This window comes from Marmota flaviventris, chromosome 11 (genome assembly GCF_047511675.1).
Source record: "Marmota flaviventris isolate mMarFla1 chromosome 11, mMarFla1.hap1, whole genome shotgun sequence".
NCBI lineage: Eukaryota > Metazoa > Chordata > Mammalia > Rodentia > Sciuridae > Marmota > Marmota flaviventris.
The window spans coordinates 60015556-60137451 of NC_092508.1; the positions used below are offsets into that span (position 1 = coordinate 60015556).

General features: G+C 36.4%; 2 protein-coding genes across 4 annotated transcripts in view; both read right to left on the reverse strand.

The window, feature by feature from the left end:
• Nucleotides 1–46111, reverse strand: part of Metap1d (methionyl aminopeptidase type 1D, mitochondrial) — an 82069-nt gene extending 35958 nt beyond the window's left edge. For all 3 annotated transcript variants that reach the window (XM_027946169.2, XM_071619074.1, XM_071619075.1), the window contains exon 1: nt 46046–46111. In XM_027946169.2, coding sequence (XP_027801970.2) covers nt 46046–46085 — 40 coding nt within the window. In that variant the 5' untranslated portion in view covers nt 46086–46111. The remainder of the gene's footprint in view (nt 1–46045) is intronic.
• A 12933-nt stretch (nt 46112–59044) lies between these two features.
• Nucleotides 59045–106929, reverse strand: Hat1 (histone acetyltransferase 1). Its single transcript, XM_027946094.2, has 11 exons — nt 106864–106929; nt 103767–103871; nt 92053–92128; nt 89660–89780; nt 79014–79193; nt 78626–78747; nt 78021–78125; nt 77607–77713; nt 64917–65068; nt 62077–62193; nt 59045–59431 (listed from the first exon to the last, which is right to left on the reverse strand). Exons 1-11 carry the CDS (start codon nt 106868–106870, stop codon nt 59264–59266), a joined length of 1260 nt encoding a protein of 419 aa, XP_027801895.1. The 5' UTR covers nt 106871–106929; the 3' UTR covers nt 59045–59263.
• Nucleotides 106930–121896: the final 14967 nt, after the last annotated feature.

Below are 121896 nucleotides of genomic sequence, written 5' to 3' on the forward strand. Positions count from 1 at the left end.
GAAAATGGACGGTACTAGAGGTTATCATGTTAAGGGAAATAAGACAGGCATAGAAAGAAACGTATCATATGCTTTCTCTAGCTTGTGGAAACTAAAAAAAGAGAGAGAGAGGGGGAGGGAGAGAGAGAGAGAAAAGAAGACAGACTATTAGGGAAGAGGAAGGACTGGGGAGAAAGGGAAGAAAGGAGGGAGGGAAGGGCAAGAAAGGATAATAGAGAAGGTAGATATGATCAAAGATGCATATATGGAAATGCCACAGTGAAATCCATTAATTTGTTTGATTAATGTTTAAGTAATTATAATAAAAAATAAGAACTATGTAAAATTAAAAAAAGAAATAAGAAAAATTTTGAGATATTTGCAAAGTTGCTCTCCACAAAAGTAGTCATTTATATTCCCAATAGTGCCTACTTCCCTACACCCTCACAAATATTATTAATCATTTTTTTATTTTCAAAATGAAAAATGATCTCTTGCTTTTACTTTTTTTATTAGACACTCCTGAGGTTGAAGAATTTTTCCTATGTTTTATTTTCATATCCTCTTTTGTGAAGTCTCTGGGCCTCTTGGTTTTTCATTTGACTTATTTTTAGAACTGCTCTCTGAATTAGAAACATTAAGCACTATATTATTTCAAATGCTTTTTTTGGTTTGTTATTTGCATTTCAACCATGTTTAAAGTGTTTTTGGCCATTCAGTTGGGTTTACATTGGACTTATGAATTATGAAGAGAATATGACTTAAAATATTTAGTTGTCTTATTTAAAAGATGTCTTCACATTTACTACAATCTTTAATGGTACTCAATGTTTTCTATGAAATCTAATGTTTTCTTCATATAGGTTCTATAGATTTCTTGTTACTTATCTATTCCTAGGTATTTTATCTTCTTGGACGTTATTATAAAAAATGGAATTTTTATAATTAAATATGATGTTATTACATATACATGTAATTTTTATATGATATTAAACTTTCTTTTAAAAACTTAAGTTTTGTCAGGCATGGTGGCACATGCCTGTAATCTAGCTGTTTAGGAGGCTGAGTCAGGAGGATGGCAAGCTTGAGGCCAGGCTGGGCAACTTAGCAAGACCCTGTCTGAAAATAAAAAATAAAAAGGGCTAGAGATGTAGGTCAGTGTTAGAGCACCCCTGGGCTCAATCTCTAGTACCAAACCCACAAATATAAACTGAAGTATAACAATCTAGTGCCCTATTTTTATGTACCTGCATATATCAAAACTCAGACTCACACACTTTCTCCACTGGAAGAAGTGAGTTGAGAACAACTGGGGTTAAATAGACTTTCCTTTCTGTCACTGCCCATTCACCCTTCTCTTACCTTGCCTCCTGGAGCCAAGTATTATTCCCTTTTCCCAAATACAGAATGCTAGACTGGGTAAACTAACAGATGCTGTAATTGTCAAAGAAATAAAAGCATCCAAAAAAAAAGTGATGGCCTAATCACCAGGAGGAGGAAATTAGAACATTTTTAGAATTATTATTATTTTTTTGAGACAGGGTCTCATTCAGTTGACCAAGGTGGCCTCAAACTTGTAATCCTCCTGCCTCAGCCTCCCAAGTTGCTGAGATTACAGCGCACATTACTACGCCTGGCTTTCAACTTGTTATTCTTATTCTCCCCTGAATTATTCTAATTTTACAGTTTAGTCTGTACTGTGTTTTGAATTATGTGTCTGGGTTAGGGGTGGGGCAACCATAATCTTTTCAGTGCTAGGGTTCCTGCCTAACAAAAAATACAGATATATCTGATTTTGTAGTGGTTTCAGAGCATTCCCTTAGATAGAAAGATCACATTCCTTTTTTTTTTTTTTTTTTTTAAACCAATGATGAGCATTCAGGTAGGTTTTTTGTTGTTGTTGTTTGTTTGTTTTGCCTTACATCTTAGGGGTCCTGTTCTGATTCAGCTTTATATAACTGTAACTGAGACTAGGCACACAAAAAGCCTGAAGGTACTGAGCAAACAGCACAATTACAAAATATCCGTAGTCTTACAACTAGGGAAAGAGACCAGAGCTTTAAACAAGATTAAATTCAGAATGAATCTGCCAGCCTGTTGGACAAGACTCTGTCTAGTTCCTAGAATCCTTTCTTATTCAACTTGAATTCTCTTAGGAAAGAGCAATGCATCTTTAAGCTGTTGAGGACAAGTCCTCCTCTCACTACTACTCCTTAGGGCAAATGCTCTCCTGAGGCATTTTCCTCCATGAGTTTCATAATACTACATCCAACTCCAACTCCACCTCTAAGATTGGAAAATTACAATCATATAGATGACAGAAAAAATATCTAATTTTTTTCCATTAAAAATATTTTCACAGGGCTTGGGGTTGTGGATCAGTGGTAGAGCACTTGCCTAACTATTCTCATCACCACATATAAATAAATAAATCATAAATAGCCATGAACAACTAAAAAAATTAAAAAATATATTTTTACAGGTAATAACACAGAGGAGTTCAGTATACCCCTTTCTCTGATTTTGCCTATATTTGAAAATTTTCAATAACAATGTAGTTTAAAAAGTATTGCTCTACCAACCAACAAACAAAAAGAATTCTAAGAAGTATAGGAAATCGAAGAGTTGCTTTAAATCTGGGATGCTTCTATTTATATTTGGGAACACAAAGCATTTAAAACAGACATTGGGGGGTTGGGGATATAGCTCAGTTGGTAGAGTGCTTGCCTAGTATGCAGAATTCCTTAGGTTCAATCCTCAGCACCATCAAAAAAATAAAAATAAAAAAAGACATTAGTCTGCAACAGCTCCTGGGCTGTAAATTAAAATAGCCCCAGGACTAGCCCTTCTGGACAGTGGAAAGTGTACAGTTGTTCACATATTACTAACTTGCAGTTCACAGCCATGTGTTTCTTGGGAGTATCCTGGGGTCCTGGTTTGTAGCTGTTCATTACACTACACACATTAAACTCCTGAAGTACACTAGAGCCCAAAAGAGAGATCAGGTCTGCCTACTTGATTGTTTCTGAACACAGTATGCAGTCAAGTGCTGGCTGTGATCTGAAGGTGTTTTGGGCTTGGCCATTGTGATCACAGACAGAGGCAGGAAGTCATACAAGTTGTACACTAGAAGGACTAGAGAAATGCTGCAGAGTTGAAAGAAGTTTCATTTTCACTTCTGTGCTGTAAAAACTTAGGTGGCAAGCGAATTTTTGCAGAATGGCCTTTGGCCTCTCAGGTAGGCATCTCAGGGGCAATAAATAAAATATGAAGCCTAGAAATCCTACATATAAAGTATCCCTGGACTAAAATGGTCAGAATTTATACTTATAAGTAATGTCTCATCATTACCAAACCCACCCTGCTCTCAACTCCACCACTGTGACTAGATGATGCTCACTTTCATGAGCAGTCTGAAATGGAAATATTTGGACTTGGTGATGGCTAGTTTCAAACCTCATAAATATGTAACTCTACTCTCTTTGCCTCTAGCCAACCAGCCTGACGGCACAAGTGGTAAACTGACATTGGGAATTTATGAGCTCTGCACATTAGTAATGCACTTTTCTTTTTGAATCGTTCTAGTCTGTAGCCTGAAGCAGATTATAATTATCATTCCTCTTGCCACACAAGTCTAAAGATCTACTTGTGATTTAGGTAGCTACATTAATATGCTACAATGTTTTAGGAGAGTTGATAAATAAAAAACCATATGTGACAAATGAAAAACAGATGAATTTATGGTATTGCTACAATTTTTTAACTATGTAGCTAAGTGAAATTTAGTCCCAGTCACAGTATATCCAAAGAAAATATTTTCTGTCTTACTAAAGATGTTTTTCACTTTACCATCAAAACGATGATGATACTGTTCAGTTAGCTTGGAGAAGAGTATTCAGGCAGTCAGTGATCTATATTATGGATAAAGTCAGCTCTACACTAAGATAAATATGTGGTCTTAGCTGTTTGGAATGCATTTTCTTACATAAACAATGTGGCTGAGTTCTAAGGCTAGCCCATTCACCCATAGGATAACTGAAACTCTACACATTTGTAAAGAAAAAAAACTAGGAAACTCTTCAGCTGTAAGCACATAATTTAGCTATACTGAAGGATTTTATGGGAAATGTTGTTACCATTTACAAGATGGTTTTAAAAGAAAACATTTCCACACTTGAACAATTAGAGAAAAAGAAAAAAATCTACTCTACTGCTTCCTATCTCTTATTCTTCAGTCTCTTGCTCCCAAACCTGTATAGAAAGAGAATGGAGTCTGAGTGTCCCTGAAAATATTAAAGAAGACAGGACCCAGTCTCATCCTTTCCTATAATACCTGTATCAGCCCCAGAGCTGGAATCCTTGTGTTGTTTCTATTTCAAGTTCTAAATAGTAAGTAAAAGAAAGTAAGTTTCTTTTTTTTTTTTTAAATATCTTTACTTTATTTCAGAAGGATATTTTTCTTTTTTTAATAACTTTGTTTTATTTATTTTTAAAGTGGTGCTGAGGATGGAACTTAGTGCCTTACACGTGCTAGGCAAGCACCCTAGCTCTACCACTGAGCCACAACCCCTGCCCCCAGAAAGTTTTTAACCCCCCCTTTTTTTTGGGGGGGGGTACTACAGATTGAAACCAAGGCCACTTAACCACTGAGCCACATCTCTATCCTTTTTTATTTTTTATTTACAGACAAGGTCTTACTAAGTTGCTTAGGCCTTGCTTAGTTGCTGAGGCTAAGCTAGCCTCAAACTTGTGACTTTCCTGTCTCAGTCCCCTGATTCACTGGGATTACAAGTGTGCGTCAATACCCGGCAATAAGTCTATTGTGAAGTTTGAGCAACTCTACTTACCTAACACTTAGCTCCACAAAGAATACCTCAAGTCCCAGTATAGTCACCTGTTAGGAAATATGGTAGCTCTGAAAGACTAACGTCACTCTATCCAGAGTTCATCAGTATGGCTAAGGGGTCTAGATGTTAAGTGTTCATAACTCTGATGGATCCAGAGGAACTGGACTGTCTAGCTTCGACTCTTATTAGCTGCCTATTCTTAGGCAGGTTTAACTATTTCATGCCTCAGTTTCTTTATCTATTAAAAATGGGAAATTCCTTCCTTCCTTCCTTCCTTGCTCCCTCCTTCCCTCCCTCCCTTTCCTTCCTTCCTTCCTCCTTCCTTCTCTCTCTCTCTCTCTCTCTCTCTCTCTCTCTCTCTCTCTCTCTCTCTCCTAGCTGTCATGTCCTGAGTTGCTTTCCTTTGCTGTGCCCTTCTGTCATGATGTTCTACCTCACCTTGGGCCCAGAGCTAAGGAGACATCTGACCACCCATGGTTTCAGCCTGAACTTCTGAAACCATGAGTCAAGGTAAACTTTTCCTCCTCTAAAAGGGTGGAAAAAAAGGTTATAAAGACAACATTAGTTTTTATTAAGTGCTCACGAGTATAACACCTGGCACATTACAGTGAATATGTTGAACAATCACTCATTATCAAGTTGAATATCACAATGAATAAAAAAAGTACAAAAATTCTCTCTGCTTTTTAAAAACTATACCATTTTTTCTTCTGGTCTTCAGAATAGTGGATGTTATATAGGAACATGAAATTTAGCAAACAAATATAAATGCCCAGAAGAGTTTATGTCTATGAAATACGTGCACACACAGACATACACATTCACATAAATACATACTTATTCCTCACTCTAAAACCCAGATTTTAAAATTACAAGTACCCAGATACAGTAAGTTAGTTTATTTATGTTGTTTTACTAATAATATTCTAAAAGATAGTATTTAAGTCTGAGAATACCAAGTACAGGTGAGGATTTGGGGCAATGAGAACTCAAATACTACTGGAGAGTATCAACTGGCACAACCACTTTGTAAAACTATTTGTTAATATAAAGTCATTAATTCAATCTTTTACACATAATAGATATAAATAAAGGTGCATCAAAAGACACAACTAGGCGTGGTGGCACATGCCTGTAATCCCAGTGATTCAGGAGGCTAAGGCAGAAAAATCTCAGGTTTGAGGCCAGCCTCAGCAATTTAGCCAGTCCCTAAGCAACTTAGTAAGACCCGGTATCAAAAAAGGTCTGGAGATGTATCTTAGTGGTAAAAGTGCCCCTGGGTTTAATCCCCAGCACCCTCCCTTCCCCCTCAAAAAAATGACATAGAAAAGAGTGTCTGTAGCTGGATGTGGTAGAACTTGCCTGTAATCCCAGCTACTCAGGAGGCTGAGACTGAAGCTGAAAAATTACAAATTTCAGGCCAGGCCCACCAGCAATTTAGCAAGATCCTGTCTCAAAATTAAAAAAAAAAAAAAAGCAGGAGCAGGGGAGGCAATGTACCACTGTGGTAAAAGCATCCTAAATTCAATCCCCAGTCCAAAAAAAAAAAAAAGAATGCCTATAATAGAAAAAAGTGGAAACAACCAAATATCCATCAATAATTGAATGGATGGATGGATTATGGTAAATCCCTAAAATGGAAGACCACCTAAAAATCAAAATGAGCTGAACGTGGTGGCACAAACCTGAAATCCCAGAGGCCTGGGAGGCTGAGGAAGGAGGATCACCAGTTCAAAGCGAGCTTCAGCAACTTAGTGAGACCCTAAGCAACTCAGCAAGACCCTGTCTCTAAATAAAATACAAAAAAGGGTTGGGGATATGGCTCAATGGTTAAGTGCCCCTGGGTTCAGTCCCTGGTACCACAAAAAAAAAAAAAAAAAAAAAAAAAACAAGGATGAACTACAACAAGAGACAATTATATGGATATATTTTTTAAATTGTTCTCCTTAGGAATCTATAACTATAAAGGAAAGCAAGGAAGAAAATACAAATAAAGTCAGGATAGTGGTTTCCTGGGGGATGGGAGAGATTTGGATTGGCATATGCAGAGGTGATCTGAAGTGCTGGCAATATTCTGATTTTTTTAAAAAACAAATACATTGTTACATCAGTATTTGCTTTATAATCACTCATTAAATTGTACAGCTGTTTTACACATTTCTGTATATTATATTTTATAACAAAATGCTGGAAAGGAGGGAGGAAAATGCAGAAAGGTAGGAAGTAAGAAGGTTAGAACTAGAAAACAAAACAAACCTGGGAATAATCCATCAATCAGGTGTCTGTATATTATGATTTAAGAAATTTAAAATAATGATTAATAAGTTAAATTCAAGCAATTTTTTAAACCAAGGAAAATAAGAAATCAGACATAATTCATAATTCTTACTATATGGCAAAAGCAATGATTTAATTGTCTACACTATATTTAATTGAGTAAGCTATGAGCAATTTTATATGCAAATTTTAAAAAATGATTTCTTAGAATTACTCTATTATTACAAACTAGTTAATAAATACCATTTTTTTTCTTTTATTTGCATTTATTTTTTGCTGAATAAATACCCTTAATGGCCAGTAACTATATTCTTATTCCAGAGCTTCTTGATTTGTTTTTCTTTTGCAATACTGGGATTGAAACCAGGGCCTCTGCAAGCTAGGCAAGCGCTCTACCACTGAACTACACTCCCAGCCCTTTTTATTTTTTGAGACAAGATCTTGCTAAATTGCCCAGGTTGTCCTTGAACTCTCAATCCTCTTGCCTTAGCCACCAGAGTAGTCGGATTATAGGTGAGCACCATGGCACTCGTGGCTCTCCAAGCTTTTTAATTGATATTTAATTGATATCCAGGACACCATACAGCTTGCTGAGGCAGAAAAAGCTATTAAATTTCTTAGGAGGTAAACGTATTCTTTAGAGAAATTTATAATAATACAGCTGACATACTTGTAGCAATTTACAAAGAAATCTCATACATGTCATTTAATTTGGTCCAAGAAGTTGTGTAAGGTAAAACTAGGAAGATATACTAGTTTAACAGGCAAAAATCCCCTCCCAAAACCAAAAGTCCCTGAAAACTAAAAAAGTTGAGGCTCGAGGATGTTTAGAAATTTGTCTAAGATTGCAAAAGTTATAAATTGGGAAATCAGGGTTTCAAATATAAACCTATTTTCAAAAAACTTTTTATTATAGGAAATTTTAACCATACCCAAAAGTAGTCAGATTAGTGTCAAAAGGTCCCATGTAGGGCTGGGGTTGTGGCTCAGCAGTAGAGCGCTTGCCTAGCATGTGCAGGGCAGTGGGTTCGATCCTCAGCATCACATGAAAATAAAAAAATAAAGGTATTGTGCCCAACTACAACTAAAGTAAGTAAGTAAATAAATAAATATTTTAAAAAAAAAAGTCCTGGGTAGGGGTTGTGGCTCAGTGGTAGAGCACTCGCCTAGCACATGTGAGGCCCTGGGTTCGATCCTCAGCACCACATAAAATAAATGTATGTGTCCAATTACAACTAAAAAAATAAATATTAAAAAAAAGGTCCCATGTACCCAACATCCAGCTCCAAGATTCAAAATGGTCAATCTTGTTTCAGCTAAAATCATCTACCCTTTCTACTGAATTATTTTGAAGCCATTTCCAGTTATCACATAATCTCATTTATAAAAACATTTTTAAAAAATTTTTTTTCTAAAGAGAGAGAGAGAGAGAGAATTTTTAACTTTTTTATTTATTTATTTTTTTTAGTTCTCAGCGGACATAACATCTTTGTTTGTACGTGGTGCTGAGGATCGAACCCAGACTGCACGCATGCCAGGCGAGTGCGCTACCGCTTGAGCCACATCCCCAGGCCCATAAAAACATTTTAATATATCAAAAACATAAGGATTCTTTTTAATTATTTAACAACATAATGCTACCATACCTAAAAAAAAATCAATAGTAACTGCTTAGTATCATCAAATCTTTTTTATTATTATTTTTTAGTTGTAGATGAATATAATAACACTTTTATTTATCATGTGGTGCTGAGGATGGAATCCAGTGCCCCACATGTGACAGGCAAATGCTCCACCACTGGGCCACAGCCACAGCCCTCATCAAATCTTGGATCAGTCTTTAGATGCTTCTTTTATATTTTTTAACATTAAATAAAGTTTATTAATATATGATCCACATAAGGTCCCCTGTAATTGACATGTCTCATATACCAGTTTTAATAAATTCTTCTCTCCTCTTTTTTACTTCCTTATAATTTGTTAGGAAAATTTACTTATTTGTCCCTAGCACTTCTCACATTGTGAAATTCATTAGTTATATCTTTAATTTTCATCATGAAGTAAAAATATTAATCACACAGACTTAATAAATCACAAGTCTTCTCCATTCTTTTAGTCTCACACTTTCATTTTGGGGGTGGGATGGACTGGGAGATTAGAGGTAATAAGACAAGACTATAATTTAAAGGAGAAAAAAAAAAAAACAACTCCAAATGGATTTTTCTTTAAGAATGAAACCCAAAACCAAAAGAAAACAGGTAAAATTAGCTATTGAAATTATGGCCATGTGAATCAACCCTTGCTCCCAACATCTGGCAGCACTTAGCCCCCCCAGGGCATGCTTGGTGCCCTAGGGCAGTGTTACACATGTTTGACCAGCCGGGCAACAACAAAGGACACAGAGGCTATAAAAAGAGGCAGCAGGTAACCATCAGGCAGACCAAATGGCTGAGGCACTTTGACAAAACACACAATGAAGCAACTGGTTATTCCCATGGCTGAAAAGTCAATGATGGAGGGCTTTATTTTAGGATTCAAATTCCACAACATGCCTATTTAAGCCACTGGGTTACTTCCTTGTTTTAATCAGGTCCACAAATCCTCCCTTTTCTTTCACACATTCAGTGAAAAGCATCAGAGATGAGCTGTATAAAGCTACTTTGTATTCTTGCCAAGAACCCATCCAAGAATTCAACTAGACTGTTTTCTGGACTGCTCTCCCTGGCTGTGGAAAAAGCGAAGGAGCCAAATTATTTTGCAAACATTTTGATATTATGCTCAAAAAGAGACAGAAAGTATGCATAAATGGTATCTTCTATCTTAGTATATAATATCAATTTTATAACTCTGATGAGTATTATAGTTTTGTTTACTTTTGGTCAGGGGACTAAAGCCAAGAGGACTTTTACTACTGAGTACATCAGTCCTTTTTATTTTTATTTTGAAACAGGGTCCCACCAAGTTGTTGAAGCTATACTTGAACTTGCAATCTTTGTATCTTGGCCTCCCTAGTTGCTGGGATTACAGATGTTTGCTACTGCACCTGGCTAGTATTAGTAACATGGCTTCCATCCAATTGAACATTTCATAAGTATAATTAAGAAGTACGGGCTTTGCTTGCCTTTCCTATGGCCTAAAGTCCTCTTTTGGAGCCATAGGTCGGGAGTGGCTCCCTTTTCTTCCACTAAGAATCCCCACCCTTCCCTCTTTCTCTGGGGTCTTCACCAAGACTATTAAAAACATGCCCAACTCATTCCTTCTAATGCTACCTTTGCAAAACACAGGAGAAATCCCTCCTATTAAACTTAGATTTGATGGGGAAATTCCTTCAACCCAAAGAAATTCTAATAGTTGGAAATTTTTAAAGTCTAAGCAGGCTGTAGGGGAGGTAGTTTGGGGCCAGTTGAACTTCCTATCATTTCATATTATATCACTTGTTAACCTGTTTTGTAAGTATGAAGCACTATGGGAAAAATCTATAACTCTTTAGTCTTCCCTACCAGCAAAATATTTCTAATTTATGAATTTCTGAAAATGATGAGCACTGAATACAAAATATTCCTAAATTGTTTTTAGTCTTCTCTCTTCAAAACAATTTCTTAAAACTATACAATAAGAATATGTTTTAAATGTCTGATACATACACAGAGATATATATGTGGGTGTATGTTTAATTGTAGAATTAAGACATCCTTTAACAAATGAATCACATACAATTAAATATTTGGAGAAGTTAAGTATATTTTCATTTTTAAGTATAAAAGAAAATTAAATGAAAGGCTTTCTTAAGAAACAGAATTATTTTCTGCTAATTGAGTTTGCTCTAGTGTCTCCAATTTAAGATAAAAGGCAGAAAGGTAATTGCTGACTGCATTACTATTGCTTATGACTTTATTACTAAACTAGAAGCATATCAAGAATTTTAATTTAGAAAGACACTTTCACATGCTGAAGCTGAGGCTAGGGTTAAAGGGGTGAAGAATGCAAACAGAAATTTGGGGAGGGAAATCCCTCCTGTAACATGGCAGCAATGTTGCATCACACATTCTTGGACCCTCCCCTTACTTCATACCAGTTTTGGTTCATTTTCACTCCTGTAATATGATTTTCTAACTCAGACTTTAGTCAGGCGCGGTGGTGCACGCCTGTAATCCCAGCAGCTCAGGAGGCTGAGGCAGGAGGATCTTGAGTTCAAAGCCAACCTCAGCAATTTAGCAAGGCACTTAACAAATCAGCAAGACCCTGTCTCTAAATACAATATTAAAAAAGGGCTGGAGATATGGCTCAGTGGTTGAGCACCCCTGGATTCAATCCTTGGTACCAAAAACAAACAAAACAAAAAACTCAAGACTTTAAAAAAATGAACTATGTCAGAATTCAAAAGACAGAGGCAGTTATTTTTGTGGGTTATAATTTTTTCATTCCCCTGCTATTTTAGAACACGATTGTTTGTGATATATGCTCATACTTTGGGGAGCTCTGAAACCAGAAAACATAGTATGTCTCTTCTTCACTGTAATATAGACAGTTTCTCCTAGTCACTCTTTGTTCAGATTTTATAAATGGCAAAGAACTAAAAGATGCTTTACTTTTTATTGTTCAAAAAATTTTAGGTCTATTTCCTCAAAATTTAAATATACTTTAAAAACAAATAAACAGGTACATTTGCAATTACTGGCAATAGTAAACTTCACTTTGAAAGGTGACACAGTCTCTGTGGAGTCTGATGATCTCCTAGCTTGTTATGGTTTTACCACCCACGCTTGTAAAATTTTACTCTTTTATTTTCCAACTTTGTTCAGGCTATGTTATATCTAGAAATGGTCTGTAAAGTTACTTCAACAATGAAAAAATGATTAAAATAACACATTAATCATGACAAACTTTGAGAAAATCAAGAATCAAGCTAAATACTTTGTGTGTGTGTGTGTGTGTGTGTGTGTGTGGTGCTGGGGATCAAACCCACGCTTGTGTGCATGCTAGGCAAGCACTCTACCACTGAGCTACACCCTTAGCACACAATACATTTTTAATGTTCCTAAATTATTTAACTGAATTTTGTATCTATAATTGGCATGAAAAACAAGCTCTGTCCTTCCTTTTTCATTTCAAAGAAACTGACTGGAAGCCACAGCTTCAAATTTTTACATATCTCAATCTGTCATAAAGTTTCACAGCAAAACAAACTTCACTTTCCTTTAATAAGTTTTCCTTTCAGGGGCTGGGGATGTGGCTCAAGCGGTAGCGCGCTCGCCTGGCATGCGTGCGGCCCGGGTTCGATCCTCAGCACCACATACAAACAAAGATGTTGTGTCTGCCGAGAACTTAAAAAAAAAATAATAAATAAATATTAAAATTCTCTTTCTCTCTCATCTCTCATTCTCTCTTTAAAAAAAAAAAGTTTTCCTTTCAGAGATACCCATATTATTTTTTAAATATTTATTTATTTATTTATTTTAATTGTCGCTAGACACAATATCTTATTTTATTTATTTATTTTTATGTGGTGCTGAAGATCGAACCCAGGGTCCCACGTGTGCTAGGTGAGTGCTCTACCAGTGAGCCACAACCCCAGCCCAATACCCATATTATTAGTAAATGAAAAACAACAGCATACTAGTATACATGCACACATACACGCATGTACACAGTTTACACATGTGTAAGGGGACAAAGTTTAGGGTAGGATAATTACTAAGTTTTCTGCTTAGAACCATTCAGTATTTGTCAACTACCTTTTTATTTTAGATTATTTTTCAGTACTGGGGATTGAACCTAGGGGCACTCTACTATTGAGCTACATCCCCATCCCTTTTTACTTTTTGTTTTGAGACAGGGTCTTGATAAGTTGCTGAGGGTCTTGATAAGTTGCCCAAGCTGGCCTTGATTTTGTGATCCTCTTGCCTCAGCCTCCTGAGTTGCTGGGATTACAGGTATGCACCACCATGCCCAGTTTCTAATTATGTTTTATTGGCTCTCCTATCAGAAAGCTGAAACTCCAGTACCTACCAATCAACCTGGCACTCTGAATCACTTGCCAAATCCTAGGGCTTGTCTCTCTCTTTAAGTCTCTTCAGCCTGGTAAAATTCTTATCACTTTGTACTTAAGGAATTTTCTTCCTTAAGTTTAACTTTTACATTTTGGACTTTATTTTCTCATCAAAAGAATTATCCACATGAGCAGACACAATAACAGGAATAAAAGCATAATTAATTCAATTGCTATCTGAAAAGCTGGGCATGAGAAAACTTCATGCAAACTTCTGTACAAATGACAACTGAAGACAAATTTAAAATGAAAAAAAGTTTTTTTTTTAAATTATAATGTGTGAAGGAAAAAACCCGTGTATATGGATAAAATCATATATAAAATCAAAGATGACACATATTTTTTTAACACACACATATACTGTGATGCTAACTCTAGACACAGAGATATATAGTTTTAATGTATTGGGTTGGGAATTTTCTAGTGTTGATCATCTACTTCAGTGTCTGACATGCAATTGGGAATTGATACATTTGTTGAACAAAGGAATGAGTCCATTCCTTCCTGGTTCCTGGAGTGATCTTGGCATATCCAACCTCATTCTTCTAGATAATTTTGCATTGTTCTGAAGGAAAAAACTGGGGTATGAAAACAAATGTGCTTCCTGCATAGTAATAATTCTCTATTCCTGACTCAGAAACCGTATGTTTGCTGTGAGAACAAAGTAAACAAAAATGAATATTAAAAACCCATCCCCTTGGGCTGAGGCTATGGCTCAGTGGTAGCACACTTGCCTGGCATGTGTGAGGCACTGAGTTTGATTCTCAGCACCATGTATAAATAAATAAAAAAAAGATCTATCAACAACTAAAAAAAATTTTTTTTTAAAAAGTAAATTAATATTTAACAAAAACCCATCCTCTTAAAAACAACAACAGTACCAACAACAAAACTCATCCCTTTTCCTCAGGATAGGATTATGAGACAGAACAGATGGTCCTGGTTTACTTGTATTTATACCAGGTCAACCTGCCTGCAACTGTAATTCACTTTGTGTGTGTGTGTGTGTGTGCGCGCGCGTGCGTGTGTGTGTGTGTGTGTTGATGAGGATTGAAACCAGGGTCTTGTGGATGTGAGGCAAGCACTCTATCAACTGAGCTACATCCCTAGCCCTCAACTGTAATTTCACTGAGGGCTCAGACTTTCTGTTCCATCATGTGGTCATTTATTCATCTTAACATGTCTCAGAAACTGAAATACATGTTAGGGGCACTAGGACAAATTTCAAAGACTATTATACTATGAAACCAAACCTAGGATAAAAAAGCAAAATAGCCTTTCTGCTTTCTGTAGCAAACAGAATGTCTAAGTAGACAGGCAAGGTATGAAAGCTTTAAAAGCCCGACTTAAAAAAGGAAATGTCTATGATGAGAGGGAAAGGTTTACAAACAACTAGTTAAATACAGGATTTTCAGTCAGGTGCAGTGGTGCACAACTGTAATCCCAGCTACTCAGGCAGCTGAGGCAAGAGGGTCTCAAATTTGAGGCCAGCTTAGGCAACTTAGTGAGACCCTGTCTCAAAATAAAAAATACAAAAGGCTGGGAACATAGTTCAGTGGTAAAGCACCCCTGGGTTCAATCCCTAGTATCAATCCCCCTCAAAAAACCTAAAAAACTTCAGGATGGAAGTGATGGAATTCACAGGAGGTGGGGTAGGGAAGGTAAATGACACCTTGGGGATAAAATTAGCAAAATCTACACTCAGAAAATCTATAGAACAAATGGTCTCTTTAACAAATCACAAGGGATTTAAAGTTACAAATAAAAAAAGAGGGAGGAGAAACCTATAAATTAAAAGATGAAAGAGATACATCAATCTAATGCAATGTAATTCCAACAAATCTGTGGAAAAACAAAAGACAACCAAAGCAGTTGCACAGTCCATATGTGATACTAGGAAATTATTCTCGAATTTTGTAAGATTTAACAATGGTATATTTTAAAAAGAACACATATTTTAGTACTTTAGAGATGCCTATTAAAATATTTACAGATGTAATTTTACATCTAACATTTCCTTCCACAAATCATCTGTGGAGGAGAGGTGCAGGAAGTAGATAAGTATAAAGGTGAATAAAGATTATTAAAGTTAGGTGATGGGTCCACAAGAGGTTCATTAAACTATTCTCTCTATAAAGTATGTTTAAAATTTTCCATAACAAAAAGCCAAAAAAAAAAAAAAAAAAAAAACCCACATGTCCACATGAGATTCTGTGTTACTAAATCAACTGTCAAAACACATCTACAGTAGCTGAGCACAGTGTATCTGTAATCCCAGCTACTTGGGAGGCTGAGATAGGAGGATCACTTGAGCCCAGGAGTTGGAAGCCAGCCCAGGCAACAAAGCGAGGCCCTGTCTAAAACTCCCCCCTCCCCTCCAAAAATACCCCCACATCTATGCTGCATCAGGTTATCCAATAATTTCATCAGTATCTTTGGGTGCTTATGAAACTGTAGATTTCTTTGTGGAACAGTGGCACACACCTGTAATCCTAGTGACTCTGGAGGCTGATAGAGGAGAATCCCAAGTTAGAGGCCAACCTCAGCAATTTAGTGAGATCCTTTCTCAAAATTAAAAATAAAAAAAAGTAAAAGTACTCCTGGGTCCAGTCGCTAGCATCAAAACAAACAAACAGAGCAGATCTCTGGGCTCTTCCTTAGACCTACAGATTCAGAAAACCCAGTTTGGAACTGGGTTCACTGTTTCAACACATTAATTTTACACATATTAAAATTTTCATACAAGTGATTATTACATACATTAAAGTTTGAGAATCAGTAGCTAAACATTTTGTGTTAGGTTTTATTTCTCACTTCCTAAGCGAGAGAGAGCTTGGCATTCTGATAAAAGTGGAGGTATTCATGGCCAAATTCCTGGGATTTGGCTGAAAACTGAAAGCCCATTTTCATTTGATAGAGTCTTAATATAAGGTATAGAGCAGAGGTACCTGCTTGCCTTTCGTGAAGATTATGTGTCAGGAAGCCAAGTCCTTCTTTGTGGTTAGGGTTCTGAAGGCCAATTTTTACCTACCCACAAAGGCCACTGGCTAGGCTATGTGGTTTGGGTTTCTCAGAGTTTTTGCTGGTAAAGACATCCTTGGTTTCCATGCTTCATAATGGTCCCATAGAAGGTAATTTGAGAAAGTATGAGGTGGCTACATTTTCATAGTTATCTGAGTGTCTACATTCACACCCCTTCCCTTTTTGGTATTAATCTAAGTAGTATGATTTTGAATTAAGAAGGATTAAAGTGGAAGTATGCAGGTCCTTAAATGAGCAAAAACCTGTACCTTCATTTTTTCCCCCAACATTTTATTATGAATAATTTCAAACACAAAAGTTGAAAAAAACTTTTACTACTTAGATTCTATAATTAGCATTTTACCATACTTGTTCTTTAGCACATTCCTCAACATTCTACTATCCATTTATCTCTTTTTTTTTTTTTTTCCCTAATGCATTTTGAAGTAAGTTTCAAAGCTCAAGATCTGGTTATACCCACTATACTTCAAAATGCATGTCAGTAAGTAGACTTCCATGTACATTTACAGGTTCCTGGGTTTTGGGGCGGGAGGTAAAATTTAAACACCATATATGTACAAATCTTAAGTATATGTTGAGTACTGACAAATGCCCACCCCGGTGTAACCGAACACCAATCAAGAAACAGACTACTACCAACATTCCAGGAAGTTGTCTCTCCTGGGCTGGGGATGTGGCTCAAGCGGTAGCGCGCTCGCCTGACATGCGTGCGGCCCGGGTTCGATTCTCAGCACCACATACAAACAAAGATGTTGTGTCCGCCAAATACTAAAAAATAAATGTTGAAATTCTCACTCTCTCTTTAAAAAAAAAAAAAAAAAAAAGAAGTTGTCTCTCCTTCCTTCTCAGCAAATCTTCACCTCATCTAGTACCTAGGGAAGTTGTAATCTGATGTTTCCACATCACCTGTTGAGGTCAGGGACTGAAATCAATGAAATACTTCCCAAGTGGGATAACTTAGTCCAGAGAGATTCATTATTTTTCTGAGATCACATTAAATGAATAAGAACAAAAACTTTAGCCCCTGAACAGTTAGTTTAATGCTTTTCCCTTGATAATATACCAAATTTTTATTAGAAAACTTCTAAATTAAAATGAAATCAAATTCATGACTTCTGATTGTTTCCAAGCAAACAATTTTTCCATAACCACCTATCAAGGCAAATCTACAATAGCTAGTATAGAGGAAAATAATCATAAATGCATTAAAAAGAGACTAAAAATAATCCACATAGGAAATGCAATTACATTTAATTACATTGACTGCTAATACTCCCCCTGCAATCTTAAAAACAAGTGTTTAAAACATGTTCTATGAAAGGAAAAGCCCCTAGTATATTACAAAGAGAAAAAGCATACATTTGCTTAATATCTGAATTTTTATTATGACTCCAAAGCTAATAAAACACAGATTTCAAAAATTAATGATTCTGTTTTATTGTCTACACATGCAATGGCAGTACGATTACCAAGGATATTCTTAGGATATCTGAAAACTACAAATAAACAGCATCTTTTTTCTTATTTGTTTAATAACTGCTGTCATTCTTTTCGTAAGCAGCAATCGCAAGATGTCAAACAATTCTGCCTTGACTATGGGTACTGATAGATGTCTCTGCTTGTTTTTATTAAAAACAACACAAAAAAAATGTTCCTTCCATTAATTACCAACCCTGGAGAAGTGGGGGCACCGCTGGGATGTTCACCAGCCTCTGGGCAAGCAGGGATGCAGCCAGAGAAAACCACAGAGCAAATGTGAATGCCGGAACACATTTTTCTTTACCTCCCTTGGGGATCCTGCAACTCAGAGTCTTAGATTCCCTTAAAGGGAAAAGCAGGGTATGCGTGGGGGCAGGGCGGGATCATGTTTATCAGTCACAACAGTTCATCTGGGCCTGGATCCAGGTAGTCTGCACGTCTAAATTTGATGAAATATAGGCGCCACCAGGTAACAGTAGTGGTCAGGGAGCTTGCCAGAAACCTGTAACTCAAAACTAAAAAATGAAATTAAAAGACTACTTTAGCCAGGCAATTTCGTTCTTCAGGATGCAATAACTGCAAACTACAAAGCGCAAAGAACAGACAATGCTTTGTGTGTTTTAAAGTTTCTTCTTCCTCATGTGACACAACATCTAGGCCAGAAAAACATACACAAATATTTTCAAACTTGCATTTCAATATGGAACTGTAATGTGTCAGTGGAACTTGCCTTCCTCTTCCTCCTTTCCTTTCTCCTCTCCACATTCTGCATGGGTTCAGCCAGTGGCAGGGAGGTGAGGCTGGAGAGGTCTTGGTTGTATCCGGAGGGCAGGTACGAAGGGGCAATGGTGGAGGAGCAGACGCCTGACCCTGTCCTGTCAATAAACCTTAACCCCGACCTGCTGGGCCCCTGAGCTGCCTCTTCTCTGTCTAGCCTCTTCTCTAATTGCTCTAAAAATGACTCTTCATTTAAAAGTACCTTTGTGTAAACACCCCACAGGAACTGACAGTCATCAGAATTACCACACAGTTCTAGTTTTTAAGAAGTGCAAGAAAAATCTTTCATTATTACAGGACTTGGAAAAACAATTTTAACTGCTGTGCAAAACAATACTCATCACTCTTTTAGCTCACTCTGCAGGTGACGTTAATTTTGACTTTTAAGACTGTTTACAATGAAATGTTAAATCTTTTGATTAAGTTATTTGAGAGTAAAGATGGAAAAGTGATTTTTCCCACAGAAACATACTGTTTCTCTTCCTTCTAAGCACAAACCCCCAGAGGTAAAGCCAAAGTCCTGTGCTTCCTCATTCCATGCTGTGAGGATTCCCTATACATTCTAAAAGGACCTGTATCTTTTAACCTAAATGCAAAAATGCAAACAAAATATTAAAATGGGGAATCGAGGAGAGAAGTTTTAGAGTAAAGGTTTGCTGCTGTTGTTGCAGTACCGGGGATTAAACCCTAGGCCTCAAGCTTGCTAGGCAAGTACACTACCACTGAGTTATATCCCCAGCTACTGTTGTTGTTTTTTTTAAATAAAAAAAATAATTTAGTCTTCTAGACAAGAATAAAATGCTTTTTCCTGGTGTGTGGCTTCTTCTTTTCCTTTAAAAAAATAGTATTAAAAATTTATATCAACATAATTTACTTTTGACTCCTTGGAAGCAATTCCCTGAACCACTAAATTATTACTTTCCTATTGACATAATGGGAAAGCCATTTATTGTCAATTTTATAAAAGGAAACCAGACCTGAATTTTGTCAATCCTAAATTCTCTTCTGACTGGATGTAGATTAAATTCTGCCTTTTAAAGTATGAATTTTGGGGGGGGGGGGGGCGGGGTGCAGGTACTGGAGATTTAACCCAGTGGTGCTGTACCCCTGAGCTACATCCCTAGCCTTTTGTTTTGTTTTGTTTTTTGAGATGGAATCTCACTAAGTTGCTGAGGCTGGCCTTGAACTTGTGATTCTCCTGCCTCAGATTTCCAAGTCATTGGGATAACAGGTATGTATTCCTGCACCCATCTAAAGTATGACACATTTAAATGGCTCAAATTAATTATTATTACTATCTCTAAATTATTGCTAAATACCAACAAAGAAAAAGAAAGTCCCATTGCTTTCTATTTTCTCCATAGTACTGACCACTTTCTAAAATATTCAGTAACTTATTTTGTTGATTGTCTATGAATGTAAGCTCTTTTTTTGTGGTGGGGGCAGGGGGCGGGTGTACCGGGGATTGAACTCAGGGGCACTTACCACTGAGCCACTTACCACCCAGCCCTATTTTGTATTTTATTTAGAAACAAGGTCTCACTAATTTTCTAGGTGCCTCACTTTTGCTGAGTCTGGCTTTGAACTTGAGATCCCCCTGCCTCAGCCTTCTGAGCCACTGGGATTACAGAGATACACCACTGAAATGTAAGCTCTTTGGGGGTAGGATTTTTATCTGTATTGTTGTACTCCAAATGACTAGAAAGTGTCTAGCATATAGCAAATATTCAATTGCTTTAATGTTAATATGTAAAAAAGTAGACACATTAAGCAAACATTCCTACATGAAATAAAGGTATTTATCTTATTTCTACTTAACTACCTTAACCTACATTTCAGTATAATACAGTATTGTGGGTATGACAGAAGACTACCTATGTCTTTTTTGTTTGTTTCAATAAATTACCCCAAAGCTTATTCTCCAGTCTCCAACACCAGTTAAATTATTAAATTGCAAAGAGGAAAAAATCTTATATTTCAGAGCAGAAGCAGGTCTTAGAAACCACTCAACCAAGGCCAGAGCCTTCAGAATTGTTGAAGAGGCTTGTTGAACACACAAATTCCCAGGGCCCACCCAACACCTACTAACTCAGATCTCTATGTTCAAGTAATTTGTAGTCTAGAAGGGAAAATATGATAAACCAATTAACTGATGGCTACTATATGGCACTAGGGCTATGATCGGGATGCTATTGGAATCAAGAGGTGGTAAATTATAAATCAAACGGTATTTGAGGTGAATTTTAAGGAATGAGTAGAAACATACTTCGAGAGGAAGTTTGTAGTGGTATATGCACTTCAGAGAATTTCATTGTAAAGTCTATGGGTACTGTGTCTTGAGGGAAGAAGGCCATCACAAGATTATAGATGGAGAATGAATGTCAAAATATGAAGGTGCTATGGTTTAGAAGTATCCCCCAACTGTCTATGTGTTAAAGGCTTGCTTGCCAGCCTGTGATGCTACTGAGAGATGGTGGAACCTTTAAGAGGTGGGGCCTAGTGGAAGGAAGTTAGGTTACTGGGCATGGGTTGGGGCTGACCCCTTTCCTGTCTTTTTGTGTTTCTGGCCACTATGAGGTGAGAAGCTTTGCTCCACCACACTCTCTTGCCATGATGTTCTGCCACAGCTTGTCCTAAAAGCAATGCAGCCACACAAGCATGGAATGAAACCTCTGAAACTGTGAGCCAAAATAAACCTTTTCTCCTTTTAAGTTGATTTATCTCAGATATTTGTTACAGCAATGGAAAGTTAACTAACACAGAAAGACTTTGTGTTCTACAATAGGGAATTGAAATTTTATATTAAAACTAGGGTAAACCGACTCCCTATCCCAGCTACTGGGTAGGCTGAGATGGGAGGATCACTTCAGCTCAGGAGTTGAAGATCAGCCTGGGCAACATAGGGAGAGCCTATCTCAAAACAAACAAAACAATGCGAAGACATTAAAGCATCTTGAACACAGAAAAGCGAATATATTTATTTATTTATTTTAAATATGTATTGTTTAGTTGTAGTTGGACACAATACCTTTATTTTATTTATTTAATTTTATGTGGTGCTGAGGATTGAACCCAGGGCCTCACACATGCTAGGCGAGCACTCTACTACTGAGCCACAACCCCATTCCAAAAGTAAATATATTTAAATTTTAGAAATACCTGCGGAATGGATGGGCTTGGGCTAGTGACAGATTGGTGGCAGGGAGGTAAATGAAAAGGCTGCTGTAGCATGGAAGGTGAAAAGTGATGTAGGCCTATTGAGAAGTCATCCAGAAAGCAGAACCCACAATGGCTGTGTGCTAGGATGTTAGAAGGAGAAGTCTAGGAACTACCGACCTTCTCCTTCTACACTTCTGTCCTAAGACCTTGGGTGAATACTCTATTTATTAACCTAAACAGAAAAGACAAGGAGGGGCAGATTTTGAGGCAAAGATGATGAGCTCCATTTTGGAGCCACTGTCATGGCAGTGGTATGATTCATTAGAGTAGCATCGTTTGCATTACATGGGAATTCCTTTGAAGAACATATTCTTCTAATGGAGTAGTCATCAGTTAATAAAGCCTCTAGGTGATTCTAATGCATACTACAGTTTAGAACCCCTCTGAGCAGTCATCAGCCAGGGAAAGGCATCTGAAGCCGTATGCTGCCAACTGAGACTTGCCTGTGTAAAGTATCCCTTAAATAAGCCTCTTATTTCATACAAAGAAAAAATTTCTAATTCAGAATGTAAACTATTTGTTGTATCTTAATTCAACAAGATTTTACTCAAATTTTACTCAGCTATAATTCATTTTTAGGGTTCTTAATAGTCTCATAAATATGTCAATAGCTATGAAGTCAAGTTGATCACCTTTGCTATCTGAGGCATGAAGGTCCCTCCGATTTTCCAGATGCACATATTTCCTAATAATTCTTTTTAAACTTATCTTCTTTACCTTAATAAGCTTGTCTCTTTTTGTTGTTGTTTGTTTTGTTTTGGTGGTTCTGGGAATGTGGTTTCCAGGGCCTCATACATGCCTGGCAGGCTCTGCCGAGCACACTCCCAGCCCCTGCCTCCATTAAACAGACATTACTTTATGGCTCTCAATTCCATCTACTATCCTCAATCTTCTGTGCAATGGCATTTGCAACTACCCCAGAGGACTTACTCTTATTCAAGGATTTAAGACAATCCACAGGTTCTCTTCAATATTGGGAAAGAAGGAATTATTTGTGGCCAGGATCTCAATTCAATTTCTATTTTTTACATAACCAAACCAAATTTTCCTTAGTTTTCCAGACTCCCTTCTAATTACTACCTTGTCTTGTCTTGGGTTAATATTAAAAGGTTTTCCTTAAATCCAAGTAAAGGTGCTACTCTTGGCAAGATGACTAGATTTCATTCAATTAACAAAACAGTTACTTGGTTCTTACATGCTACAGAACTTTGTGTGTTTATGGTACAGGGAGGGAAGGAAAGACTCGTATATATACATCTCCTGCCTTACATGACTTGATAATCCAGTAGCATGATAAGATAAGCGGTGAAAATTATTACAAATACTTAGAGCTTCTGGCTCAGAGTAAATGACAATGGAAGCAATGGTGGACTTGGCATCCTTGGCATCCAACCTCTTCCTAAGCTGTCTTCTGTACTGTAGAAACTAGATGGCTAAGAACTACATTTCCCAAACTCCCCATACATAAAGGTCTACATCTGAATTTGGCTCCATTAATTAGAAGCATTCATGGGCGACTTGAAGGGAGAAGCCGAGAAGGGCTCATTCCTGTTATTTCTGCTATTCTTTTTTCTGCTAATGAGTAGTTGTGGAAATGTTAGGTTTTTCTGCAGCAGCACTCAGCTGTCCCATAATAGCTATGTGAGTACTGAGAAGCAATTGACGGTGGTGGCAGCATAGTTTCCCCTATAAGCCAGTTCTACCTGCTTCCTTGGTGGGCCAGTTCAGAGGATCTGTTCTAGAAGTTGTTTCCACAGGTTCTGCCTACAGGCTACTTCATAACAATCAGGAACAACCAATTCACGTCTGCTTGAAAAAGCTAGAATGACCAAGTCTCCTGTAAACTGAGCCCCAATGGTGTGATTCCAATATTACAGGAAGGCAGTAAGGGATGAAGGAAGGTAGGCAGACAGGCATGACCAAAATGATAACGTTAGACCAAAAAACATTCTATAAGGACAATGGTGCCTGAAATAGTCCTTGCTATAAAAATAGAATTTTGACATAAATAAGGGAACAGTATTCCAGACCAGAAGGTAAAGAAGTATGAGCAAAGCTGCAGTAGTTATGAAAGCCCACACTGTACCAAGCATTGATTGTCCTAGTTTTGCTTAAGTACTGAGTATACTTATTTGGAATGGTAAGTTTTGACCATATTTTCTATCAGAGATGGTAAGACCCTGAGAACTATTCAACAAATTGAATACTTTTCACTGGGCAAAGGAAAAAGATTGAAAATTAGATGAGGGTTACCCCCACAAAATAAATTATAAATCAGAGATAAAATGAAACAAAATGTGACATATACAAGGGCAATATTTCTAGTTGAGAAGTACCAAAATTCATTTCAGAAGTCAAATAAGATGGTGAACCAAATATGCATCTACCATTTACTGCCTCTCTTATATTTATTTATATATTTTATTCTATTTTTTTAAGTGCTTTACCACTAAGCCACACCCCCAGCCCTGCCTCTCTTACAAATTAAGTCATGAACTTAAAAGATAAGAGAGAACAGGAGAGAAAACAGGTTAAAAAAAAAAATCAGGAAATATAGAGAATAATATTGACCAAATTATATTGTTATATTGTATGCGTGTATGAATATGTAACAATGAATCCCACTATTATGTATAATTATGATTCACCAATTAAAAATATGGGGAAAATCAGGAACTGAAAACAGATGAAAGGAGGTAAATGATTTGACAGAACCAAGAAAACAGAATTCTGTTCACACAGTGGAGAGACACAAGAATTCCCAGGTGTCAACAAGAGGCACCAGGATTTCTAGATAAAAAGATGAAGTGGAACTAAAAGTGGATAGAAATCTGTTAAAGACACAGATGAGTCCCCAGATCTCATATTCTACCATGTGGAATGACTGTCCCTCTACCATTTTGGCAAAAGACTAGAGAATTATTCTCAGGAGAGAGAAAAACAGAGATCCCTGACTAGAGAACACCAGGAAAAGTTAAGTGTGGGTCACTATGGGATTAAGTGAAAACTGTAGACTTAGGTGCTAAGACACACCCCCACCTGCTAGCCCTCTCACTTAGTTTCCAGAACATTGGCAGCCAGCCTTCATCTTTCAGGTGAATTTCAGCAGTTTTTCTATTAAAGCCCTTTTTCTGTTCCAAGATCCAATGCAGAATTCCACAGTGAAATTGGTTATAAAGTCCTCTTAGTCTTCCATAATCATGTGACAGTTCCTCGGGCTTGACTTTCATGAGTCCACTCAGATTTTTAAATTGCTCACTCTGACAGAGAGCAGACAATGACAGATTCCCAAATATTTAAGAGCCACTAATACAAAATACCAAACAAGACAAAAAAGAAAAAGCTCAGAAGAAACAGACTATATAGAGAAGAAAATTCCTAGAAAATTATTTATAATATACTCAAGAGAGATTTTGCAACCACAAAACAAGAACAGTATACGCATTTTAATAAAAACTTTCAGGGAACAAGACAGACTCTTGTGGCTTAAAATATGGTAAAAGAAATTAAAACCTCAAATGAAGGGGTGATGCATAAATTTGAACTCTCCTAGAAAGTAGAGAAAAAGACCAAATCCAGAGGGGAAATGGGCATTAAATGAACCACACATAATGAACATATGATTTAAAAATATGATATGTGTTATGAAGGAGAATCAGACCACATAAGAGAAAATATTTGGGACGTCTCCTTGGAGTACTGAGGGTCAGGAGGAAATGTTCATTTCTTTTTTCTTTTCTTTTCTTCTTCTTTTTTTTTTTTTTTTTTTTTTTGTTGTTGTTGTTTGTTTGTTATCAGGAACTGAACCAGGGATGCTTGGCCACTAAGCTACGTCATCAGCCCTTTTTTATTTTTTTTTTATTATGAGACAGGGTCTCACTAAATTGTTTAGGGCTACTAAATTGCTGACTTTCAATCCTCCTGCCTCAACTGCTGGGATTATAGGTGTGTGCCACCACGCATGGCAGGAAATTGTTCTGATAAAGTGACAATGAAGTTAAGACCTCAAGAACAAGCAGGAATTAAGCAGATGTCCAAGCTGGGGAACAGCATATGCAAAGATCCCTAGGAGGAAAGAGTATAGAGAAAGAGTCCTGAAAAGAAGTCAGGAGATAGGAATTGGAGGGACTGGAGAGTTGTGGGTAGTGAGATCAGTGGGCCTTGAAGGTCAGGGTTTTCATGGTGAGTACAATGAGAAGCCAAGAAAAGATTTTAAGGGGGAGCAAAATGTCCTAATATATCTTGTTTGTGGGGAGGGTGCTGAACTCAGGGCCTTGTGCTAGCCAAGTGCTTTACCACTGAACTCTATTCCCAGTCCTTTTTAATTTTGAGACAGGATCTCACTAAGTGGCCCATGCTGGCCTTTAACTTGTGATCTTCCTGTGTCAGCCTCTTGAGTGGCTGGGATTACAGGTGTGTGCCACTGTGGCCCAATGTACTTTTTAAAGGGCCACTTGAGTGCAATATGAGAGAGCTGGAAATAGTTATTGGGGCTGGGGTTGTAACTCAGTGGCAGACGCTTGCCTAGCATGTGTGAGGCACTGGGTTCGATCCTCAGCATCATATAAAAATAAATAAAATAAAATAAAAGTATTGTGTCCATTTACAACTACAAATATTAAAAAATAAATGAATAAGAATTTCTTGGGGCTGAGGTTGTGGTTCAGTGGTACAGCACTTGCCTAGCATGTGTGAGGCACTGGGTTTGATTCTCAGCACCACATATTAATAAATAAAATAAAGGCCCATCAACAACTAAAAAATATTTTTAAAAAAAGAATTTCTTAAAAAATTGTTGGAGGAAGTAATTATATATATAATGAATGTATAACACTTCTCATCTTATGGATATTTCATAATTTACTTAATCATTCCTCTATTTCTCTGGACATGTGAGTTATTTCCAGTTGTCTGCAACCTGGTAATAAAGATCCTTGAGCCTAAATGTTTGCCAGCGTCTGATTATTTTTCAAATAGAAATGGAAATAAATAGGTGAGCTATGGGTGGAGGTATACAGTGCAGTGGTAGGGTGCTTGCCTAACATATAGGATGCCTTGAGCTCAGTCCCCAGCACTACAAATAATAACAACAACAATCATAAATTGTTGGAAATTTGGTAGTCATTTTTTAAAATTGTTTTTAACTTTGATCATTAAATATGAAAAATATACTTTGCAAAAATAGATATCTTCTCATTTATTTAAGTAAATGATATGAACAGAAAAATATCTACCTTAAAAAGTTGAAAAACTGTGTGCCGATATTATACCATTTAAAATATGTGTGGCACATTTTTGATGACCTATAGTGACAATAAACAACACTATCAAACTTCTTGATTGGGACAGACCATATTTAAAACAATCAATATGCCAGCAAATAAGCTGAGCTTCAGAATCAAATGTTATACATTTGGGATATCATAAAATAAATCCCAGTGTAATATAATATGCTAAATACACATCTATTTGTGGCTTAACTTTTTAGAATTTATTTATTTATTTATATTTTGTGGTGCTAGGGATCAATCCCAGTGTTTCAGGCATGCTGGGCAAGTACTTTTACCACTGAGTTATACCCCCAGCCTTGTGGTTTACCTTTTAGTAATTTTTTGTTGTTGTTGTAAATATATTTGCAAATCAGAAAAAAATACTGTCAGACCACTTCTCCTCGTTGGGTACGTAGTCAAGTTATGCCAGGAAGAGCAGTTGCTTTGCTCTCTCCACAGTTCTCTCTCATTATCACACATGTGGCCTCTTTCCCATGCAATTTGCCTCTTTTGTTCCTCATCTCCCTGACTAGCATCACCACACACAAGCTCCTTCACCTCTTTACTTCCTTCCCCCTCACATCCTATCTCCTTGAGGTTTTTGCCTTTGTTGTTGTTGTTTTATGTTTTACTTTTGTTTTGTTTTGTGCTGGGGACTAAACTTAGGGGAGCTTTACCACTGAGCTACATCTGTAGCCTTTTTCATTTTTCTTTAGAGACAGGGTCTAAGTTGTTGGGGTTGGCCTAGAACTTGTGATCCTCTTGCCTTAGTCTCTGGAGTCAGTGGGATTACAGGCATGCGCCAATGTACCCAACACACATCCATTCTCCTTGTCATAACTCCTTATCCTCAAGTTCTTACATATTTTTTTCTTCTCTTTGAATGATGTGATCCTTTCTGTCTGCCTCTCCTGCACTTTCATCTTCCCTCAGAGTCCTGAGATCTATCATCTCATATTCTCCAACTCCTGTTCCAGGTCCTAATTCAGGGAAGGACTGTTGATCAGGAAATCTGTCAAGGTGGCTGAGGGCACAATTGAGACAGATGCATAGATGCTGGACATGAGGAGACCAGGTGGCCAGCCCAGGTTTCCCAGGCCTCTGTGGCAGGAGGGGGTGGGCCTAAACTAAAGGATAGGTCAGCAGAGCAGCGGCCAGAGGCTGAGTCCTGCTGCTCTGACAGCCGGAGCATGCACACAGGCCACCCGGAAATGCTCTGTGGCCTGGATGGGCTCTGAGAGTTGCCAGTTGGACATACTGACCTAGACAACCAATTAGGGCATGTTCAAGGTCTGCTGCACTGAACATACAGTCTTTTAAACAAGGCTAAATCCCCTGTAACTGATTTTTCTCCTCCTAAATTTTCCTGATTTACAGTTGCAGTAAGAATTGGAAGACAAATCAGACAAGGGTACTGAAAATATGACACACACTGAATATTTGCCTTAATGTTCTTTTATGTACTTTTGGAAATGAACCAGGTATTTAGTGAACACGGAGGGATCTAGTAGGTATGCTTGATGAGAATCTGTAGTGGGAAGGAATTTAAGATCAAGGTCAGGAATGATTAATATGCATTCAGGAAGTCATCAACATTTAAGCATAAGCAATATGAATCTCATTAAATCTTCAATAGCTTCCTATTGCCTGAAGGAATTGGTGGTATTATAATGATTAAAGCAATAACATTAAAGTAGAAAACAGCATTAGAAAATTAATCTGACCCTTATAAAAGAAGCTACCACAGAATAGTAACCACCCAAGCCAAGTTTTTAAGACTCCTTGGCAGCTGTTCTCCTTGTCCCCCAAGTTAGAAGGCTCCACTGAAAAGTGACTAGTGATAGATATATTCGAGGGTTTTCTTTTTCTTTTTTTAGCCTAGTTAACTGGTAATCCTCCGCTCTCTTCATCTGTGATAAAGCCATCCTACTGCTATCTCGCCGTCTGTCCTGCCTCCTGCTCTCTGGCCCCGCATAGCCTTCTCTGACTGTGTCGCTTACTCAATTCTCTGAAGCGCCCCTGTGCTCCGCAGTGCCCTGAACAGCTGCTATGCATGGAGCATAAAGTAGGGGGGCACTGGTGGAAGATGACAGAGAGGAGTTGTCTTCTGAACTATCAGTTCTTGGAGGGGCCGGTATTCTGCAGCATCATCTGGTTTGCAGAGAACACAGCCAGGGTGTTCTTTTTACTGCTGACCTATTTTTGCTTGATCTTAGGAAAATCCTAATCTTAATGATTACAGAGACAGGGTGTGCGAAGGCACAAATACAGAATTATCACAGGCTAATTGAAGGAAAAACAATGGTGTGATACACAGATTACATGTGAGAGGTAAAAGAGATAAAAAGTTAATTTCCCTAAAATAACATTTCAGTAATTAATCAATTTTCTTTTGTGAATAAGGCAGAATTTTTCAAAAAATCATAGTCACATTACTAGTAGCCCTTCTTAGGGGGGAAGATACTTTAGAAATGCCTACTCTTGGGGCTGGGGTTGTGGCTCAGTGGTAGGGCACTTGCCTAGCACGTGTGAGGCACTGGGTTCGAGCCTCAGCACCACATGAAAATAAATAAATAAAAATAAAGATACTGTGTCTATCTACAACTAAAAAGAAAAAAAAAAAAGAAATGCCTACTCTTTCTAAATGATGGGACATGGGTGATAGTCACTGTCTTAATACATTTCTATAACATCTTAATACTGCTACTTTGTGTCATGCCCTGTGCCAAGTAATGCTGTACCAGCCAGCTGCTAAGACCAATCCCAGCCTCCTGGAATTCATACCCTGGTCCAGTCCTCTGCCCCACTGTACTATGTGATCAATAGCATATGATAGAAGTGATAAGAAGTCACTTCTGAAGTTCAGTTAGAGAATATTGTGGCTTCTATTGTAGCCACTCTGGTTCTCTCTCTCTTGGATCACTAGTTCCAAGTTAGAAGTCCTATGAGAGGGACTATGGGCAAGAAACTGGTCTCCAGCCAACAGCTCAATGCAATGTCATGAGAGCCCTGGGCCACAGGCATCAGTTAAGCCACTCCCAGATTCCTGGCCCGCAGAAACTGACACAATGTTCATCATTTTGGGGTAATAGTTGCACAGTGATAGATAATTAATACAGCTCTACATACATTATTTCTTTTAATCCTGTTAGTAGCTACTCTCTCATCCCTATTTTACAAATAAAGAAACTGAAGCTTAGAGAGATTAGCTAATGAGTCCATGGTTCCACAACTAGTAAACTGCAGTATCATGATTCAGACCCCAGCAGACTTGAGAACCCACATTCTTAGTCACTGTTTATAGCCTTCTGCCTATTAATTTTTAAATATATGGCTAGGGAGCAAAACCAGGGCCTTATGTAGGGTAGGCAAGTCCTTCACCACAGAGCCACACCCCCAGCCTCTCAGATTACTTTTTATAATCAGAAAATATATTTAAAAATACTTTCATCCCCAGAAAAAGAAATTCCCATTTTTCCTTTGTTCCTGTCTCAGAGGAGCCCCTCCCAATCTTAGGGATCCCCCCTTCTCCTGTTTCTTCCATCTTTTTTAGGTCTGCTCTCTCCTGATCACCAGGGTTTCCAGTGGCCCTGCTTCCTTACCAGTTTTTTTTTTTTTTTCCCTTCTCTTGCTTCTAAATATATCTAGGGCCTCCATTTCAAAAATACAACATATGTCCAAACAAAAATTTATTTATTTACTTATTTATTTTTAATATTTATTTTTTAGTTTTCGGCGGACATAACATCTTTGTTTGTATGTGGTGCTGAGGATCGAACCCAGGCCGCACGCATGCCAGGCGGGCACGCTACCACTTGAGCCACATCCCCAGCCCATAAACAAAAATTTATATGTAAATGTTTGTAGCAGTATTATTTGTAAGAGCACTTGCTCACTCTCTCTATATATGTATGTATATATATATTATGTGTGTATATGTATATACATATCATGTGTGTACATACATATGTACATACATATATACACACAAATATTAGTATAAATGAATAAAATTACTGATTAATACAAATAGGGATGACCCTTAAGAACATTATGCTAAGTGAAAGAGGACAGTCACAAAAGGCCACAGATTGTATGTAAATTTCTTTTATATGAAATGTTCAAAAAGGCAAATCCACAGAGACAGAAAGAAGGTTAGTGGTTGCTTAGGACTGGAGGTATCAGGACAATTAAAGAGTGACTATTAATGTAAACAGGTTTCTTATCAGGGTGATGAAAATGTAAAATTGATTATGGGGATGGCTGCACAACTCTATATACTAAATATACTAAGTATACTCTATATACGGAATATACTAAAAACCACTGATTTATACACTTTAAATAGATTTGAATTATATATCTAAGAATTATATCTCTAGGAAGTTTTCTTTTTTAAAGGAACCAAAACAAACTCAAACAAACAACAAAACAAAACAAAACCTCCCCATTTCTTTACAATCAACTACAAGTGCCTTCTGCTAATTTTCATCTCAGGTCACTGTAGTCTTCTAGTGGCCAAATTCACTACCTTCATTTAATCACCTCAAAACTTCTTTTTGAGAAATCTTTTCCTGACTAATCTCTCCATTTCTAGAAACTCCTTTCTTCCTGCCTTGATGGCTTCTCTGCTTCCTCAGGTCCCCTTTCTAGCAAGCCACATGTCCTGATGATCTCTGCTTTGTCCCACTTCTCTGGCATCCACTCTCCCTTTCTACTGTAGTCACTACACTGGTTCAGGACCTTATCATTTGGTTTCTGCCACTATCTCCTTTTTTTTTTTTTTTTTAAGTACTTACTTTTTAGTTTTAGGTGGACACAATATCTCTATTTTATTTTTACGTAGTGCTGAGAATCGAACCCAGTGCCTCATGCATGCTAGGCGAGGGCGCTACCACTTGAGCCACATCCCCAGCACCCTCTGCCACTATCTTCTAACAATCTGTCATGGCTTTTTTTCTCAAATGTATTCAGAACACAGCAGGAATAGATTAAAATGGAGACACCAACACAATTTTTAAAAATCTCAGTGCTCTCCTCTGCCTTTAAGATAAAACACTAAACTGGTCTTCAGGGTTCTCTATGACTTGATCCTAATTAAGCCTCATCTCCTAGAAATCCCTCACACAAGCTCTCAGCTCCAGCCATATCCTCCACTCCAGAACCCTCTAAATATGTGACTTTCTGTATCCACATGGTTAGCTTACCATGGCCCTGCTTTATTCCCTTGGAACATTCTCCTCAGTCCCTCTGCTGACCACCTTACTCATCCTTCAAGAACTAGGTCTCATTTCTTCTATGAATTGACCACTCAAGCCTCAAATTCTCTCTCCTTCCTCTTATTCTCAAAGCAACATTATACTGTTCTGCATTGTTACATGTATAAAGCTTATTTCTTCAATTAACTAAAAACTGTTACAGCAGTTCAAAAGTTACTTGCATTCTCACTATACCTGTTCTTTGGTCTTGCTAGGAGTTCTCACCTTTGGACAATTCATGTTTTCTCCAAACTATCAGACTCTTCTCTTTTTCTTTTTCCAAGTTATTCATTTTAATAATGGGTACAGATACAACAAATAGATGATTCCCTATTCTTATATGAAACTTCTAGCCTAGGCTAGACTTTGTGATTCAATAGTTCAATCCTCTTCTTGTCAAAGACCTGCCTTTCTTACTTCCTATTCTTCTAGAGCTTCCACCTGAAAAATTCCAGTCAATCCAGCTCTTCTATCTCAACTATTTTACATACACAGGGTGATACACATTTGGAGAAAATCAGTGTTAATGAATGGGACCACTACAAATTATACTGTAATTTCAGCTGGGTCTCAATTCTGTAGGGTAATTTTACTTATCCTTTATTAGTTTCTAATCCCCTACTTCATCGTTTCATCTATCATCTCTGGGAAAATGTACAGAAAAAAATAGAGTCATTGGGGACAAGGGTCTTCTTCAATTTTTTGTCCCCTCTCCCACCTGAAAAACTATTTGCATGGGGAGAACAGGAGTCTGCCTATCTTCTTCCCTTCTCACACACATGACTCAGTTGCCCACTTAGGTGGCCCCCAAATCCTGTATGTCTAATGCTCAAAATAGCTACTTCAACATTCCCCTCTGGCTACTTCCTAGCTATCACTGGGCCTGCCAGCCATGTTTATCCAACAAGATCCCAGGCTACTGGAATTCTCACTCCTCTCTCTACCTTTGGATAAGAGGCTGTCTCTTGACATCTTCACTTGACCAAATTCCTCCTTCCATCGAAGGGCTCAGACTGGAGCCAGTTGCCACCCACTCTCTGAAGCCGACTCCTCTATCTCTACTGGATGATCCCATTGCACTGTTTGCTTATGTCTTAATCTTACTCTGTTGCAATAACAGATACATGGCTGATCTCCCTCAAGCACTGTGAATTCATGGAAGACAAGAACCATGTATTCCAGGTCCAGGACAATGTTAACAGCACATCCCTCACTACCTAGATTCCTTTTGTGTTTTTACAACACTTGGGCCAAATCCTTAATTTGTGTATTACTGCTTTGTGATGAAAGAATATAGTTTACAATTTTTTTTTTGGTAGGGACTAGGGATTGAACCTAGGGGTGCTTAACTACTAAGCCACATCTCCAGCCCTTTTTTTATATTTTATTTTGAGACAAAGTCTCACTAAATTGCACAGGGCCTTGCTAAACTGCTGAGGCTGGCTTTAATCTCAAGATCCTCCTGCCTCAGCTTTCCGAGCCACTGGGATTACAAATATGCACCAACATGTCTGGCAGATTACCATTTTTTTCTAGAACAATTAGGCTTCTAGTGAAGTTTTGTCCTATTTCATGTATTTTGTAAAAAAATAAACAAAAAGACAAAAAAGAAACTTTAATCCAAAGTATCACATTTAGTATTAAATCAATCTTATTAATTATAACATTTTTTTCTTTTTCATTTATTTATTTATTTGTAATATTGGACATTGAACCCAGCAACACTCAACTGGTTCCTTTCTTTTATTTTTCTTTTTGGTACTGTGGACTGAAGCCAAAGTTGCTCTACCACTGAGTCATGTCCCTGGCCCCCCCCCCCCCTTTTTTTTTTTTAATTTTGAGACAGTCTCCTAAATTGCTGAGGCTGGCCTTGAATTTGCAATCCTCTGGCCTCAACCTCCTGAGTCAATGGGAATAACAGTGTGTACAACCACACCCAGCTAATTATAACAGTGTGAGCTTCAATAACTTTATTATGTCTACTTTAGAGGTGTGCTAAAGTTTCCCACTATGATTGTGATTTATTCATTATTCCTTTTATTTCTAACAGCTCTGGCTTTATGTATTTCAACACATTATTTGATTCATTATCAACTTTACTGTATCACCATTAACTAGTCATTTTTCACTCATTCAAAAAATTTACTGAGTTTGATGTATCAGGTATATTCTAGGTGCTTAACATAAATTGGGGAACAAAAGAAATAAAAATTCCTTGTGTAGAACTTATAATGGTGGAGACTAGCAATAAACAATAAACATGACAAATAAGTAAATCATATTGTGTATTAAAAAGTTTTAAGTGCTATAAGGAGGATCTTATAGAACATCATAAAGGAATTTAGCTTTTACTTTGAGGGAAATAGATTTCAAGCAAAAGAATAACCTCACTTACATTTTTTTATATATATTTTTTAAAGAGTTTTTTTTTTCTTTTTTAAATATTTATTTCTTAGTTTTTGGCAGATACAAGATCTTTGTTTGTATGTGGTGCTGAGGATCGAACCCAGGCCGCATGCATGCCAGGCGAGCGCGCTACCGCTTGAGCCACATCCCCAGCCCCTCACTTACATTTTTAAAAGATCAGTCAGGCTGCTATGTTTAGAACTGAGTTATTGAAGACAATGATAGAAGCTGGGAGACCAGTAATAAGTCACTGCAATAATCCAGATTAGATATAATATTAGTTCAAATCAGGTAGTAAACAATGGGGATAAGGGGGAAAAAAAAAGTTTGGTTCTGGGTATATATTTTTTTTTAATTTTTTTTTTTTTTAGTTGTAGGTGAACACAATATCTTTATTTTATTTATTTATATGTGGTGCTGAGAATTGAACCCAGCACCTCACATGTGCTAGGCAAGCACTCTATGCCACAGCCACAGCCCCTCTGGATATATCATAAAGGTATATCCAATAGGACTTTTTAAAGGAACTGAGGGTGATTTAAAGGTTTATGGTCTAAGAAGCTGACAGAACAAAATTAATGTTTAAAAACCATTAGATTGTACAACTTTAATTGGGTGAATTGTATTATATGTGGATTCTATCTTAATAAAGCTGTTTTTAAAAGATTACCATCAACTAAAGTAGGGAAGTATGAGTGGAGCAAATTTGGGAAAAGAGTCAGAAATCCAGTTTTGGAGTTCTGGACATGTTGGTTCTGAAATACCTATTTATTAAGACATCTGAGTGAAAAGGTAGGCAGTTGGATGTGTGAGTCTGAAATATAGAAGTAAGAACTCAGTTGGGAACATAAATAGATTGATGGATATTGTTTAGGGTCATGGGAGTAATAAGATCATTAAGGTGGTATTAAGTCTAGATATAGAAAAAGTCAATGAACAACTTCTTAGAATTTAACCTAATGTCTATTCTGTCTAATAATAACATTGCTATGTTGTTTTTCTCAATGGATGCTTCTCTGTGGGAAAATTTGGCCCTGGGTTAACTTTCTAGCTCAGTTCCTCTGGAAACCTGGTAAAAAGGTGACATGTCACCTATAATACAAAGCAGTATCAACTTATGAGAAAAATAACTCCTGACTTTAGCTGGATGCAGTGGCACATACCTGTAACCCAGAAACTCAGCAGGAGGATGATAAATTCAAAGCCAGCCTCAGCAACTTAGCAAGGCCCTGTCTCAAAATAAAAAATAAGAATTGGGGTTGTGGCTCAGTAGTAGAGCGCTCAACTGGCATATGTAAGGCACTGGGTTTGATCCCCAGTACCAATTAAAGGAAAATAGAAGTATGTGTCCACCTATAACTAAAAAATATACATATATTAAAAAATAAATAAGCTGGGTGCAGTGGTGCACACCTATAATCCCAGTAGTTTGGGAGGCTGAGACAGGAAGATCACGAGTTCAGTGCCAGCCTTAGCAAAAGTAAGATGCTAAGCAACTCAGTGAGACCCTGTCTCTAAATAAAATACAAAATAGGGCTGGGGATGTGGCTTAGTGGCCAAGTGCTCCTGAGTTCAATCCCTGGTACACCCCCCCAAAAAAATTAAAAAAATATAAATAAATAAATAAAAGGGCTGGGGATGTAGCTTAGTGGTTAAGCACCCCTGGGTTCAATCCCTGGTACCAAAAAGGGAGGGGAAAAAAAAAAACACACACACTCCTGACTTTTCATCTAGTCTATGTATAAATGATTAATACCCGTTAAGAAGCCATACTTCACCTTAGGTGGTAACCCCAAGTTTTGGGCCCACAGGTATTCCCTAAAAGTGCTTCTGTAGGTTTTCCACTGGAAAAAAAAAAAAATAGTTGCAGCTGGCTATAGATAAATGTATTGTTCCAGTCACTGCTGCTGCATAAAAACAATCCCAAAATTTATCAGCATTAAAAAAAAAAATACTTTTTTAGTATGCTTGTGAACTACAAGGGTCAGGGATTCATAAATTAATGTCTGAGGCTGTCTGATGTCCCAGGCCTTCCATTAAGAAGACTTGAAGACTGGGGGTGACTCAATGGCTAGGAGCTGGAACCCTCTTCACTCACATGTCTCGTGCCTGGAAAGGGACGACTCAAGCTAGGACTCCTGACTGATGCCACTCCAGATGGAGTGGCTTTCTCACAGCATGGCAGCTGCAGGATAGCTGGGTTTCTCACAAAGTAGTTCATGCTCTGAGCATGAGGGTTCCAGTGAACAGGGCAGAGATTATATCCCCTTTTATCAGAGTTTCCCAAATGACAAAGCATCACTTCCCTCATACTCTATTAGTGAAAGCTGTCCCAAGACAATCTGTTTCAGGGCAGGGACATAGACCTTATTAATGGAAGGAATATCAAAGAGTTTTGATTTGCTAAGGGAAATGTATTTTTCCCCTCAAAATACATTTTATTTTGAGAAATTAATGAAAGGTATACATATTTTTCTTCAGAAATACCCAAAATTTGCATATATTGGGGGAGTTTACTTCCTGTTGCACTCAGGAAACAGCGTAAGAGTGTCAAGATTCTTCCATACTTATCCCACCAATAAGTGCTCTATGTCCCAGCCCAAGAGCACCATAAGAGGCATATCTGGCTGGGCTCAGACACTTGGAAGGGGGACACAGAAGGATCACAAATTCAAAGCTAGTCTCAGCAATTGAGTCCTTGACTCAAAATTTAAAAAGGGATGGGGATGTGGCTCAGTGGTAAAGCACCTCTGGGTTCAAACATCAGTACAAAGAAGGGGAAAAAAGGTACTTTTGCTAAAAGGAAAAAGGGACATTTCTTTGTTTCTTTCTGCAACCCTCCTGCAATCCTCCTGCCTCAGCCTCCCAAGTTTACAGGCAAGTGTAAAGGAACATTTCTTGTGTATAGGTTCTCACTTAAAATTTTTAAAAATTAAACTGGGTGTGGTGGGGCACACCTGTAATCCCAGCGGCTCAGGAGGCTGAGTCAGGAGGATTGAAAGTTCAATGCCAGCCTCAACAATTTAGCAAGGCTTTAAGCAACTTAATGAGACCCTGTCTCAAAATTAAAAATAAAGAGCTGGGCGTGGTGGCACACACCTGTAATCCCAGCCACTTGGGAGGCTGAGGCAGGGAGATCACAAGTTCAAAGCCAGACCCAGAAATGGAGAGGCACTGAGGAATTCAGTGAGACCCTGTCTCTAAATAAAATACAAAATAGGGCTGGGGATGTGGCTCAGTGGTCAAGTGCCCCTGAGTTCAAAGCCCAGTCTCCCGAACCCCCCCAAAAAAACAGATTCTATTTTTTAAAGCAGTTTTAGATAAAGCTGAGTAGAAACTTAAATTATTTTTTATTCATAAGATAAACAGTTGTAGAAACAGGATGCAAACTATATTTACCCAATTGTCCTTTCATGGTGTATACGATCACCCTATGGATACTGAGCAGCACAGATATATTTATTCTAAGCACAAGATCTGACATTTCACTATATGCAGAAATGAGCATCCTCTTATGATGTGAATGCCTAATACGCTGAGACCCAACTTGTAACCAGCTTTGGAGGATGTTCAATCCTCTTATCCGATAATCTTCCACTATTATAACATTAAATTATAGTAACATTTCCTTAAGTTCCACTTTTGGTTTTTTGTACCAGGGATTAAACCCAGGGCATGCACCACTGAACCACATCTCCAGCCCTTTTTATTTATTTTTTTTATTTTTTGGTACTGGGGACTGAACTCAGGGGTACTCAGCCACTGAGCCGCATCCCCAGCCCTATTTTGTATTTTATTTAGAGACAGGGTCTCACTGAGTTGTGCTTCTCCATTGCTGAGGATGGCTTTGAACTTGAGATCCCCCTGCCTCAGCCTCCCAATTACACCTGTAATCCCAGCTCTTTATTTTTAATTTTGAGACAGGGTCTCACTAAGTTGCTTAAAGCCTTGCTAAATTGCTGATGTTGGCTTTGAAATTGTAATTCTCCTGTCTAAGCCTCCTAAACTGATGGAATTACAGGCATCCACCCCATTCCCAGCTTAAATTCTATTTTTTGAAAACACTACTCCTGTCAATAGCTTTTGCTCTTCTATCCTAAATCTGGCAATTCTGCCTCAGGATTTCATTTTAACACTCCATGATACTTTCATACACTTTCTGAAAATTAAAGAAGTTGATGCCCAATAAAAATTAATCCACATGATAATTCTAAAAAATAATTCATTGGTCACTTTTTGAGGATAAACTTGTCATTTTTTAAATTGGTTAAGTAAAAAGACCAAAACAAGTATTTAACATTCCTTGCCAGGAAGGATCTATTAGGATAAACAAATACTGGATCAGAAGGATTCTCTTTGTAGATACTTCCTGATGAATGAAACAAGAATAACTAAATTAGAATATTATCATTTTAAAACTTCTAACAAGTCAAGAGAGTTAGATAATGATCACCAATGGCCACTAATGTCACAAAACAAAACACACACACACACACACAAACCCAATAACTATCTATGAAGTACTGTTATTTAAAAAGAAAAAGTCTCACCTGAATCAAGTCAGGCGTGAATCTAACTTTCAGTTTACAGAGGAACATCTTAAACTACCCCAGTGGAATATCATACAATCAGAAAAAAAGTGGAAGTGAAAAGCTCCATAGTGCAAACCGACTAAACAGTTACTTCAAGAAATAAGTTTCAGCCAGGCAGGGTGGCACACACCTGTAATCTCAGCTATTGGGGAGGCTGAAGCAGGAGGATCATCAGTTCAAGACCAGCATGGGCAATATAGCAAGATCCTGCCTCAAAAAAAAAAAAAAGTATATCTATGTAGTTAAAGGAAAAGATGGATGGATATAATAAGTGAACATGTGGGAAATCTCTCAACAGAGAATGGAAACTTTTTCTTTAAAAGAGGCAAATGGAAATTCTAGAAATGATAAATATTATATACATAGGAGGAAAAGGTTCCTCCTCTTAGCTCCTCATCTTTTAGAGATACATGACAAAAATTTACAGATGAAGTGATATGCTATCTGAGATATACTTCAAAAGGATCCAGCTTTGCCAGGCATGGTGGTACATGCCGATAATCCCAGCTACTTGGGAAGCTGAGGCATATGGATTTTGAATCGTAGGACAGCCTGGCCAACATAGTGAGACTCTATCTCAAAAAATAAAATTAAAAGAATAATAAAATAAAGCAAAGAATAATCCAGCCAAGTGTTTGGGGGCATAAATGAAACAAATATGAATGTAGGTTGATGATTTTTTTTAAAGAGACAGAGAGAGAATTTTTTAATATTTATTTTTTAGTTTTCAGTGGACACAACATCTTTATTTTATTTTTTTATGTGGTGCTGAGGATCGAACCCAGCACCCTGAGCATGCCAGGCGAGCGCGCTACCGTTTGAGCCACATCCCCAGCCCGAGGTTGATGATTTTTTAAAATATTTTTTTAGTTGTCAGTAGACCTTTATTTATTTATTTATTTATTTATTTTTATGTGGTGCTGACGATAGAACCCAGTACCTCACATGTGCTAGGCAAGCGCTCTACCACTGAGCCACAACCCCAGTCCCTAGGCTGATGAATTTTGTAACTAGATGAGGTACATATGGTCAGTCATTGCATTGTGTATGTTTGAAATTCTCCATATTCAAAGGCTAAGAAAAGAAATTCCAATTTTCACAAGAACAAGCTGTTCTAACCATAAAACAAGATGCTGTTCAAAATGAAGCTCTGCATACATATAAAACTTCTTCCATCTTTGCCCAAATTCCCTAAGATATACAACAATCACTCTGAATTTTCATAAATTTCCACTGCTTGGGAAAGTGGGCATTTCATAAAAACTGGGACTAATGGCCAGGTGTGGTGGTACGTGCCTGTAATCCCAGCGGCTCAGGAGGCTAAGACAGGAGGATCTCAAGTTCAAAGCTTGCCTCAGCAATGGCAAGGCGCTAGGCAACTCAGTGAGACCTTGTCTCTAAATAAAATACAAAATAGGGCTGGGGACATAGTTCAGTGGTCGAGTGCCCCTGAGATCAATCCCCTGTGCCCTCCCTAAAAAAAACTGGGATTCATGTATGCCATTCTCCTCTTCCTCTCTGTGTACATTATATTATACACATTAGACACATATACACATACACCATAATATTTGCATCTGATTTTACAAAATGGCATTATATTAAATTGTTCTAATTATTTCAAATAATATATTTGTGGACATCATCCATATCAACTAATAGAGGTCAACATCATCATTTTTTTAAACAACAGCATAACATCCATCATTGAAAGTCTACATAAATCTCACAATTTCAATGGGAGACAGGAGCTATTTGTGCTATATAGAAAACTGTTTCAAGCAGATGAAACAAAGCATACAAGTATATATGACTTTAGGGTCATATACTATAGTTGGAATATATTTGTTAAAATATAAAGCAAAATTCCATTTTCATTCTCTGGTTATCATTAGGAATATAGTTATATGTAGTTCCTGTGATGGAAAGCTCCTTATTAACATGAACATTTTTCAAAGCACCTATGAACTGCATCCTAATTTTTGGGGAGTGGGGGGATACTGAGGATTGAACCTGGGTGCACTACTACCAAACTATTTTACCAGTCCTTTTTTTTTTTTTTTTAAGTTTTGAGACAGAGTCTTACTAAGTTGCTGATGCTGGCCTTGTGGCTCAGTGGTAGAGCACTTGCCTAGCATGAGTGAGGCACTGGGTTCAATCCCTGACACCACATAAAAATAAACAAATAAAATAAAGGTATTGTTACAACTAAAAATATTTTTTAAAAAAATAAAAATAGCTAAGCATGTAGTTCAGTGGTAAAGTGCCCCTGGTCAATCTCCAGTTTGAAAAGCCAAAACCAAAACAATAAACTGAGCATACATTTTCTTACAGAAATAACAAAGACCTCATGCTACTTGACAGAAGTTTAAAGTACTTAATTCATCATGCACTAAAACCTGTCCCCTACCTGAACACTAATTTTCTGAAAAACCACTTGGGTAAGTAATTGTCAGTGGGGGAATCAACGGTCTTAGGGTCCTAAGTGAACAAAAAGCACTTAAAATATTTTATACTTGTTTTTTAAATTTTTTTTTTTAAGTTCTAGATGGACAATTCCTTTATTTTATTTATTTACTTTTATATGGTGCTGAGATTTGAACCCAGTGCTCGGCAAGTACTCTACCACTGAGCTACAACCCCAGCCCTTATATTTGTTAAAAGAAAAAAAGTAAATAAAATAATAGTATTATATGTATTTTAAATCATGAGTATATTTGCATTTGTCATTCGCCACTCTTTGACCTGGGGAATATGAAAGATGTTCTATACCTATGTTATTATATAGACATTTTGCTTTGTTACAGAGAATATGCATAGTAAAGGATACATAGTAAAAGAATGTTGGTTCCATTCCAACATTCAATATTATTTTTTATTTTGACACAATCACCTTAAGTTGTCAAGACTGGCCTCAGACTTGCAATCCTCCTGCCTCATCCTACTGAGTAACTGGGATTAGGCATGTACCACTGCACCTAGAAAGAAAATTACTTTTTTGTAATGAGAATGCTATCTGCCCACTGTATAAAATTTGTACATATCAAATATAAATAAGTCCAACCCCATCATCTAGAAATGGCAGCTCTTGATACTTGGGTGAACATCATTCCAGATTTCTACCTCTATCTCTCTTTCTCTCTCATATATGTGATACTGGGGATTGAACTCAGGCCATCAGCATGCTAGGCAAATGCTCTACCAGTGAGCTATACCGCCAGCACCTCCAGATTCATGCATATATATACACATAAAGAAACATTAAATGTAACTGAAGTTTTGTTTTTTTAATACTAGGGATTGAACCCAGCAGCACTTTAACCACTGAGCCATATCCCCAACCCTTTTTATGTTTTTTATTTAGAGACAGGGTTTTGCTAAGTTGCTGAGGCTGTTTTGAACTTACAATCTTCTGGCCTCAGCTTCCCTAGTTGCTGCAATTACAGGCACGTGCCACCACACCTGGCATTGATATGTAATTTTACATTAGTGAAATATACTGTTCTATAACTTGCCTTTTATTTTCAATATGTGTCAGCAATTATAAATGTAAGGTACATCTATCTACCTTATCTTTTAAGTGGATGCTGAGCACTCTAGTGCATGGAGGAACTATAATTCCTGTAGTCATTTTCTTCCCAATGGACATTTCAGATTCTGTCCAATATTTCCCAATTATTATCATTATAAAGTTACAGTTTGGGCTAGGGATATAGCTCAGTTGGTGAAGTGCTTGCCTTGCATGCACAAGGCCCAGGGTTTGAGTCCCAGCACAAAAAAAAAAAAAGCTACAGTTTTGTTCATACACTGCACATTCATCCTATTGTTCTGTTAGGATAAATTACTAGGTGTAGAGTATTAAAAGGTACGCATAATTTACACCAAAATATACTGTGCCATGTAGCCCTCCCTTTGGAAAGGCCAACCTATTCCACACACCTACCAAATGAGCCTTTCTGCTGGTCAGGCCAAGTCTTTTCCCTCTCTCCTCACTGGCTTCAGCAACCTCTACATGGACTGTGGAAGGACAGCAGGATAAAGAAGGAAAAATCCTTGCTTACAAGAAGCTTGCATTCCAGCAGGGGAGATAACAGGAGAAAGCTGACAGATGAGCCAATGAAAGTCAGAAAATCAGAGACTGAAGGCAATCCAGGGAGAATGAGTCATACAAGAGTGTGAAGAAAAAATATGTCCTACTGGGTGTGGTAACACACACCTGTAATCTAAGAGGCTTGGGGGTGGGGCTGAGGCAGGAGGACCAGCGTTCAAAGCCAGCCTCAGCAAAAGCCAGGTGCTAAGCAACTCAGTGAGACCCTGTCTCTAAATAAAATACAAAACAGGGCTGGGGATGTGGCTCAGTGGATAAGTGCGTCTGAGTTCAATCCGCAGTGCCAAAAAATTATAAAATAGAAAAAAATATGTCCCCTTACTTGCCTTGCCCAATTCCTTCCCATACTCACTGAGCAAAGGATCTTGTGCAGTAGCTTCAGGAGGTAGAACAAGATTCTAGTAAAGTGGGGGTTGAGAATGAGAGACTAAATTGGGAGACAGTTCTTAGGGTCCCAGGATAGGAATTCTGCGCTTTCCTCCCAGTGCTAATACCTAGGAATATTTCAGTCCTAGGCTACAAGGCTCTTATTACCTCTTGCTTGGTTCCAAGAGACTGATCTAGATATATAAAGATACATGGTTAAAGGTGAAATGTTTTCTCTGATATGTGGAAGCTAGTCTAAGAGAAGAGAGAGAGAGAGAGGGAGAGGAAACAGTGGTAGGAGGTATAGAGGGAAGAATTCCATCAAAATAAAAGAAGGATCAGGAGAGTAGAAGAAGGGGATTGAGGAGGAGCGAGGAGGGATGGAATAAGGGAAAAACAGTGGAATGATTTGACCTAACTTTCCAATGTACATAGATGAAGATACTATAGTGAATTCCACTACTATGTATATCCACAAGACACTACTATTAAAAACTGTAAATAAATAGAAAGATCAATAGAGTACAGGAAAGGAAATGGGGGAGGAAGGAGAGGGAAGATAAGAGTACGTACTGGGGATCGAATTGAAGCAACTTATATTTCATGTATTTATTATGTCAAAATGAATCTTAATGTTACATATAACTATTATGAACCAATAAAAAAATTTGTGGTAGATTAATTTAAATCACTGTAGATGGATAAGGAGGGGGAAGAGATACTGATAAGATTTTTTTTATGAATTTACCCTTCATTTTATACTCTGGGGGTTGGGGAGTAGGTTGCAGTTAAACCTGTCTGCAATTTAAAACAGGCGATAAATTAGTTTAGAGGGGAGCCCTTTCCCCATCACTAAAATCTCTTCCTGGCACATTTTCCCTTCCTTTTCTAATCAAGATCCCTGTCATGGCAGTTGCAGCACCGTGGGATAGCTGGGCCTGGTTATAGGGACCAATAACTTGGCCTGACTAGTAGCTTCCCCAAGATTGTTTAAACCTTCATTTGTCAAAATCTTAGGTGGAAAGGAAGGAAGGAAAAGCGTCATGTTATTTTTGCAATCTGCAAAGAGATTAAATATATAATACTAAATACATGTAAATGAATATATACCCACGTGTGTATACACCCATATATATGGTTGGGGGGGGGGGGTTGGGAGACTCCTCTACCTTGAGTATCTCCTTAGATCCTCTTCACCATTACCTGCAGCACACAAACACAAAGTCTAATTGCCATTATTTCTTGCCAAAAAAAGTAACTTAATTAGTAGAGTTTGGACTGGAGCCTAGATCTTAAGAGATGTAAACTCGCTCTCTTTTCTCACAACTGCACTTATGTTGACCTCCATTTTTCCATGCAACCAGTACATTAGCTTCCTCCATTACCTTACACATCTCTCACCAAATCTTCTGTAGCTCCTTACTCATCTCCATTGACACTGCTTATCAGTTTTACGGGTCCTCTTTACTTCTTACATTTATTTATACTTGTCTGTGACAGAACTTTACATACTGTTTTCTATGAAAAAAATCGTGCCATGCAGTACAGAGGAATACGCCTTCAAAATAAAATTTTCATGTTCAAATTTACCATCTAGGTGACCATAGTTATATTAACCTTTGTAGCTTCACTTTTCCCATCTGCAAAGATGGAATAATGCCTAACTCTTAGGGTTTTAAAAGGTTGCTAGTATATGTAATGTGCTTAAACACAATACCAATACAATATACTTTAAAAGCTCTTAAATGGTAGGTAATACTATGAAAATAATATTTACCTCAACAGACTGTTTCTACGTGCTTGACACTAAAGGAGCCCCTCAAAATGTTAGTTCTCCTGTTTCCTTGTCCTTGAAACAATTTCCGAGTTCTTTCCAACAAAGATTCAGAACCAAGATCAAACCCAACGGATTTCCTTTATTCGTACTCCTAACTAAGATCCCAACATTCATTCAGGATAACAACCACATCATTTGTTCTCAAATCATCGGAAAAGAATAATCACGTTTCGCATATTCCTCAAAAGAAACGTCAACAGAATAGCTCCCGTGAAAGCAAGAGTATCCAGGTGCATTTCAGAGTTATTCTGGCTCCGCACCAAAATAAATGTTTACAACACTAATGATACACCGAAGCCGGGGAGGAAAACTTGAGACAATGGTCTGAACAATCTCAAGAGGAACCACGCAAGACGAAGTTCAGGCGAGTGGTGGAGTGAACGAAAGTGTTCCTACAGAGTGTGGATATATCATCGAATGAGCCTGCGTGTGTCCAATGCGCCGAGAAGTCTGAGCGCGGGCGGGTTTCCCTTTGAACCGCGGTGCTCATGAGTGAGCGACCGCGCAAACCCTTGCGGGGTTGTCCTCAGAGCGCTTACCTAGGCCGACTAGCAGGTGGACGCCGCTGGGCGCCGCCATGTTGGCGCTGGTCACGTGGCCGAGCACTCCTCTCAGCCCCGCCCACTGGCGCGGTCCAGTCGCAGCCCTGCCCAAGACCCGAGGCGCGGGAGCCGCCTGGAGCGAGTGCGCTTGCGCGCGGGATATTAACTGCGGGAACTGTGGCAGCGGAGCGTCTCCGGCACCCCGGCTGGCAGCTGAACCCCCCTGCCGGCGGAGCCCGCTCCGGCCGCGAGAGGCAGGTTCCAGCCGCATCTCGCGCGCTGGCTCTGAGCACCCGCGCCCAGGTAGGATGGAAGAAACCTATCAGGTAAGCGTGGCATCCAATATTTATAGCATCAAAATGTTGATGCACGGAAACGTGAAGTTGGGTGGAAAATTTTTAAAAAGCACAATCTATGTTCAGCATAGCACTTTGCAACGGCTGCCACTCTGTTGCAAATTATTTCCCTAGGTTCAGTTGAAAGGTAAAATTTGTTCAAAGTCACCAACTCCCCCTTTGCTCTTCTAGAATTTACATTACTCAGACTCCCTACAAGACAGGATCTGTGTGCCGCTGCAAAAGCTATTCTAGGTACCCCAGTGAGTATGTTTGGAGGGCCTCTCTTTCCCCAAGGACAGCTTTAAAATGTGAGTTACACTGGGAAGCCTACAGAAGACCAATTATGAGTCAAGTGAGGGAGCAGATGTGTCTTTATGGATGATGGTTCCCTTTTTTCTTTCTTTTTTTTCCTCCAAATTCACTGTTCCTCTTACCTGTGCTCTGGGGTAGAGTCTATTCTGTCATAGACCAAGTATTACTTATCTTGGTAGCCTGTGTCCCCATTACAGAACCTGATACCCAAGAAATGTCTGCAGAAGGAACTGAACTCTCCATGGAACCAGTCAAATGGAGAATGTAGTAGATTCTGGACTTAAAACGCAGTCAGGATTGATAAGGATTCTTTATCAGTGTGTGTGATGTCTTCCAATTTTGCAGGGGCGGTACCGGGGATTGAACTCAGAGGCACTCGACCACTGAACCACATCCCCAGCCCTATTTGAATTTTATTTAGGGTCTCACTGAGTTGCTTAGTGCCTCGCCATTGCTGAGGCTGGCTTCGAACTCTTGATCCTCCTGTCTCAGCCTTCCGAGCTGATGGGCCTGGCTCTAATTAATTTTTAAGAATTTATAGTTTACTCAGTGACAAATCTAAACAATTCAGAAATGAGTAAAGGAAAAAGTGCAAATACATTCCTCACCCTCTCTGTACACCACAATCTCAGTTCCCGGTAAGCCATTGTGTGCATCATTCTAGACCTTTCATAGGCAAATACGTGTATTCTGCAATCTGTATTGGAGTAAAAATGGGAGTTCATAACCCACTTGAATCTAATGTATGAAATATGATATGTCAAGAGCTTTGTAATGTTTTGAACAGCCAATAAAATAAATAAATAAAAATGTTCTAAAATTAAAAAAAAAATGGAATCACATAGTTACCTTTTTTTTTTTTTAAGTCAGGGTCTTACTAAATTGCTTAGGTCTAGCTAAGTTGCTGCTGGTGCTTGCCTTGAATTTGCCGTCCTCCCCTCAGCCACCTGTGCTGCTGGGATTACAGGCCTGCTCTACCCAGCTACATACTTACTCTTTAGACTTGTTTTTTCCCCTCATTGTAAACATCAATTCTTGGAACACTCAAGCTCTTTGAAATAACTATATAAGCTTCATATTTTTACTTTTAAAGTTTCAAATAGAGGACACATGGAATAATTCTTGGAGACCCAGCTTGAGATGCTTTTGAAAGATAAAATAATATTTTTCCACTGTGCTAAATAAGAGGTACAAGGATGAGAAGGAAATAAACTCCTACAGGTTACTTCAAACTCCACCTTTTACAAACAGATCAGTTTCAGGGTAGGGTTTTCTAAATGTGGTAAATTTGCCCTCCCTATATAACTGAAGCCAACAATCTGAAGGCAGCAAAAGGACCCTGAGAATTAACTGGACACCAAGTGTCAGGAAATCTTCAGAAAAAAAGAAATTTAGAAGTCCCTAGTGAAATGTCAGGGGGTATTGAGCCCAATTTCAAACACGTGTGAAATAGAACACATGTGGCTTAACTCATACTGAACCCTTGGAAAACAAATGCATAATTTATTCCCCTGCAACTAGAAGGAAAAGGAAACATTATGAGGACCCAGTTGGCACCAGTGTGGTTGACTCCCACTGAGGAAATCCCTAATAAGTTGAGCATGTGGACATCTAGGATGAGTTAGAAATAAAGCATATATGAACTTGCATGGGTAATAGCTCACCCTCTGATCCTTGAATTGGCTTCTTTCATACCACATCCTTCTGACAATAGATATATGCATAGTGACCAACAGGATGAAATACTAGACCACTGTCATCTAAGATGTCATGTGATTTTAACATTTGGTGGTCCTTGGCATGCAGAGCATTAGAATGCTTTTACTTTGATGAGCAACTTCTACAGAATCAGGTCTTCTCTACTCTGTTTCTGCCCATGCTCCTACCTGTGAAATGAAAGTTAAGTAAACTTTGGTAGCACTTCATTGATTTCAACTCTATTTTTCAGATTTTGTACTTGGGATTCTTGAATAAAAACTTGAATAGTTTTTCAAAACCAGGGTTCAAGAAATAAAGAATAATTTCTTAAAAGCTCCAGTTTCTGTGTCCAAAAAATTCAATGTAGAATGTTAAAATGTTTTTATTAATTGTGATTGATTATTGTTTTGTAGGTCTTTTACCTCGATTTTGAAAAGATCATGCCTCATTCACATCTTTAAAAATCTTTGTATCTCTGTTTATAAAAGAAATAAATCAGAAGTAATTTGTTATGCAATTTTTAAAAATAAAGTTTTCTTTTCTCCTTCTACTAAATGATGTTATAGACTTATTCCAATTTATTTTAAAATTTTGCAAAGTTGTATATAGTTAGTGATAAAATTTAAATCAAACAAATTTTTCATAATATATGTATTGAATCTTTAAATGTTGTAAGGGATTATATGACATGAAGTAAATCCCTTTTAAAAAATTTTGTTTTGTGATGCATCATCATGTAACTTGTCTCACAAGTTTAGATTTTTATATACTTATTAGAATTACCTATAGTGCAAGATACTTAAAAACTGAATATGAAATAGGGGTGAAGTTGTTTATGAATCTAAAAAAAAATGTTATATATGAATGCATTGTAAAACTAAGTGAACTAGGGGTTGGGGTTGTGGCTTAAGTGGTAGAGTGCTCACCTAGCATGTGTGAGGCACTGGGTTCGATCCTCAGCACCACATAAAAATAAAATAAAGATATTGTATCCACCTAAAACTGAAAAATAAATGTTTAAAAAAAACCTTAGTGAGTTAATATGATATTTCCTGTTGGGCACAGAGCAGGTTCCATGGTCTGTTAGGGGAAACTGGTTGAAACCTGAACAGCTTAACTGGGCTTTTCATCTAAACTGAGTTGCCTTCATTCTCCCTTCCTGACCCTGCTTTTCAGTTTTGTCATCCGACTCAGAAAAATTAGCCCTTTAATTTGATCTCAGATTCATTTCTTAGCATTTTACTCTGTGGCTTGAGAATAATATTTCCAATCCTGCCCTCTAATTTGTCCAATTTGAAGATGAGGAAGTGCTTTCATTTATTTCCATATTTTATGCAAAATGAACATTCTTTCCAGTAACAAGGAGTCCTGTACATGTAACAGAGGCCTATCTTAGTAGCTGGTTGGATCCCTTTAAAGTTAGGGTCTAACTTTTGAATGATTATACGTTCAGGCAGATAGTTTGAAGGCACATTCAGCCAGCTTACTGGCAGAAATGCCATGTTTCCTATATCGTCATTTGATATAATCATGGACATGTTTCTGAGCAATCTAGGGGTACTCTTAGAGAAAATGTGTAAATACCCCATATTTTATGAGGAAAAAGTAATGCCATATGTGAGGCAGTTGTGAGAAATCAAGTTTGCTTTCTCTTTGTTTTTTGTGCCCTATTTCCTTGATCTTTAGCATTGCAAAGAGGGACCCAGAACAAGAGGAGGGGGACTTTAGTTGATTTGTTTAATGACATTTTCTCAGCCCTATAACTCCTATACAAATGAAACTCCACCCTCTTCTATTGAGATTGTCCTACCTGACCCCTCCTACACTGAAATTCTGAAAATGTTAGGGTCTATAGATGTTTGTAGGCATGAGCTCAGCAAATAGTATGCTGCCCCCTCTTGATCACTCTGCCAAGGAAGGGAAGTAAAACAGAACCAGGCAGCCCTAATAGAGTAAGACCTAAACATTTCCCAGAGGTGATGTTGGTGTTATGGGCCTAACACCAGTCTGGCTGGCATCCATTTCAAGCTGCTGCAGTCTTTTAGCTTGAAAATATGATGTGAGATTGTAAGCAGTGATGACACTCACTTCAACATAATCCCATATCCATTGTTGGAACTGTCGCCTGCCTAGAATAGTGGCAAGGACTGAGAGAAAGAAGAGAAGGATATAAGGAAGAATATGAGGGTGGTCTCAGGACCCTCACACTGTGCTGTGCATCAGAGCTTTCTGATAATTCTGCCTGCTTTGGTCAGAGTTGGCTTTGAAACTGTGCAGTGACACACAAAGGTCAAAGCTTCCCTGTCTCATCTCTTGGGACTGGTTCTAAGGAGGTTGGTTTTAAGCAGAAGTATGCATTTGCTCCCTTGAAATCTAAATGAAAGTGTGAACGTTAGAGGCTGTTGTCTCTTCCTCAGTTGGTAATCATTCAGAGAGTAGCACCTGTTTAGACACTTCTAGAGAATAAAATCTATTTGGAGTAAGAAAGGTGAAAAATTTTCAAGAAAATTTAATGATCAATCAGCCAATCAACAAATATGGCCGGATGCAGGGTTGCATGCCTGTAATCCCAGCAGCTCTGGAGGCTGAGACAGGACGATCTCGAGTTCAAAGCCAGCCTCAGCAAAAACAAGGCACTAAGCAACTCAGTGAGACCCTGTCTCTAAATAAAATATAAGAAATAGGGCCAGGGATGTGGCTCAGTGATTGAGTTCCCCTAAGTTTGGTCCCCGCTACCCAATAAATAAATAAGTAAATAAATAAGTGCCTACTCTAGGCTCCAAGGAAATATGATATTGTCTTTGTTCTTAATAGGCTGGGGATGTACATCAGTGGTAGCACACTTACCTAGGGTACGCAAGGCCCTGGGTTTGATCCCAAGCATCACAAAAAGAAAGCAAGGATTAAGAACCTAATTGGTGGGGCTGGGGTTGTCAGTGGTAGAGTGCTTGCCTAGCAAGCGTGAGGCACTGGGTTTGATCCCCGGCACCAAATTAAATAAATAAACAAGTAAAATAAAGTCAGAAAAAGAAACTAATTGGAAGGCTAAGGCTAACATGTTCACAAGATTGTCCATAAAGAAAGACCAGATTGGTCTGGGGTTGTGGCTCAGCAATAGAGTGCTTGCCTCGCCTGTGCGAGACCCTGGGTTCGATTCTCAGCACCACATAAAAATAAATAAGTGAAATAAAAGTATGTGTCCAACTACAACTAAAAAATAAATATTTTTTAAAAAGACCAAATTATATCCTTAAGACTATACACACCATAGGAGCAATGTCAAGAGTAAGGTGGGGGGGCGGTCACAGCTCATAATCCAAGAATTGAGAACACGGAACTCAAATTGTACCTGTTTGACCTCTGTAACTTCCTGCAAAGATGAAGGTGAGAGAAAATTAGTGCTTCCTTTAGCATCTCTAATCCATACTTAGAAGAAAGAGGGAAAATGCTCTCTTGATCTCCTTTTTGGAATTTTTTTAAAGGTCTCTTTGGCATTTTCTTCTGTTTACATATGTAATACATACTCTTTGAAAAACATTCCAAGAATACAAAAATGTGTAATATAGAAAGTAAAAATCCCCCAGGTGCTCTCCATATAATCACTGTTAACAAATTACTGTATATTCATCTGGACTTTTTTCCATGCACATATCACTTGCTGGACTTTCTAAGGAAAGGTACCCAGATTTATCATGATCAGCTTCATATCACTATAGAATAGAGGTAACAAGGCAAATCAAAATAGAATTTACAAAAGAATAGGAATGCACAATATTCTCTGTCTCTACTGCAGTCTGCTTTGTCTTCTCTCCCTTTTGCCTTCACTGTATTTGTTTCTCTTTCTTCTTTCATTCTTTTCACACCTTTATAAGATTATAGAATGCCTTTCCTGTGGGTTTTTGTTTGTTTCTATTCTTTTCCCTTTTGAAGTGATGATACATTTCTGGTTATCATCTTCTTTTTTTTTCATCTTAATTTATTATTTCACTAGATTTATGATTATATGTTTGCTGTTAAATTCTTAATGTATTTGATTTAAAATGTATGGTCCTGTAGAACAGTATGAGGCTAGTTCCTATGGAGAACAGTTTGACCATTAATATCAAAGGTTGAAATTTTTTTTGTGATTTTGATATTTCCTTCTTAGTAAGCATGAAACAGTTCTTCTTGGTCAGTTAACAGTTACACAAAAGACTTCAGTAAGAATCTCCAAAATGGAGATTGTGAAATTAGAAGGGATTTAATAAAGAAAAAAACTAGCTGTGTGCCCTTCTCCCCTCCCACTCTCCACCTTCACTCCCCAAACTGGCTGAGAAACTAAGCAGTAGTGCATTTTTAAACATTTTCTGCTTGCCTCTCACTCCATAGATTCTATATTCAAGACTGAAACTATCAAAGTAAACAAGAGGGCAGATGCTGCTGTGACCTCTCTTCCCATTTAGCTGCACCCCATCCACTTTAACCCAGAGAATAACCTGTTTGGAGTGCATTCTTCACATCTGAAGCACTCAAAAACACCACTGCATTTTCTTTCACTTGGTAAAACATAAAGGAAGAGAAGCAGCAGCTGCTGTAGCAACAGACAGCAAACAAGCCTCACTGTGGCCTCCACTTGGCCTTCACAATAGGGGATTCAGAGAGCAGGCAAACACGGACAGCCCAAGAATTCTGCAGATTCACCTGCCAAAATGACTAATTAAACATTTTTAAAAACTATCCAGGTGAACTGAGAGTCTAACCACAGCACATCTCCAACTAATTTTTTATTAAGATGAAGAATACAATTGAAGAACTGGAAATGGCTTTAAAAATCACCTAAACCAGTTCTAACCCTACCCCTTCTAAGATAAAAGACAGTGAGGCCCAGAAAAGTTGGAGGGAAGACTCATCCCTTTTCTAACCTGTGTACATTCTGGTAAAATTTAAGGTTTGGTTTGTTTGGTTTGGTTTGGGGAGGTTGTGCTGGGGGATGGAACCCAGGGCCTTGTCCATGTGAAGCAAGCACTCTACCAACTGAGCTATATCCCTAGCCCAAATTTAAGATTTAATTTTTTTTTTTTTTTTTACATCTGTAAGGCATTCATTATCAAGCCTTACAGCAATAGCTCATCAGATATTCATAAGTGATGGCAAACTATACTTTAAAAAAAATTTCTCCACAGTGTTCATGAAAAGCCCCCCCAAATTATGTTCATTTTCAGAGCTTTGGTTGTACATTTAGTGACTATTGACTCATAGAACCAAATGTCAAAAATGAAAGAGTTTTTTTGGTAGCAAATTTCCCTCTTTAGTCCTTTACCAAATGGAGTGCATAGTAAACTATGATTCCTTTGATAATTAATTTGCAAAAAATGATTGGGTATTGCTTTTTATTATTATTAATATAATATTAAGAAAGCTCTTAACTATCTAAATAAAAACTTTTGGCGAATTCTGCTTTATTTATGCAAGTCAGGTATAGCATAATCTTATTGCACTATCTTGTCTAAAGGATCTATTTGCCTGCTTCAGGTAAACTTTAAAACATCTTTGTGGTTGTGTGTGTGTGTGTGTGTTTTGTGATACTGGCAATTGAACCCAGGGTGCTATACCACTGAACTACATTTACAGCCCTTTTTATATTTTGAGAGAGGATCTTGCTAAATTGCCCAGTCTAGCCTCAACCTTGCAATCCTCCTGCCACAGCTTCCCAAGTACCTGGGATTATGGGCATGTGCCACCATACCTGACTAGTTTTGGTTTTCAAATTTGGCATCATATGGCACTTCAATTGCTTACAATATATTACTTAAAAGTTTTAAATAAAAGTAACTCGTATATACTTTAAAAAACCCTATACAATTATTACAAGGTTTGGAATGAAAAGTAGGTCTCCCATTCTATCGTTTCTTCATCTGACTCCAGACTCAACCACTTTGAACTGTTTTGTTTTCTAGTTACTGCTCAAAGCCAGGCTAACTGTAGATATTATATTTGAGTTGGCTCAAAGCCATGCCAATTATAGATATTATATTTGAATTGGCTCAAAGCCATACCAACTATAGATATTATATTTGGACTCCTTCTTGTACAGACATTTTTTCTTGAGTGCATAATTTTCCTGTTCCAATTTGGAACAGTTTCTTTCTTAAATATGTTGTTCAGTTGCCATCCTGTCATTTTATTGGACTGAGATTCATTTGTGAGTGTAAGTATGTGTGTGTGTGTGTGTGTGTGTGTGTGTGTGTGTATGTGTTGCTGGAGATCAAACCCAGGGCTTTCTTCATGGTAGGCAAGTGTTTTACCACTGAGCCATTGATGTACTCCCCATCTTACATGCTTTGATTTTACTTTCATGTTGCTACAATACATCTACAGGTAATATCAGAAAGAGTATAAAGTAATTTTTCTGATTTCTTAGGTTCCTTTATTTTGCTTTCACACTTGATGATAGTTTATATATAAGATTCTAGTCAAAATTAGCTATCTATTAATTATTTGTTATGGTACTGGGATTGAACCCACAGACTTACACATGCTAGGGAAGTATTCTACCACTGAGATACATCTCCACCCTTTTAAAATTTTATTTGGAGACAGGATCTAAGTTGCCTAGACTGCTTTCAAGACTTGGAATCCTTCTGCTTCAGCCTCCCAAGTAGATGGAATTAACAGGTGTATGCCACCACCCATGGCTTGATATTAGAGCAATTTTTATGAATGCTAAGTTTTGAGAAGAGATAAGCAAGAGTAAAGGAATATACAAAATTATATGCATAAGCCTAGACATTCATGTCACCATGTACTTAAGACAATTCAAATCTGTAGCCATGAAAGGAGATAGATGGAGATGTCCAGTATACTTTTGTTTACATAAAGAGGTGATTCTGGATTGTCACAGTATCAAATTTCTGTAACCTTAGTTCATGTTAATAATTTTAACTGTTGTAGGGCTGGAGTTGTGGCTCAGTGATAGAGTACTTGCCTAGCACCTGTGAAGCACTGGATTTAATCCTCAGCACCATATAAAAATAAAGAAAAAATAATAATTTTAACTGTTGTAAAGCAGTATAGTCACTATGCGATTAAAGTCCATGATTTCTAGAACTTGGATATATATGTATACTTGCACATGTATGGACAGTACACATTCAAGAATATGTATTGCATTTCTTTGTAATGAAAAGCTTTGGAAACAACCTGAATAAGTTACTGATGGAGTAACTTATGGAATGTCATACAACAGAATACATGCAGCTATTAAAACAGTTAGCTCTAATAATAGCCAAGACATTTGCTTAAAAAAAAAAAACAAATTATGCCAGGTGTGGTGGTGCATGCCTGTAATCCCAGTGATTTGGGAACTTGAGGCAGGAGGATTGCAATTTCAAGGCCAGCCTTAGCAAGGCCATACGCAACTTAGTGAGACCCTGTCTGAAAAGTAAATAAGGGCTAGGGATGTGGTTCAGTGCCCCTAAGTTAAATCCTTGGTACCAAATTAAAAAAAAAAATGACAACAATGTGCATGCTAGGTTACCATATATACATGACTCTCTCTATATATGTACGATATATACATACACACATATACACCTCTGATCTCACTTATGAATATATGTCTGAAAGACATATAACTCTTAGGAAGAGCATCGTGGACTACCATGCTTAAGAGTCGGTTGGCATATTTGATGGAAGATGAAAAGGTTGTGTTCAGGAGTCTAGTGTGCAGTTCTGGCTTCGCCACTAACTCATAATGTGACCTTATTTAACCTTTGGATCTATTGTCAATCTATAAATTGAGAGCATAGATCAACTGCAAAAAATAAATTTTCAAAAAAAAATCTAATGGATAACTTATCACACAAAAGATGAAAAAATATTTAGTCTTCTCAGTAAGTAAAAAAAATGTAAATTTGAGATGTTATATCTACTGAAACAAGGTCAACATGCCATACCATTGAAATTGTTAAAATCAGCATATGGGTTCCTATCTGGTGTTTTACCAACCTTTCTGGAAAATATGATGTGTTTGTATAATTGAGCCATAGAGATATTCCTACCCTTTGACTCAGTAACTGCATCTCCTGGGAATTTACTTAAAGAAATGATTTAACAGATACAAAATATACATATGTAAAGATATGAATTCATTTGATATTATCTAAAATAGGAAAAAAAAACCCAACCCAGTTAAAAGACTTAACTTGGCTACATTAACACAAAATACTTTACGTTTGTAAGAATCATAAAGAAAAACTTTTAAAAACAGGGGATACAGTTCAGTGATGGATCACTTAGGCTGTGGGTTTGATCCCCAGTACCCCACAGGCAAACAAATTACTGCTAAACTCAGTGTATATTCACACATAATGTACAAATGTAAAAATAATTTCATTTAGAAGGAATAATTATGGCTACTTGTTAAATCAGTATTTAATATTGTTAAATAGGCTTTCAAATTCTAAGAACTTAAGAATGAATATTAAGAATTAAATTAGTTGACATAGAAGGTCTATGATTCTAATAATTCTCAATCAAGATCAGGGAACTCTTCAGAAAGACAAGGCACTGGTAAAACAAACTAGATCCCTTGCAATCTGGAGAAAATTTGGGACTTTATAGTACTTTTTTCACAAGTAATTTAGAAAACTGAATTTTTAGACATATCACACTTATATCCAGAGGCCTGAGGGTGAGATTAGGCAAGACCTTAGAACAAGGAGGAGCCTGGAGATCATTCTAGTATAATCTCATTTTTACAGATCAAAAAAAAACCTAATGCTTGGAAGGAAATATATTACATGTAGAAAAAAATGTAATTTGTGGAGGACAGGGAAAAGACAAATTAAGGATGGAAGAAAAAGAAGGGCAGTGACAAAGGTAATAATACAATCAGTGCATATATGGATAGTAAATGATGTAAGGGCCAAGACTAGTGGGGGCAAGTGACTACTGGCTGGCTGTGTTGGGTTTCATGTATGATTCTATATATTTATCCTCATATTTCCCTGTAAGGTACACATCTAAATATTAAGACTTTTATCATTCTAACTCCAAATGAAGGTACAGCTTTCAAGTCCCAAAGATTAATGTTAGATCAGATCTTTATCCATGAACTGAATATAGGAACATTACTTTTTAAAAAGGAGAGGACTAGGGCTTTTGGTGTTATTTCAACCTTTTCTGGTTTCTACACAGTAAAAGTATCTTGAAAGAGAATTTGTTTTGATGTACTGATTTTTCTTTCTTCAGAGGTCATTTGTAACTATAAATTGTGAATTATTAGCAAATTTAGATGGAAAGCAAATTGCTTTCATGGCATCAGAAAGGATTTTAACTGAACTACTTCATTCCATTAGTAGCAAACTGTGTGTGTTTGTATATAAGATCTCTCAGAAATCAAGTTTTATCTACATGCAGCCTTCTAAGATGAGATGATACGAAACTTTTACTGCTCCCTCACTTTAAGGAGACAGCTTTGTGCTGTTTGTATGCTATTGGACACAGCTATTTTGTGTCCCAAGGCTACTAGTTACTTTTGTGTCTCTTATCATTGACAGATTTACTAATGGAAAGTTGATCTAAAGACAAGATAGTGCTTGTCCAAATAGGGACTTTGCCCCAAGCATTAAACAAATCAACTTTATTTAAAAATAAAGCTTAACTTACATCCTGTTTTTAGCATTATATAATAATGTTACTAGCTTACAGGCACACATTATAAACATCTCAAGCTTTTACTTCACGACTCTGGATCAAGCAATTAATTTATTTAAACTTCATTAGAAATAAGACTATATTAAATAACTTATCATTACTTTGGTTTATTTCTTCTTGTACTTCAACTCCTTGCTAAACTTACAGTAAATCGTAACAGATACACATCTTATTTTACATATGGCATATAAATTTTTATAAAATGATTTCTAATTATCTTACATAATTTATAAAATGGCTTATATGCTAACTTCTAAATTATCTTCAATTAATATTTGATGCCAATCATTTAGGCTTCAGGCATATCTAGTTTCCTCTTACCTGCCTACCAAACAAGCAGTTAATGTAGACAGGAATTTATTTATTCATTTATTTTTACCTTTATTTCACTTATTTATTTTTATGTTGTGCTGAGGATTGAACCCAGGGTCTTGCAGGTACGAAGCGGCTCTACTGCTGAGCCCCAGCCTGGCAGGATTTTAAAACAAACCTATACCACACCCATCTCCTACTTAGAAAAGATTATTATGATGACCTTAGAGAAGTGTGTTTTGTTTTTGAACCAGGGATTAAACCCAGAGGCACTTAACCACTGAGCCACATCTCCAGCTCTTTTTATTTTATTTATTTTGAGATAGGGTCTTGCCAAGTTGCTTAGGCCCTTGCTAAATTGCTGAGGCTGGCTTTGAACTGGAGATCCTCCTGCCTCAGCCTCCCAGGCTGCTGGGATTATAGGCATGCACCACCGTGCCAGGCAAGAAATGTGTTTTAAAGATGTCAGAAGTTAAAATCTTAGAAGGAAAGTGTGGGAATAATGATAACAAAAAAGCTTAAAAGCTAAGGTTTTAAACAGGATTAAAAAAGTTAATCTTAAGTATTTAAAAGTCATCACACATTAATATATCACAACTAAGCATTTATTATACTGGTTAAGAAGAAAGCAACCATAGTATTTCAGAAGCTATATCTTTTTTTAATGCAATATATGCTCATAAACTCTAGACAGTATTTTAAAATATACAATCTCTCCAGAAGAAAATATTCAACTAAAGATAACATACATAACTTTTAATGTAAGTAAAATGTTACAATATTTGAAAATTAACCATCAGGTTTTCCACAGCACAATGTACAGAAATTTGCAGGCTTCCTGTACAGAGTAGTATAATCTTTACTCTTGAGCAAGTCGTTCAATAACACGTCGGTAATCTTCCACTAGTTCCTGAAAGCTTTCTTCCAGCTGTTCATGTTGCATGCTTATTTCTATTTGGTTCATCTGGTTTGTCAGTTCTTCTGGTCTGAGACATTTTTTCATTTTAGCAAGATCTCTTTGTTTTTTCTAAGCAACAAACACAATTACTTGTTAGAAATAGAAAGTAGATATATTTCTTTATACAATACTAAATCTTCAAAGATGTTAAAAATAGGAGTAGTAAGGAGATAATGTCCAAACTTGTCCCATAATTTTCTTCTTAAGGGAGCTTACTTAAACATAAAATTAACCAGGAATTGCAAACTCTTTAAAAAAGACTTAGGAAAACCTGGTATTTGTGTTAGATAATTAGTAAATATAAATATATGACTAGTAGCCTCCTCGAAAACATGATAAACAACTCTGGTCAAGGCTGAGAAGGTAACTCAGTGGTGGAACACTTGCCTAGCATGAGGCTATGGATTCTATCCCCAGCACCAACAAAGCATAACAAAACCTCTGGCCAATAAAATAGTCTTTTAATAAAGTACATTTTTGAAGAAGCAACTGATATTAAGTGCAATAATTCTTTATTTCACTATATAATCATTAATAACATTAACTTAAAATAACAATCTGGCATGTTCCTGCCACTATTCCTATTCCTAGGTTCCCTTACACAGAAATGTATTTATGGACATACTAATTTTAAGATACTGTTGAAAAAGTTTCAGAAAGGTAAATTTTCTATCCATTTTATTAAGGATGTCACTATACTGAGGAGTTTGCAGTAGGAAGCTGGTTAACAATTTTATGCAGGACACTGTGTCAGATTAATACTGTCAGTGACATTTAGGATAGATGGGATGGGACTAAAAGACTAAGCAGCTCCTGCAGTAGTTCAAGCCAGAGGTGATGAAAGCCTAAATCAAGTCAGCAGCAGTGGAGATGGAGAGACAGGGTGAATGCAGAGGAGAAAGCACTGGATATTTGGGGAAATGAAGAATAAATCAAAGATTCATAGTTAAGTGGCAATACTGCAATATACAAAACTTCATTTTTTGATAAACTGTCCTAATTATCATGCCAATTCACTTTTATTAGAGCATATAATAAAGAGTTGATATTAGAGATGGGAATCCACATATATTGACTCACAAACTCTATGAACTAGATATGTGGTGGAGAAAAAAAGGGCAAGAGGAGTTAAATAATTTACCTAAGCTCATACAGCCAGTGAACTCAGAAGGCAGATTCAAACCCTAACAGTCCATTTGGAAGTCTGAGTTTTGTCTTTCAAAAGACAATAAGCTGGGCATAGGCCTGTAATACCCCAGCAACTTGGGAGGGGGAGGCAGGAGGAGCCCAAGTTCGAGGTGAGCCTTGGCAATTTAGTGAGAACCTGTTTCAAAAAGTAAAAAGGGGTGGAGGTGTAGCTTGGTGGTAGAATGCTCCTGGGTTCTACCCCCAGTACTGCCCCATCCCAAAGACAATAAAAACAAACAAAAATCCCAAAAAACAATGCCATAAACCCTTCCTTCTTAAAAATTAATAAATATGGGGCTGGGGTTGTGGCTCAGCATAGAGCGCTCCCCTAGCATGTGTGGGGCACTAGGTTCGACTCTCAGCACCACATAAAAATAAAAGGTATTGCGTCCAACTACAACTAAAACAAAATATTTAAAAAATAATAATAATGTCTCTTAAAGAGGACCCTAATAACCTTGGAATACTAGGCAAATGTGTCCTGTTTGTCACTTTAAGCTAAATTTATAATCACACAAACATTTCTAACACAAGGTACAAGAAAGTACTGGAGATAGGCCTTTTTTTGTAAGTTTTCTGACACTACCAAAAAAATGTTGATCTGGGTTTAAATTGTATTTGTTTCATTTAGTATTCCTTAAACTAGACATATTCCACTTTGCATATATGTGTGTGTATACATATATATCTGTTAAGATTTGAATCCTGCCTTCTCAGCTCACTAGGCTCTATGAAATTAGGCAAATTATTTAACTTCTGTTTCCCCTTTTTCTTCCATCTAATATCTATTTCATAGAGTTGAATATGAGATACTGTATACTGGTAAATGAATACTGAAAAATAGAATTCCTTAAGACTGAAATGGCTTGGGACACTGCATGATCTTCAGAGTAATTCTCTTCCCCCAAAACAAAAACTTAATTCTTACATAGATGAGGGCAGTTGACAATATTTAATTAATGAAGATAAATATAAATTTATGTTAATACAATCTTTAATTATATTACCATTACATTAGTTATATAATACCACTTATTTATATTAATACGATTAATATAAACTTATTTATGTAAAAACATTTAGCTTCATCCATTCCTAAAAATGGCCAAATGATAAGGCCCAAACCTGACTTAGGAAGATTTTTGCATTATGAAGGAAAATATGGACAGAGAAAAGGTAATTGGGAAAAAAAAGCTAAGAAGAATGTTAAAAAATAAAACCGAAAAAGAACATACATCTGACAAATGAAACAAGAAAATTGGAAAAAACAAGATAAATTATTAGAAAAAATAAGGGCATGCAGATTTTTAAAAGATACATACAAATGAAAGGAAAAAAAAAAACTAACCATGTTAGATTATCCTTAAGATGAGTGAGATTTTTTCTATAATGAGAATGATATTTTTCACTTTTGTAAAAGTTAATTTAGCAAAATGATTTGGGCTCTCCCAAATACTGGCACTTGCTAGCTTTTCTTCTGTTTTAAATAGTGATAAGAGTATAATGTCTAAGACCTGAAGTCCTACCTTATATGGGCTAATTAGTCTTCTTTTAATATCCAGCCTATAGCTTCTGTATTGTTCAGCATCACTCATGTCAGTTACCAGCAATCGAAGAATCTCATAAACCCGTCTAGTGTGTTGCTAAAAATGAAACAAGAAAAATGTGAATTTTCAAATTAAATCAGTGAGTTTCCCAAAAGAACACAGGATATATTTTATAATTGACATGGCAAGAAAGTGCTAGATACCAGAGGAAAAGCAATGTCCTTGAAGAGATTGAAGTCTACTAGGTAACACAAATGATTAAGGTTTGGGTTAATTTAATGACAGAAATATGCATAGTGTATTATGGTAACAAATGTTAGAAGAGAATTCCTGAATGAGTAAAAAATAAAACCTGAGCTGTATCTTTTTATTTTTGTACAGTGCTAAGGATGGAATCCAGGGCCTTGGACATGCTAGACAAGTGCTCTACCACTAAGCAACACCCCTAGTCCTGAACTGAATCTTAAAGGGAGAATATCATTCTAGAATAGGGAGGGTGCTGTGTGTATGTGTGTGCACATAAAACAGAGCAGCTTGACACTGAAGCAAGGAGTAGGGATATAGTGAGGATGGAGACATATATAAAGAGTTGGACTGTAATATACTAGATTTAAAATGGGAACATAAATGATATTCACAAATTTGAGTTTTAACAAATCATTTAGCTGCACAGAAATGATAGCAAAAATAAGAGCACAAAGACCAATTTAAAAAGCTATTAAGTCAGGCAAAAAAATTGATGAGGGCATGAACTAGGACAGCAGAAGTACACATACTAAGGGGACAGGACTCTAGATATATATGAGGAATAACTGGTAGGAGGGTGAAGTGAAAAATTTCCACAGCCCAAAGGAGATTTGGGAGACAGCAAAACATAAATTCTGGTCTAAAGCTGAGTATTTAAGCAGTATCAGTACATAGGTAAGAGTTAAAACCATAAGGTTGGTTAAGATCACCTGAGGTAAGCATTCAGAGTGTTAAGAGGAGACACAGAGAACACAGAGAAAAGTGACCAAAGAAATATCAGGAGAAATAAGGAAGTTATGATACCAGTAAAGCCAAAGAATTAGCATCATTTTTCTGTTTTTTCATTCATGTATTGATTTTGGTGGGGAGGTAGGCTATGGTAGTTTGGAAAGATGATGTTTGAACTTTTTAGAAATGACACATAAGTTGAATCTGAAAAAAATGACCACTATCTGGCTGAGCAAATGGAGAAAGAGGGTATTACTGATAAAAGGAACAGCTTATGTAAAGAGATTCAGAAAAAAGAAAGATGTGGCATAAATGGGAAATGGCAAGAAGTTCAATAAAGCCAGAGCATGTGGGAAAGTGGTATGAAGCTGAAGCTATCAAGGTAGGCAAGGTTCAGATGATGATTTTGGGAGCAGGATACTGTGGATTGAACTCAGGGGCACTCAACCCCTGAGCCACATCCCCAGATCTATTGTGTATTTTATTTAGAGAGTCACTTTGTATTTTATTTAGGGTCTCACTGAGTTGCTTAGCGCCTCACTTTTGCCGTGGCTGGCTTTGAACTTATGATGCTCCTGCCTCAGCCTCCCGAGCTACTGGGATTATAGGCTGTAACACTGTGCCCAGCACTCCATTGTTTTAAAGCACAGTTTTTAAAAAATGTATTCATATGAGCTATCAAATTCTCATTAATACAAGTTTAATGTGGTCTGGAGACATGAATTACTTCCTAATATGTGTCTTTTACCTTAAAGCCAGGAAACCATTAAAGTGTTTTAATGCAAAAGATTGAAAGTTTCAGTTCAAATCAAGTTGTTGACGGTGACCCAGAAACCTCTTGGTTATACAGTTTTGAAGGAAAATCTTGACCGGTTATTTATTAGGTGAAATTGCTCGGGTAGAATTTTAAGGAGAAGAGAAGAAATAAGGATAAAAAGCTCTGAGGAAGAACTACATTAAAGGGTCATACAAAAGAGTGGAAGCCAGTGAAAGTACTCCAAGAAAGACGATGAGAACAGTAGGTGGAAAGCCAGGAACTATAGAGCTTTAGAAGCCATAGAAGGGGTGGTCCTCAGTATCAAATGATTAGTCTTTATTATTGGAATACTCTCCATCCCACATACTTTTAATTGAATTAATCATAATAAATAATTATTACAATGATAATTATAATAATTAATTATAAATAATAAATTAATAATAATTATTATTAATAAAGATTAATTAGTCTTTATTATTGGAATACTCTCCATCCCACATCCTTTTAACTTGGATTCAGATTCTACCCACTCTCAAGGGATTTAGATTGAATGTCATCCTTCCCATGAAACACCCTGATTCCTTTGTTTAAATAAATGTAATAAACTGCATTTTCTTAACTACCTTATTTTTTCTATACCTACCTTAAGATATTTACTACTTTAAAATTTAAACAAATATGTAGAAGTACATAAAAGGAAAGTTATATGTTTTACTCAGCCCCTCTTCCCACCAATACTGTCTTCAGGAGTATAATTACTTTACAGTTTACAGACATGTTTTTAAAGAGCAAAAATAAGATGCTTCTATCCATTTTTGTTCTTATTATACTTAGGATAGCCATTAAATTTATTATCTTCCTATTCTATTAATAAGGAAATTGAGGCAAAAGGTAGTAAACTCAATTGTCCAAAGTCATAGAATTAGTGGTAAATCTAGGTTTGAATCCAGGTTAGCTTCAGTGCTTTTACTCTCATTGCTACTTCCCACACACGCATTCTTAATATCCTTATAACATTTTGCTTAAATGATGTACTTAAAAAACTTCAAATTCTAAATGTTTTCCTCCTACACAATAAAAATACCTTATTGATTTTGAACTTCTGTTGTGCTTCCATTGCCATCTCTTCATTGAATCCTTGCATTAATTTTTCCCGGGAAAAACAGGGCAAATCTTGACAAAGCTTCACAAGCACAAAGTCTCTTAATTTCACATAGCTTTTGGATGGATCTTCCGCTAAAGAAATAAAGTAGAATAACATTTCCTTACCCAACATAATTCCTTATCATTTAAAATCTCAATACCCAAACTAAACTAGAAAAGCAAATATACTTAAAAGAAAAGTACATATGCAAAAGTTACAATGTGAATGGTTTCTTATAACTCAAAACAACAGATTTGTTGTCTTTGCCAAGTAAAATTATAGGTGTGCTCCTTTGCAAAGACATTTATATTATTTGTGAAATGAGAACTACTAATTTCAAATACCATCTTTTTGACTGGTATTTTATTGGTAGTTTTAACTCCAATTAATACATCTGTATAAATGAGAGATTCAAGTTTGGATGAGCAACTATAAAAATACAAGCAAATTTTTTAATAGGTAATGGTTCTGAACTAATGTTAACTTCCTTACTTTAATCCAATAACCTTTGGAGACTGCTACATTTCTTTTACCTAATTAAAAAAAAAAAGGAAAAAAAAAAACTTCCCTTTACAAAAGCAAAGCTTTTTGATTTAAAGTATACAATGAGGATATGAGGACATCCTACTGATCCTGTCTTCACTGCTTCTGTATATCTTCTTTTATGTTAATCTATGTTATATTTACATTAGATTAAGTAGTGGACACTAATGGAGCATGATGGGTAGAAAGAATACTACACAGAAAATATAAGGGTGAATCCCAGTTCCATCATTCATACGTGTAGTACTTTGGGAAGATGACCTCACTTCTCTATATCTTCATTCTATGACCAGGAGAAGTGCTGAAATTTTTAAAAATGTTACAGGGGCTGGGGCTCAGTGGTAGAGCACCTGCCTTGCCTTTGTGAGGCACTGGATTCGATCCTCAGCGGAAGGAAGGAAGGAAGGAAGGAAGGAAGGGAGGGAGGGAGGGAGGGAGGAAGGAAGATATTGTGTCCATTTACAAATAAAACAAATATTTTTTAAAAAATGTTACAGTCTAACCTGGTTCACAGATCCTAATATTTCCTGATTTCAGCATTTACTTCAGAACTACAGTAATCTAGACAGTAGGGCCTTGACATAAGGCCAGATATATAGCTGAATGGAACTGAATTGAGAATCTAGAAATAAGCCTACACATTTATGGTCAACTGTTGAGAGGAACAGCAAAACAATTCAATGCCAAATAGAATCATTTTCAACAGATGGGGCTGGAAAATGGATTTCCACAAGCTGGAGCCTCCTTTCCTTACAACAACAGATACCTAAATATAACAGGCAAAACTATAAAACTCTTAGAAGAAACACTGGAGTAAACCGGTGGTTTACCTGTGGATATAAAATGATTTCTTAGATAAGGAGAACAAAAGTACAAGTGACAAAAGAAAAAATAGATAAGCTGGGCCCTATCAAAATTTAAAACACTCAGCCAGGTGCAATGGTGCAGGCCTGTAATCCCAGCAATGAACATGAGGCCGGAGGATCTCATGTTCAAAGCCAGTCTCAGCCACTTAGCCAGGTCCTAAGCAACTTAGTAACTCTGTCTCAAAAATGTAAAGGGTTGAGGGTGTAACTCAGTGGGAGAGCACTTACCTAACACGCAGAACCTTGGGTTCAATTTCTAGTACTACCAAAAACAAAACAAACCCTAGTACACAAATGTTCATAATAGCATTATTCATAAGAGCCAAAAAATAGAAACAACTCAATGTCTAGCAACTGATGAATGAATAAATAAAATGTGATGTATCCATACAATGGAATGTTATTTGGTAATAAAAGAAGTACTGCAACAAGGGATGAACTTTGAGAACATTGTGCTAGGTGAAATAAACCAGTCATATATAAAGATTCCAATGTTCAAAGAGACAAGTAGACTAATAGTGTCCTAGGGCTGGGAATGGGGGTAAAGAATATTCCCAAATTAGATGATGATGATGATCATTGCACTATAAACATCATTTTAAAATTGTACATTTTTTTTATAAATGAGTGAATTGTATGATAGGTTAATTACATATCAATAAAGCTGTTTAAAAAAAAAAAAAAAAAAAGAGCCTGCTGGGCACAGTGGTATATACCTGAAATCCCAGAGGCTTTGGAGACTGAGGCAGGAGGATCACAAGCTCAAGCCAGCCTCAGCAATTTAGCAAGACCCTAAGCAACTTCTTGAGAATCTGTCTCAAAAAAATAAAGAATGAAAAGGCCGGGGAATACAGCTCAGTGGTTAAGCATCACTGGGTTCAATCCCTGGTACCCAACCCCCACCCCCCCAAAAAAAACAGAGAGGAAAAAAAGCCTAAGATAGAAATAATAAGAGAGTTATTCATTCAGCCCACGTATACAGAATAACTCTTTTTTTTTTTTTTTGATAGGCGTAAACATACTATTAAACGTAGGGGTGTTCTGCCACTGAGCTATATCCCTAGCCCTCTTTATTTTGAAATAGGGCCTTACTAAGTTACTGGGATTAGAGGTATCCATCACCATGCCTCGTCAGAATAACTTCTTTAAATCTCTGAGCATCATGGGGCTGGGGTTGTGGCTCAGAGGTAGAGCGCTCGTCTAGTATGAATGAGGCATTGGGTTCAATCCTCAGCACCACATAAAAATAAAATAAAGGTATTGTGTCCACCTACAACTAAAAAATAAATGTTTAAAAAAAAAACTCTAAGCATCATATAGTTAGTAACATCACATGCATGTAGTTATTAGGTAAATAGTATTTGACTGTAATTTAGCTTTACCAATCTGTATAGAAGCTACCCAGAAATCTGAAAGACATTCTGATTCCTTCCATCAGTTTTTTTTCCCCAACTACTACAATAACCTCCCTTACTGTTTTTTTCCTTACTTGTACTCCCCTGCCTTATAAAATATAAACTAGACTATAGTTCTTCCCGAAATTAAAACTGTTCAAGCATATCAACCTAACCATAATGGGAGACCTGGAAAGAAAAGAAAGGAAGGGACAGAAAGAATATTTGAAGAAAACAGTGGTCAAAAACTTAGCAAATTTGATGGAAAAAAAATTTACACATCCAGAAACCTCAAGAAATTTTAATTTGGAAAAACAAAATCACCTAAATCTGTCATAATCAAACTTGAAAAAGCCAGAGACAAACAGAAAATCTTTAAAGCAGCAAGAAAAAAATGACACATCAGAAACCAAGGAAGCCAAATGTTAGTAGGATGACATATTCAAAGAACTGAAAATAGGGGGTAAAAAAGAAAAACCTACCAATTTATGTCATGGTTATTAGTATTACTTATTGATAGTAAAAGATTCATTAAAATTTAAAAAAAAAAAAAAAAAAAACCTCAATTTGATAATGGGCATCCACAAAAACTTTATAGCTAACATTACCCATAACGGTAAAAGACCGAATGCTTTCCTTCTAAGACAAAGCAAGGCAGATACGTGTGTTTTTTCTAATCAGAATTGTATTGGAGGGTTCTCAGTGTGCAATCAGGCAAAATTAAATAAAATGCATCTGATTGCAAAGAAGTATTTTATTTTTACTTTTGATAATGTTATCCTGTATGTAGAAAATCCTAACCAAAAAACTGCTACAATTAATGAATAAGTGCAACAAAGATGCAGGATAGAAGATCAATATGTAAAAACCAAATGCATTTCTATATACTCCAAAAAAACAATCAACAACCCAAAAATGAAATTAAGAAAAAAATCTGGGCTGGGATTGTGGCTCAGCGGTAGAGTGCTCACCTAGCACGTGTGAGGCCCTGGGTTCGATCCTCAGCACCACATAAAAATAAAATAGAGATATTGTGTCCAACTACAACTAAAAAATAAATATAAAAAAAAATCTTGTTAAGTATAATGGGACATGTCTGTAATCCCAACAACTGGGGAGGCTTGTTTGGGGCCAGCCTCGGCAACTTAGTGAGGCCATAGCAACTCAGCAAGACCCTTTCTCAAAACAAACAAAAAAGAGCTGGGGATGTAAAGTTCAGTGGTAAAGCACCTCTGGGTTCAATCTCCAGGGTGTGTGTGTGTGTGTGTGTGTACACACACACACAAACACACACACACATATACACACAATAACAAAAACAGAAAACAATCTTATGTATAGCATCATCAAAAAGAATAAAGGCAACAAATAAATCTAACAAAAGCAGTACAAGAATTGTACACCAAAGCTCGGCATGGTCGTACACACCTAGAATTTCAGTGACTCAAGAGGCTGAAACAGGAGGATCGCAAGTTCAAGGCCAGCCTTAGCAACTTGCGAGACCCTGTCTCAAAAAAAAAAAAAAAAAAGGACCGGGGATGTAGCTTTTAGGGCCCCTGGATTCAATCTTCAGTACCAAAAAAGAAGATGGAAAAAAAATTATATATATATATTTATATTTATATTTATATATGAATGAAGCTGCAACACTACTGAGGGAAAAATTTTTTTTTTTTTTTAATATTTATTTATTTTTTTAGTTCTCGGCGGACACAACATCTTTGTTTGTATGTGGTGCTGAGGATCGAACCCGGGCCGCACGCATGACAGGCGAGCGCGCTACCACTTGAGCCACAGCCCCAGCCCGAGGGAAAATTTTTTAAAAAAAATTGTGTGCCATGGATTGAACCAAGGGGTCTTGTACATGCTAAGCACATGCTCTACCATTATGCCATAACCCTTTATTCCCTCTGAGAGAAAGAAATTTTAAAAGCTCTAAATAAATGGAGATACTTTATATTAATGGACTGGAAGATTCAATATTGTTAAGATGGCAATTCTCTTCAAATTGACTATAGATTCAATGCAATGCTTATCAAAACTCAAGAGGCTTTATTTTGTTTTGCAGAAATTGATGAGCTGATCCTAAGATTTTTATGGAAATATAAAGGACCTTGTATAACCAAAACAATTTTGAAAAAGAACAAAATTGGAGTATTTTCACCTCCTATTTCACAACTCAATATAGCAATCAAGGTGCTGCTGTTCCCCCAGAGTCTCTATACCTGAAGGAAGGAGAAAGGGAGGTCACAAAGACTGGGCAATATATGAGCCCCAAGAAGACAAATGTATAGCTCCAGGCTGAAAAGCAGAAGGCCAGGAAGAAGAGGAATAAGAGAGTGGAGATGGGGCTGCAGGTGACTCCAAAAAGAAATCTCTAGCCTCAGACAAGAGTAAGAATGGAAATGACTGCCACCAGAAGTATAAAGGTGTACAAGGGCTTAACACTGAGAACCCCAACTAGGTGGTACAGTCAACCAGAAAGGTCACACACTGGATCTAAACAGGTGAAAGGAACTTCGAGAATGAACATACATCAAGAAGAGAAAATAAAAGAGCATTACACAAAATTGCATTCGGCTATGAAGACAGAGCAGGCCAAGGCCAATTTGCTGGACTGGTTATTATCTAGGAATAGCTGGAACAAGCCACCAGGAAGAAAACCAGGAAAGCAAAATATGATGCAACTTTGTGCAGAAAGTGAATGCAGTCCCTCTCTGGCCTCCAAATAAGAGGGAACAAGCTGACCTGCCCAGACCTCTCCTATGTCTTGCTTACCACCATGTGCTCTGGTACCAATGCAGTAGCTCGTTGCAGCTGGGAGGCCACCTAGGGCAAGAGATACCATTTGGGGAAGGTGGGATGAAACAGAGACAGATGCAGATAGCATTTCATACATAACCATTTGAATGTTTTTTGCTATTTTTAGAATTTTAGAACCCTTATATGTGGTAGGGGCAGTGCCTAGGAAGTAGGATAAAGATTACTGTGTGTGTGTTTGTGGTATTGGGAATTGAACCCGTGCATTCTATCATTAACTACATCCCCAACCATTTTTATTTTAAGAGAGGTCTTGCTAAGTTGTCCCAGCTGGCCTTGAACTTGTGATCTTCCTACCTCAGCCTCCTAAGAGCTGGGATTACAACATGCACCACTTAGATACATTATACAACAGGAGGTGATTGTACCAGGGAACAGCTGCTGAGAAGTTTGCAAGTATCAGCCCCAGGCTATTGCCTGAGTGCTCACTCAGAGAGGGGATGTACTTTAGGAACCTATACCTCTGTCCCTGCTGGTCATGGCTCATCCCCAGACACTCTGGGGGCACTCTGACTGAGTGCCCCCATCTCTCTACCCTTTCCTGTCTTCATTTCCTTGCTAGCACCAGCATCGTGTGTTTGTTTGTGTGTGTATGTGTGTGTGTGTGGAGGGGGTGTATGTGTGTTGTTGTGTTGCTGGGGATCAAGCCCAGGGCTTCATGCACGCTAGGCATGAAGCCCTCTACCAACGAGCCCAAGTGCCTGTTTTTAACCCTACTCATCAATCATTTCAAGAAACTTCCATTTATTCTGCAGCACACAGGAGAAAGATTCAACTGTATGTCTGGTAGGTTAAATTTCACATTATCATTTTTAAAATAACAAAACTCAAGGTGGTGTGGTACTGCCATAAGGACATACATATAAGATCATTCAGGTCCAGAGATAAATCTTTATATTTATGGTCAACTGATTTTCAATAAAGGTACCAATGGGGAAAGATACTCCTTTCAATAAATGGTGCCAGAACAACTGAATATCCTCACTTAAGAAAATGAATTTAGACATTTATACCATACCTAATAATTAAGCCAAAATGTGTCAAAGACATCAGTGGAGAATGGGTGTGGGGATGGGGACTGACTGCAAGTGGACGTGAAGGATCTCTTTACAGTGATGGAAATATTATAGAACAGGACTATAATTAAAAAGTCATTGAGATCTATATTTTAAGTTGTATACTTTAAATAGGTGAATGTTATGGTATGGAAATTGTACCTCAATAAAGTAATTTTAATTAACAACTCTTCTAAGTGACAAATAATCAAGCATCTCCTTTATCTTTTTTTTTTTTTTTTTGGTAGTGCTGGGGGTTAAAGCCAGGGCATTGCCCATGTGAGGCAAGCACTCTACCACTGAGCTAGAACCCCCGCACTATTTCTCTCTCTCTCTTTTTTTAAATCCAGGGGCACCTAACCACTATACCACATCCCCAGCCCAGTCCCTTTTTTGAGAATCTTGCTAAGTTGCCAAGGCTGACTTTGAACTTGTGATTCTTCTGCTATGGACTCTGAAGCTGCTGGGATTACAGGCGTGCACCACCATGCACAGCTACTAACATTTTTTTAAAGTATACTAACAGATGAGGCACAAACTTGTCCAATGTTGGTTTTTCCAAGTCTATTTCTCTAAAGTGGTTTAGAAAAAGAATTGCATTGCCAATATCAGGGTTGTTTTTAATATTTATTTTTTAGTTTTTTGCGGACACAACATCTTTGTTTGTATGTGGTACTGAGGATCAAACCTGGGCCGCACGCATGCCAGGCGAGCGCGCTACCGCTTAAGCCACATCCCCAGCCCCCAGCCAATATCAATTAAAATAACAATATGAGTAAAACTGTAAGTACTTATATATCCTCAGAAAAGTTTAGGGAAAATGTATCAAAGCAAAATGAATTATAGTTGAGAAAACCTAAAAACCATGCCACATTCTTACCTAAATAAAAATATCATGCCAAAAATTTCCATTTTTAAATAAGGCATTATAGATTAATAATGTTTTGTTTGCAGCTTGATATAAAGGGCCATGTCATCATTCAACTTTTAAGCTCTTTAAAAGTGTCAGCATAAAAATGAACTTAAAATGATGACATTCGATAATTAGTGATGTCCTTCAATTTCCGTTTCTATGCAACAAAGATAAACAGTATATTTAAAGATGAAATTTGCCTCAATAGGACACCCATAGCACAAGAGTTAATAACTAGAATCAACAAATGGGACTTACTCAAACTAAAAAGTTTTTTCTCAGCAAAAGAAACAATAAGAGAGGTAAATAGGGAGCCTACATCCTGGGAACAAATCTTTACTCCTCACACTTCAGATAGAGCCCTAATATCCAGAGTATACAAAGAACTCAAAAAATTAGACAATAAGATAACAAATAACCCAATCAACAAATGGGCCAAGGACCTGAACAGATACTTCTCAGAGGAGGACATACAATCAATCAACAAGTACATGAAAAAATGCTCACCATCTCTAGCAGTCAGAGAAATGCAAATCAAAACCACCCTAAGATACCATCTCACTCCAGTAAGATTGGCAGCCATTATGAAGTCAAACAACAACAAGTGCTGGCGAGGATGTGGGGAAAAGGGTACACTTGTACATTGCTGGTGGGACTGCAAATTGGTGCAGCCAATTTGGAAAGCAGTATGGAGATTTCTTGGAAAGCTGGGAATGGAACCACCATTTGACCCAGCTATTCCCCTTCTCGGTCTACTCCCTAAAGAACTAAAAAGAGCATGCTACAGGGACACTGCTACATCGATGTTCATAGCAGCACAATTCACAATAGCAAGACTGTAGAACCAACCTAGATGCCCTTCAATAGACGAATGGATTAAAAAAATGTGGCATTTATACACAATGGAGTATTACTCTGCATTAAAAAAATGACAAAATCATGGAATTTCCAGGGAAATGGATGGCATTAGAGCAGATTATGCTAAGTGAAGCTAGCCAATCCCTAAAAAACAAATGCCAAATGTCTTCTTTGATATAAGGAGAGTAACTAAGAACAGAGTAGGGACGAAGAGCATGAGAAGAAGATTAACATTAAACAGGGATGAGAGGTGGGAGGGAAAGGGAGAGAGAAGGGAAATTGCATGGAAATGGAAGGAGACCCTCAGGGTTATACAAAATTACATACAAGAGGAAGTGAGGGGAAAGGGAAAAATAATACAAGGGGGAGAAATGAAGGACAGTAGAGGGGGTAGAGGGGAGGGGAGGGGGGATAGTAGAAGATAGGAAAGGCAGCAGAATACAACAGACACTAGTATGGCAATATGTAAATCAATGGATGTGTAACTGATGTGATTCTGCAATCTGTATACGGGGTAAAAATGGGAGTTCATAACCCACTTGAATCAAAGTGTGAAATATGATATATCAAGAACTATGCAATGTTTTGAACAACCAACAATAAAAATTTTTAAAAAAAAGATGAAATTTGCTTAAATCTATAGTTACCTGTGGGATCAAAAATTGATTTTTTTTTACAAATTAAATATATCATTCTAACAATGTAACTGCTGCTCTATCATTTTTAAAAGTTACATCAAGAGAAAAAAATCACACTCTAAAGAAGGAAAATGAGATGAGAGCACAAATCACTTAAGTATAAAAAATTCATATATTCTAAAAATCAACAGGATCTAGAACAAAAAGAATACTTAAAGGACAAATATAATTAGCTCTTAATATACTACTGATAAATTAATTAATAATACTAGTGTATACTCTAGCCCAGGATCAATTTCTATTACCAAATGCAACTCCTCAGGATTCTTGAGGAAACAAATTGTTGATTCGATCTATAAGGTAGTATAGTGAGATGTATGCTATATATGCTATATATCTTAAGAGGCTAATACCATCAAAAGAAAAATAATACAATTTTATAAAGAACTGTCTTTCAATAGTTTACCTTAAAATTGAGTGCTAAAAAAAAAAAAGGAGAATGGAGTCATGTGCGGTGGCACACACCTGTAATCCCAGCGGCTCAGGAGGCCGAGGCAGGAGGAACCAGCCTCAAAGCTAGCCTCAACAACAGCGAGGTGCTAAGCAACTCAATGAGACCCTGTCTCTAAGTAAAATACAAAATAGGGCTGGGGATGTGGTTTAGTGGTCAAGTGCCCCTGAGTTCAATCCCAGGTACCCAAAAAAAAAAAAAAATTTTTAAAGAGAGAAGGGGTGGCAATTACGTCATAAACACACATCCATTGAAAGTTTCAGATAGAACCTAAGCCACCAATGGTAACTTAATAATTACTGTATCTACCCCTATGTCAAATAAGCAAAAGGTTATCTCAATAAAAACAGCCTGGAATGCAAAGGGAGATCCAGAGTCAGCCTGCTGAATAGCCACAAAGTCAAAAAATATACAAGATAATAGAAAATATGCAACTGAAATGAATAGAGTGAAATTCTGTACTTTTTTTCTTTTTTCTTTTTAAAGACTGGGTATAGAAATCTAGGAGAAATATCTTAATGAGAACAACTAGTAAGACATTTTTACTATTGTATAATGCTAAGAAATGTTAAAGCTGAAAATAAAGGCCAATACTCAGTTGTCAAATTCAGAAGTCCTGTAGTATGTTTAGCTTTTCTCTTTAGAGACTTCAGTTTCTAATGAATAATAGTATTGAATAAAGGCTACCATTATTGATGACTCTTCACTGAGATTTAAGAAATAAAATTCTTTATCTGCTAATTGGTGCTAAGTATCAAGGACTTAACTGGCTGGAGTAGACAGAAGAAAGTGGTTAAGAGGCTTCAGAGAAACAACCCCTGCTGGCACATTACCCACTAGAGTAGACAAAGACTACTTATGTGAACTCCAGATTAAAATCACTAAAAATGTCTGTGTAGCACCAAATCCAACCTCTGTAACTGAACAGAAACTAAACAACTTTCAGCTTAGCTAAATGAAGTGATATAGTTTGTACTATGCGTCTATAATTTTACAAGTCACTAAACTAGTGAAGGTGCCGTTTAAACAATAAAAACCTTTGAACTAAGTTTAGTACTTCATCTTTCAAGTTTCTATTCCATTTAATAGTAGCAAGACAACTGACTCCATAAATGTGTAACTCCCTTTCAAGAACAACGTGCTAGTCTGAGGACACAGCTTAGTGGTAGAGCACTTGCCTAGAGTGCTCAAGGCCCTGGGTTCTATCCCTCATCATGGCCAACAAAAACAAAAATGCTTTCCCTCTAGCTTATTAATCTATGGATTCAATTCACTGGTCTGGAGCAACTTTATTTACCTTGGACAAGCAAAACCACTATACCATGAAAAAGGAAGAAACTGATAATTTGCCTACTAGCCTTTTTATAGGCTTGTTAATCCCACATTCAGTATTTTCTTTGGGGGGAGGGTATCTTTAAACAAGTTGATAAGACCTTGAAATAGCATTTTTAACAAGTTAACATTTAATATGGGTTGAATATTACAGTTTAAAAAACAAAAAATATATTCAAACTTCTATAGAACAAATTTTAATACCTAATTTGGATGTGAATATCTGGTATAGGTTGAATAACCCTTATCTAAGGGTTTTTCTTCTCTCTTGGTGCTAGGGATTCAACTCAGGGCCTCTTGAATGCTAACCACATGCTCCACCACTGAGCTACAACCTTAGCCCAACCTTTATCTGCAATGCTTGGGCCCAGAAGTATTTCAGATTTTTTTTTTTGGTTGGGGGGGAGGGTCTAGATTTTGAAATATTACCAGTTTGAGCATCCCTAATCTGAAAATCCAAATGCTTCAGACACCTGAAATTTTTTGAGTATCACACTGACACTCAAAAACATTTTGGATTCCAGAATATTTTGGATTCCAGATTTTCAGATTAGGGATACTCAACATGTACTTAAAAAAAAAAAAAAAAAAAAGTAACTTTCAGTTAAATCAGCAACCTTATGAGCAAACAATGAGTTTAAAAGTTACTAAAGAGAGGGAAAATAACAACATAAATGTTCCTTGGATGCTTTTGCTCTTTGATGGTTCATAGATACTATATTTGTAATCCCATCTAATGATGCTTTCTCTTTTTAAAGACTAGAGTATCTTTCCTTCTCCTAGGCATTAATTTCATAAAACTACTTCTATGGCTAATCCATATTGAAAGATGTTTCCAAAACAAATAGGCCTACATTTCACCTTATCTACTATTTTTGTGAAGGCATACATTTAAGGAATATAAATCACACACTTTAGGACATGTATATTGATTTTTTTTTTTTTAAGAGAGAGAGGGGGAGAGAGAGAGAGAGAATATTTTTTAATATTTATTTTTCAGTTTTCGGTGGACACAACATCTTTATTTTATTTTATGTGGTGCTGAGGATCGAACCCAGCGCCCCGCGCATGCAAGGCGAGCACGTTACCACTTGAGCCACATCTCCAGCCCTTGATTTTTTTTAATATTTAAAATTTTTTTAAATTTTCAATGGACCTTTATTATTTATTTACTTTCTTATTTATATGCAATGCTAAGAATTGAACCCAGTGCCTCACACATGCTAGGCAAGCAATTTATCACTGATACCAGTGAGCTACAACCCTGTCCAGGAAATGTATATTGTATTCAGAAACTACTTGCCTTGAATTTTTTTTCTCAATAAGGTTTATTAAAAAGCTCTGTTTCCTTACATGAAATTAATGCATGGTACCATTTAAATGATGCAACCATTTGCCAAATAAACAGAAACAATAAATTATACTATACTTGCAATGTATTATGCCTGATCAAGATTTCCCCATATATATTCAGTTCACTATCTTCAATTTGTTCAACTAAGCACTTCACAGTTCAAGATGTAATCCAATTCCCACAAAGACATAAGATCTAAAATGTAACCTTGGTCTATCTTTAGATAGTCCCAAAAAGGCCCCAGGAGAATGCTACTATTTAATGTAGAATAGTTATTTCTATCAATCAATCAATATCAGTAAAGAAGACATTTTAGAAAGGCTCTTTAACATCAAATTTTATTTACCTGTAATATCAAGAACTGTAGGAGATGCAATGTAGTATCTATGAACTGTTTCAAGAAGTTGAGCACCATGGCCTTGACCTTGAAATGGAGTCAATATCAGCATCTGACTAAAGAAATGATTTTAAAATTAAAATTTCACATCAGTTAAAAAATTGAGAATCATTTTAGTATTAGGAACATTTTAAAATCTGTGATTTTTTTTAAGCTTCAAGAAGTCCAAAACTTATCAAAATACTCAAAATTGGTTTACTTTTCCACACTGTTTCAAAAGGAACAATGAAATAAATCAGTACATAGCCAGTGAATAATGGTGATTTTTTTAAACAAATCAACACTATTAAAACAAGTATTGGAAACTTCAGCAGTTCCTTCTTCTGAAATAAAAGACAAGGCACGTGTTATACTGCCAATTACCTTACACGTGGCCGGGTTTTGTCTGGGTACACATAGTAATTATAGACTGTCATGTAGCCTACGGTCGCAAAGAGTGTAGCTCCATCCTTATTATACTTCTCAAATCTGCAGATAAAACAGAAAGCCAAGCAGGTCAATTACAGTCGCGCTCCCATGCAGTGTCCATTTTCTTTTCCATTTTCTGACTGAATTTTCAGTGTCAGCAAGCTACTCTGTGAGGGCCCAATGGGTACACCTGCTATGTTCTGAATGTACAATTCACTTAATTGGTGTGCAGCAACTTGGATAAATCAGACCTCTTTACATCACTTCAGTGCACTTGCCTATTATAAAGATGAATAGGTGGCAAGTAAAAGAAAACACAGGCAAAGCTCATTTTACTGTTTAAGCCTACATTCAGGGCCCTAACGGACAACAGCATTTAATTCAGCTCTATTCTCAAGGTCTCCCAAAGCATAATGAAGGAAAACTCAAGCCTCATAAACAATAGTTTTTCTTTCCTGGGAAAAATATCATTATACTGTCCCAATAATTGGGCTGCCACAATTAAAATGCTGGCTTTGTGGAGGTAATAAGGTCTACTGTTGCTTTAGAATTGTACTTACACTAGAAAGTAGTGCCATCTTTCATCATCCACGTCAATAAAGCTAGCAGTTTCAATAAACCACATCAAAAAGGTCTGAAGCCTTTCATGATATTCTCGAAAGCCTCTACATGTCATGTCAGCCTAGGGAAAAAGCCAGGAAAAGTCAGGTGAAACTCATCACAGAGGTAAGTCAAAGTCTGCAGAACACAAAACTATCCTGTGGGAAAATGTTTAGAAGTCTCAGATTAAATGTGTACACAGACACACAAAACAGATCTATTTTTAATGTCCACAAAAACTTGTTTCCTAAAGCTAGAATAAATTACTAAGAATAAAATAAAAATTGCATGTAGACTTCAGGCACATGGAAGTAATTTTAACCAAGAAATATACAGATTTATCTTTACCTTGTATATCTGAAAAGTAAAGTTTTCTCCTCCTGTTGGACTGAGAACTGAGTATGTATGAAGTAAGGTCCCAAATGGCTTGAAATCAACTTCCTTTTCCAGCAAAGAAAGAAAATCATTTGTGTTTGTGCAAAATCCAGGTGGAATGATTTGTCTGATTTTGCCTTCAACATCATCTGCCTAAAGAATGTAGGATAAAAGACATAAATTAATAACACATTTGAATTTCAGGTGAATTATGTTCAGTTTCTCTAACATGGACAAAATCAACAAACTTCAATTCACCATTAAACTAAAGATATAAACACACTATAGTAAACTGGAAAAGGACATTTCAGGTCCACAAACCACTGTATCACAAATTTGAGATGAGCAAAACATAAAAACAAATTAGAGAATGCAGGGAGCCTAATATCAAGTGTAATAATAATGTCAATGTTATGAAATTTCTAACATCATGTAGAAAATGCTGAATACTGACAACCTACCTTTATGACAACCTAAACCAGCCAAAACAAAAGGCTGCTTATTATTTTATATGTGTCAAAGAGACCATATTATTCAAGACATGAAAAGATCACCAGCAGTAGTTAAGTAACACTAGAGTCCAACCAAATGAATAGTAACTTCACAATAAACAAGCAGAGAGATAACAACTCCCTCATATGCCAACAAGCTAAAATGATAATTTAAAAAATATTCCTACTTAAGAAATATAGAAATTATATGAATGGCTATATTATCCATTCGTTCCTATAATGTAACAAAATTTTTAGAGACCTGGACTTGTGATAGTACAAAAAAGACAAGACTGAACAACAAAATTAAACTTGGAGATTAAAATTACCCATGTTAAACAACCTCAATGAATGTTAAAACTATCAGCTGAGCAGACTTCATAATCCTTTTCAAAACCCCAAAAGACCACTTGATTGAATACATTTACTACTTCTCTTTAACCATGAATATTTGATGAAGTCTTACAATAAAGTATTACTGCTTCTCACCAGGCAATAAAACTTAATGAATTGGTCTCAACTTAACAAAACCTTATCCCTCAATACAGTCCCTAAAAGCCTGACATTACATTCAACAAAATGAGCTTGCATTCTATTCAAACTTTTTCCTGAACAATGAGGCCAGGTTTTTACTTAATGGAGTTTGCCGTGAGTTCAGCTGTAATGTTTGTATTGTATCTATTTCCACAAGGACTGACACAAGAACACTTTGTGTTAACTTACTAAGCAGCTCTTTCATACCGTTTACATGCATGATGGGTATTAGTTCTAAACCAAGACCCTTGCTACTTAGCATTCAAAACAGGGAAATTAAGATGCTTAGGACAAAATACACTACAAAAGGCTAATACAACATGCTACTAATTCCTGTCCTTTCAACCATTTTTTAACTAAGTAGAAGCAATGCACCTGCAGATGAATAGCACTTTATTATCATTCAGTTACATTTTAGGATAAGAGAACCAAGGATGGAGTTTATCACAAACAAGTTTTATTTTCAATGCTCTGGTACCACCAACATTTATATATAATTTGTTTGTAGCTATAAAAATAGGAGTTATTATTTAAAATATCTCTTTTCAACTATATGCCCAAGTTTATTTCTAATATGTATTATCAGTCCTTGTAATCTATTCACCCTCAAGATAGATAAATTACACTTGATAGAACTACTTTTGTTTATTTACAAAGTACATACTATTTGATATTTTTTCTTAACACTGCTAACATGAAAATATCATCTTAAACATATACTCAATAACTACATGAGGAAGTTGTTATAATGAAGGATATTTGCAATAAGTTTGCTGTATAGCAATTAAAATCCAAAGTAGTGATGGATAAAGTTGTATAACTGTAGTTCAAGTTTTTAAATATCAAGAAAAAAGGGGTTTATAAAAAAAACTCATAGCAGGTATAATTTTAACCCTTAATAACCTTCTGTATGTCCTGTCCTCTAAATAAGGCATTGCAAAGAATGATCAAGTCACTTTGCCTATCATGAACCAAATCAAGCAGCAGTTCTGGTGAAAGACAAAGCTACCAAAAGTTTGAGCTCAATAAGGTTGAAGGAAAGTTAATATTTAACATTCAGCCTTTAAAGGACACTTATTGATTATAATATAGATTTTCAAATAAAATATTTTGCTCTGTGCAAGTCTGTGTTACTTCAAGAACTTTTATGAAGGGGAATGCTAAGTTTAAAAAAACAAGGAATCTTTATATATGTAAATATATGTGTGTGTGTGCGCGTCTGTGTCTGATATACTTAAACAAATTAAAATCAAATAAAGGCTGGGGCTGTAGCTCAGTGGTAGAGAGCCTGCCTAGCATGTGAGGCACTAGGTTTGATCCTCAATGCCGCATAAAAATAAATAAAATCAAATAAAAAAATCAATCAATCAAATAATAAATAAATAAATAAATATAGCTCTTCAAACCTAGTATTCAGAACTCAAACACTTTTTTTGCTCCAAGAAAAAATGTTTGCATTTCTGTTAAATGGATTTTGCATTAACAAAAAGAAATCCTACAACCACCATGTCTTAAGAGATCTGTATTCTTCTAAAATATACACTTTAATTCAGTTAAACTGAAAATGTTAATTTTTCATATTGGATTACTGGTCTGATCATAAATCATCAGTAAGAAAAAGCCATTAAATAATTTTTTATTGAATGTAGAATTAAAAATGTAATGAAAGCTTTTAGTTCCAATGCTTGTGACTAAAAGTATAGATTCTACTTCTGAAGATCACTGAAAAATTGTCTTCAAGAACTTTATCCTAAATGTCAATTAAAATCAGATACAAGTATAGAAAGGGTAAGAAATTAAATGGAACAGAGCAAGAATCTAGAATGACTTAATTTATTTAATTAATAAAGCTGTTCCTTACAAATGTTCCCCTAACATTTGGTGATTTCTTTTTAAAGAAAGGAAAGCATAAAAGTAACTATTCTAGTTAGGTCTTACAGTAAGTGGGTCATGAAATGTTTTTAGATTGTGTAATCTCTCAACGATGGTCATTTCAATTTCCAGTGTTCTATCTTTGTTACACCTAACAATGTTCCAACTGAGCAATTTTAACTTTTCCTTATCACTGCATAAAACAATGTGCCTGGGCTAGAGTTGTGGCTCAGAGGTACAGTGCTTGTGTACCATGCATAAGTCACTGGGGACTTTGTACTCATTCTTAAAACCCAATAACCTCTTTAGTATCATGTCTTAAGCAGTATCATTTGTCTAAATTTATGTATAGTAAGTTTCTTTTCTTTTTCTGTATCAGGGATTTAACCCAGGGGTGCTTCACCACTGAGCCACATCACCAGCCCTACTCCCCCACTTTTTAGACAGGGTCTCACCAAATGGCTGAGGCTGGCCTTGAACTTGTAATCCTCCTGCCTCAACTTCCCAAGTGTCTGGGATTACAGATGTGCACCACCATGCCTGGTTATAGTAAGAGGTTACAATCAAGGCATGTTAAGTAGGTAAAACATGCTCTTCTTTACCTGGCTAAAGTAGCACATAGATTTAACACTACTGTAATTATTGGTGGTTTTTCTTTTTTTTTTTTTTTTTTTCCTTCTTTTTTGCATTACTGGGGATTGATGCTGAGCTACATCCCCAGGCCTTTTTATTTTTTATTTTGTGACAGGGTCTTGCTAAATTGATGAAGCTGGCCTCAAACCTGTGATCCTCCTGCCTCAGCCTCTAGAATTGATGGGATTATAAACATGGGTCACTATTCCAGTTGCATTATTATAATTCTAAGAATACCCAAGATATGTCACAAAAAGAAGGCAAAATAAATCCTGCATCTATTTAATTTGCTTAAATTTATATTCTCTGACAACATTTAAACTTCAAATGTACAAATCTGAATATTGTTAAATGAAGGTCATATTATGAAAAAACAAAGGTTGTATGATGTTTATAATGCATTAGTGTTTTGCGTACTTGAACTAACAAGCAAAAGGGGTAGGGATGTATGTAGTTCAGTGGTAGAGAGTTTGTCTTGTATGCATGAGACCAGGAGTTCAATCCCCAGTACAGGGCAGGGGACAGGGACACAGGGACACGACTAAGCAAGATAAAATTTTCAATATATAATTTTAAGCTTTCTAATATTTCATTAAAAAGTATACCAATCAAAAACACTGTCACAATTGCTGTGGGGTGGGGGGGTAGGGGATTATAGCATAACATTACTAGTATACCAAAGATGATGATGATGATGATGATAATGATTTTGGTACCAGCGATTGAACCCAGGGGCATTTAACTATTGAGCCACACTGCCAGACCCTTAGTGAGACAGGGTCTTACTAAGTTACTGAGGCTGGCTTTGAACTTGAGATCCCCTCCTGCCTCAACCTCCCAAACCACTGGGATTACAGGCAAGTGTCTCTGTGCCCAGCCAAAAATTATTTTTTCCTTTCCTCAAGGATAAATTTTATAAATACATAGGATTTTCCCATAAAGAGACTAAAAACTCCAGAAAAAAATTTAAAATCTTCTTTCATCTAATTGCAAATTCAACCCAAATAAGTGGGAAACAAGGATAAAATGACTAAATTCATAGATAATACAACCTATCCATGTATGTCATGTTTCTCTATCAAATCTTTCTCAGAAATGCTAATAATTAGTAAGACTGAACAATCTTGGTCACATATCCCTTCACTAAAAAACAATGAATTTACTCCAAGAGAAGGCAGGAGGTATTTAATAAAAGCAAAAGTTAGGAGCAACCAAAGATAAACAAATCATAAGTGTCTGATTAATCATGTTTATTATATTTGAGGAATCAGAATAATTATTTTGCCTTTGAAGAGATTTTACAAGAATCTTAATAATGACTAAAGAATTTTTGGTGAAATTGGAAAAATCAATTTGGAAAAGAAAATGAATCGATGATGAAAGAGCAATATAAGTAAAATTATAATAAGCAAATTAACTTTAAAGCAGATTTTCTACGGCTACTGACCCCCTAAAAGGGTTTATTTTTCATATAAAAATGTTACACCAGGTGGTGCATGCCTGTAATCCCAGCGACTAGGGAGGCTAAGGCAGGAGGAAGTTCAAGGTCATCCTCAGCAACTTAGTAAGACCTGTCCCAAAATAAAAAATAAAAAAGAGGAATGTAGCTCAAAGGTAACGTGCCTCTGGGCCAATCTCAAATAAAATTTTAAAATAAATAAAAACAATGCTACAGAGTATGACCTACAAAAACTCAAATATGACAGATAATAGTCCCAAACCTAAATATCCAAAACAAATTTGATATTTTTTCCCATTTAAATCTTCCCCATATCAGGACCACTATCGTTTATGCAATGGTATTCAATGGGATTCTCATCTATCATATCTAAGTCAAAAGCGAAACTTACTGGTTACTGGTTCTACCTCTAAATAATATTCTCAATCTGACAACTAAATCCAGCATCTCCTCTAACACTGTTAGAGCATGTTAGAGACTAATGTTTTGGTCTTCCTTCTTTTACTCTTGCCCCCTATTATGTGTTCTTAGCATAGAAGTCAGAATATATGACTATGTACTTAAAATCTCTTAATGCTACTAATTATTCTTACCTTTTACAAACATCTTATTATTCAAAAGAAGACCAAACACAATCTAGCTTTGCCACCCCTTCAACTATCCCAGTTCTCCATAACACTTCTGAATTTGTTTATTTACTAGTTTGTTTACTGTTGACTAGTTGTTTCCTCTTGGCTAGAAAATAAATTCCATGACAGCAATTACTTAGTTTTATTTGCTACTTTTTCCCTGGTATCAAGAACAAAGGCAGCAGCTAGGTATAGTGGCACATGTCTATAATCTCGGCGACTCAGGAGGCTGAGGCAAGAGGATCACAAGTTCAAAGACAGCCTCAGTAATTTAGCAAGGCTCTCAGCAACCTAGGAGACCCTGTCTCAAAAATGAAAGAAAAAATAAAAAGTGCTGAGGCTGGCTAAGTGGTTAAGCACCCTTGGGTTCAATTCCTGGTACAAAAAAAAAAAAAAAAGAACAAAGAAGGCTCTGTGGAATGAACACTCTTATTGCAAAATGAGACAGAAGAGGCAAGCCCATTTCTCCAATATCCACTATGCTGCCTTCTTTTTTTTCCTTTTCCAACAAGGGGTGATAATAAATCTTTGTTTGAATACTATAAGAGATTGATTCCCTACACTTACCCAGTACTTTTAAATGAAAAAAAAAAAAAAACCTGATTTTCAAGAATGTCACAATTAGAAGTCAAAGATTTGATTATGGAAAATCTCCATTTTACTAAATCTGCTAGTTTATCTAATTTTAAGTCTTTCTAAATGTTTTACCTCCACAACTACTACAGTATTATTCAGAATCACTTTTCTATCTTCATTTTTTTTTAATTTCCCAGGGACACAAACTACCAAATAAACATCAAATGTAGTTACGTATTCATCTGGCAAGCTTAGTAATTTCAAACATGTCTGAGAAGTGAAAGAAAAAACAAAAAAAAAACAAATAGTACTCAAAATATTTCTAACACACTGAATAACAAATATGAAGACGCTTTCATGATAAATATTTGAAGTGATAGATCTAACAATTACCCTAATCTTATTAGTGTATGCAGGTATTGAAATATCACACTATGCCTCACAAATATGTACATTATGTGTCAAAAATTTAAAAGTATTTTAGCCAGGCATGGTGGCACACACCTGTAATCCCAATGGCTCGAAGGCTGAGGCAGGAGGATAGCGAGTTGAAAGCCACCCTCAGCAATGGCAAGGCACTATTCAAGTCAGTGAGACCCTATCTCTCTATTTTTTTTTTTGTGCTGCGGATTGAACCCAGGGCCTTATACATGTGAGGCAAGCACTCTACTAACTGAGCTAAATCCCCAGCCCCCTACCTCTAAATAAAATACAAAATAGGGCTAGGGACATGGCTCAGTGGTAGAGCGCCTCTGAGTTCAATCCTCAGTACCATCCAAAAAATTTTTTTTTAAAAAATATTTAAAGATTATTGTTGACCTCTTTCATGCTGTACACACAATTCATGCTGCACATGATTCCATAAAACTTACCAATATATTATTTTTAATCCATAGATTGTTTGCTAAAGAAAAGCTCCCCAACGACAGCAATAAATTGGGAGCAAATAGTATAACACATGGAAAGGGGGCAAAAATATACACACACAATGTAAACTATAGAAATCAGTTAATCAACACAAGAGTATGGGCCCATGTAGAACAGGTCATAAACAGTCTTAACATTTTTTCTTTTGGTGCTGGGAATTGAAGCCAGAGACTTCAACGTTAAGCATGCAGTTTACCACAGAACTATAGTCTCCAGCCCCAGTCCTAACGTCTTTTAATCAAAGAGTTACTACATATTGTGTATAACACTACCAGGTGATCATCTCAAAGTAAGATCTTGATTTTTTTTTTTCCCTCAGTACCACTGAAAAACCCAGGGGCACTCTACAACTGAGTTACATCCCCAGACTTTTTTTCCTTCTCCTTCCTGTGATAGGACCTCACTAAGTGGCCTCCAATTTGCAATTCACCTGCATCAGTCTCCCAAGTAACTGAGATTACAAGGATACACCACCATGCCTGCTGATGTTTGTTATTTTCTAGTGTGTGACCTTTGGCAACGCTTTTGCAATAAAACCAAACCAAAAAATAAATAAAGACCCAAGGATTTCTTCCAATTTCCAAACACAGATTCCTCATTTTTTTTCTGAGCCTTCACAGATTCACCTTAAAAGTTCTTATTTCTTTCTACCATGATTATTTTTAGGTGATGTTTACTCTAAAATAATGTAGGCTGTCTTTCACACTGCAAACCAGCAGTGCCTCTGATGTCCCTATTTTTACCAACAGTCTGTTCAAGGTAATCTATATTTTTCCTTCCTTCCTCTTTTTTTTTCCCTTTGATGTGTGTGTGTGTGTGTGTGTGTGTGTATGTGTGTGTGTGTGTGTCTGTTTTGCTGGGGATTGACTCCAGGGCCTTGCACATGGTAGGTAAGTGCTCTACCACTGAGCTACAGGCTAGTGGCTCAGCCTTATTATTTTTTCATCATGAACCTCAAAATTAGGCCAGCCTCTACCCATTTCCAAATTTACTTCTACATTTTTAGTTATTTATTACAGCAGCACCCCACCTCCTGGTATAAAAATCTATAGTTTTCTGTGAATGCTACAAGAAATTACCACAAACTTGGTAGCTTACAACCACATTTGTTCTCCATGTATAAAGGAAAAGTCTAAAATCATTATCAGTTGAGCCATAATCAACAGGTAGCACTCCCTCCAAAGGCTCCAGAAGACAATCCACTCCTCACTTCTTTCAGCTTCCAATGGCTAAGCATTCTTTGCCTTGTGGCCACATTTTGTAATAGTCTCGAAAATTTTAAAAAAATTTTTTTAGTTGTAGATGGACAAATACCTTTATTTTGTTTATTAATTTTTTTATGTGGCAAAATTAATAAACAAAATAAAGGTATTTGTCCATCTACAACTAAAAAAATTTTTTTTAAATTTTTGAGACTATTACAAAATATCTGGGATGGACTCTAAATGCCTCTACATGTATCCTAATGAGAGGGAAGCAGAAGATATGTTAGAAGAAAATGCACTGTGCCTTTTATGTGGTGCTGAGGATCAAACCAGGGCCCCGCACGTGCTAGGCAAGCGCTCTACCGCTGAGCCACAACCCCAGCCCCATCAAAATTCTTAAATCACATTTCCAAAATGCTTTGTGTGTTTGTGTGTGATATAAGGTAATATTCAGTTTCCAGAAATTAGGACATGGATATCTTTGGGAAGTCATTATTCAACCTACCATAAATATAGACTTTTTCTTTCCAGATATATACTTTTTAATCCCTCTCTTTGCTTTTGCCTTCTGTTGAAACCCTGGTTTCAAATAATTTCATAATATAATCACTTCAGTTATCCCATTTTCATAAAAGAAAATAGGAGCAAAATTTGTGGGATTAGAAATGCAGCAAGAGAAATTTAAACAGATTCTACATGAAGAAAAAGAAGAAAATTTAGATATTTCCCTCTGGTTGCTGGGAAAAGAATTTCCAAGCTTACAATAAAAAATTAAAAAGTTGGTAAATAAAACTCTGACCATAAAGTGAAGGCTTATTTATTTATTTAGTACTAGGGATTGAAATCAGGGGCATTTAACCACTGAGCCACATTCCCAGCCCATTTTTCTATTTTATTTAGAGACAGGGTCTCACTGAGTTGCTTAGGGGATCGCTAAGTTGTTGAGGCTGGCTTTGAACTCGGGATCCTCCTGCCTCAGCCTCCCAAGATATTAGGGCTATTATAGTTGTGCACCACCGCGCCAGTAGCCTTTTTTTTTTTTTTTTTTTTTTTTAATGCAGTATTGAGGATTGAACCCAGGGGTGCTGTTATGGTTTAAATGAGTTGCCTCCCCAAAGTTCCTGTTAATGCACGAATATTCAGAGGTGCAAAGGTTAGATTCTGAGAGCTGTAACCTGATCAGCCCATACTACTTTGAATGGACTGACTGGGAGGTAACTACATGCACCTGAGGTGTGGCTAGAGGAAGTAGGTCACTGGGAGAATGTCCTGAAAGGCTGCAAATGTACTAAGTGCCCCTTCTTTCTCTTTTACTCCCTCCCTTTCACTCCCACCCCTCTCCTTCTACTTCCTGACCCCACCATGAGGTGAGCTGCTTTTCTCTGCTGGGCCCTTCCCCTATGATTTGCTGCCTCACCTTGGGCCCAGAGCAACAGAGTTGGCCACCTATGGACTGAAACCTCTGAAACCATAAGCCTCAAATAAATTTTGCCTCTTCTATGTTGTTCTGGTCCGGCATTTTGGTCACGGTAACACAAAAGCTGACTAAAACGGGCACTTTACCACTGCTACATTCTCAGGCCATTTTTATTTTTTAAATTTTGAGTCAGGATCTCAATAAGTTGCTGAGGCTAGCCATGAACTTGTAATCCTCTGCCTCAGCCCCCTGATTCACTAGATTACAGGTGTGCACTACTGCACCCAGCAAAAATGAAGGTTCTTGTTGTTGTTTTAAAGAGCATTATAGTTACACAAAGTAGTTGGTTTATTTTGATAAAATCATACATGCATGGAATTTAATTTACTCCCTTTCAGTCCCTGTTCCCCAGAAGATCACAAAGGGAATGAACAGACTAATGATCATGATCACGGGGCTAATAAAAATGACAGGAAACTGGTCTGGGGCTGTAGCTCAGTGGCAGAGCGCTTGCCTATAAACAACTAAAATAAAGGCATTTGTCCATCTATAACTACCAAAAAAAAAAAAAAAAAAAACACAGGAAACTAAATACTTCCACAACTAAAAAACAAATATGTGACTTTAAAAGTACTCTCAAAGGGCTGGGGATGTGGCTCAAGCGGTAGCGCGCTTGCCTGGCATGCGTGCGGCCCAGGTTCAATCCTCAGCACCACATACAAAGATGTTGTGTCCGCCGAAAATTAAAAAATAAATATTAAAAATTCTCTCTCAAAAAAAATACTCTTATAGTCTCTCTTCTGTTAAATATTTATATTTTAAAAACTGTCTTAAACTCAACTGGAAAACAGTTAAAAATAAATGTTCTGTTCTTACCTCCACACAGTCAAAGTTCTCATCGACTTTAGATGCATATTCAACACGAAACATTGTTGAGAGACTACCGGCAATATAGTATAACAAGATCTTCAGACCCTTGTAACCAAAAGCAGTTTCACTGAAACAAGGGGAAAAAAACAGCAATAATCAAAATAAATTTCTGCAAGTCATTAAAAAATATTAATCATACATATAAACAAATTAACTTCATGGATAATTTTAAGATTATAAACTATACTTATTTAATTAAAAAAAACATTTGAAATAAAACTGGGCTTCAGTTTTCATATATAAAATAGAATAATGGTGCCTAACTCAGGAATATTTGGATTAAATGAATAAGTTAATATATGTAAACCACTTATAACACTGATTGTCATAGTGTATATGTACTCGATAAATTGTTAGACATTATTATTGCTCCTATGCCTACTACTACTACCATTACTAAAAGGCATTTCAAATGAGACAAGTAAGTGTTAAAGTAGGACTTGGCTAGGCAAGCAACTAAGACCTGACCTTGGGCCAGTCGTTCCAACTTACTGCTTGCTTTTATTGCTAATATCCATAGTTTCTAAAAACAGTGATAGCACCTATCTTCTTTTCTTTCTTTGTTTTTCTTTTCTGTCTTTCTTTCTGCAGTACTGGGGATGAACCCAGGGTCTCACACATGCTAAGCAAGCACTCAACCACTAATCCATACACTTAAATCTTTCTATGAATTCAGAAAGCAGAACTGGGCCTGCTGGTTTTTCCTGCTATCACATAGCCTTATTATTATTTCTTATCAGCTTTAAAAGTCTTCTAAAAAGCAAAGAAAAAAAAAAGTAAACTCTAAAATACTCAGAACAGTAAATCTATATATGGAAAGTAGATTAGTGACTGCCTAGGACTGGAGAATCAGAGTGGAGGAAGGAGTTATGGGCTTTTGGTGAGAGTGATGAAAACATTCCAAAATTGATTATGGTAATGGTTGTACCACTCTGAACTATGAAAAACCACTGAATCTTGCTTTTAAAATAAATTGACTGTCACCTGTCCAAATTAGAATAGTGAGATGTGGTAAAGCATGTTCCTTTTAATGATACTATGCAAAATAAGCATGTGCAAAATGCTAATAAGAAGCAATATCTATAAAACTAGACCTTATCCATTGAGTTAGTACCACAGGAAGGGGTTTGTTTTTGTTTTGGTGACACTGTGGATTGAACCCAGGGTCTCATGCATACTAGGGCAAGTGCTCTACAACAAAGCTGTAATCCCAGCACTAAAAAGATTTTGGGGTAAGGTGAAAATGTACTTGGAACTTACTTTCAAATGGTTCAATAACAACAATAATATATACAAGAAGAGAGAATGATTAAAGCAAATTTAACTAAGTTAAAGTGTGAATTCAGGTAAAAGATATTCACTTATTACTCTTGTAACTTCCTGCAAATCTGAAAAAAAATTGAAATCAACAAATTAAACAAAAAAGAAGTTGGGCACGGTAGCGCATGCCTAAAATCCCAGTGGCTTGGGAGGTTGAAGCAGGAGGATCCCCCCAAATTCAAAGTCAGCCTCAGCAATGGTGAGGAGCTAAGCAACTCAGTGAGACCCTATCTCTAAATAAAATGCAAAATAGGACCGGGGATGTGGCTCAGTGGTCAAGTGCCCCTGAGTTCAATCCCTGGAATCAGAAACAAAAAAAAAAGAAAAGAAATGGTACCTATTTACTCCAATAATATAGTGAAACTAAAGAAATCAAATAATATGTTGAATATACTACGACATATCCTTAAAGTTGCTTCTAAAAATAAATTTCTCTAATTTCTTATTTAATCATAGAATAACAACTGAAGCCTTCCAGCTGTAGGGAAGTATATGTTATAATAGAATTAGTATAACAAAAAGGTAAGCAAAAAAATTAATTAAATCTGGGCTCTGGAATCAAACTGCCAGAATGTGAAGTCTAGCCATTCATATATCCTTAGGCAGTTACACAATTCCACCCAACGCACAGCTAATATGGCCTTGAGAATTAAATGAGATAATGTATTCACAGTACTAAATGATAAGTATTACATAGACTAGTGTCTCAATGTCAAAAATACTATTCTAATATGTAACCCTAACTCTAATTACATGAGAAATGAGGTAAAGAAAATAAAATCTGACTTCCAAATCTTAAAGAAGAATGGATTTTTTTTTTTTTTTTTTTGCCATACTAATTTACTAATTTGGCAAACCTTTTTTTTTTTTTTTTTAAGTTTTCAATGGACCTTTGTATCATATTTATTTATTTATATGTGGTGCTGAGAGTTGAACTCAGTGCCTCACACATGCTAGGCAAGTGCTCTGCCACTGAGCCACAATCTCAGCCCTGGCAAACCTTTTATTAATTTACTTACTCATCCCCAAAGAGTTGATGGGTATATTCAGGAAAGAAAGTTCTAATGTCATTCTCAAGATCTTCAGGAAAACGAACTGTTTAAAAAAATAAAAAATACAGAGATATTAAGGATACTAAAAGTGACAGGAATTTCTATTTCAAGAATTTCACTATAATTAGGATACAAACAACATATTTCTTACTTAAGATGTCACTATTATATAATTTATACTGGATTCTCATAAGATTAGTGAACAGTGAAAATGAAAAATGAAAAAGTAAGTTATAGATGAAAATTTTCTAATACTGTCCTCATGGTCAGTGAGGTTATTCAATGGATGCCAACATATCACCTAGCAGATTACTAATTCACAGAAGGAAAGATATCTTTTCACTTTAGATATCTGATAGTCACCACTTTTCTATGTGATATAATAGCATCAACCCTCATTATGGAACAGACCAACATTACATGCCTACTAACTCAACAATATGAAGCACATGGCATCACTTATGAAGTTTTGTTTTATAACCAAGAATGTTTATTCTAACTCTAATAAAGGTTTTTAATCTTCTAATTTACAGGAAATACAGATAATAATTAAACAAGTTAAACACCACCAAAAGGAAACAAGACAAATCCAGAATGTAGATTTGTTTAATAATTCTATGCAATAACTTTACACTTCCACAGAAATCCATAGCATGGCAAGGGAGAAATGCCTAAGGAAGGAGGGAGTCCACTCTAGATTAAGAGAGATTAAAAAATATTAAAACCAAATGCACCAGGGGCTTGGGAGGCTGAGACAGGAAAATTGCGAGTTCAAAACCAGCCTCAGCAAAAGCTAGATGCTGAGCAACTCAGTGAGACCCTGTCTCTAAATAAAATTCAAAATACGGCTGGGGATGTGGCTCAGTGGTCAACTGCTCCTGAGTTCAATCCCCAGTACGGGGGGGGGGGGGGGGGGGCAAAAACAAATGCAGTACATGAAGCTGGGGGGATACAGCTCAGTGATAGACTGCTTTGTCTAGCACATGTAACGCCCTGTGTTTGATCCCCAGTATTGTTTTGATTCTTGATTGGAATTTGCTTTTAATTAAATTTTATAAAGCTATTATAGAATTGAAGGCAGAATACAAAATTACAGGATATTGAAGGATTACCTTTAAATTTTCTTAGCTCTGATAAGAAAATTATAGTTTTCTTATATATAGTTTGGCATTATAGTTTTATATATACACACACACACACACACACACACATATATACATGTTAATGCTCATATATTAGGAAATGTACTGTGAGGGAGGCGTCATGATGTTCAGAAACCTACTTTTCAAATAATTCAGCAAAAATACACAAAATAAAGCAAATATGGCAGAATGTAAATTGTTGATTCTAGGTGTTGGATATAGGTGAGTATTGTTTTATTCTCTCAACTTCTCCATGTGTTTGAAATTGCTCACAATAAAAATTGAAAGAAAAAAAAAGACAAGACCTGGGCCAATATAGTCAGATGTTAAGATATGAAAAAGTGGAGAGATGGGATCACAGATACTCATTAGTTTGCTCTGTTTTTTGTGTGTAATCTTTCAAAGTTAATAAAAAGTAGTCCAATATGTCCAGACTCATTAACTTAAAATTTTCCAACTGTTAAATCTTGAATGTTTGAAAATGTTTCACTATCTCTTAGAAATTTGAAAAACCAATTTCAAACTACTGCTTTTAATATGTATATTATATCACCATTTGCATGGGTAAAGAAGCTGAGGCAGGAGGATTGCAAGTTCAAAGCCAGCCTTAGCAACTTAGTGAGGCTCTAAGCAACTAGTGAGACCCTGTCTCAAAAAATAAAAAGGTGGGACTGCATATGTAGCTCAGTGGTAGAGCGCTTGCCTAGCATGTGTGAAGCACTGGGTTTGATCCTCAGCACCACATAAAAATAAAATAAATAGGGCTGGAGTTGTAGCTCAGTGGTGGAGCACTTGACTGGCATGTGTGAGGCCCTGGGTTTGATCCTCAGCACCACATATAAATAAATAAAGTAAAAAGATCCATTGACAACTATATATATACAAATATATATATACATACACACACATGTTATATATATAAACTAAATAAATAAAATAAAGGTATTGTGTCCATCTACAATTTTAAAAAACTTTAAAAAATAAATTTAAAAAGGTCTGGGGTTGTGGCTCAGTGGTTAAGCACTCCTGGATTCAATCCCTGGTACCAAAAAATAAAAAATAGTCACTAAAAATTTTCCTTCCAGGAAAACCTCCAACATTAACATTCTGGGGGAAAATGGAAGCTTAAAGCCTGCTACACTAAATGGCACATTATTGCTATGTAGAACACAGGGCTTGCAATAAATCTTTCGTTTGAACATATGTTCTATTGTTTCTACTTCTATATATAGTTCCCATTCTTTCTGGTTTTCAGACTTATTTTAGGTTTTGAGGGACAAGATACATACAAGAAGATATGTGTTGTTAGCCAAAAGCAAAAATAAGAAATCACCAAAGCACATTAATCAATTTTAAGCTTGTTTAATAAATACTTAAGCATTTAACATGTGTAAAATCTGTTGACAGGTGCTCACAATGTACATATAAGTGGCTTCTAACCCTCAAGTAGTTTCAGAGTTGCTGCCACACATTTCCCATAGTATCTGATTGTATTATGGATTATTACTAAATTTACTTATAATTCTGTGTTCTTTAACTGAAATCTTAGTGTTCTAGCCAACACATTTTCTCCTGACAGTGTGAATGGATAAGTTTAATTATATTATTTTAAAACATAGGGGTAGCTCCAGTTTTGGGGCAACATTCTTATCAGCACCAGCAATCTACAGAGTTAGGGGTCTCAATATTATAATACACCCTGGAGACAACATAATTAATCTCATTACACTATCTAATCCTATTGATTTCCTAAATTATCTCTCATCCCCATACAATAGTGTAAAACTACTTATCTAATGCAGTTTCTCATCCTTCCCCTAATTTCCAGTAAGTAATCACTGTGAAACTAGTGGGTCAGTTTTGTACATGAGAAGACACAGAAAATCAGAATAGTATTAAATTTATTCAGTAGACGGGTGGTTAGAAAACTTTGTGACAAAGAAAACTCAAGGCACATAAAGCTTCACTGGTGAAGTCTATCAAACATTTAAAGGAGGGGTAATACCAATAATACAACCATGTGATGTTTTGATACATGTGTACCTTGTGTAATATTTAAATCAGATTAAACATATATATCTTCTCAAACATTTATTACTACTTTATGGCAAATGTATCCAAAATCCTTTCTTCTAGTTTTTTTTTTTTTTTTTGTAGTTGTAAATGGACCCAATACTTTTATTTTATTTATTATATGTTTATATGTGGTGCTGAGAATTGAACCCCGGGCCTCCCACATACTAGGCAAGTTCTCTACCACTGAGCAACAACCTCAGCCCTCTTCTAGTTTTTTAACACATAGTAATTATTAACTATAATCGACATAGTACTATACAAGAGCACCCAGAACTTCTTATTCCTCTTTAACTATAACTTAGTACTCACGGATCAATCTCTCCCCATTCCTCCCTCCCAGAAAATATTCTGACTTGAGTAAAAATAAAAACACAACACAGGGCTGGGGATACATATGGCTCAGTGGAAGAGCATTTACCAAGTATGTTGGAAGGCCCTGAGTTCTATTCCCAGCACCACAAAATAAATGAGTAAATACAAATTTTTTTTTAAACCCACAATAGAATTAGTGGATGCAAGCAAATCAGTATTTAGAAGTAAATTTAAACATTAATGCTAACATTAGAAAAGAAAAGCTTAGATAAGCACAGTGGCATATGCCTGTAATCCCAGATATTCCAAAGGCTGAGGCAAGAATATCACAAGTTTGAGGCAAGGCTCAACAACTTAGCAAGACCCTGTCTCAAAAAATAAAAAGGGCTGTGGATATAATTCAATGGCACAGTGCCCCTGAGTTTAATGTCCATTACCTAACACAAAAAATAAAATAAAAAGTTTAAATGGACTGAAATTTTTAAAGTAAATTAACCCAAAATAAGAATAAAAAAATTAAAGATTAAAAATAGAAAACAAACAACAGAGAGAAGCAACTAAAAAGATTAATAAGCTTGTAGGTAAATTTATCAAGAAAAAGAAAAAATATGAATTACCAATATCTACAAGAAGGGATCTTCTTGGTAATAGATTCCATAGCCATTTAGATGTTAATAGGGGAGCTGTAAAGTGGTAAAGGGCTCATACAGCATGCAAAAGGCCCTAGGTTCAACCCCTACCATGCACGCTGGTAATAAAAAACATTTTAAACAACTTTCTGGTAAGAATGTTGGATGAAACATACAAATTACTTAAAAGACAAAAACTATAAAAACATAAGGAGAGCTGGGCGTGGTGCCACATGCCCATAATCCTAGCGGCTTGGGAGGCTGAGACAGGAAGTTTGAGGGTTCAAAGCCAGCCTCAGCAACGGTGAGGTGCTAAGCAACTCAATGAGACCTGTCTCTAAATAAAATATAAAATAGGGCTGGGGATGTGGCTCAGTGGTTGAATGCCTGAGTTCAATCCCTAGTAATGCCCCACCGCCCCCTCCCCAAAAAAAGAAACATAAGGAGACATAGAAAACCAGAATAGTATTAAATGTATTCACTGGATTTGTGGTTAAAAACCCTTTGACAAAGAAAACTCAAGATACATAAGGCTCTGCTACAGACATGTATAGAAGGAATAATAATGAATCTTATATAAACTCTTCTCAAAGAAAAGTAAGTTATTAACTCATTTTATGGACCAGCAAAACTTTGACACCAAAATTGAACAAGGACATAAGAGAAACCATTACCTCCCATGAACAAAGATGCAAAAATTCTTACCAAAATATTATCAAGCTGAATCCAGCAAAGTAGGAAAAGATAATGTAGTAGCATATAAAACTAATTTAACAATTAAAAATCCATTAAGTAATTCATGTTACCAGAATCAAAGAAAAAAATCATATAATGATTTATGAATCATAAAATAATCACATAAGGATTTCAACAAAGAAAAACATTAGTCAGAACACAACACTCATTCGTGACAAAAACTTATCAAATTAGGAAAAGAAGGAAATTTCCTCAGTCTGACAACATACATTAAAACATCTACAGCTAGATGGGTATGGTCACTTGTAATCTTAGCTACTTGGGAGGCTGAAGCAGGAGAATCACTAGTTTGATGCCAGCCTGAGCAACTTAGCTAGACCCTTTCAAAATAAATTTTTAAAAAGTCTGTGGATGTAGCTCAGTGGTAGAGCATTTGCCTATTATCCACAAGGCCCTGAGTTTCATCTCTTGCATCATGACAAGAACAGAACAGAAAAGATCCTACAGATAATACCAAACTTAATTGTGAAAAGTTCAATATTTTCCTATTTAAACTGAGAATAAGGCAAAAAAGTCTGCTCTACCACTTCCATTTGGCATTAAAATAGAGGTCCTGTACCATATAATCAGATTTTAAACATGGAAACTAAGACATATGGACAGAAAAAAAAAAAAGCTAAAATTGCCTTTGTTAATAGATAATAGGATTGCTTACTGAGCGTCTCACTAAATTGCTGAGGCTGGCCTTGAACTTGCTATCCTACTGCTTCAGCCTCTGGTTTCACTGGGAATAAAGGCATATACCACTATCACACTACTATTTATATATATATATATATATATATATATATATATATATATATATATATAATATATATAATATATATATATATATCATCTCAATAGATGTTTAATGGTGTTGAAGAACACAAAGAATTGCACAAACTGACATTATGTGAATGTAAGTTCAAATACACACGAAAGAATTGAAAGAAATTTTAAAAATCTACTGTATTCTAAAGCATCAAAAAGCTAAAGACATAGATTTACTCATATATATTTAACAAAACATGTGAGATTGAAAACATTTGCAGATTATAGAGATATGCCACGTTCATGGATTAGAAAGCTCAAAATAACAAAGACAACAATTTTCTCCACATTCATTTATAGATTTCAGTGTAATCTCAATTAACCCAGAAATTTTTGAATAGAAATTAATAGAATGATTCCAAAACATACATGGAAATGAAGTAAAAAATAATCAAAACAATCTTGGAAAAAGAACAAAAGATGGAGTACTCACACTATCAAGATTAAATATAAACTTACACTAATTAAGACATTATGATATTGGCAGAATACACAAATAAATCAATGGATGAGAATAGAAGCCAGATGTAGGGCTATACTTATAAGGTCAATTTATTTTTGTCAAAGCACTGAAGCATTCACACAAATTATACTGGTATAAATGACTATATACATAGAACAACAAACTTTGATTCCCTTCCTTATATTGTACATGAAAAGTAACATGAGATGTATCATATACCTAATTGTAAATAGTTAAAACTACAAAGCTTTCAGAAGAAAACAAGTGATATCATCATGATCTCCTTGGGGTAGGCAAACATTTTAGGCAAGAACCAAAGAACACTAATATAAGTTTTAAGGATAAATTGGGGAAAAATAAATTGAATTTCATCAACACTGAAAGCTTTTGCTTATTAAGACACTGTTTAGAATATGAATAGGCAAGCCACATACCCACTCAGGGGAAAATATGAACAAAACACATTATCTGCACAAAGGACTCATGTTCAGAATAAACAATAACTACAACTCAACAATAAAAAGATAAACAGCCCAAATAAAAAAATGGGAAAAAATTTCAACAAGTCACAGAAGCAGGTACACAAATGCTCAATAACTACATGAAAAAAAAATATATACCACTATATACCCACTGAATGCCTAAAATTTTAAAAACTGACAACATAAAATGTTGGTGAGGAGCCAGGCATAGTGGCACAATCCTGTAATCCCAGCAGCTCGGGAAGCTGAGGCAGGAGGATTGTGAGCTCAAAGTCAGCCTGAGAAAAAGCAAGGCACTAAGCAACTCAGTGAGACTCCGTCTCTAAATAAAATACAAAAAAGGGCTGGGGATGTGGCTCAGTGGTCAAGTGCCCCTGAGTTCAATCCCCAGTATCCACCCCCCAAAAAACTACACTGAGATTCCACCTCACTCCAAATAGAATGGCAGTCATCAAGAATACAAATAACAGCTGGTGCAGTGGCACATGCCTATACTGTAATCCCAGTGGCTTGGGAAGCTGAAGCAGGAGGATCCTGAGTTCAAAGCCAGCCTCAGCAACTTAGCAAGGCACTAAGCAACTCAGTGAGACCCTGTCTCTAAATAAAATACAAAAAAAGGGGGGCTGGGGATGTGACTCAGTGGTTAAGTGCCCTTGAGGTCAATCCCTGGTACCTCCCCCCACCAAAAAAAGAATACAAATAACAATAAATTTAAAATGCTGGTGAAGATAAGGGGAAGAAGGAACACTTATACACTGTCAGTAGGATTATAAATTAGTATAGCCACTATGAAAATCAGTACAGAGATTACTCAAATCAGTACAGAGATTACTCAAAACACTAGGAATGGAACCACTGTATGACCCAGCTGTACCACTCCTAAGTATTTATCCTGAAGAATTAAAGTCAGCACAGTTTAGTGATACATGAATACCCATGAAAAGCCAAATTACAAAACCAGTCTATGTATTTGTCAACAGATGAATGGATAAAGAAATGTGATATAAACACCACGGAGTTTTATCCAGTCATAAAAAACAAAAATGTAATTTGCGAAAAATAGATGGAATGTAAGGGCAGTATGTGGATTTTTTTTCCCTTTCATATCTGGAAGCTAGAAAAAAGGAGAGGAGGAAATCTCATAAAAATAGAAAGGGGACTACAGGGAAGAGAAAAGAGAGATGTAAGAAAATAAAATTGATCAGATTATATTGTATGCATGTACAAATATGTAACAAATCCCATTATTACATATAATTATAATGCATTTGTTAAAAAAAAGATTAGAAAATAGAAATTGGTGATGCAAAATAATCTTTAATTATCAAATTTTAAAATGTTCAAAAACACAGTAAAAAACCCAGAAATATGGAAAGAATGTGGAGAAACTAGAACTTTTGTGCACTGTTTTTAGGAACATAAAATGGTGTGGTAGCAATGGAAAACAATATGGCAGTTCCACTAAGAATTAAAAATAGAATTACCTTGAGACTACAGATGTAGCTCAGTGGTAAAGTGTGTAGTTAGCATAAATGAAGCCCTAGGTTCAATCCCAGCACCCTCCCCCCAAATTACCAGCAATACAACTTCTGGGTATATCCAAAATAACCCAAAGCAGGGTCTTGCAGAAATATTTTTTTTTTACCTATTTTCATTATAGCATTATTCACAATAGACAAGAAGTGGAAGCAACCCAACATCTATCAACAGCTGAGTAGATAAATAAAATATGGTATACGCATAAAATGGAATATTATTCACCCTTAAAAAGAAAGGAAATCCTGTCACATGCCAAAACATGAATGAGCCTTGAGAACATAATGCTAAGTGAAATAAGTCACAAAAAAGCAAATACCTTTCACTTATATGAGGTATTGCAACTCTAGAAATGAAAATAAAATGGTGATTGCCAGCTCTAGAGAGGAAGCAATAGCGAATTTTTTTTACAGGTTCAGAGTTTCAGTTTTGCAAGATGAAAAGTTCTGGAGATCCACAGCACAACGATGTAAAAATACTTAACATCACTGACCTGTACACTTGAAAATGGTAAAGATCAAAAACCTGTCACTGCTGGGTGCAGTGGTGCACACCTGTAATCCCAGTGGCTCAGGAGGCTGAGATAAGAGGATTGCTGGGCAACTCATTGAGACTCAACAGGGTTGGGGATGTGGCTCAGTGGCCCTGGGTTCAATCTCTGGTACCCCCCACACCCAAAGAAACAAAACCTGTCACCAAGTGATGCAAGCCTGTAGTCCCAGCTATAGGATGCTGAGATAGAAGGGTCACATGAGCCCAGGAGTTTCAGGGCAGCCTAGGCAATATAGCAAAACCCTATCTCAAACAACAACAAACAAAATGGTAAATATGGTAAATTTTATGGTTTTTACCACAATTTAAAACATCAGTTGAGGTGGGGTAACACAGTAAATCCATAGAATACATATACATGACCAAAAAGAAAAGCTATTCCATTTCATTGCAAATTAAAACAAGAAACTATTTTTCACCTACTAGCAAGATAAGGGTTTTGGTTTTTTGCTTTAAATAATATGCAATGTTGACCAGGAAATAGGTAAAAGGGTAATTTCAAAAAATGCTGGTGCAAGTATAGGTACTTTTTTAGAATGCAATTTGGAAATCGCTACTAAAATACAATATGTTCATATCCCCTTCATCTAACACTGTGGTTCTCAAAAGAGGGACACCTTTATTCACTGTCCGTAGGGAGTGTTTGGTAATAGCTGATGATATTTTTAGTTGCTAAAACCATAGGGAAGGGGCTGGGGATGTGGCTCAAGCGGTAGGGCGCTCGCCTGGCATGCGTGCAGCCCGGGTTCGATCCTCAGCACCACATACAAACAAAGACGTTTGTCCGCCAAGAACTGAAAAATAAAATATTAAAAAATTCTCTCTCTCTCTCTTTAAAAAAAAAAAAAAAAAAAAAAAAGTTTTTTAAAAAAATAAAACCATAGGGAAGTGTTAAAGGCATTCAGTTAGTAGAGACCAGGAATATTATGTTAAACAACATACAATACATAGGACAGTTCCCTACAACAAAAAAATTATATAACCCAAAATGTCAGGAATGCTGGAGTTGAGAAACTCTGCCCTAACATTCCAATTTCTAGTCATACATTGTATCAAACAATCACAGAAATGGATGAAGGATATAAATGGATATTTGTTATAAAGTTATTTTTAATAGTAAAAGAGAAGCAAACCACAAATGTCAGGAGAAAATACTTAAAATAAGCAATTTATGATACCACCATACTGTATTACATAATTTAAGATATAATAGTGAATAATATTTAAGACACTGTTAAGCTACATTAAAAAGCCTATACAAGAGAATCCTGGTTTCAGAAAAATAAATTAAAATACGTGCACACAAAAAATCTAGATCAGGGCTGGGGTTGTGGCTCAGTGGCAGAGCGCTTGCCTAGCACATGTAAGGCACTGGGTTCAATTCTCAAAAATATAGGTCCACTGACAACTAAATATTAAAAAAAAATCTAGATTAGTATTTTCTCTGTAGTTAGGGTTCAGGAAATGTTAACCTCTGTCATCTTTATACTTGTTATATTTGCACTGTTTCCAGCAATTGGCATCTACTGAGTATTTTCTATACGTCAAGTTGTTTAAGCAGTTTATTTGTACTTAACATTTACTCTTCACAACTACGAAATTCTATTAAATCCATTTTATAGATGAGGAAACAGAGACATAAAAAGTAACAGAAATGTTTCATGGTCATATTTTTTCACTTAAGTGTACAATTTTAGTAAGTTGAGTTGTGCCACAATCTAATTTTAAAACATTTCTATCATCCCCAAAAGGAACTTCATGCCTCTCTGCAGTTCTCTGTTCCTACCTCCAGCAACAGGCAACCATTAATCTACTTTGTATCTCTACAAATCTGTCTTTTTCAAACACTGCATACAAATGGAATTATATAATATGACTGGTTTTGTCTAACTACTTTCACTTAGCATGACTTTGAGGTTCATTCACCTTGTGATAGGCTATCTGAACATCATTCCTTTTATTGTCAAATAGTATTTAATCATATAAATACATCATATTTTATCCTTTTACCAGCTAATGTGTATCTGGACTGTTATCATTTGTTGGCTGTTGTAAACAATGCTTCTATGAATTTTTTTTTTTTTTTTAAGAGAGAGAGGGGAGAGGAAAGAAGAGAGAGGGAGAGGAGAGAGAGAGAGAGAATTTTTTTAATATTTATTTTTTAGTTTTCAGCGGACACAACATCTTTGTTTGTATGTGGTGCTGAGGATGGAACCTGAGCCGCATGCATGCCAGGCGAGCGCGCTACCACTTGAGCCACATCCCCAGCCTATGAATGTTTTCACATACAAGCCTTTCATGTATTTCATTTCTCTTAGGTAGACACTTAAAAGTAAAAATGAGTCATATAGTTAATTTTTTAAGAAAAAGTGCCAAACTTCTTTCTAAAAATGACATTGTTTCATATTCCTACCAGCAATAGATGAGTTTTTCTCCACATCTTCATCAATACTTGTTATTATCTATAATTATTTTTAAGACTCTGAGACCTGCCAGGCACAGTGACACCTGCCTGTAATCCTAGCAACTGAAGTAGGAGGCTCAGGTAGGAGATCCTAAGTTTGAGGCCAGTCTCATCAACTTATCAAGATGCTTTCTCTGCAACCATCAAAAAAAAAAAAAAAAAGGCACCCTTGAGGCTGAATCCCCAGCACCACCCCCCCCCAAAAAAAAAAAAATGAGTCCACATATACCTGTGACTTTTTGTATCTTTCCCATATTTTAAACTTTCTCCCTCAAACATTTCCACTCTATGACATAAATCAAGCCTGCATAAAATCTGGCTGTATTCAATAAATGCAGAAAACTATAAATTTACATAAATAACTGTTCTTACATAAAATTCTACTTCAAATTTTACAAGAAATCATATATGCATACATATTATGTAAATGATATTACTTAGAAATGGCATACATACCTAATTTTAGTTCAATTGCTGTATTAGTGTTACATTTATACTCTGCCAGCTTCTTCTCCACTGCACTCTTGTATTCTACCAAAAACTTCTCCATAGCACCAAATCCTAAGAGAAAAGGGATTTTACAAGGTTTGGTTAGAAGTGATTTATATAATCAAATCTGTGGCTGGGGTTGTGGCTCAGTTATAGAGTGTTCGCCTAGTACATGTAAGGCACTAGGTTCGATCCTCAGCACCACATAAAAACGAAATAAAGATATTAAAAAATAATAATAATCAAATCTACAAGTAGGATTCTCATTAGAAGTCGGAAAAGGCAGCTGGCATGGTGAAACACACCTATAATCCCAGCAATCTGGGAGGTGAGGCAGAAGAATCACAAGTTTGAGGCCAGCTTGGGCAACTTAGCAAGACCTTGTTTGAAAATAAAATTTTATAAAAGGTTTGCGATAGGGGTTGGGGTTGTAGCTCAGTGATAGAGTGCTTGCCTATCATGTGTCAGGCACTGGGTTCAATCGTTAGCACCACATAAAAAAATAAATGAATAAAATAAAATTTTAAAAATTTCTTTAAAAAGGTTGTGATAAAACATTTACCTGGCATGTGCAAGAACCTGGGTTCAATCCCCAATACAAACAAACAAATAAATAAATGTCATTCTCCATATAGTCCTCAAAAAAAAAAAAAAAGGGAAAAAATACTGAACATGAATGCCTCATTACAAAAAAGAAAGGAAAAAAAAGTTTTGAAATAGAGGCTTTATGAAATAGGCATGCTTTATGTGAGTAAACCTGAAAATTAGCTCACATTTCCAAACATTTAATATTAATATAATTTACCCAAAAGGATTTATATATAAATAGCCTTTATAAAAGGAAATGTAGAGCTAGGTTGTAGCTCAGTGGTACAGCACATGCTTAGCATGCACAAGGCCCTGAGTTCACTTCCCAGTGTCATCCCCCCAACCCCCTCCAAAATATAATGCTAAAGGATGTAACTGCTTCCATTATCATATATAAGAAACAAAATGAGAATGTCCTTTGATAATTATGATAGTATTTCATTTCTAACTATTCAAATTCTACAGAGTGCTGAAAATTAACTGTAAAAAACTGATAATGCATGGGTTACCTCAAGATATACAAATAACTGGTATTGTGGTTACCTCTGGAGTAACAGAAGAATAGGGATGGGTAAGAAGGGGAAAAAAATCTTTTTTTTGGGGGGGGGGAGCGTTTTACCCAGGATTGAACCCAAGGGCACTTAACCCCTGAAATCACATACCCCAATCCTCTTTATTTTTTATTTTGAGACAGGGTCTCCCTAAGTTGCTTAAGGCCTCACTCGCAAAGCTGATGAGGCTGGCATTGAACTTGCAATCCTCTTGCCTCCTCGTGGAGCAGGGATGGAGAAGTGGCTAAGTGGTTAAGTGTCCCTGGGTTCAATCCCAAGTACCAAAAAACTATACAGAAAGCCTCCAGAGTCGCTGGGATTACTAGGCATGGGCTACCATGCCTGGCAGAATCTTTCCATTTTATGGGGAAAAAAAAAAAATGTACCATATGTGTATAAAGTAATAAACTGTGGGCTACTAGAATAACCAAATGATTTTACTATATAGTGGTTACCCATTAATATACATACAACACTGGAAGAAATCATTATTAAGAGAAACTTTCAGGTAAATATGAAGATAAATTTCCTGATAAAATGACCATAAAAATTACTAAAATTGAAGGAGGAAAAAGTGTGGTGACACAGACTGTTAAGACACAGCTAGCTACTAGAGAGACTGAGGCATGAGGAGGATCACCTGGGCCCATAAATTAAAGATCTGCCTGAGCAACACAGAGCACATCTCAAAAAAAATAAAGTCATGAGCAGAAATAAATATGAGGATATGATGTGTCAGAAACTTTAAATGTAGTTAAAACATACACAGAAAATGGAAAGACACCAGGCTTGGTGGCATACAGATGTGGTGGTACGTCCCAGCAGCTTTGAGAGGCTGAAACAGGAGGATTCCAAGTTCAAAGCCAGCCTTAGCAGCACAGCAACTTAGCAAGACTGTCTCACCTTGTGAAATCATATATTAGCTTAATGTCCACAATTCTATAAATTGGTACATCAACTCCATTTCATATTCAAAAACTCAGGCTTATTAAAAGACTTAGTTGAAAAGCATCCAACTACTACTGTGGTGGAGCTGAAATTTGAATTCTGATATAATTCTTAGAAATATGTACACCTTACGCAGGTACATACAATGTACTCCAAGATCCTACAGTGTGTATCTGATAGAACAGTCCCTCCTTCAACATCTCTAGAGCTCATGCTATAGCTTCAAAAGATATGTAATTGGAAAAAAAAAAGGAATATATTCACACCAAAACAGCATGAGTACAAGTATATAGTAACAGCAATTATAAATTAACTAAAAGTCGTAAGCTGGAGAGAGCTAAGTGGAAGGAACACAAGAACACAATCCTACTCTAAAAGGGAAGTTTAAATGAAGGAAGAGTACAAGAACAACGTTCTTTCAAAAGGATATTCAAATACGATCCTAGGAATACTAAAGTGTGAGAGACTAAGGAGACAATTACGAAGTCACTCAGGGTACAAGCGAGTGCCCCGGAGCAGGGCGAGGCAGTAAAGAGCTAGTTCGGAAGTTGACTGTAGTAGAAGGTGGACACAAACCTGGAAGAGAATTTGCGAATTAAAATCAGCTGGCGGGAATAGGACCAGATGTAACAGAGCTGAGCTAGCAGTGGGCAAAAGTAACAGGAAGAAAAACAGGCCCCAAAACATCTGGCACTGTACAAGTCTAAGTCGCTACGCTGTTCCCCAGCCTCTTTGGCCCTCTGCAGGGACCAGGTTGTTCACAGAAGGCGTAGAACCCCCATCAGTAGGGGGCGGAGGCGCTGACCGCGGCCAACAAGAAGATAGGCTCAGAGTTCTGTGCTTCCTGGACAAAGCAGACCTTCTGGAACCCTAGCTAGAACCCGAAAGTTCCAGGCGGGCACTGTCACCGCCGTATTGGCGTTCTTTGCCAAATCTGCCTGTCTCCTCCCCTTGGTAAACTTTTCCCGGGAACTTACCCGCCATTTCCGAGCTGCGAGCACCCGCGGCTGAGGAAGGACGAATCAACCCGCGCGCTCCCGGAGCGGAAATGACCGCACGGTCTGACGAATTTCCCCCGCCCATCCCCAGCGTGACGCAAGCCAATGAAAAGGAAGAGTTTTGAGGCGCGCGGTGGCAGAAGCTCCTCAAGAGGCGGAGCTAACACCGCGCCGAGTGCGCGCTCGGTTGCCTAGCCGCCGCGAGTTCGTTCTGCAACTCTGCAGGCCTAAAGTGGAGGAGGCCTCGGAAGGGACCTTCGTGTTTAGGTGCTCGCGGGATTGTGGAGAGTTTCTTTAGAGTTACTGTTAAGGCACCTTAAGGCTGTTTCTCCTACCGAGCCCCCATGGGTTCTGGAGACTGAAAAACGCTCCTTGGCCGGAACTGTAGATACAGACACCTGAGCCCCAGTTTTACCTAGGTAAAATGTAGGACTTTGGCTTAAGAAGAAATTTTCACTTACTATTTTACTTACATGTACTTTTGCTGAAAATATTATTTTCCTTTTTAATTTTTTTTTCTCCCGGTATTGGGTATTAAACACAGATGCTCTATCACAGAACAACATCCCCAACTCTGACAGGGTCTCTGTAAGCTACCCAGACTGGCTTCAAACTTGCGACCCTTTTCTCTCAGGGTTTCGTGTAGCTGGGACTACAGGAAGCAAGTACTTTAACATGTATGTTTTGTTTTGGTTTGGTTTTTGGTGCTGGTAATCCAATGCGGGGCCTTCCGCGTGGCTGTATAAACACTCTACCACTCCCTCCTTTAGTGCTTTTAACAGCATATATTATGGTATTTAAACACTCTGTTTTCTTGCAACTATTTTCATGCGAGGCAAGCACTCAAGCACTCTACCAACTGAGCTATGTCCCCAACCCCTCAAGCAGCCTGTTTTAGTCTTAAATGTCTAGACATCCTTGAGACTGGAACTACAAACATCATAGGACGCTAAGTTTGGTTACAGGTTTCATTAGTATTTAGTAGCTGTTGAAACTTTCCCTCAGAGGATAAGCCATTATTTTAATTATCCACAAACGTTCCCATAATATTGTCTATACACTAGAATCCTTCTCTGGACAAATATTTGTCAGCTAGTATTATCATGATACATGCTAGATCTAAAATGGATCCTTGGGATGATTCTAAAACTAATTACCAGAAAAGGTAAATTGCTCAAGTTCACCCTCAGTATACAAGTTACACAAGAGCCCAATTCTCAGGTACTTAGAGATGGTCTTTTCTTTTTTTCAGTTGTTGGTAGATCTTTATTTTATTTATTTATATATGGTGCTGAGAATCAAACCCAGGGCATCACACATGCCAGGCAAGTGCACTACCCTTGAGCCACAGCCCCTTAGAGATGGTCTTTCTGAAGATAAAAATGAGAAAACTCAGAACTCCTGGATCCTTTTCTTATTAAAGTCTTAATTAGGGTTCAGGATGTAGTTACGTGGTGAGTGCTTGCCCAGCATGCTCAAAACCCTAGGTTCAATCTCCAACACAGCAAAATGAATAAATAAAGCCTTAATTATGCATTAGCCATTGTAGTCATAATGTTAAGACAAAACTGAAATCAATGCTACTAATGACATTATGAATCAAAAAAGGAGAACAATTCTTTTAATTTTTTTTCAAAATGTCAAGACTCATTTCTTTACAAAAATCATTTTATCTATGGATTAGTCAATAGATGATCAGCAATTATGATTCTTTCAAGAAAGAAATCAAGAGGAAGTTATGTTTTAAATCAGCAAATCTGAAATAGATAATTAGTCCTGAGGCATTTGGTTAATTATAGGGAAGAAATATGATAAACATTGAGGCAGTGTAACTATATCAATATTTAATATGATCTGAATATCTGATTGCAGAATTGAGACTACAAACATTTTTTGGTACCAGGGATTGAACCCAGGGGTGCTTAGCCACTAAGTCACATCCCAGCCCTTTATTTTTTATTTTGAGACAGGGTCTCACCAGGTTGCTTACAGTGGCACTCAATTGCTGATGTTGGCCTTAAACCTGCAATCTTCCTGCCTCAGCCTCCCCAGCCACTGGGATTACAGATGTGTGCCACCACACCTGGCTGAGACTACAATTTTAAAATCATCATTGTCTTAGAATTTTTCACACATATTTTTTAAAATATCACAGAATATATGTTTAAATGCAGTTTAACCAAAAGATAAAAGAATGGCTTCTTTCAGAAAAATAATATAAAATTGCCAAAAAGGAAAAACATTCCCCTTATTTGTAGAGATGTTTCCCTTTTTAAAAAAATTAGTTATATATGAACACAATATCTTTATTTTGTTAATTTATTTTTATGTAGTCTGAGGATTGAACCCAGTGCCTCACTTGCGAGGGGCAAGTGCTTTGCCACTGAGCCACAACCCCAGCCGATGTTTCCCTTTTAATTCATGTTTTCCATGTTCTAAAGGGTACTTAAGAAAGTGACTGTTACAACTGTAGAATAAATTCCCATAAGAGTCATGCTGTTCTGAAATATGTGGGAAAGTTAGCATAGTTGTCTGGAAAGTTTAGTGACCTATTACTTCTACTACTTCATGATTGACCTTGTTTCATCCATTAAGTAGAGTTAATATTTTCCCAGTCACCATAATGCATTGTTGTGAAATTAAATGGAATAATATTTATAAAAAAGCTTTGTAGACTCTAACATTTTATGTAAATACGAAGTGATAACATGATAACTTTTAGTCTAGTATAGAAAATCTGGAAAAGGCTTTTTTTTTTTTTTCAAGAGAAAAAATACTAATTACACTGTTAGGAATGACTAGTAACCATTTATTTGGTACAAGCTCAAGTGCAGATGGACTAGGAAATTTTACCATCGTCTTGAAACCTTCCAGAAGGAATTTTTTTTTAACTTTGTATAAAAAATATGGTCACCAGAAAATAGACGTAGGAAATCTTAACAAATAACAATAGCTAGCTACATGTAGTTCATAGTTATTGTATTCATTTTTTAGCTCACAGTGGTAATGAGGGTAGCATTATGAGTTTCCATCCTCAATTATGCAGAAGCCCCTATCCAGCTAGATGACTTCCAAATGGAATATAGGAATGAAAATTAAAATAGATCAGCACATATGAAAATCATCATATGAAAAACAACTTAAATACACACAAATTAACAGCAATTTGAGTATTCTATTTTTAAACTACTCATAGATGTATACATGCTAGTACATTTTTTTGTCAGGGGAGGCAGGATTTGCTAGAGTTTCAACCCAGGGCCTCATGCATGCCAGGCAAAACACTCTATCACTGAGCCACATCTCTAGCTCTATGCTAATTCTTTTTTTTTTTTTTTTTTTTTTTGAGAAACAATTTAGCAGTTTTAACAAATTTTTATAAGCCAAATTTTAAACTTTTATATATTCTTTGAGGTAATTTCACTTGTAAGTATTTGTACTACAAAACTACTTGCACATCCAGCATTACACCTGAAATCCTGGTTAGTTAGGAGACTGACTAACTAACAGCAACCAAGGAGGCTGAGGTACTAGGATTTTAAGTTAAAGACCAGCCTCAGCAATTTAGTAAGGCCCTAAGCAACTTAGTGAGAAATAAAAATAAAAAATAAAATGGATTGAAGATGTAGCTGGGTGGTAAAGTCCCTTTGGGTTTAATCTCCAATACCAAAAACTAAGCAAACAAGGCTGGGTATGTACCCCTGGGTTCAAGCCTCAAAAGAAAAGAAAAAAAGTTAAAATGTAAATAGGGGGCTAAGGGATATAGCTCAATGGTAGAGTATATGTTCAGCATAAGCAAGGGCCTGGGTTAAATCCCTGGCACCTAAAGCATTTTTTTAAAAAATAAATTGTACAAGAAGATTATGCTATTTCATTGATATAAAAATCTATCTTGGTGGGGAAACAGGGGTGCATGCCTGTAATACCAGTGGCTCTGAAATCTGAGGCAGGAGGATCATGAGTTCAAAGCCAGCCTCAGCAACTTAGAAAGGCCCTAAGCAACTTAACGAGACCCTGTCTCTAAATAAAATATTAAAAAGGCTGGGATGTGGCCTAATGGTTAAGTGTCCCTGGGTTCAATTCCCAGTACCAAAAAAAAAAAAAAAAAAATCTATTTTGGATGTTGAGGGTGTAGCTCAATGATAAAGTGCTTGTCTAGTATGTGTTATGGCCCTATCTCAATCCCAGTACCATCAAAAAGAAATGTATTTTGATATAAACAGAAAATATCAAAAGCTTAACCTAATAAATTTAATTTTGTTATATTTAGGAGGGGAAATTCAGAGATAGGGATTAAAGGGTTTGTTTGTTTTAAATACTGTTTGCTTCTTTTAATAAGGACATATTGATTTATTTCATAATTAGAAACTTCTTCATCTCTTTGGAGTTTTTTAGGCATGGTTACTAACTCCTTAACCTCCTCTTTATGTTCTACAAATTATGGTACTCAAAATTAAAAGAAAGCAGGGCTAGGGTTTTGGCTCAGTGGTGGTACGCTTGCCTAGCATGCGTGAGGCACTGGTTCGATTCTCAGCACCACATACAAATAAATAAAATAAAGATCCATCAACAACTAAAAAAAAGTTAAAAGCAAACAAGGCTGGAGATGTACCCTTGGGTTCAAGCCTCAAAAAAAAGAAAAAAAAAATAAGCAATTTAGTTTGAAAAAGGAACAGTTGAACATTAATATTTCCAGTTTTGCATTTTTTTACAAGCAAAGATTGACCAAGATAAGAGAAGGGCACTCTAGTTGTTTTTGTTTGTTTATAAAATAACCATTCAATGACGCCTGCTTTACTTTTGGAAACTGTACATCTTTTGGTTTGGATCTGATTTGTCCCCAAAAAGCTCATGTGTGAGACAATGCAAGAAGGTTTGGAAGTGAAGAAGTGAAATGATTGAGTTATAAAAGCCTTAACCCAACAGTGAGTTAATCCCCGAAAGGGATTAACTGAGTGGTAACTAAATGGAGGTAGGGTGTGGCTGGAAGGTGTGAGTCATTGGGGGTGAGCCTTTTGGATATATATTTTGTATCTGGGGAGCAGAAGTGTCTTTCTCTTTCTCTCTCTCTCTCTCTCCACCCCCCCCCCCTTCCTGGTGTGCTGTTGTGAACACCACAGTCTTCCACCATGCTGTTCTGCCTCATCTCTAGCTCCCAAAGAATGCAGCCAGCCATCTATGCATTGAAACCTCTGAAACTGTGAGCCCCAAAATAGACCTTTCCTCCTCTAGTTTTTCTTGTCAGGTCTCTTGGTCACAACAATAAAAAAGCTGACTAAACCAATACAGAATTCATTAGAATGGCATCATATATTTGTCTTCATAGGATGAGTAATATAATAATAACTATGACATTACATACTCTATGATTAAAATGTTATTTCAGATACTCCATCTTTTTTCAGTTTTACCAAGAAAAATAGCCATTACTTCTCTTTTAATTTTTTGTTGTTGTTGTTGTTGCTAGTTTTTTTGGTTTTGCTTTTGTATTGTGAATTGAACCCAGGAACTCAGGCATGTGTGGCAAGCACTCTACCACTGAGCTACATCTCTAGCCCCTTTCTTTTAATTTTATTTTGTGAGGAGCCTTGCTAAAAAGTGTCAAAACTGACCTCAAACTTGTAATCACACTGCCTCAGCCTCCTAAGTAGCTAGGACTATAGGCCTGAGTTGCCACAAAACACCCCTGCCCCGCCCCCCTTGCCTTGTTTTGTATCTTAATGTAGAAGAGCTTCAGAATAAGGAGAAAGTTAAGAAAATTTAGTCAAGTTACTTTAGTATTAAAGAAATGAGGCTAAAAAGTGAAAAATTAAGACTAGAAATATTAATTTTAAGTTCACATTTTGCTTTAGTCCATGTCTTTAAATTGGTTTTAAAAACCCACATAGTATAAATTTACTAAATTAATCAAAAAATCCGTTATTTTAATGAATCATTTTAAGACAACTTCTTTGTAATGTACGTATTTATATAACACAATACAGTAGCAATACTTTTAACATACCATAATGCAGACACACAAAATAACATACATTTAAAACCGCTATATAATACAATTTATTCAATGTTTAGTTCATAAATCTTTTCCTTAAAAGAATCATAAAATAAAATAAAATATAGTTTTTTGGTAATTTTTTTTCTAAATTTCTTTACAAGTCAGAATTTTGAGGGACTATATAAAGTTGTCAATAAGCTAAACCAACCAGTCACTTTGCACATTAGTGAAAATTAAAGGATTTCTCCTAAAAATTTTTGCTAGGGGAATTCAAACTTAATTATTAATTTGATCAATACGGGACTTTCAGAAACCCCCTTTGCTGGTCTCTCTCTCTCTCTATTCTTTCTTTCTTAGTACTGGGACAATTTACTACTGAGCTATATTCCCAGTCTTTTTTTTTTTTTAATTCCCCTATTTTGAGACAGAGTCTTAATAAATTGCCAAGACCGGCCTCAAACTTGTAATCCTCCCGCCTCAGAAGGCTGGAATTATAGATGTACACCACCATGTCAGGCTTTTTGCTCCTGAATGAATTAAGAGAAAGAAAGGGTCATGCCACCTGGCACTATATAATACAAAGAGAGCCTGCTTCAAAATGGAAGAACGGTAAGTCAGTAGGGTTAGGATGCACTTAAAGAATGAAAGGTTTACTTTTTTATATATCTTTGCAAAATTGTTTTATTGTATGTGAGAAAGTCAATGTTACTTATAGATATTATTTTTTGATACAGTTTAAGAGAAACTAAAGTACTTTGAATAATATAGAATCAGGAATTTTACAGCAAATTTTTTTTTTATCTTTTATTGATTTTATTTTTTTTAAATACATGACAGCAGTAGAATGCATTACAATTCTTACTACATATATAGAGCACAATTTTTTGTATCTCTGTATATAAAGTATAGTCACGCCAATTTATGCCTTTATACATGTACTTTTTTTAAAGCAAATTGGTTTTAGAAATCAGGTAATCTAGTCTTGTCATATATTATTACTTGGTATACATAGACATCAAAACTTGTTCACATCTCCTTATAAATATATATGTATATATTTAAACTGCTGCTAGTTCATATGTTAAATACTACTATTTTTAACTTCTAAGTTTTTTGGCAAGAAATTATTAATATTCATTTTTAGTAGAAACTTCAGTAAATCACCTGTGCACTTCTGGAGGTTCCTGGCTTGATCCCATACTCTCATTTGAGTTTACTCAGCTAGTAAATAGTAATAGATAGAGCTAGATATTATGGTCCAAGTCTCTCAAATTGGTCTTTAGTTTTTCCACATTTTTCTTCCCTTTCTTCCTATAGCAAGGATTAATTTTTTCATGAAATAATTTACTTTGGAGAGAAATCATTGTGTCTGGCACATGGTTGACACCTATTAAATGCTTGTTAAATGACCGCAGTCATAAGAACACAATTTATTCTCCAAATAACCAAGTTTCCAATTTTGTTCAAGTAATTCTTGGTTCTTGGGAGTGGAAACTGCTAAATTTCTTTGCTCTAAAATATCTTTGAGCATGTGATTAGAATCAAAGAGGCTAAAATCCAACTCATCCACATTTAGTCCATTATTATCAATATGTGTATTACAGAAGTCATTCCTTCTTATTAAATTGTTCTCTGGATGTCTCTAGGGAAATAGTTTTGACCTAGGATTGGTAAGTAGTTTTCAGGAAGTGGATTTTTACCAGAGTATATTATATTCATGATAAAACAAAAAATTTTTCTGGGACAAGGACATATTCTTGTAGATAAGTTCAGATGATCAGTAACCCTGGATTTCCCTAATTTAAATTCAGATTAAGTTCTAGCTTTACTGAGTAGGTACAAGAAAATCTAGTTATTCTCCATGAGAGACTTCTTTCTAACTCCTTCTCAACTTTTAATCAATTAAGCACCCAAACATTCAGACACTAAATGTAAGCTACAGTATCCCCAGACTCAGAGATTATTGGAAATATACTTATGGAGTCAAGGAGAGACATTGGGTAATTGATACAGTGGATACAACATCCTCCTCTTCTGCCTGGGTTTCCCACAACAAACAAGAATGAGTCCATGCTATTCCCTGTAGCAGTGCCATTCCATGTTAGCCTTTATATTTTCTTCTCTTCAGTTGACTTCATTGAGGCCTGCTGGACCTAGGGCCTGCTGTGTTCAATAATCAAGGTAGACTTGCTTATCACAGAAAGATTTCCTCCCTTTTTGATCTGACCTCCATAGGTTAATTACAGATCATCTCCTTTTGGACAGTATGGACAACTCTCTGTGTTAATCAGCCTTTCATTGTTGTGACCAAAATACCTAACAAAAACAACTTAGAGAAGGAAAGATTTATTTTGGCTCAGTTTCAAAGGCTCAGTCTGTGGTCAGCTGGTTCCAAGGCAGAAACATTATGACAGAAGTATATGGTGAAGGAAAGCTGCTCAGATCTTCATAGCCAGAAAGCAGAGAGAGAAAGGGACCAGGGACAGATACAGTCCCCAAGGGCCTTTCCCCAGTGACCTACTTCTTCCAGCCACAACCTACAGTTACCACCCAGTAGTCTCTTGAAATTATTAATTCATCACATGGATTAATCCAATCATTTCACCTTTGATTGCTTAACATGAGCTTTGTGGGAACATTCCAGATTTAAAGCATAATATCCTGCAAGGCTAGAATTCTGTCATTTTTATATCTGAATTCTTACTTGAAGTGAGAATACATTCCTTTAACATTTATCAAGGATTTAAAAAAAATTTTTTTTTAGTTGTAGTTGGACACAATACCTTTATTTTATTTATTTATTTTTATGTGGTGCTGAGGATCGAAGCCAGCGCCTGACACGTGCTAGGTGAGCACTCTATCGCTGAGCCACAACCCCAGCCCCTTACCAAGGATTTTTAATCAGATTAACTGTTATATGATATACATTAATATTTAAGAATGCCCATACCCTCTCAGGCTCTATTAGGTTTCTTTATCTCCCTCCCCTCCCTGCCTGATGTTTAAGGACAACCTCCATATAAACAAAATTAGCTTTTTACTGTGATACTGGGTTATATTCTCATTCTTCAAATTTTATATAAAAATATGAATATAACCTTAAAAAGTGGATATTCTTATAGTACCAGCAGCTTGGGAGATTGAGTCAGGAAGATCTTAAGTTCAAAGCCAATTTAGCAAGGCCCTAAGCAACTTAGCAAGACCCTGTCTCAAAATAAAAAATAAAAAGGGGGCTGGGCATGTAACTCAGTGATAAAGTGCCCTGGGTTCAATCCCCAGTATAAAAAAAATATAAGAGTTGGGGTTGTGGCTCAGCAGTAGAACGCTGGCCTAGCATGTTCGAGGGCCTGCGTTCAATCCTCAACACCACATAAAAATAAATAAAATAAAGGTAACATGTACAACTACAACTAAAAAATAAACATTTTCTAAAAATGTTTTCTAAAAATAGTCTTTTTAGGAATTAATACTTGAAGACAACATAGTGGAACCCTGGCTCAAAAAAAAAAAAAAAAAAAAAAAAAAACTTTGAGAAATGAAAACTTTCATTTAAAATAAATGAGAGTAGGGAATATAGTAGCTTAATGATATCGCACTCACCTAGAATGCATGAGACCTTGAGTTCAATCCTCAGGGTCTCACGCATTTGATTTAATAAAAAATTAATAAGTAGGGCTGGGGATGTGGCTCAGATGGTAGCGTGCTCGCCTAGCATGCGTGAGGCACTGGGTTTTATTCTCAGCACCACGTAAAAATAAAATAAAGTTATTGTGTCCACCTAAAACTAAAAAATAAACATAAAAAAAATTAATAAGGAATCTCAAAAGAGTCCTAAAACTTTTTGAAATACTAACAAAAAAAATTTAACATTTTGTTTTATGTTAGCTTTGTTAAAACAGAATAATAAGAAAGAAAAAAAATTTTTTTCAAAAAATTGTGTCTGTACATCTTTATTGTCCTTGGATATGCGCTAAATTATATGTTTTTTCATTTGATAATGATTTTTGCTATTTTTTCCTTTGCAAGTAGACCTTCAAGTTCTTTTATTCTCATATTTTGAAGTTTACATTGTTCTTTTGAGTAAAATGCACAGAACTATAGCAGAGAAATGACAAATTTTTAATTCATTCAAATAGTATCAGTATAATAATCTTAGGTTTTGCTTTGCTTTCTGTTAAATGAAAGTTAGATTATATGTTTAAATACTAAATGACAATTTTATTTACACTATAAGATTTAATTGTATATCTAAATACAAATGAAAATTGCCTTGTTAGCTGGTTTACATTATATAACACCTTATCCATTTTTTGAAAGTAGATAAAGACTAACCTAAATCTCATAACCTAAATCTCACTAATGTGGCTCCATAACTGTATTATGAATGTTCTCTCTGGTATGTGGATGCCAACCCACAACAAAGGAGGGTGGGGGAGGGGAGGAATAGAAATCCATTGGATTAGACAAAGGGGAATGAAGGGAAGGGAGGGGGAGAAGAATAGGAAAGACAATAGAATTAATCAGACATAATTTTCCTATCCTTGCATATGAATGCATGACTAGTGTAACTCCATATCATGTACAACCAAGAGAATAGGATCTTAATTATAATAAGTTATACTCCTTGTATGTATAATATGTCAAATACACTCTATTGTCATGTATATCTAAAAAGAACAAATAATTTAAAAAATAAATAAAATTTTAAAATAAAGTAGAAAATTTTAAAAAATTTTGGCTTCACATGAAAATGTGCTTTGAAGTCTAGGGATTCTACTCACATTCTATGCCTTACATTAGCATACACAATTAGAAAGATGAAAAAAAATAATCAAGTGACAATATGGGATGTTACAGTGCAACATTAAAATAATATGCCTTTCAAATAAAGAAGAGGAGGAGGAGGAGGAGGAGGTTAGAGCATTCCTAGGTATGAGATCAATATACCACAAATAGTTCCAGGAGATTCTTGACTTGCTGCAGTTTCCTAAAATACTCCAGAGCAGAAAGGACTTTATAAAGTAGAGTCCTAGTCTGGGGATATAGGTCAGTGGTAGAGCACTTGCCTATCAAGCACAAGGTTCTGGGTTTAATCCCTACCACCCCAAAATAAAGAAAGAAAAATAGAGTCCTCATACAAATATTACAAATGATGCAATAGAAACCGTAGTTAGAGACAGAACAGTTAGGTGAATAGATGGTTTCACATGAGGTGGGCCAAAGGAATCTTCACTGGATTGCTCAAAGACCTGTTCTCTGAAATATCTTCAGTATTAACAATTTTTAAATTTTTTTTTTAGTTGTAAATGGACATAATATCTTTATTTTTACTTGTTTATTCTTATGTGGTGCTGGGGATCAAACCCAGGGCCTCATGCATGGGAGGCAAGCACTCTAACCATTGAGCTACCTCTCCAGCCGCCCAGTATTAACAATTAAAAAAAAGTTTTTTTGTAGTTGTAAATGGACAGAATGCCTTTATTTTATTTGTTTTATTTTTATGTGGTGCTGAGGATCGAACCCAGTGCCTTACGCATGCTAGGCAAGAGCTCTGCCACTGAGCTACAGCCCCAGCCCAACAATTTTTAATAATACAATATTAACAATGTATGGACTCCATTCAAATTGGAATGATTGCAGGTAATGGGAAAATTCCAGCACAATATTCAATTTTTAATGGAAAGGGAAGAGGGCTGGGGTTATAGCTCCTTGGTAGAGCACTTGCCTACTTGTGTGAGGCACTGGGTTCAACCCTCAGCACCACATAAAAATAAATAAATAAAGATATTGTATCCATCTACAGCTAAAAATATCAAAAAAGAAAAAGAAAGAAAAAGAAAAGGGAGGATTGAGGGATCACATTCTGTTTAATTTTCTTTTAAATGCTATGATGTTAATCTTTGAAAAACACCCCCTGACCCCCAAAAAAAGAACTCACAAAAAAAAAAACACCCACAATTTATGGGTCCACAGACAGTAGCCAAGTATCTGTCATCCTAACGTGGATCTGTGAAAAACAATCATGCTAAATAAACATTTTATATCTGAGACAAATAAATAGCAAAAAAAGAAAAAGTATAATTGCAGATTTGGTTAGCTATATGATCACCACTAACCTGATGCAAAATTGTGATTTAGAGAAAATTCAGTTATATTCTCTAGGCTTTAATATATTCAGATTACTTATGCAATTGTATTTGTCACATATATAAAATATCAATTTCTGATTCATTCACTTAGCATTATATTATAAGCTCTGTACTACTTTTACTTTTATATGACCACATTACCAAGGAATTTTAACCTTTTTTAAAAAATATTTTTAGTTGTAGATGGACATAATGCCTTCATTTTATTTATTTATATGTGGTGCTGAGGCTCAAACCCACTATCTCACATGTGCTAGGCAAGTGCTGTACCACTGAACTACAACCCCAATCCAGAAAACCTTAACTTCTGACTACAAGAGTTTCTCTTTTTATATCCAGTGTTCCAGTATTTCAAAATGTGCATTAATGTACCTTGGAATGGAACCTTTTTCATTCATTGTTTTGGGCATACAGATGATACTTTGAAACTGGAAACTCATCTTTGAGATATGAAAACTAGAAACTCATCTTTGGGATATGAAAAATTCTCTCATATTTTCTTCATTGTCATTTTTAAATCTTTATTTTTCTCTGGAGCACTCCTAGAAGTCAATTATTAGACCCGCTGGGTTAAATCTCTATATTTAAATCTTTTTTTCTCCCTTTCTTCATGGATTGATTAGTTTTTTTTTCTTAGCGTTGTTGTTTTTGAAAATTTTTCACAATGGTTTTATTATAGTTCATTTCCTAATCTTATTTATTTTTATGTGGTGCTGAGGATCAAAGTCATATAACTTTGAGCAAATTGTTTAATCTCAGCCTCAATTTCCTCATCTTTGAGATGGAAAAAACATGAAATAAGCTTATCTCAGGTTGTTTTTTGTTTTGTTTTGTTTTTTGTTCTTTTAGTGCTAGGGATCAAACCCAGGGCTTCATGCATACTAGGCAAGGCCTCTCTACCACTGAGCTACAGCCCCAGACTTTGAGTTATTTTGAGGATAGGTTGATAGTGTATTAGAATAGTGTATTACACATAGGAAGTACTCAATAAAATTGGTGATATTGGTTATTCATCAGTGTCCTGTTATTTTGGTTAATATAAATGATTTGGGGGCCATTTTTAAGATGATTTCTGACCAATAGAACTAATGACCACATCCCCATCTTGGTGACTTTACCACATTAAGCTTTTTTGGAAGACCTGACAACTGGCTTTCATAATCATGCCTATCTCACCATACCCTTCAAACTCAACTTTTTAAAATTTCCTTCACTTATTTTGTCTGTCTGTACCTGTGCTTACATGTATATTTTCTTTTTTTAAATATTTTTTTTAAAAATTATAGGTGGACATAATATGTTTTTATTTTTTTATGTGGTGCTGAGGATCAAACCCAGTGCCTCAAGCATGCTAGGTGAGTGCTGTTCCCCTTATCCACAATCCCAGCCCATGTGTATATTTTCTTATTATTTTTTAAAATGTTTAGTTCTTTTTTGCTTTTTTCCCATTTTGTCTTATTTTTAGATTTTTGTAGGAAACATTTATTCTTAAAAAGGAAAGTGACAGGTTGGGGAATGACTCATGAAATGGTTCATCCTAGAGTATGTATTTACTCTTTTATTAAACATTTTTATTGACTGCAGCTATGTGCCTCACCCTGTGTTAATTGCTCGGAACATAGAGATTTTTATCTTTTTTTTTTCTTTTCTTTTTTCCAGTTCTTATCTTGAGCATTTTCCATGCTCTAGAACCTATGTAAGTTTTCATTCTGTTGAGGTATTTTTAAACTACAGGTCTTGTCCCAGTAATGGATTATAATATCAATTTAGTATTGAAAGCAGTATTAGAAAAAAAAAGAAATAGAAGAGTACACAGTAGTAAGTACTAGAGAGTATGCTCTGTGTAGTAAGATTCAATATTGCTCCATAAAATTTTTATTTTGATTGTACTGAGATTGTAAAAAAGCATATTTTTTACTATATGCATCTGGGTCTGTAAACTTTGAAAGCCAGCAGTTAAAAGGATAATAAGCAAAAATGTAATTACAACACAATGTGATAAATACTGTTCATGGGGTACACTGAGTGCTCAGAAAGGGTCTACCACAAATAGGGAAGGAGAATTAAGGATTGTTTAATGGAAATAGAGCTTCCTGAGCTGTATCTCAAAGGATAAGCAAAATGGAGTAGATACGGAGTAAAATATTCCTATCAAAGAAAACAGGACAAAAGCTCAAAATTCTTATGGCTAAAGGAAAAAAATGCAGTAGTAGTAGTAAGATAAAAGATATAAATAAGAAGTGGCCAAATCAGGAAGCTCTACTCTTCACCATATGGAGGAGTTTGGATTTTATCCTGAAATCAGTAGAGAGCCTAGATGAAACATTTGAAAGCACTTTGGAGAATGGATTTGAGTACAGTGATCAGATGCAGAATATGGAGAACTGAAGACTGAGACAGGAATTAGGAGCCATTATGAAGACTATTTTAATCAAGAGAAGAAAATTTAAAAGCTGTGAAGGTGAGGGGAGAACACTGAACTGGATGGCTATTTGGATGTGAGGGGCAAGGTAGAGTCTGATACTCAATTTTTAGACTCAAGCAACAATTTGTAATAGCTTTTGCCTAGAAAATAAAAGGCACTAGGGTCTGGGGATGTAGCTCAATTGGTAGAGTGCTCGCTTCACATGTACAATGCCCTGGGTTCAATCCTCAGCACCAAAAACAAAAACAAACAAACAAAAAAACCCATAATGATTTATGGTAGAGTAACCAGCTAGAAATGATCAATAAACATTTAATTAAATCTATGTATCTAATATCAGGCATTGAGATAACTGTTAGGACTGAGAATATGAAGGAAGGAAGGACACAGTAATGAAACATACTCTGGAAGTAACACAGAGGAATGCTGATTTTCAAGAAGAG

Excerpts from the sequence above, each read along its gene's own strand:
- Hat1 (XM_027946094.2), bottom strand. Across the intron at positions 92,129-103,766 it reads AGCAATTGAACTAAAATTAG|TTCGTTTTCCTGAAGATCTT; the intron begins GTATGTATGCCA and ends TTTTTTAAACAG. Across the intron at positions 62,194-64,916 it reads AGAAGTTCAAAATCAATAAG|CAACACACTAGACGGGTTTA; the intron begins GTATTTTTATTG and ends TTTCATTTTTAG.